The sequence below is a fragment of the Molothrus ater genome, chromosome 2 (genome assembly GCF_012460135.2).
Source record: "Molothrus ater isolate BHLD 08-10-18 breed brown headed cowbird chromosome 2, BPBGC_Mater_1.1, whole genome shotgun sequence".
Classification (NCBI taxonomy): Eukaryota; Metazoa; Chordata; class Aves; order Passeriformes; family Icteridae; genus Molothrus; species Molothrus ater.
The window spans coordinates 100703962-100828645 of record NC_050479.2 but is presented as its reverse complement, the minus strand read 5'-3'; the positions used below and the strand labels follow the sequence as shown (position 1 = coordinate 100828645).

The window sequence follows — 124684 nt, the reverse complement described above, 5'->3', positions numbered from 1 at the left end:
TTGGCAGCTCCCACCCACTCCTGGTGATCTACAGTGGCAGTCCAGCACAGACACCAACTCTGGCACTGGCAAGGCTCAGCAGTCACAGCAGAGGATTGTTGGACTGGGGTGCCACTGCTCTGTCCCCAAAAAGGCAGCTCACTGCCTGCCTTCCCCATGGCACCCATTCTCTGGCAACCACCCAGCAGGTGCATCCAGGACTGTCCCTCTGCACTTCCAGCTCTTAGTGTCCCCCCCCTGCCCTGTTTGGCTGGCAGAGACCTGAACACTCCCACTTCGTTTCTTAAGACCTTTAATATCATCAAGAGGTGGCAGTGGGACACAGGGGCTGCTCCTGCCACCTCCATCGTGATGGATGGAGGACAGAGACCAGGGGCATCCCCTTCCAAGTGCTGGGTGAATACTGAGGCTCTTGTCATCCTGCCCTACCCAGCACAGAGGGGACCCTTCCCCAGGAGCGATGGAGTAGGATGATGGCAACGCCTGGGGCCAGGCATGCATCCCATGAGAAAAGCTAGTGCAGCATCCCACAGGAAGGGCAGCTCCCACCTGCCTTATCACTTCAGAGGAGAAAGACTTAAAAACAGGGGATGGAAGAGGAAACGTAAATGCCCTCGACTGCAGCTCCCAGCCAGGCTCTGCTTCTCCTCCCGGAGCTGGGAAAAGAAGCGGTGGCCAAAGGCAGCTGGGGCACAGAGTCAGGGGCTGACATCCTGTGGGCTGTCTGGCAATGGCTCCCAAGCCCAGCTCTGCTGGGGTGGGGGTGGCCTTGCTGCCATCTGCCCTCCTGGCAGCCTGTGGTCCCCACAGTGGAAGGTGAGAAGGCCCAGTGGAGGCTCTGGAGGCAACAGGACCCTGGCAGGTGCCGGAGTACGGGGCTGGCACGAGACCCCGAGGGTGGCCCCACTTGGAGATGAACCTGTGGCACAAGTGGAGAGCAAAGTGTTAGCAAAGGGGACAGAGCAGGCACTTCCAACCCCTTTTCACCTTTGGGGACACATGCCATGTCCCCAAGCCAGGATGGCAATAGGACAGACAGAGCCATTGGCTCCCACTGTCATCAGATCAGGACAGGGCAGGCAGGCAGAGGGAAACTCACTGGCATGTCAGTTTTCCAGCTCAGACGTTCCGCAGAAGCTGGGGACAAAGGGCAGACAGATCACCTTTCATCCTCAGCCTCCTCCTCCTCCGTGTCTGCACATCACTGGCAGCATGGCACCCAGGGGACACAGGGAAAATGCCCAGCAAGAGAAACCATGGTCGCCCCACTGCAGTCCCAGAACCTCTTCCCATGCTGGCCTCGTGGCAGGGGACACTCACCCACTGTCCCCTGGGAACCCTGGTGTGCTGGTCCCCTGTACCAGACCACCCCACCACAAGCACACTGTGAAGCACAGCCCACAGCAAAGCCCCTGGAGCCTTCCCCACTGCCCTCTGTTATAAACCTGAGCCTGTGCAGGAGTTCCAGGGCAGCAAAGATGCTGCCCTCTGCCCTTGGGGCATCCCTGAGCACTCACTGGGTGATGCCCAACTGATGCTGGTGGGGGATTTCCCTGGCACAGCCCTGTCCCCTGGTTTATAACAGCAACGAGGGCCCAAGCCATCAGCTTGGAGGCAGTGGGATCATTTCTGTCCCACCACCAGCCTCGTGGCTGGGCAAGAGTCCAGCACCAGCACCCACATGGTTGAGGGACACTCGATGGGTGACAGCCCCCAGGCAGGACAGCTGTTGCAGACAGACAAGACAGCAGGATGGGGAGGTGATCTGTGACCAGGACAGAAAACCCAACCCTGTTAGAGGAAAAATCAGGAGCATGGCCACATCCTTTCTTTTTGCATCACATGGTTTGGGACCCCCTGGACTCCACCAGTCCCCAAAAGATCAGCTTGCCCCCCAGCTCCATCACTGGAGATGATGCAGTACATAAGGAATGGGAGCAGGAGTGGGAGCCAGGACATCCCCCACCCAGGTTTGGAGACCAGGACCCGCCCATCATGTGATGCAGGGTGGATGCAGCCCTGCACGGAGGAGCATCCAGTGCCCCCAGATCACTCACAGTTAGGGGGTCAGTAGCAAAAGCAGCCACACTGTTCCTCATCTCGCTCTCATTGCCCCGCAGCGGGATGAGGGAGATGTTACCCAACCTGGCATCCTGCTGCGGCCGCGCCACCCGCGCCCTGGGACGCTCCGAGGGCCACAGGGCACCCCCGTTCTGCAGGCAGAGGGGACAGTCAGCGACAACAGACACTCACCCACCCCAGGAGCTCTCTTCTGCCCTGGGGTGCTGGTGTTTAGGGATGCTTGGATACCCCAAAGGGTTTCTGCTGTCCCCCATGGGGTGCCCCGCTTTTACAGGGAGGGATCATCCAGCCCACTCCCTACCTGCACCTGAAGGAAGGTGGCAAACCACTCCCGCAGGTCAGCCTGGGTGTCACAGCACAGGTACCTGTGGAAACAGTGTCAGCAGCCAGAGGCAAGTAGGATGTCCCCTCTGCCCACGCCAGGGTCACCTGCCTGCTCCAGAGACCTCAGCTGCTGCTCTGCATGAGACCCCAGGGGATTGAAGGGGACAGCTGCAGGGGTTCCTCAGGGGGAACCTGTATGGGGCCAGGAGTGCTCAGCCAGGCTGTCTCCACACATCTAATGTCCCTGACAAGGTCAGGAGGGTGCCACTGCATGATCTTCAAGATCATTTCCCACCCAAATTGTTTCATGATTTCTGTGATTCCCCATCTCCCCCTGCCATGGCAAAGCCTCTAGAGAGCTGCCATGTGTCTGTCTGTCCCAGGGAGAACTTTAGTATCCCATGTCACCTTCCCTCACCATTGCTGCTTCTCGTGCTTCTCGTTTTCATAGAATACTGTAAAACCCCAGCTGCAAGAGAGGAGTGATAACATGAATCCCAACAGCCCACGCAGCTGTCCTCTGCTGGCCAAGTACCCCAGCAAACCCCTCTCATCCCTTCCATCCCCATCCCTGCAAACCCCCCACTGTCCCTGCAACTGCCCACTCCAGCCCCACAAACCCTCCCCCAGTTCTGCAAATCCCCTCAGCCGCACAAACACACCCCGGGACAGTGCCAGGAACAGGGCTCGGGAGAAAGACAGGGCAGGGACAGGGTTGGGGACAGTGCCGGGGACAGCACAGTCCCCGCTGGTTGGACCGGGCTGCAGAAGCGAGCTACAGGGCTGCTCTGACACCTGGTGGCAGGAGGCCTGGCCAGCAGGGGACGGGTCCAGCAGTCAAAACTGTCCCTGTCCTTTTCCCTGTCCCCATCTCCACTGCTATCCTCATCCTTCGGCACCACAGGCCAGCCCTTTGCTGCTCACCACGTTGGGGGTCGAAGCTTCTTTTTAACGCCCAGGTAGACCTTCAGGTTTCGGACAGGCCACTCCTTCTCTGGCTTGTGACTCTGGGGGAACAGGGCACCAGCACAGTGTTGGTGGCTGCCAGACCTATCCCCACCCACCACAGTCCCCACCGGTGCTGGGATGGGGTCCACCCCCAGCAGGGAGGAAAAGCTACAGTGATGCGGTGACAGGGAGGAGGTGAAGCCCAGCATGGAGCAGAGCATGTGTCTGCCACCCATGGCAAGGGCCACAGGTAGCAGGAAAGGGACACAGGTGGCCTGTCCCCTCCAGCCAGTGCCAGTTGCCTTCTGAGCTGGAACCAGCACTTGCATATTGTGACAGGGTGTCAATGAGAGTCTGGCAATAGACACTTCCCATGGGATCCCACCTCATACCCCTCCTCAGCATCATGGCCACAGCCATGGCAGTGGTGGATCTGGACCCACTCTGCCCAGAGCACATTCCTAAGTGTCCCACTGCCATCATGGCACAGCATGAAGACCCTTCCAGTGCTGGCTGTGCCTTGCCATGACCCAGAAGCAGGTACCACACTGGGGACCCTCCATCCATGTTCACATGCAAGCAGTGTTGACTTACAAGAGCCCGATCCAATGCCTGCGGGATGGGGAAGCAGCTCAGCCCATCCCTATCCTCTCTGGTCCCTTCCCCAGACCCAGCTCTGGCTGCCTGGAGTGAAGGACAGCGGGACCCACAAGCCAGAAGGGCTCAATGGGGAGAGCTGGTAGCACCAGGGACAGTTCCAGTGATTGGCACATGTGTGCTGCAGGATTGGATTTGGGACTGACCCTGGACTGGATCTGAGGTCAACCCTGGGCAGACTTGTAAGGGCAGAGGGCATGGGAGCCCCTGCACCCAGCTGAGCCCCCTGCTCCCCTCCCTACTCACGCTCTCCAAGGGGGGGCTCCGCTGCCTCAGGCTCTGTTCAACAGAGGAGAAGGGTTAACAGAGGTGGGGGACCTCTCCCTGCAGCCCCCCTGTGCCCACGGGAGGGCATAGGAATGAAGTGGTAATGGAGTGGTAATGGAGTGTCACATCAGGGCAACCAGGAACTGGGGGCACAGAGGGGCTGTCACTGCACAGCCAGTATGCCAGCATGTCCCCCCTCAGCCCTGGCACTGACCAGGAGCTCCAGGATCTGCTCCAGGTCTGGGTGACAGCACTTCAGGGGCCAGCTCTGGTACTGCCCACACTGCCCTTGGCTGCTTGAGCTGCCTGTGCCATGGCAACCCCATTGCAGCCTGCACTGCCTGAGCAATGTCAGCCCACATGAGTCCCCTGTCCTCAGGGAATCCCCACAAAGTCACAGTGCAGCAGGACAGGGCAGGGCAGGGTGGGGAAGGGCCAGGGAAGGGAAAGGCAAGGGAAGGAGAAGGGGAAAGAGAAGAGGAAGAAGGGGAAGGGGAAGGGGAAGGGGAAGGAGGAGGAGGAGGAGGAGGAGGAGGAGGAGGAGGAGGAGGAGGAGGCAGGGCTCACCCGCACTTCTTTGTAGAGGCGCAGCCAGGAGTGGTTGAGGATGAAGTAGCGATCATGGAAGCCAGTGCTCAGCCCAAGCCCCAGCAGGTTCCTCTCCTCCCGGAATTTCATCATGCCATGCTTGCAGTCACCCACTCTGCTGGCTGGAGGCACATGCCTGAGCGGCTCCAGTCTCCCAGGGGTGACAGGCCCCCCAAGGAGGGCACAGCCAGACCCTCGCCCCCTGTAACAGCAGCCCTCCAGCTGCTGTAGAGTCCTGGCATTGCCCCTCAACTCCTGGGCCAGGCAGGGGAGGCAGGACCAGCTTCCCTACTCCTCTGGGCACAGCATTTGGCCATGACACCATATCAGGGCACTCCAAGTCACATGCTAACTGAGCTGGTGCCTACTTGGATCTCATACCATCCTCTTCCCCATTCCCAACCCCTTCTCCATCCTCTCCCCTCCACTCTGCATCCCCATCAGTGTTCAATCCTCATCCCATCCCATCCCATCCCATCCATCCATCCGCTTCCTTCTCTCCCTGCCCAGACCATGGCTCCTCTCACCAAGGTAGATGAGCATGTTCTCCATGGACATCTGCTTCTTCACCACCAGGTAACTCTCTGTGCCCAGGCAGTGCAAGATGGGCAGGACTTTCTCCGAGTAATGCAAGGGCCGCTCTGTAAGTCAGGGGACAGTCAGGTCTCAGGAAGTGCACCCAGGGCCAGCTCCCATCCAGAGAGTGTCACACTTGTATCCTGAGGATCTGACATGGCCTTGCCACTAAACTATGTCCCCAAGTGCCACACTCACAGGTCTTGTCAATTTCTCCAAGGACATTCCACCACTGCCCTGGGCAGCCTGTGCCAGGGCTGGACAACTCTTTAGTTGAAGGAATTTTCTCAAATATCCAGCCTAAACTCCCCTGGCATAACTTGAGGCCATATCCTCTTGTCACTTGTTACCTAGAAAAGACTGACCCCCACCCACTGGCAGGAGGAGCTCAAGGCACCAGCAGACAGGACCAGGCTCTCATCCTGTTTCTGTTGATCTCTCCCTTGCTGCTGTCTATGGCCAGCATAAGGCTGCTCACTTTGGTGGCCAGAGAAGCTGGACACCTCCCCCCATCAAAGCTTCAAAGGCACTTGAACTCCTAAGGATCCTGACAGATACCCTGGCCTAAACTTCAGCCCATCTGCAGTTCTCAGCCATGTGCAAGCTGTATTAGGTAAGCAACTGTCCTCCCCTGAGCACCTGGAGCCCATCCCAGATTGTTCCATGGTGCAATCACAAGGGGAGATTTTTCATACCCATCCCTATATCCATTCCCATCTCCATCTGCATCTCTATCTCCATACCCATCCTTACTCCATCTGCACCACCATGTCCATCATCTTTTCCATCCTCATCCCCACTTGATCCCCATCTGCATCCCCATCTCCACCTCTGACATCATCCCCACCTCCATCTCCATCTCTCTACTCCTCATCACCATCCTCATGCCCCTGCACCAACCTGCCTCTTCCCTCTCATTCACTTCGAAGCAGCTCCAGTAGTCCTTCTCCTTCATGACAATTTTCCGCCGGTCCAGGATCTCAAAGGTGAGCTCCTCAGCCGTCATCGTGGCTGGGATCTGAGAGGGAGGGGGCAAGTCTCCATCAGTCAGTGCCCAGGGCCCTTCCATCCCCACACCACAGACATCCAGCTCAGTGTGAGTCCCCGTGCCACCACAGAGGCTTGGACATACAACAAGGGGACCCCTGTCCCCTCTTCACCCTCTGCACCCTCTGCCCCACCACTCACCTTGACATGCTGCTCTGTCTCTGTCTTCTTCTCCTCCAGGTAGACAGTACAGATGAAGTCCCCAGCTTGCTGGAGGACAACAGTAAAGAGTTTCAACCTGCAGCTTCCCATGTGTGAGTGAAATCCCCCCCACCAGTGTGGGCATCCGTTGCCCAGGGCATGTCCATGCTACAGTAGACACTGAGGGCCTCAGGAGAAGACGTCCCCATGTCCAGGACCCACCTGTGTTCCGCTGGATGATGCCTCCCGCATCTTCATGATGGCTGTGATTTCATCCTGCTGCTTCTTCATCTCTTGGTCATTGACCTGGCAGGGAAGAGAAGCCATCAGGGCTGACCAGACCATTCTGGCTCCAGGCTTCTGCTTTCCAAGGTTTGAAAAGACATGTTCCTCTCTCCCCTTGTCTCCAAAGCAAGATGTCTACAGACAGAGCAGACCTGACTTCCTTTTCCTTCCACCTCTCCATTCCCTGTGAATGCCCACACACTGGGACCCAGGGGTGAACCTACGTTAAAGATCTCCACGTAGTGACTGATGAGGTCCTCCACCACACGTCCTGCCTTGTAGTCCTTCCCATCCGTCTGGAAGAGTGTGGGCCCAAAGACAATGGCCAGGTTGTGTGTGTTCATCTGGTTCTCCCCAGAGAAGCACTGGACCCTGTGAGAAACTCTGTCAAGATTCCTGCCCCAGAGCCCTCCCCGGACCCCTCTCTTCAACACCCCTGCAGGACACGATGCTTGGCATCAGGCACAGCTTGGCCCCAAACTCCTCTCCTTTCCTTGCTGGGGACATGAGCGAAAGGACAAGGGCTCTCCCACACCCCAGAGCCACCAAGGACCCCACAGTGGAGAGGCTGATGCCCAGGGGGTCGATGCCATACCGGAAGAGGTGATTGATGAGCGCCTTCAGCGTGGCCCGGTTCACTGGAGGGAGGGCAGCCAAGAGCTGCCGGTACTCGCCAACCTTTGCCTCCTCATCCTCCAGCGCTGCCAGAGGGAGAGAATGAACATGGAGGAGCAAAAAGTGCAGATTAGGGCTCAGGGCCACACCATCCCCCCTCTACGCACTTCACTTCCCTTCTCCTGTCCCAACGTGGGGATGAAGCATCCCAAATCCATGAGGCCAGAGAACATCCCAGGTCTGCAGAGCCAGAGCATGCCAGAGCTGAAGCATCCCAGAATTATGGGACCAGAGTAACTCAGCATCATGGGGCTGGAGCACCCCAGCATCATGGAGCCACTGCACTCCAGTTCCATGTGGCCAGACTGTCCCAACTCCATGGGGCTGGAGCACCCTAGCTGAATGGGGAAGGAGCATCTCAGCTCCACGGGGCTGGAACCTGCCAGTTCCAAGGTGCCAGAGCATCTTAGGCCTGGAGAATCCCAGGTCCACGGGGTGATAGCACACCTGCTTTATGGGGCTGAATCGTCCCAGACCTGTGAGGCCAGGGCACCCCAGCTCCATGCGACTACAGCATCCCAGCTCTGCAGGGCTAGATGACCCCAGATTCAGGGGAACAGAGCATCCCAGCATAATGGGACTGGAGCATCCCAGCACCATGGGGCCAGAGCATCCCAGCTCCACAGAGCTGGAGCATCACAAGGCTGGAGCATCCCGGCTCTCTGAAGCCAGAGCATCCCAGCTCCATGGCACCACAGCTTGTGTCCGTTTTTCTGCTGGGTGCATCTATCCCAAGTGTCCAGTGAGCAGATCCAGAAGGGAAGAGGGATCTGGCTGTCTCCCCTGGCTCAGCCCTGCCTTTGCCAGAGCATGAGTCTGTACAGGGGCAACATGAACACACTCCACTCCCCACTCACCACTTGAGACCCCAGCACAGGTGAACACGTGGAGCCCAGACATGCTTCTCCAACCCATGAAGGGGACAAATTGGCTGCACAGAACTGGGTGGCCCACACCCCTCCTCTGCCACCCCCAAGCAGCCCCCAGGGCTCACCTGTTGCCCACAGCCAGTTTGGGGCCCACCGCCGAGTGAAGAGCCCATCCCCAAGGTCACGGAAGAAGCGTTTGAGGGTGTTGGCAACATCATCCACATGGTGCTCGCCCTCCTTCAGGCGGACACAGCGCGCATCCCGCTGCAGCACCTCTAGGAGGCTGGTGGTCTTGGAGTTCTGCCCGCTCTTGCGGTAGATTCCCTCAGATGTCAGCCCTGTGATGGAGCCAGTGGGAATGAGACCCCCTCTGCAGGAGACAGACCCCACTCCCGGCCCACCATCAAACACTGCCGGGTGCCACAGAGTATCCCATCCTGCAGGTGCTCCAGTGACTGGAGACAAAGCCCTGCTAGAGATGGAGCCCTCCCACAGAGCTGGATGTTCAGGGAGGGAGGGAATCATGCATCACAAGCATGTAGGGTTCTCAGCCTGCCACACCACACCAGTGGGGTGACCTGAATGCCATGCTCTGGTCCCTGCCCGCATGCCAGGCCTTGATCCATACCACACTGAGTGATGTAGTCGATGCAGCGGTCCACCAGCAGTGGGACATCCGACTCCGTCAGCTGCTGCTCCGACAAGGTGTCTCCCGAGCTGCTCGCAGCCTTCTGGATGGCATGGACCCAGCCCAGGAAATCTAGCTTCCGCTCCCCTTGGATGTACAGTGTCCTGCCAGCACGCCTAGGCTCAGCAGGGGGCTCCCCCCACACCCCACTGCACATCTGCAACCCCCAGGAAGGCTGGCCCTGGGGGCCTGCAGGTGAGCACAACTCAGTTTTGGGGGTCCATAGTCATGGCAGGAAGGGTAAAGACACTCCAGAACAAGGAGGGGTATTTGGCTGGGGGGAGGGGGGCTTTTCCCCCACCTTCTTACCTCCGCCTCTCCACCAGCACCAGAACCTCATGGTCCCCCTGGATGGCTGGAAAGGAAGGCAGGGAGCCCATCACCTACAGGAACATGGGGTGCCACAGCTCCCCTAGACCCACAGGTCGGCTCCAGTCCAAATGGGACAAGCAGAGATGGGGAAGAGGATGGAGAGGGGGGAGAGGACAGAGAGGAAAAAGAGCAGCTGCATTCCCTCTCTTTCAAGGGACTCTGAGCTCCACAGGAGCGATATCCACCAGCCTCCCACCAAAAGCTAGGAGTACCCTAGAGCAGGATTTGGGGGACATGCCCTGCCCCCAGCCAGGGGGGTCCTGCCAGCAGGGCTGGGGTACTCACAGAGCTCCTGCAGCTTGCGCAGCTGGAGAGGCTCCTGCCGACGGCCATCCTCAGAGCAGACGTGGAGAGTGGAGCCAACCAGGGCAAACCAGCCCTCCTGGGCACGCTCCAGGGTGAGACCCCCTTTGTAATGCAGACGGCCAAGCCGCTCAAAGTCTAGTGCCAGCAGCTCCTCGGCACAGGGGTGGACAAAGGACTGAGCCAGAGAGGAGAGGAATCCATCAGCACCACTGTGTCCAGTTGCCACCAGCACCCAGGGCCACCCCAGGCCCCTGCATCCCACCTTGGCAATAGACTTGAGCCATTCTCGAGCAGAGGCAGGGTTCTCCAGCCCAAAGAGGTAGAGTCGATCTGCCTCAGTGTACACCTCAAACGTGCTCTCGATCCTTCAGGAGAGAGGAAAAGCAGAGCCTGGGTACCCACAGGGGTGGGATAGAGCTGGGTGGGCGATAGGGGTGTTCCAGGGGTGCGAGCATCCTGCTGCATGGCTGCTGATGGCTCTGACAATGGCTGATCTAACGTGGGATCCCCCCACTATGGCCTGGGCAGTCCAGCATCCCTGTGCTGCCAGACACATTCCAACAGAAGACATAGGGACTGCACAGGGGCCACAAAATGGTTACAAAGGAGTTGGACTGAGGTTCCAAAGGGATTACAAAGCAGCTGCAAAAGGGTTACAAAAGTATTGGAAAGATGCTCCAAAGGGGCTGCAAACTATTTACACAGAATCCTTGCAAAGCCATCGGTTCAGGGGCCACTGGTGGGGTTGGGGACTGCAGCCCCCTGGTGACACCCCTCATGGGGGCCACTGCAGCTGTGCCAGGCCATGCAGGAACAGAGGGGCTGTTGGGGTGCTCCAGGGAGTGCAGCCTTACCCATGGGCATGGAGTGGGTTGTTCACCAGGCAGACAATTTCCTCCACCCTGATCTCGCCATTGGGCACAGTGTTACGGTCGTTCTCGTAGTAGCTGAGCACACCATCCTGCAGCGTGCACCACCGCCTGCTGAACTCTGCACAGCACAGGAGAGCCCTGAGCAGCCTCCCTGAGCTCTGGCCCACCCCATGGCACCCACCAAACCAGCCTGAGCACCGCTGGGGGCCCATCTGATGTGACCACCCATCAAACCAGGCTACCAAGTAGTGCTGCACCTCCCCACCACCTTTTCAATGCCTGAGAGAACAGGGGAGGGTACAACCTCCCGGCTCCCTTTTCCCTGCCTCACACATGTACCTTCTAGGCCTTTGCGCTCACTGATGGGCTTGACCATGGAGGGGGTCTTGTAGAGGAAGCCATTGTGGGTGATGGAGGGCAGGTGTACAGAGTAGGGCTTCTCCTCACTGCACACCATCTCCAGGCGTGGCGGCTCTGCAAGCAGCGAGATCAGTCTGTCATGGGGAGCTGCCCTCCTCCCCCAGCCCCACAAGACAGCCGGGTTTGCCCCATCTCAGCACAAGGAGCATCTCACAGGCTGCACCCCGAGCTCCCACCACAGCACAGCTGGGGTGCAAGGAACAGCGCTGGTATCCAAATCCAGGGCTGCCTGGAGTCATTCCACATCCTGAGTCCTCCCCAAAGCCGCTCCCTAAGCATTGAGCTGGGACTGGATGGGAACAATGTGAGCCCAAGCTCTGGATTTCTCTGGCTCTGGGGTGGCCTGGGAGGCCTCACAGCTCTCCCAGACACCTTTAGTGCTGACGCATCAGGAAGAGCTGGGCCAGCCCCAGACCTGGGCAAATTCCAACTTCCGCAGGAACGCAGGACAGACTTGGCTGCCGACGCGAGGAGGGAGGTGACAGCTCTGGCAGGTGCTGGTCAGCCCCCCACACCTCTGCTCCACCTACCCAAGTGTTCCTGCCCACTTGCCCAACAACTGTATTAGGGTGCAGATCCATGGGAGCTGTCAGCCCTCCTGGAGTCAAGTTCAGGGGCCGGGGTGCACAGCCAGCAGAATGGGACTGGTCATTAGGGGGTCAGCCCTCCTGCCCTAGGGACATGTTGGAGGGGGGGCTGCCCATCTGACAGAGGAATGCCCCTTGCCTGGAATGCCCACAGCATGCCAGGATGGTGTGGGAATACTCTCTCCTAGCCCTTCTGGTACCTGGAACGCCAGCCTGCCATCACCAGCTGGGCTCCAGACCCGTGTTCCCAGCTGGGATTGAGTCCCCAGGGGTGCAGGGGTTCCCCAAAGCCTCTCTTCCCTCTCACAGGGTACACAGACCCTCGACAGTGCCAGCAGATGGAGAGCCTCCCGCCAGGAAGCTGCTGGGCAGGACACAGAGCTGGGACCAGCTCAAAGCACAGCTGTGTCCCCAAGAACAGCCCAGCAGCAACTCCAGGAATGTTGTCAGTGGGTGTGAGCTCATGGTGGAGCTTCAAGGGGGTCAGCCCTTACCTGAGGTTTTGTTGTGCAGCAGGAACTCCATCTGCAGCCGCTGCCCACTCCGCTCAGCCAGGGCCAGGGGCGTTGGGCACTGGGGGTCCCCGGTGTCACAGGTCACCGATGCCCCACAGAAGAGCAGAGCCTGCGTCTCTGCCAGGTCACTGGTGGTGACGGCCGCACACAGAGCCTGCAGCAGAGCCAGGAGGCCCGTGGTGAAGCTGATGGCTCCCACCGAGGAGGAGGAGGAGGAGGAGGAGGAGGAGACCCCCGGCAAAAGGAGCCGGGAGAGTTCAGTGAGCTGCCGGACCCCCGGCCGCCTCCCGGCCGCCTCCCCGCCGCCTGGTCAGAACAAAGGAGGCTCAAACTGGGAGAAAAAGTTTGGAGCCGGCAGCGAATCCCTCCCTTAAGGAGCCGGGGTGAAGTCATACGGCAGCGGGGCGGGCCGGCCAAGGCAGAGTAGGAAAACAAACAAGCCCACATGCGAATTCCCTCCGCTGACTGGGCCCCCCATGTACCCCCACCGCTTGTAAAAACACTGCAGAAGCCACGGCAGGGGCAAAGCCATGGCAGAGCAGGAGGCGAAGGTCAGCAGCCAGAGTGCCAGGATGGCATTCCATGTGTCATATTCCTTCTGTGACCGCTGTAGTCTGGCACCCTGCCAACAGCCAGCACTGGGAATGAGTGCCGCGGGCGGTGATTAGGAGTGCTGGCCAGGTACTCCTGGGGAGGGATGTCAAGCTGCCTCAGCTGGGGTGTGCCCCCAGCACCAGCTCCCCTAAGCCCCAACCAGCCCAGAGCTTGAACCCAAAACAATACCCAAGCCAGGGAGAGGTAAACCTTGGGGCTGCCTGGCTGTGGTAGGGAGATCCCATCTCGGACAAGGCTCTCCAGCCTGGACATGAAGCTGGCTACACCCCACGGCAGAGATGTTACCCTGTCCCCACAGCTGGCTCATCCTTCCTGAGACTCCAGACTTTGGCTTGGCGTGCACAGTGAGGACAAAGGGTGTGCAATGGGGGCTGGGGGGATACAGGCAGGGAGGTGTGGTGGGCAGTCTGCTTGGACACCGACTTCACTCCCCAAAGAGCCTCAGGACCCCAGCTCAGGCAGAACCCCGACGTGGGTGCCCATCCCTGGGGGAACTGACCCTGTCAAGCTCCTCCTGGTTGCCGAAGAGTGGGTGGTAGTGACGGTACTTGCCCTCCCGGTATTTGGCGATGAGGAAGCGCTTCCTCTCCTGGCTGCCGCTGGTAGGGCTGATGGCCTCACTGGGAGGCACATTTGCAGCCCAAAACTGGTTGGCCATTATGTTGCCAAACCGCTGGAAGAGCTGTGGAAACAATGACAAGGAGACGCCAATGCGACCACACTGCTGGGGCATGTGGGGAGCTTTGCTGCGGGGCAGGGTGCTGCCCGGAGGAACAGTGGGGTGCAGGAAGAGCATGGGTGGTGTAGGGGAGTGGGCAGCGGGGGTGGGCAGGGTGCAGGTGCAGCCACCCACCCAACCCACCCACTGCAGGCACGCAGCATCCGACAGCCCCCACAGCCGCCAGCTCCCCTTCCTGCCCCGGAAAAGCACATCTGGAAAGCAGCGCCCAGCTGTGGGAGGTGGGGTGGTGCTCGGTACCCACGGGGGCAGATTCAAAGCGCTTTTGGTGGCCCCTTGCCATCCCGCTACCCGCAGCTGAGCAATGCCATTCGGAGAGTCATCAGGGAGATACACCTCTCCTCAACACCCACGGGCACCGCCAGCAGCTCTCAGGGCTGGAACGGGTGCATGCGAGAGCGGAGAAGGGGCGGTGCGAGCCAGAGCCCTGGGGATGCTGGGGTGGTTTCGGGCAGGCTTCCCAGAGAGGGGAGGGCAAAGGGAGCAGCCGCAGGAGCAGCTGGAAGCGTTTGGGAGCTCGGGGAGCAGGCAGTGCTGGAGGCGGGGGCTGCGCGGGTGGGACGCCGAGCAGGAATGCAGGATCTGAGCAGGATGGATGGGAAGAACGGAGCCAGGCAGGCTCTGCCGGCGGGAAATGGCTGCTGGGTTAGGTCTTGAAACGAATCCCAGCTGCGCCCGCCCACCCATTCCCGGCCCTGGCCGCGCCGGCACATTCCTCCGCGCCGGCGGCCATAGCGCTTCGGGGGAATGCTCTGCCCCTGGGCCTACTCCCGTCCCACAGCCACGGCCCCACGGACAAAGAGACACCGTCTGTCTGTCTGTCTGTCTGTGGCACACAAGTGCCGCTTGTCCCTACCGGCATGCTGAACTGGCTGCCAGGAGTCCACAGGGACAGAATGAAAGGCTGCTGGGGTTCCTCTCCCTAGCCAAGGCCACACCAAGGTGTCCCCTCAAGGGCCTGGAATCAGCCTGGAAGAACCCTGCCGTGCTCCAGCACCCCCCAGCCCACAGCGCCATAATGCAGAGGGATTGCCTCCCAAAAGGGCTTTTTGGGACTCGTCTGTGCCACTACCTCGATCAGCTCCTCAGTCCACACCTTCCTGTCCATCTTCAAGCTCCGGACTTTGGTGATGCCAGGGCCCAATCCCCGGTGTTCCCCTGCCAGTGAGATGAGCCATTAGGGACCCATTTTGGGGTGGGAAAGGTCTGGGGGTCCCCAGGGATCCCCATTTGTGCCCCTCTGGATATGGGTACCTGCACATCTCTTGCAGATGACGACACAGAGGTTGATGGAGGCCCAGTCGGGTTTGGGGGAGCCGCAGTCGGCACAGAAGCGGTTGGACTCCACTGCCCAGATCCTCTCAGCCACCTCCGAGTTGGAGAGTGCCTCAGTGATGGATTGCTGCATGGCCTCCACCCATTCCTCCTTCTCCTGCTCCGAGTCAGCAGAGAAGCTGCCAGGAGGGATGGGGGTGAGCTATACCATGACTCAGGGTGGGCAGCAGCCTCAGCACCCCCTCCCCACCCTGGGCTCACCTAAAGATCCTGTATGGTGTGGTGAGGTCAAAGCCCCGGCGATCCACCTCCTTGACGTTCCCCACATTCATCTCAATGTAGGTGATGCCAATCCCCAGCCGATAGTCCTGGTGGGGGAGCGTGGGCAAGGGATGAGGGGGGGATGGATGATGGGATCCAATGCCTGGGAGCTGGGATAACTCTGTCCCTTCACTGCCCCGCTCTCATCCTGGGTGTACCTAGGCCACCAGAGACTCTGGAAGCAGCTACAGTGGGTATCATGCTTCTGGGAGATCCCAAGTCTCAGAGCCAGCAGAGAGGGGGTCTCAGAGGGAAGCACCCTGTGGCTTCTGTGCTGTCCCTATTTGAGGGATGGTGGCAGGCCTGGGTGCCCTGGCTCACTGCTGCTCTGCTCAGGCTGGGGGTGCAAAGGGAAGGGGCGTCAGGGTTCACCATAGTGCCACAGTCCCCCCAGCAACCCACCTCCGCATTCTTGTAAAGGAACACTTTGTCCCCAGCCACCACCACAAAGAGCTTGTGCTTAAAGCCCCGCAGCTCCAGGAAGCCACTCTTATCAGCTAGCTCAGTGGCACTGTCAGTGGCTAAGGACATCGATGTCCTCACTGCAGCTTTGCCCTTCCGCTCCTCCGCAATCTGCTGCAGGGTCCGTATCCACTCATTGCGGTCTGCTGTGGGGCCAAAGGCGAGACGGGTCAGGATCAGCCTGAGCCCAGGAGCCATCCCTTGGGCTGGGAAGGGAGAGGAGCTGGGGAACAGGAACACCTGTCACTGTCACTGTCACTCACCATCATTCTCAGCCCGGAACACAAAGTTGCGGTTGTTGGTGACAACCTCAAATTTCTGGTCCCCAACACTGGAGACGCGGGAGATGGAGGAGACGGGGATGAGCCGCTTGGAGTAGGTATCCTGAGTCAGGGAGTGGGAGACACGCTGCTCATGTCTGTGTCAAACGGGGCTGTTAGTGCCCCAGGCTCCCAATGCTCCAGCTCCAGTGTCCAGGAGACTCTGAGCCTCATCCCCAGCACCCAGCCATGGCTGCTCCCTGGGATACTGACCCTTGGTACAGCCATGTCTCTGAGCTGGGATGGCCAGAGGGAGGTGGCCCTGCTGGGGCAGCTCCTCTGCCACCTTCTCATCCCAAACCCCCAGATCCATCTTCTTCACCCACCTTTTCACTGTCAAAATAGCGGAGGTAGTCAGTGTCAAGCTTCACCCAGCGCCTCTGGTAGATGTAGGACCTGGGAGGGGATGGGAGGGACCCATTGGAGGGGATGCCCTTGAACTCAGGATGATTCTGCTTGCGTGTTCACGCCCCAATTGCCAAAAGCCTGGGGCCACCTCAGCATTGATCCTGCCCTGTGTCCCCAGCCCTCGATGTCCCCAACCCCCCATCATATGCCATGTCCCCACCCCTCCATTCTGCCTTGTGTCCCCAACCATTGGTCTGATGCTATATCCCCAGTCCTCTATCCAGCACAGGGATAAGAGGCCTGTCTCAGCCAGCCCTTGAAGTCCCCAGCCCTTGATCCTGTGCCCTCTCCCTGTGCCCTCATGTTGCTGTTGGGGATAGCAATGGGGACTTTACGCTTTCCTCCAGGCACCAATTAAAACATGGAGCTGAGAACAAGGGCTGCCCCTAACAGCTTGGCAGGATTCAATCCAGGAGGGGTCAGTGGCACCAGAGCAGAGGGAGAAGCCATGCATCTCTGTCAGGATGAGGATACAGGTGACAGATGTCTGGAAGACAGCCCACCAGAGACCCCTTTGCCCTCCCCAGCTGAGAATGCACACCAACCACGCACCACAGGAAAAGGCAGAACACTCTTCAGCCCATAGCTTTAGGATTAGGGCTGCAGGAGGAGCCAAGCCCTTTCCAACACAGCTACAGCAAGCCCTGCCATGCAGCCCCCTACCAGCACTGAACATCCAGGTCCCCCCATGCTGGTGGGGCTGTGGCAGCAGGAACACGGTTGCTGAAGGGCTTGTTTACTCAGGAAAGGTTTGCTGGAGCAGGGGTTTCCCAGGGACCTTCCAGCTGCTCTCACTTCCCCAGCAGCAGGGCTACTCTATTGCAAACAGCTGAGCTTCCTCCTCCACGGTGGAACTGCTGCCTCGGGGCTTACTCGGAGCCCAGATTAAGAAGCTCCTGTCTCATCTCCTGCTTGATTGTTGCTTCCCAGCTAGTGCAGGGGCTCTTTGAGTGGGCTCCCTGTGCACACTGTGCTGGCTGTGCTCACTGGGTCCACTAGACTCCCTGGGGATCACTGGTTCCCCATGACTCCCTGGCTCGCTCACCCTGGAGCACACAGACACAAGCCCAGCACTTCCCCTGTTTTACTGTTGCACTGCTCTGACTATCCCCCATGAGCCCAGGATTTGGGGCTGCTACCCCATGGGATAGGGGCTATCACCACCTCCTCCTGCAGCAAACCCAGCAATCCCAAATGCACAGCTCAGTCCAGACACCCCACCTCATCCCTGACAGCTTCTCTTGTGGTCACTACTATTCCAGGGCTCCCCCAGAGGAAAAGCAGCTCTTTTCCTAGTGATGCAGGGTCTGAGAGGAAGGTCGAGCTGCAGCCTCCCCTTCTCAGCAAAGTCTGTACAACAACTGGTGAGAGAAGGCTCTCTCACAAAAAATGAGTGTTTCTAGCCTAAATCACAGGTTAGAAGGGAGTGGAAGGAACCCCTAGCAATGGATTTTCACCAAAGCAAAAGCACACCCCCATGAGCAGGAATGACAGGTGAGAAAAGGAGGGGACAATTACGCTTCCATGTCACACAGGGACCCCCAGTACATCACTCACCCCTGTGGCGGGTTCTTGTCCAGCCACCCTTCTCTGATGGTGGGTGACAGCAGGCTGGTGGCACTGGTGCCCTCCATGCTGTCACTGAGTGTGCCGGGGCTGCTGCTAGGGAAGGCGTTGGGGGCAGGCAGGTGCAGGCTGGGCTCCCTGTCACTCCAGCTGCTGCCACCACTGGGGATGAGGAGCCGAGGGAGGGGGTTAAGAGCTGGCAGGTCCCGGGAGGGGCTGAGGTTCCCCGGCATGCTTCAGCCTCCCTGTGACCTTCCCTGAGGCACAGGCAATGCAGGCCAGCTGTATGCAAGCGGGGACACTGGGGACAGTCCCCTCGGTGGAGTCCTGGTGTGCCCCCCAGTCCCAGGGACAGCCCAGGCCTGAGTCCCAGCTCTGGGAGGGGCGACAGGGGCACCCCCAAGACTGCAGCCCCAACCCAGTGATGTGCAGAGCTGCTCTCTGCTCACACACACCCACACGTACTCCCATTCACAGGTCCTGTGTGTGCCCCTCTGTGTGCACGCTGTGGAGCTGTGCATGCACAAGAAGCCCTGACCTGGCACACTCACCTGCCCTGCCATACACAGGAGCTCTCTGCCTGTGCTCACACCCCACACACACAAAAAAAAAAAAACAGCCCCTGGTACAGATATTTTTTGCCTATACACACACACAGCACGTCAGCAGCATCACACACATGTGCCCTGCACAGAACACGGCAGCCAAGCTCGTACCTGGCAGGGGATGCACTGGGCTGGTCCTCACCAAACTCATCTTCACTGAAGAGGCTGTTGAAACGCACAGAGCGTGGTCGCCCCATCCTAGGCTCAGCATCCTCCTGCAGAGACACACACAGGTGACACCTGGGTGTGGGGGTGTTCACAGGGGTCCCAGGATGAGGGAAGAGATGAGAATCTTGACTCCATGTTTCAGAAGGGTGATTTAGTATTTTATGATATATATTATATTAAAAGAAAATTATATATTAAAACTATACTAAAAGAATAGAAGAAAGGATTTCATCAGAAGGCTTGAAAGGAATAGAAAGGAATGAATGATAATAAAATCTTCTGACTGACCAGAGGGTCCAAGTCAGCTGGACTGTGATTGGCTATTAATTAAAAACAACCACATGAGACCAATCAAAGATGCACCTGTTGCATTCCACAGCAGCAGATAATTATTGTTTACATTTCATTTCTGAGGCCTCTCAGCTTCTCAGAAGAAAAAATCCTAGCAAAAGGATTTTTCATAAAATATGTCCATGACACCTGGGGTCTCCTTGGTGCCACTACCACACCGTGAAGGGTGCAGGCTGGATGGAAGGAGAGGGGACACGATGCCATGTCACCAGCCCATCCCCAGCTCAGTGGGTGCCCACAGTGCCAGGGTGCCCAGGAAGAGGCATGCTGAGGCTCACAGAGAGAGAAAAGTGTAGCCAAGGGAGGAGCTGAACACCAGGATGGTTCTTTATAGCAGCTTAACATGTTGGAGCTTCATGAGAAATCTGGCATTGCCTCCTTGGCCCTGGTGTTCCCAAGCCAAGGTAGATGGGGCTTCAGGTGTTCAGGGACCTCTCCAGCTTCTGGTACTCCTCAAATCCATCTGTTCCCACCCCAGAGAGCGAGGGAGGCAGGCAGAAATTCACAGTCCAGGGATTACATTCAAGATGCAGTGCTGGAGATGTCTACTAGCACACACTCTGGGCATGCCAGTGTGGTGTGCTGCACAGCTGGGGGTGCTCCCCAGAGACCCCAGAGGAACAGTGAGTGCTTCCTGGGGACACGTGGGTGAGACCTGGTGCGTGCTCCCCAGGGACCCTCGAGTCCCAGCACCACTGAAAGACCTGATAGATACTTCCCAAGGACATTGAAGAGCCGAGTTCCATCTCTGGGGTTCCATCCCCCATGGGAGACCCAGTGGATGCTCAGGGAGACAGAACCCCTCTCTAGCCACTGCCAACATGCTCCTCCAGCCCTTACCAGTATCTCTGGATCATCCCAAGGCTGGTACCTGTCCTTAGGGCCAGTCACCCTGCTAGCTCCTGCCCACCTCCAGCCCCACAGTGGGACCAACCTTGGCCATCTCCCCCGCCGGTCTGGCTAATTCCTCCTCCCACGCCGAGTCCTCGTAGTCTGAGTCATCTGACAAAGGAGAGGGAAGATACTGGGAATCAGCTGGGGTGGAGCAAGGGGTCCCAGTTCCCCCTGCTATCCTGGAGCCTGTGAAGAGGATGCAGGCATGGCTGGCTTCCCTTTGCTTTGCCCTTGGCAAATAACAACCCATTCTTGTGTCAACAAAGGTTTTATCAAGGAGTTTGGGGAAGAGCTGGGAAAGGGCAAAGTCCCACTAGTGGCACCTCCCAGCACTGTCCTGACACTCCTGGCCTCGCCAGAAGGGGACTTGGTGACACTAGCCCCAGCACCATGGCTCCATCCAGGCTCTCGTGTCTCTGCCCGGGAGCTCCTGCTGCTGGGGGTTCTCAGGGGATTTTTCCACAGCTGGTTTGCCAGGGTGAATTCCCCTTCCTCCTCTCCCATTCCTTATCAGCTCCCGAGCTTGTGCACCGTTGAAATGAGATCCCAGATGATGATGGGAGTGAGAGATGGTTCCTCCTCACCCAGCACGCACATCAGCAGGAATCCTGGTCAGGATTGTAACCCCACAGGGAACAAGTGGCCCCAGAGCACCTGGCCCTGGCAGACACCCACTCCCAAATCCCACTGAGAATCTGGATCAGATTCCTCCCAAAACCACAACCCAGATGATGGTGTTTGGGCCCTGGCAGCAGGCAAGGATGCTCTCAGGCTGCAGTGGGTTGAGGGGTGCAGGTAGGTGCTCACCTTGGCACCACAGAAACCCCCTGCAAACTCTGCATCCCAAGCTCATCAGGGTGGGAGCAGCTTTCCTCCATGCACCCCCAACAAACAGATAAGCTCTGTCCTGATAACCTGTCCACAGCTTCTCCCAGCTTCTGAAACACACCCCAGATCCCAGTTAAGCCAGTGCTGCTTCCTGCAGGGCTGCTGCCCTTGAGAGGCACCCAGCACCCCACACAACTCAGCCCTTCCTCTTCCTTCCAGCAGAGCTGTTCCAGCTGAAGTGCAGTCCAACCAGGGCTGCACCCTGAGGCCAAACCTTCACCTCTCCATGGGGTCCCCAGCTCAGCACTGCTCCCTGCAGTTGGCTGAGCCCCAGGGACACCCTGAGGATGGGGCTGGGGGATGCAAAGGCATCCTGGGATCCCAGAATCAGAGACATCTGCATTTCACCCCCCTAATAGGTTCACTTTTCCTCTGTGAGTGTGTGTGCTTCCAGCACCCACAGAAACCTTTGCTCTGCCATAGGAGAGGCTGCACCCAAACCCCCAGTCCACATCTTGCATCCCTTGAAACTACCAACCCAGGTCTTACACCCCTTCCCTGAAGTGCCCAGCTCAGACCTCACACACCCTAAATCCCCCAGCCCAGGCCTTGCACCCCTGACTCCCCCAGCCCAGAAGGCAAGAAAGGGGATAGAGAAGAAAAAGACCACAGCAAGGACAGAGGAACAAACTGCCAAGAAGGCAGGCACAGCACCCATGGGATGGATGCTGATGGATTGGCAGCCAAATATCCCAAGGCAAGATTTGTGACGGGGGAAGAGTGGAGAGGCTCCCCTAGTACTCACCAAACTCTGGCACGAAGGGAAGGCTGGCCTTGGAGGGCAGCGCAGGTGGCGTCGGTGCTGGCGCCTTGGAGCGGGGCGGGGGCAGCGGGGAGGACAGGGTGACACCAGCTGCTCTCTCAGTGATGGGCACCTCCTCCTTCACAGGGATGCTGTGGGGGAGAGGAGCAAGCACTGCCTTATGCCAGCCCCTCCTGCCTTGCTTCCCAACCCTGATACACCTGCAGGGGGGTCACAGAGAACCCCCAAAAGAGACCAAACCCCAGCAGACCCAGACCCACAAAGCAATTCCTAAGACCCCAAGGTAAAGCTGTGCTTGGGTTATATGACTACTTTCGTAGCCTGGAAACGTTTTCCTGGCATCCAGCCTCACTCCCCTGTGTGTGCTTCACGGCCCAGGATCCTTATCTGACTCTGGGACACCTAAAGCCGCCCACAGCCTTGAAGCCACATCCCAGAGCAGGTTGTTTTCTTTCCTCCAGTCTAAACAATGGCAGAGTTGCTTCCTTAGCTGGTTTGCAAGTGGCCACAAAGTTCCCTGAGCAGGATGGGGGTCCTAGGGATGCTCTGTGCCTGCCACAAGCTTCCTTATGGTGGAGTGGACACTGGAGATCCAGGGTGGCTGCTATGGCAGCAAGAAATCCTGGAAATGGAGCTTCTCCTGGCTCAGTGAGGAATGCCCCCAGCCCCAAAACCTTGACCAGTGGAGAGAGGAACCATTGGAACTGTCCTCCTCTCCACAGCAGCTGGGCTCAGCCACTCCTACCTCCTGTTCCTTGCTTCCTGCCTTCCTGAGACTGAAAGGTGACAGGCAATCAACAGAAACCTCTGGGGTAATGGTGTTTTCAAGGGCAGGAAATTAAGTTTCTCCAGGGTATAAAAATACAAGGTACCTTTGAAGCATCCCTGAATCCAGGAGAGGACAGAAGCAGTGGGCAGAATTTCCACCCCAAGCCCCAGGCAGGTGAGCCCCAGGGGAGCTGCATGCTGGCACCATCCCCATCCTTGCCCCAGCTACCTCCCACTGCACCACAAAAAGGAACAGCCGGTTAGACTGGATATTGGGAAGAAGTTCTCCCCTCTGAGGGTGGTGAGGCCCTCTAGGTACAGGTTGCCTAGAGATGCTGTGACTGCCCCATGCCTGCAAATGTTCAAGTCCAGGCTGGATGGGGCTTGGAGCAACCTGGTCTAGTGGGAGGTGTCCCTGCCCTTGGCAAGTGGGGTGGAACTAAAGGAGCTTTAAGGTCCCATCCAATCCAAACCACTCTGCGATCCCATGATTCCATGGCCAAGGATGCCATCATTATGCCATGGCTTCTGGGGATGTGCCTCCCAGCACCAAGAGCTTTCCCTTAGCTTGGGGTGAGCTGGAGAAGAAACTCCTCCCTGGCTGGAGCAGGAAGCAGGGGAGGACGGGAGTGCTGGCTCTCCCTGGGTCAGCCTGACCTCATTTCTCAGCAGCCATTTCCATGGGAACCAGCCACAACCATCCATACATTAGGGAATGCTGGCAGGGAAGGAGGGGAGCATGGGCAGTGGAGCAGCACTGCTCCCAACACCACCAGGCAGGAGCTGCCGGAGCACCCAGGTGTGCAGAGACCCAGAGACATAGAGGTGACAGTGCACAAGCCACAGAGCCTCCAGCAAGAGCCTGGCTGGGCTCTGCATCTGTGCAGCCACCCAGGATGGTGTTTGCCCCCATCAGGGGTGTGGCTGGGGGGCTGCAACACAAGCCCCATGGCCAGCAGTGAGATGACAAGCCTCAGGCCAGGACAACCCCCATCTCCTGGAAGGGGACTGCTCAGGAGGGTTTCTGGCTCAGCCCCACCCAGTCCTGTCCAGCCCCTAGCCCCACCATCTCAGGGACCAGCAGGATGGGCACCCACAGAGCTCAGGCACAAATAACACCCCAGTTTCCCAAAACACCCTCCCCACTGCTCTGCCTGCTCCACCTGTCACCATCTGCTGCTGTGGCATCCCTGGGTTTCATGTCTCCCCATGGCTCCCTGGGGTATATTGGGTGCCCTATCACCCCCTGCACTTCCTGGACCCCTCTGCAGCCATGCCCAAAGGATGCAAGTCCTGCTCCAGGCAGGGTCTGACTGGTGCCACCTCTGCCATTAGAGAAGTGGCAAACCAGTGCATTATGTGCTGTCCCTTATCTAAGCAGCACCTTGAATGCTACCCTTTATCTATTTACCCTTTATCTACCCTTTCATACCCTTTATCTAGGCCTCTCTTCTAAGGGGGGGCAGAGAGGGCGGCTCTCCCACAGCCACCACCCCAAAGCCAAACCTCTGCCCAGGCCACCACCTCTGCCCAGCTCACCCAGCCCTCCAAAAAGGAGTCTTCTGTCATCACTTCCTTGGACATCACTTTGTACAACACTCTCCCACCACCAGCTGCTCAGGGGGCTTCTCTAATCCCTAGACCATCTCCTGGGCATGGAGAGGGTGTGCCCCCCCTCACTGACAGCCTCATCCCACAATCAGGATGCAGACATGCTCATGGGATCCTCTGTGGGGTGTCTAGGTCTGAGCCACCAGTGGCCAAAACTGGGGGGCTCACAGCCCCGCTGCTGGCACTGGGAGGGTGGCATGAAGTGCAGAAGTGGTGAGAGAGAGCTCCCAGTGTTGGACACAGTTGCTGCCATCAACCCGTGGCAGGTGGTATCTCAGACATCTCACACCCAGCAGGGTTGGGATGATCCTGTCACCTCCTAGCACAGAAATGCTTGGGGTGGCCCAGGGTTTGGGGGGATGGTAAGAACTCAGAGTTGAGCATGGCCTGGAGGAAACCACAATATGGCTCTGCAAGCAGCTAGGAGGAAGCGCCAGGGACCACGGCAGCAAGCCGGAAGTGAGGGGAGATGGGTGGATGGTGTCACCCCAGAAATGCCCAGGTCACTTGCTCTGCTCCCAGGATGTTTGCATACACAGGGGTGATTCAGCTCTTCCTCAGCCCTCATTCTCAGAGATCCCTCCCCTGTGAGCACCTCCGCATCCACAAGGGGTTATGGTGGGGTCTCATTCCTGCCCAGAGACAGGGCCAGACCAATGCAGCTGCCTCACAGCTGCTGGCCAAGAGCCCCAGTCCCAGCCTGGATGCAGTGAGCATCACCCTGATGTGGGCAGGTACCATGCAAACCTGGGCAAGCATCACCCTGATGTGGGCAGGTACCATGCAGACCTGGGCAAGCATCACCCTGATGTGGGCAGGTATCATCCAGACCTGGGCAAGCATCACCCTGATGTAGGCATCAGCTCAGCATGGGCAAGGAACATCCAGACATGAGCAACCATCAGCCCCAACATGGGCAAGCATCCTCCACTGTGGTTGGTCCTTGGACAGCCCAGCAGTATCCCCCCAACCCCAGGCCTTTCATGTTCACTGGCTGCAGGCACCAAAGTCAGGTGCCCCCAGGGGGCAGGAGATGGGTTTGGGGCCAACAGCAGCACCCCAGGGCTGTGGAGCTCCCTCAGACCAAGCACTGTGACCAGTCACCCATCACTGCAGGGAGCCCCAGTGTGGATAGCTTCCCAAGCTCCCAGCAGATGCTGCCCCACACACAGAGCTGGGACCCAACACCCACCATAGGGTGACTCATACCTTCACCCTCCTGAATGCCCCCCCTTGTCCGTGCCAGCTGTCCTGCACCACAGCACCTCCTCCAGCCAGGGCATGGCCAGGCACCAGCACTGGCCAATGAGCCACAGAACTATGGAATGGTCTGGTTGGGAAAAGACTTTAAAGCTTATCTCATGCCATGGGCTGGGACACCTACAACCCCGAGTTACTCCAAGCCCCACCCAACCCAGCTTTGAACACTTCCAGGGATTGGGCAGCTCCAACTTCTCAGGCAGCCTGTGCCAGGGCCTCACCACCCTCAGAGAGAAGAATTTCTTAGGAAATGATAGCTCTTTATTTTTAAAATGTTCTCAAAACAAGAACCCACCTATAGCAAATATATTCCTGGTCATACAATTAAAGTGATTTTGGAAATCAGAGTTTTGGGGTTCAGCTGGTTAGTTTTGAACTCCCCAATATATCCACATAATACACATGTAACATACATATGGGTGCACAGATAGGCTCCTGGATATATTGACTACAGCATCAAGATCTATGTCAGAAATATATACATACACACAACTATACACACACACACCCCATATATATTTTCTTTTGTTGCTACCAAGCACCAACACATACCTCGAGGTGTAATCTATGTTCTGAGTGCATGACGGCACACCAGGTGCCAGGGCCCTGTGGCCACCCAGCTGTCCAACAGCGGCACAGCCGCCGGGGCTCTGCCACTGTGTTCCCAGAGTCCCCCGAGCCACGGGAGCACCCTTGTGTCCGGGGGTGCCGTTCAGCCACGGCCGCCTGGCCCATCCCGTCCTGAGTCTCACGGTCCTGATGCAGCTCCCAAGGGACCCTTATGCACCCCCAGATCCCGCGGGGCGGCCCCAGGGGGGAATCCCGGCCCCGGAGTGCGCAGCCTTGGGGGTGCCGTGCCAGGATGGGCAGCGTCTGTTCCGCAGCAGGACGCCCTGGAGTCCCGGGGCAGCAGGAACCAGCAGTGCCTGTGGCTCACAGGCCGGGGCAGGAAACAGCCGGCACGGCGAGAGGCGCACCCGGTAGCGCCGGCAGCGCTCGATCCTATCCCAAAAATCCCTCCGCCCCGGGCCGCGGCGGCCGCTCCTGCGCGGCACGCCCGGCACCGTGCCAGCCATGCCCCCCTACCTGGGCAGGTGACAGGAACCGCGGTGAGAGCGATCGGTAAGCGGGGAGGGCCGGGGGAGGCCGGCGGGGAGCGCAGCTTCTCACCCCGGCACTTCCTGCAGGCTAAAAACAGCAAAACTTCCTGAGCTGGCCGAGGCAGAGGCATGGCTAGCACCAAATCCTCAGAGTGGCCAGAAAGAACCCACGGCACAGCCAGCACCAGAATGCTGGCACGGCTGGCATCCAACACCCAGCACGGACAGCACTAAACCCACAGCATAGCTGGCACCAAACCAGCATGGCAAGTACCAGAACGCTGGCACAGCTGGCATCCAACACCCAGCATGGATGGCACTAAACCAATGGCACATCCAGCACCAAACCAGCATGCCAAGAACCAGAACACTGGCACAGCTGGCATCCAACACTCAGCATGGATGGCACTAAATAAACCCATGGCACAGCTGGCATCCAACACCCAGCATGGACAGCACTAAACCCATGGCACAGCTGGCACCAAACCAGCATGGATAGCACTAAACCCATGGCACATCCAGCACCAAACCAGCATGGCACAGCTGGCATCCAACACCCAGCACAGACTGCACTAAACCCACGGCACAGCTGGCACCCAACACCCCAGCTCCAGGAGCATATCCCTTAGAGTCTGTGGGTCCTGGGGAGGTTGCAGGAAAGGACTCCTGGGGCAGGGGGGCCACACAAGCTTGGTGACATTCCCCCACCTCACCCTGGGAGGGTGCTGGCACCCAGGAGCTTGTCTGCCCCCTCCAAACTGCACTCCCAGTCCTCACCCCCACATCTGCTTGTGCTCTGCAGGATTTGGGAGTGCACTGGGTGGTTGGGACATCAAAGGAGGGGCTGCAGGTGCTGCTGTCCCGAAATTCCAGCCTGCTCCCCTGTCACCTGGCCACAGGAGCTGGCAGCAGCTTTGCCCTGTGCTCCCTGTGCATGGTAGTTCACTGTCTTGCACCCACTGGTGTCAAGAGATCCTCAGGCTTCAGCACTGCCTACACTGCAGGTAGGGGGAGGGCAGGGCTCTACATTGCTGTGGGGATGGCACCCAGTCCATGCCAGGCTGGGATTACCTGGCTGACTACCATGAGCAGGGTGGATACATCCAGCTAGAGCCAAAATAAGTATTTCAGCACCCCTCGCCCCGGTGCTGGTAGCCCAGGGAAATGTGCTGTGGCCTGGGGCAGGGGTACCCCCAGGGGTTGTGCTGGGGTTGGGGGAAGGGTTAGTACCCCCATGGGACGGGCTGGGGCTGGGGGTACCCCCAGGAGATGTGCTAAGGTCTGAGGAGAGCACAGGTACTCCAGGGTAACCCATGAGGGTCCCACCCCCATCCCAGTAGCCCCTACCCAGCCGTCTTGGGGCGTCCCCAGGGCCATGCCCCTGCCACCCCCCCTTACCTCCTGTGGGACACAGCCCTGGGGGGCAGCACGGGGGGGCGGTCAGGCACTGGGGGGCCCTTCAGGCTCTGGCACTTGGTTTCCACCTGGTGTCGCTTGGCCGGCAGTGGTGGCAGCGGGAGTCTGGCCCTGCTGTCGGCGGAGGGCTTCTCCCCGAGGGCTGCTGGAGAGGGGTCCTCCAGGGCTGGGAGATGGCTGCAGGACACAGGGGGGGGCTCGGGGCTGTCCCCCGATAGCGATGGCGAGAATTTGAGGGGAGGGCGGCAGCCCACCCTCGGTGGGATGGGTGGGGGCAGCTGGGTGAAGCCTGCCCCCCTCTCTGGCTCCAGCGGGGGTGTCCCAGCGGGCACCGGCGGGCACCGGGGCTCCGGCTGCTCCGGCGCTGCTGCAGCGCTCGGACGGAAGATGTGGCGCTTCATGGGGACAGGTTTGCTGCCAGGGGGCTGCTGAGTCCCGGCGGGCGGCGGCGCCTCGGCAAAGGCTTTCTGCAAGCCCAGGAGGATGCGGCGGCGGTGGCCGGGCAGCAGCACCCCAAGGCGGGTGAGCCCCTCGTCCGTCAGAGCCCGGCAGTCCCACACCGACCACAGCCCGCTTTGCTGGAAGCTCTCCACATACTGGTCGAGGTGGACGGCAGACAGCCAGGCGGCCACCGGCAGAGATCCCTCCTCCTCCATGGCAGGGGCTGGCCACAGAAACCTGCACCACTCAGTGCATCTTCTGTTGCCAGCAAGGCTCAGGATGACATCAGGACCTGGGAATGGAGACAACAGCATCAGGATCGGTCTCAAAACACACACCAGGTGAAGTTGGAGTCCCAAAACCAATATTCCCAGCCTCCAACCATGCTGTGTCCCCAGGATCACCCAGTCCTGAACTGGGGGGATGCAGGGGTGTGGAAATGCTGGAGGGTCCCAGTTTAGGCATTGAAACATAGAGGCCATCCCTTTAGGGATGAAGGCACCATGGGACCCCAGCTTGGTCCCAGGGGGTGGCATTTGGGCTGTGGCACAGAGCAATAGGGGATTATCCACATTGTGAATAATCAGGGAATATACCTGAATATGCATGATTCAAGGGCAGGGGAGCTGTTGGCTGCACCTCAGGGCTGTCACCCTCCAGGATGCAGCTCCTGGTTTACAGCAGCAAGCCAGGATAGGGTGACATGGACAGGTGGATCCAGAAGGCTGTCCCCTCTCCCAGACTGTCCCTATCACAGCCAGTAGCAAGGTGCTGTCACTGGAGCCCCCGACCCAAACCACACCAAACCCCTCCTCACAGACCATATGCCCACTATGGCATTGCTCCCAGCTCCAGAGCCCTGTCTGTCCCTGGCACTGCTCTGGCATGGCACCACACCCTGGAGCACCTGTACAGCACCCTTGGTGCACACACCTAGCAGAGTGCCCTTGTGGCATCCAGAGCATGGGACATGGGGCTCATTGATGTCCCAGCTCCTGCAGCAGAACACCCGTCCCACACTGTAGCTGTTGGCAGGGCAAATCCCTGTTATCCCACAAGCAGCAGATGGGATGCCTGCCCTTCCCACCCACCAGCATCACAGCCTCGGCAGGAGGCAGATCCCGTCACGCCAGCACACACAGCATTGCTTGTGACCCCAGCACCATCTTATTTTGTGTTTGCTGGAGGTTTCTCTAGACCTGCTAAGAAGGAGCCAGAGGATTTCCTGGAGCTGTAAATAGGCCAGTCTGATCTGCTGTCAGAGTCACATTTTCTGTGACTCAGGCAGGCCCCTCAGCAGCACTTGCGGTTTCGGTGCAAAGTGCACAGCTGAGCAAAGCTCGCTCTCAACCCGGCACGAACTGGACACTGCCGAGCCTGAGGCACCATGGGGTCCCCACAGCCAGTGACTCCTACACCTGGAGACACCAGCATCTCAGTGGTGCTGCTGGGATGTGGCCACAGTGCCACTTCCCTGGCACTTCCTGGTACAGTTTGGCTTTGCTTCAGGCTCCCAGGATCAAGTGTCCAAGGAAGGAGCAACCAGGACACGGGGCTGGCTGACCCCTGTGGCTCCTTGCTGGCAGCACCAGAGAAATCAGCAGCACCCAGGACCTTTCCACTGGTCCCAGCACCACAAAAATCCCCGAATCAGAATAAAATTCTCTCTTCCACCTCCACACCTAGAAAGCCCTCATCTATTACTGAAAATGGATAAGTGATGGTGCTGGGTGACATGGCTGTCACCACATCCCAGTGACACCAGCACAGGCAGGCTCCACCCCAGCTGGGCACCGGCTGTGGAGGAGCAGAGGGAAACACAGTGACACCACGATGGGGCTCCCACAAATGTCCCCCATCCTGGCCAGAGCCAAGGAATTGCCACCAATGTCACCCACTGACACCAGTGCCAACATCCCCTGCTGTGCCAGGACATCGATGCAGTGGTCGGACAGACCTGGCAGGAAGGGACAGCTGCACCAGCACTCACCACTGGCGCTGTCCCAGCACTATCTGGGGTGGCTGAGGGCCCTCCTTGCTGCTCACCAGGGACAGGGATGGGGACACAACTCCAGCAAGGGAAGTCCCCGGTGTGCCAGGCTGACAGCTCCCATTGCTGTCGGGCCCTTTGCCCTCACCAAGTAAATAATTCATCAGGCCTTTGCTAGGTTCCCTCCTCCAATCATTAATCATTTAACCTCTGTGCTAAACAAGATGAGGATATTCCAGAAGCAAAACCAAGATAGGGAGATGCTGTAACCCAGCTGGCTGCTGGGGTTTGGGGGGTCACCCTGGCTGTGGCCCCTGCCAAGCACAAATCCTCCCAGTGCTGACCCACTGCATTCCTCTCTGGGATTAGGCAACACCACAGGGGCTGTTTTGTAAGAGACTTAAAGGCCGGACAAATGGTGTGAGGAGGGAATGGCAAAGACTGCCAGCACCCTGGCACTGTGGCTGGTGCTCTGGGGGGATAAGTCAGGATGCCAAAATACCCCTCAGCCCCATCCCAAACCCACAGAGCCCTCACTCTCCCAGTGCTGGGGATGAAGGATCTGGGGGTGCCTGGTGCTGGTTCCCTTTTTCTGGACCAAGGGGCTCAGCAAGCCCCTCTCTCCCCAAACTTGGGTGTTGGCTGCTTTTCTAGGGGCTTCTGCAGCTACCCCAGCCCACCAGATGCCCCCAACTCAAGAGAACATTTGGGATGCATCTCTTCCCCCAGCAGAGCTGAGCATCCTGACCCAGGGAGTAGCCCCCTGTGATGCAGGGGTGTGCCCACCCTTCTCCCACTGCACCCCACCACTCTCTCAGGGCCATGGGCTTCCCAACCCTCAGGTAGGGCACTAATGAGGGCTGGATCTAGGAACCCCCTGTGCAGGTGCAGCCTGTGGGCACCCCAAACACCAACCTGATGGCCCCAGCAGCGTGAAGGTGTCCCGTGGAACCAGCTTGCTATTATTGCAGGACAAAGCAACCACCATCCCAGTTCCAGCTGCACAATTGTTCAATTAAGGAGCTGTGCATGCCATGGAAGCTATGGGCTCTGACTGAAGTGACAGGCGAGCATGCTCCCTTCAGTGGCTCCAGCTTCCCCTGGGTAATCCCTGTTACCTCTAATGACGTGCCAGGAATTCACTAGTGTGACCAGGGCCATCAGGATGTCACTGACAGAGCTGCACTCAGCACCCAGGCACCAGGTAATAAAGTGGTGGCCACCCCACAGCTCTTCCCTGCCACAGAATAGTGGCCATGAGCCAGGAAAATCCAGCACAGGAGCCCTGCTGGGTGTCTGGTACCCGCTTGATTGATCTGCTTCCCACTGCAATTCCTCCTCCAATGTAGGCAAACCCTGCCTGCGCCCCATGTTCCCCTTGCCCAGCTCTGTGGGCTCATTAATCAAGGAAAGCTCGTTACCAGCACAGGTCCCTGGGCTCAGCAGCAGCAGGAGGTGGCCAGCCTGCCCGTGGTCCAGCTGGAGCAGTGGAGGTTTGCCAAGGGGTCTCTGCCCGCTCTGGTACTTCCTCAAACGCCACCTCAGCGATGGGAACTTTCCGGAAAGCCGAGCAGAGCTCTGAGCTAGGATGTGGTGCAAGAGCCCCAAGCAGAGCTGTGAGGCCTCAGTGTGGTGAGGCACTGACCACAGCTGCCATGAGAAGGCTGGATCTGAGGTGGTATGAGCCCTGGGTGACAGAAGGACGGGGCAGGGCTTTCAGCAGGAGAGGAAGGAAGAGCCAGGCAGGGTGATCTCTGGGAAGTGAGAGCTCAGCACTGCTGCAGCAGGAACCAGGTACCAAGGACAGGGAGTTGTGGGGCAGCAGGACAAGCCAAGCTCTGGCCACTGGGCAGAAAGGGACAAGCAGGCAGGTGGCTGCCATGTCCCAACACACCAGGACCCCTGTGGATTCCCAGAGAGGGCAGTAAGCTGTAACCCACCAGGGTAAAGCTGAGTGGCAGAAGGACCTGTGGGAACAGGGGGAAGGGGCTTCTTCAGCCACCAAGCTCCAGCAGCACTGGGCAACCAGACTCACACCACAGTAATTTTTACCCTTTCCTGCCTAAATTAAGGAGAGATCCTCAGACAAGGGGCCACGGCCAGCCAGAATGAGGCCAATGTCACCAGTGTCCCTGCTGGATCCAGGGGGTGAATGTGATGACCCCAACAGACCTCCCAGGGCCACTGCAGATTCCCCACCCAGCTGGGAATCAAAAGCACCACATCCTCACTCTGAAACTGCCCAAGCAGAATCCTCAGCAAGCAGTGATTACCCCAAACTCCACAGACCCCTTCCCACCCAAACCCTCCAAACTCCACCTCAGTGGGTGCCCACCTGCTCAGCAGCACCCAAGGTATTTCCTGGGAAGGTGAGGCTTTTTCATTTTCAAGATCTTCTCAGCCAAAGAAATTGCAAATGATATTCAAACCCCCCGGGCACTGTTCAGGGATCAAGTTCAGGCTTGTGGAATCACCATCCAGAGGTGGTAGAATTGCTTCTCTGGAGCCTCCTCCCTCTGTCATGAGTTGCCATTTCCAGGTGGTTCATGAGAAGAAGCCAGAGGGCTCACACACACACCAGGGTGTGCCCTGACAGGGGAGCTGCCACAAGGCAGCTCTGTGTGCAGGTGGAGGGTGTGCATAGAGGTGGGAGGTGGGCAGTGATGAGGTGGGTGAGAAGTTAGGAACAAGGAGGCAGGAAAACTGAGGGTTCCTCGTTTCCCCAAGGTCCCACCTACATTCCCCTTCCCCCATGGAAGCAAAACCTAGGAAGGTAAACATGTCCCAGGCTGTGGCACCAACAAACAGATGAGTTTGCATCAGCAAACAGCATTCCCTTCCAAGGTGTTGCTGCCTGCCTCACAAATCTAGCCAGAAAACAGGCAAATACAGCCAGAAATGAGCAAATCCAGTCAAAAAAGTGGTAAATCCAACCAGAAATGAGGAAATCCAGCCAGAAAAGGGGTAAATACATCTGGCAATGCTGTCGCTACCCACTGAGTTCCACTGGAATGCTCTCAGCTCCTGACACACTTTATGGAAGCCGCCAGCAAACTAGGTCAGGAAGCCAAACCCCACGTGCACAGCCACCCCAGAGGAGCCCCAGTGTCCCAGGGTCTGGTGATGCTGAGGGGGGGCTGTGCCAACAGCCTGGCTGCAGAGGATGGGTCCCTGTCCCTGATGGGTCCCCCTGGGAAGCAGGGCATCTCCTTCCTCCATGAGAAATCAGCCCCATTCCCAGCACTAAAACCATGCAGGTCCTGCTTTCACTTTCCCGTAAGTGGGAACTGAAAGTATCGTGGGACGGGGTGACCCCTCCAGCTGTGGATGGGGTGCACCCTTTTCCAGCCCTGATGCCCTCCAGCCTCCTCTTCATGCTCATTGGGGTGCACAGGCCCTGTCCCCCACAGCAGGGTCACACCATGCCAGAGCCATCCCCTGGATCCCCCTGGCCACTACAGCACTGCAGATAAGCCAAGCCAGGAGATGCTGCAGCAGAGACAGAAGCACAGGGATCACCAGCCCCATGCACCCACCCCCACTTTGTAAAGGACTTTCTACACAGCCAGGCTCTCCCTCACCTGTAGATTTGGGGGACCCATCTGCAGTGTCCCCAAGAATCAAACCCCCCACAGAGTCCTGCCACCGGAGCTGCATCACTCCCTGCCTCCCACAAGACACCCCCAAAATCTCAAGGCCCACCTTGTTCTGAAGCTAAGTTCTAGCAGCAAACACATCCTCAATATTGCTCTAAATATCCCTATCCCTGATGTCCTGGCTGTGGCCCATAAAAACACATCCCCAGTGGCTGCTGGAGCACCCCCAGAAAGCCACCATAAGCTCTTGGAGGAGCTTTCCTTGCTACCTTTCTCCCAGCACCCCAGAGTAGCACCCCCTAGCACTCAGCTCAGTGCCTCCAAAAATTGGCTTTTGAGGCTGAACCCACAAATTAAAATTGCAGTGGGGCAGGACCTAGGAACCGCCCGTGCAGGTGGATCTTGTGGGCACCATAAACACCAAGCTGATGGCCCCATCAGTGTGAAGGTGTCCTGTGGAACCAGCTTGCCATTTCTGCAGGACAAAGCAACCACCATCCCAGTTCCAGCTGCACAGCACTGCCAAAGCTCCAGGCTTCACCAGGCAGATTGGAAAGCAGTGAGGAAGAGGAGGAGGAAAGCAAGGGAAGCCCACTACCAGCAACCCTGGCACCTGGGTGCTGTTGGTGGTGTTAGTGTGGCACAGGCATTGCTGGCAGGGGGCCAGCAGCTGACGCTGGTTTTTGGCTATGAACAGGGACATGCCAGATCCCCAGCAGAAAACAAATCTGCCAGCTGGGCCCTCGGGGTCCCCTGTTCCCAGCTTCACCCCTGGCATGGGCAGCACAACCATCCAGTGTCCCCCAACATGTCACTCAGCCCAACCAGGCAATAGGACCCCTGCAGTGGCACAGGAATGGGGGCTATCAGCAATGCCAGGGTTCCCTGGAGACTGGGGCTGAGCTGGGGTCTGCTCAGGGGAGTTGGGATATGCTGGAAGTGAACTGGGAAGGCTGGGGTTGACCTGGGGTTAAGCTGAGATGTGCTGGTATTGAGCTGGGAAGTGTTGGGATGAATCGGAATATACTGAGGAGAAGCTGGGACGTGCTGGGGAATACTGGGATTAAACTGGGATGAACTGGCTTTGAGCTGGGATGTGCTGAGTTGAACTGGGGTGTACTGAGATTTAGTGGGGGTGCACTGGGAATGAGTTGGGGTCTGCTTGGGGCAGCTGAGGGGCACCTGGGGAGTAGCAGGGTTCAGCTGGAGCGTGCTGGGGTTGAGCTGGGATTGAGCTCGGGTGTGCTCAGGGTGAGCTGGGGTCTCCTGGGGGGCACCTGGAGCATACTGGAATTGAACCAGGGTTGAGCTGGGATGTGCTGGGATTGTGGTGGGGGTTCTGGGGGTGAACTGGAGCATATTGTGGCTGAGCTAAGGTGTGCTGAGAGTGAGCTGGGGCGTATTGGAATGTGGCTGGGGAGTATCGGGGCTGAGCTGGGGCAATCTGCGGCATGAGTACCCCAGTCGGGGGGGTTGGGGAGGGCACACCACTGCTGCACTGAGCCGGGGAACAATCCATACTCTCCCCACCGCCCCAGCAGCTCCCAGTATCCCCAGTGCCCCCCCGTGTGCCCACAGAAACACGTGGAAAGAAACACGACCTCCCCCAGGAGAAAAACCGCGCAGAAAAGGCACAGTGTCCCCCCTCCCCTGTCCCCACCCGAGCTGGGGGTGCCCCTGCAGCCCCCCGGAGCACCCGGTACCTCTGTCCGGTGGCAGCGGCGGCTCCCAGAGGATGCCGGGGCGCTTCCCGGGGCGGGGGCACTCCGGGCCCCCCTTGCCAGGCCCGGGCTTGTTCCCGCACGGAGCTTTGGCTGCCTCATGGAAACAGGATTCAAGGGGAAAGCTGCCAGGACTTTCCCCAAAAAAATAATGAACGGGTTGCGCGTGGGGTTCTTGCCTCCCCGAACAATTCCCAAGGTCTTAGTGGGGGGTAAGAAGGAGAGTGGGAGGGCTGGGGGACACCGAGGGGATGTGGGGTGTCCATGGCCAGCCTTCACGGCTGCCCAGCCTGGGACAATGGTCCTTTCATCCGGCGCTCAGGGACCGGGACACGCTGGCTGCCGGCTCCGGGGGTGGAAGCCCCCCCTGCTCGGCCCCTCGCCCACGCGAGGCCAGGGCAGGAGGGGCAGGCTCAGCCCCACAGCCCGGCCATGCTGCTGCTGCTCAGGGCAGGAGGGGCAGGCTCAGCCCCACAGCCCGGCCATGCTGCTGCTGCTGCTGCTGCTCAGGGGGGCTCGGCCAGGGGGCCAGCGTGAAATACCCCAAAAAGCTCCTTTACTGCCTGCATCCCCCCTACACCAGCCCACCACACCCCCCCCCCCCTCCCTGCCCCAGTCCCCGGAGCCATCACATCCCCCACGTTATCCCCTCCTGCTCCCCAGACCCAATCACATGTCCCTGCTCTCCTATCCCGGGCCTTTGGATCCATCTGGGGGGATACCCTCCCAGAGCCTTTGGCAGAGGATAAGGGTGCCATGGCCTTACCCAGTTTGGGGGGTGTCACACAACAAAGTCCTGTCTGAGACCCCAGGTGCCAGCGGCAATGCCTGATCCCTTGAGGGCTGAAACCTTGTACCCCTTCCCAGGAGCATTTCAGGGATGACCCATGTCAGCACCTGAGGATGTCCCCAGGACAGCCCTTAGATCACTGCCCCCCTCCACATATCCTACCTGTGCCCCAGCTCTTCTCAGCCCCCCTGGCACCAGACATGTTCCAGAGCATATTCCATTTCCCTTTGGAGCCATCTTCTCTCTGGTCCTGCAGCTCTGGGTCTCCAGCTGTACTTCCCAGAGCTGACAGAGCTAAACCCTCCCCACAAGGGGCTTTACCCCGTCACCTGCCCTGCTCAGTGTCCCCCTGGCTCCAGAGCTGCTGCAGCATGTCCTGTATCCAGTTCAGCTCCATTTCCAACCTGCCAGGCGGGTTGCTTTTTAATTGGGTTCTATTTTTAATTGGGAGCAGTGCAGGAGGGTGGGAGGGGGTGGAAATTAACAGGAGAAACGGGAAGCAAGTCCCTAGTGCCCACCCCAGCCCCACAGGTGACAGACACAGGCACAGAGGATGGCACATGCTGGACAATGCCACCCACCAAGACCACCCTGCTGGGGCACACAGAAGGGCTGGGGCCTGCTGAGGTGTTGGGGTGCCACAGCACTAGGAGGGCAGAAGTGGGGTGCACAAGCAGCTTTGCCCTTGGGTGCACCCCAGGAGGAGACAAGAGTCCCAGGGCTCCACAAAGGGCCCACAATCCAGGGAGTTCCAGCTCTGTTCCCCAGTATTCTCCTCCTGGAGAAGCCAGGGTGTATCCCCCCAGAGTGCCCCCAAAGTTCAGCCCCCCACGTCTCCTCTCCCAGAGGAGGTTTTGGGGGTAAATGTACTGGTGGTACTGGCTTGGCTGGGGCTGTGGGCAAACAAACTACAAGGGGTGTGTAGCCTCATGCCTAATCCGTGTCCAGTGCAAATTCATTTTAGGGGTTTCTCTGCCACCCTCTGGTGGCATCACCATCACCCAGAGCCCCCGTGGAGGTGAGGGTCCCCCCAGCAACCACCATGAGCAGGGACCCCCTGCCTGAGTACACTATGGGAACAGGGATGGCTACCAAAGGACCAAGGTGGGACAGAGGCCGAGTCCCTCCCATGCCAGATTCAATTATTTTATTCCTAAATAATCAACTCTGGTACAAGGTACAAAATCTCCCATGTCCCTGTGCACCCCCAGAAAAGGAGGGGGCAGGAGCATGGCCAAAGACCAGCTCCAAACCCCCAGTCAAGGCCTCAAATTCCAGTGGAGGAAGGGTCCAGGCACCCAGCTTGGAAAGGGTCCCCATCCTAGAAAGGCAGGGGACAGGACAGGAGCCTTCAGAGACTCACAGAACACCGGGAGGTGCCAGGAGTCCCACCAAGTCCTCTCAATGCGCCTGAAGATGCTGGGAGCCCCCAGAGACACTGGGCACACCTGGAGGTGTGAACTTACCCCAAAACTTCCCCCAAACAAACCTGAAGATGCTGAGACTCCATAAGAATACCCCCCAACATGAATGGAGATCCCAGGAGCCCCCAAAATGCCCACAACACATCTGGAGGTGCCATGAGCCCCTCAACTCCTCCTACATGCCTGAAGGTAAGACCCCAACATCCCCTCCAACATGCTGGAGGTGCCAGGAGCCTAGAAGCTTCCCCTCTACATGCTTGGAGATGCCAAAAAACCCCAAAGGCCCTCCTACCCAGCATGCCAGGAGGTGCCAGAAGCTCCCCAAACCCCTCTGCACACCCAGAGGTGCAGGCAGGTGCCCGAGCACCCCCTGGTGCTGGTCTGCTGGGGGTGGGGATCCCATGGGATGAAGGCAATTCTGTTGGACCATAACAGAGAGATGGGGAGCAGGAATGGGGGGCAGAGGGGGAGTGCAGTGTAAGGGTCTCCAAGACTGAGGAGCGGGCACAGGGCCCCCCCTTTTCCTCTGCCCCCCTCAAAAGCTGAAGGTCACTTTGGGTTTGCCACCTATAGGGACAACTCTAGTGTCCCACAAGGGCTCAGCAACCAGACAACCCCCAACTTCTCACCCTGGGGGACCCACTATGTCCCTGCTGTCCCCAGACAGGGGTACAACAATGAGGGGGGTCCCCCTGAAACCCAAAGTGGGGGTGCATGTGTACAGGTGTGTGAGATAGAGACACAAACCATGTTGGAAGTGGGGGGATAGGGAGAGGAGCCCCCGGGGCGGGGGGTTATGTCAGGCTGTCCTAGCCAGGGGAACGAGGAGAGGAGCTCCCAGGGGAATCAGGTCAGGCTGTCCTCGTCGCTGCCCTCGCCACGGTCCTCCTTGCTCTCGGCCAGGGAGCTCTCGTCAATGTTTTCCAGGGAATCCGCATGCTGGAGGGAGAGCTCGGAGAGGGCCAGGGCTGGGAGCCGGCTCTGCTCCGGGAACAGCCAGGGCTTGAAGTGAGGGTCATGCTTCTGCTTCCACTCAGGGTACTTGAGGCATGCCTTGTACATCTTCTTCATCGCCTGGGAGGAAGAGTGAGATGGGCACAGAGACCCCTCACCCCACACCAGCCCCACCCCTGTGCCACAGACTCACCTTGGGGGCCAGGAACTGGGAGGATTTGTTCACCACCCACTTCGGTAAGGAACCTGGAGAGAAGGGAGGGGCAGCTGGGAGTGGGACCCCCAGCATCCCCCAGGTGCCTAACAACCAGGACCCCCACACGTGTGACCCCCAGAGCACTCTCAGTGGGCACATGTGGCTAGAGAGAGGGAAGGAAAAGGGTTCAATCCACACTGCTCTTTGCTCTTGCAGAGGTCAAAAACAGTGATTTCAGCATTTTGGGTCCCTCTTCAACCCCCAAAAATGAAAGATTTCAAGAGAACAGGCCCAAGATGTTTTCTCCTGACATTGCTCCATGCTCCATCCCAAGATGCTCCTGCTGATGAGCCCTTCCAAGCCCACCTTGAGCATATCCACAGGTCCTCCTGAACCCACCCCGAGTCCCACTGAGCTCAACCCGAGACTTCCTGAAGCCCTACTGACCCTGCCCTGAAGTGCCAGAGCCCCAAAGGAATCCACACTGAGCTGCCCCCAGCCCAACCTGAGCTCCCACTGAGCCCCCATTAAGTCCAAGTGAGTGCCCATTCACCTTCCCCCAGCCCACCCTGAGCCCCCCAAGCTACTCTTGAGACCCCACTGAGCCCAAAGCCCCGATTAAGCCCCTGAACTCCCAATGAGCCCCCCACTAAGCCCCCCCTGAGTTCCACTAGGACCCCACTGCCCCCCCCCCCCCCCAAGCACACACTGACACGAGGGAGGACTTGAGGGTGCTGAGCCCCAGGGCACAGAGCTGGGGGTCCCTCTCTCACCTTTGGGGTCCACCTGTGCCAGGTAGGTGATGGTGCAGCTCTTGGCTCCCGTGCCCTCGATCAGGTAGCCTGTCTGAATGGAGACAGCCCGCACCATGTCCTTGCGGGGGGGATACTTCTGTGGGGGGCCAACAGGGAGGGAACACGAGTCACTGGCAGGGCAGGTGGGGTACAGCAGGCACCAGCCACAAGCAGGGTTGTCACGACCCCCTCAACTCTCCAACCTATCTCCCCAAGCTCTGAGTGAGCCCCAGCCCCAGCCCAGCACCACAGCAGCCCCAGTGCCCCACTAAACTCACAGGATGCTTGACAGAGTAGTTCATGATGATGTAGTCAGAGCCCATGGGCAGCCAGGAGCGGAGCGTGACCACGTCCCGGTTCTTCAGGGGCTTGGGACACCTCCCTAGGGACAGCACCGGGTGGATGTTCCAGAGTGAGACACCCACCTTCAAGAATGGGGTCCTCTTCTGCCCTCCAAATCCCCCCGCAACTGGTGTACAGGCTCCTCCCTTCAACGCCACACACCATGGATCCCCCAGATGCCAAGCCCAGGGTGGAGTGGTAGCAGCCCAGGGATTCAGCCCTCCCCCAGGAGCACCCAGATCCCCCAGGCCCCTCCTCACAGGCGTAGTATCCCACATCGGAGTTGGCCGTCAGCCTCCCGATGTCAAAGGTCTCGATGACGTTGGTGTCCCACTTCTTGCGGTACTCGATGTCATGGAGCACGTCGTAGAGCGTCTCCGCCGGCACGTCCCTGCACTCCATCCTGCACTGCAAGGCAGGGGGCATCAGACACCTACCAGGGGCCCCCAGGTGGGAAGGGGGCTGTGGGGACCCCCAGCAGGATGGCAGCGGGGACCTCGTGGTGGGAGGATGGCCACTGGGACCCCCAGGTGGGAAGGTGACTGTGGGGAACGTGTAAGAGGACAGCAGTGGGGAGGCAGTGGGGATCCCAAAGTGTGAGAGTGGCTGTGGGGACCCCTGGGAGAGAAGGAGGCCATGGGGACCCCCAAGTGGGAAGGCAGCTGTGGGAAGCCCTAGCAAGTGGCGGGGGGGGGAGGTGTCTCCTCTTATTTGTTTTTTAAAAAAAATCAATGCAACCTCCTCCAAGAAGACCTGGATCCCAACCTGGATCCCAGCCATCCCTGTAGCACAGGCACACAGGGCCTCAAGGCAGTGTGGAGCTGAATCCTGGGTGCTATGAGACCCTGCTTCCCACCTGCCACCCCATCAGTGTGGATGTGCTCCCCCCAAAGTGGCATCCCTGCACAGGGGAGCCAAGAGGAGCCTGTGCCTGATGCCTTGGGGCAGCATGGATCACAGAGAAGGGGTTGGGGGCTGCAGAGTGGGCAGCTGCTCCATAACTACGGCAGCCAGATCCAGGGAAGGCGAGGAGACAAGGACAACGGAGAAGGTGAAGGGAGGGGATGCCACCTGCTGAGGTCAAGGGTGCTGGAGCCAAGCGTGGGGCAGGGAGACCATCCTGTCCCTGGGAATGCCCTGATGGCTCCTGTTTATCCCCAGGGATGGCATCAGCTCCTCTGGCCCCCAGACCCTGTGCTTCAGGATTTAGGCCTGGCCCTGTCACCCCAGCACACGGTACTAGAGACCCCCCCAGCCCTGGGAAGGGGCACAGAAGCACCCACAATGGGGCACAGCCTCACATAGCCCCTTAGTGGGACACAGCCATGGGGCCCGTTCCCCCACAGCACCCATCCTCAATCCTATCCTTGTCCCATAGAGACCAGTCTCACCCCCACAGTGCTCATCCTCAACCCCACAGATCCATCCCTGCCTCATGGAGTCTGCCCTCAACCCCACCCTGCTCATCCTCAATCTCAGTGACCCATCCCTGTTCCACAGAGCACATCTCCAGCTCCTCCATTCACCCAAAAACTTGTCTGGGAACACCCACTGCTGCAGGGCAGGTTTGGGGAGAGCCTGCCTGGATAACTTCCTTGAAGAAGCCCCGCTCCCCGCTGCAGCCAGGCCAGCCCAGCACCATGCTCAGGTGCTCAGGTGCATTATTCCCAGAGCAGCAAGGCTAGTCAGGCCAGTAGTGCAGGACGTGCCCTGCAGGTGACTCACATCCTGGGGGGGTGCCAGGGGGGTCGCAGCAGGAGAGGGGATGGTGCCACCTGGGAAGTGCCTGGAAACACATGCCCCAACCCTGAGTCAATATTGACTAATTGGGTGAGGAGGAGGAGGAAGAGGAGGTGGAGGAGAAAGAGATGAAGTCCCCAGGGCTGGGGTTATGCTGTGCCTGAGGGAACATAGAATGGGTGCCAGACTGTGGGACAGGAGCAGATCCAAAGGGAAACCCACCACCCCTGCCTGCAGCCACCAAGGGAGTCCCCAAGCTCATCCTCACTGGCAGCTTTACCAACACCCCAGATCCCTCTGCTGCATCCTACAGGATGGCTCCTGGCCATCCTTTGGGAACAGCCCATTTAGAGGGAAACCCATCATCCCTGGGAGATCTCAGATGCCCAGGTACCAACTCACTGCCCCACCGGGTAGGATGGGGTGTCCTGGCTGGGTTCCCCCAACCCGTAGCCAGTCCCAAGGCCACCAAATGTCCCACTGAGAAATCAGCCATGGCACCAGCTTGTTCCCAGACTCCAGAAAACAGGTTAGACGGGAGCTGCATCCCTAATGGAGGGGGGCGGGGAGGAGGGGGCGGCAGCCTCAAAGCAGGGCGAGACCTTCAGGTTCCACTTAATTAGGAAAGGAATCCAGGAGGAATCCAGGATGAATTCAGGGGGAAAACAGCTCTTGGGAAGCTGCAGAGAATGCCCAGCACCCACACAGAGACCCCCAGCAGGAGGGCAAACCCCTGGGCTGCACCTTGCCGTGAATGCCACATGTGTCCCTCCCTTCAAAATCCAGCAGGAGCGTTTCATCCTGGATGGGATGGTGGGCCTGGGTGCTGCTGGGGGCCACGAGGTGGGGACAAGGACTGTTACCCCACAGGGTCTCCAATACCCAGTGGCACACGCATGGAATCAACACATGAACACCCAGCAGGACCTTTCCAAGCAGGATTTGTCGAGGAGGGTGTGGAAAGAGGCAGGACCTGGCTCAGGGACCCCCGCAGGCAAAAGACAGCTCCAGGTGCGGTGGCAGGAGCAGCTGTTCCAGGACATCCTGGAGTGGGCTGGGTCCCTGCCACGCCAACGTGGCACACTGGGATTGTGGGACAGGCAGGGGACGCACCCAGGCGCCACCTCAATCCAGGGCATGTTTTGGGATGCAGCCCCCCAAGAGCAAGCAGCAGGGCTGGGGGACACGAGGAGCTTGGGGGGACGGGGGGGGGGGAGGTCAGGATGCACTGTCACACAGAGCCATGCCCGTGCCATCATGCCTGGATGGCACAGTGATGGACACTCTGCATCCCACCCACCACGGGTCCCCACCTCTGTGGGGATGGGGCAGGGTGCAGGTGGCACCAGTTACCCCCTACACCCCAGAGGCCACCATCCCCCCTCCCAGGGTTCACTGGTGCCACCAGGGCACAACAGGGACCCGTTCCTGGGTCACAGCAGCCCAAACGCCTCCATGGGGAGTGCTACAGTGGAAGCAACCCAGTGGTTCCATGGCAGGAGCCGGGCACAGCCACTGCCAGTGGCCCAGGGACAGGTTTCCCCAGCAGGGCCAGTGCCAGCTGCTGCAGAGCAGTGTGAGCAGGCCGTGTCGTCACTGCTGCCACCGCCATCACCGCCACCACTCGGGCTCGACACCACGGCAAGGATGATGCCACCCACTATACCAGGACAGCTTAATGGAGGTGCCACCAGGGACAGGGACACCTGCCAGAGACTCCAGTGTAACCCCATCTGTACGCTGCTCCTGTCTCAAGTTGTCTCTTGATTCCCGGTGTCCCTACTTTGCCAGAGGGAAGGGCCAGGATAAAAGTGCACATGCCTGTGCCAGCACACTGGCACCAAGAGGGAAGGGACCCACGGGGAAATGCAGTGGGGACATAGGGAGCTCTGGCCGAGGGGGACAACCCCAGTGATAGCAGGCTGCAGGCTCCAAGGAGTCCCCAAGCCTAGTCCCGGTGTGCAGCAAGCATGGCAGGGACATTCCGAATGGGTGAAGTGGGGAGAAAGCAGCACCCAGGCCCCACGGCCCCACACACCCTGGGGATTCCCGTCTCTCCCTGGCTGAGCCCCCAGTGTCCCTGCACAGCCCTCACTGGTGCCTACTTGTCCCTGGCTCGGCCCTGCTGGAGTTGTGTTTGTCCTGGCGTCCCCAGACTGCCCGTTTGTCCTGCTGTGCCAGTTAACCCCACCTGTCCCGGCGTCCCTGCTGCCATTGGGGCCCAGCTCGGCCTAGTCCCCCCTCGCCCCAAGGCGCTGCATCACCTGAGGGACGCCACTATTCCCTGGGATTCCCCCTCACCCCTGCGTGGTGGTTAAACCCCCGAGTTCCTACTCAGTCCCCGTTCACTGTGGGGTGCCCATTCCCTCCCCCCAAGCCCAGGGTGCAGCATCGCCCCAGGGTCCCTCCTGCCCTCAGGTCCCCGCAGGGTCCCCGCGCCCGCCCCTCGCTGCTGGGTACCCCGGTCCCGGGGGGATGCCCGGCCGGTGGGGGGGTCTCACCGTGGATTGGGGGTGCCTAGGGTGGATGGGGATGTCTCACCGTGCACCAGGGTGTGCCGGGCGGGAGATCTCACCTTGATCTTGTGGAGGGCGCGCTCGGGCTCCAGCAGCTGCACCCAGACGCCCACCCCGCCCTTGCTGTAGGTGAGGTTCCAGCCGCGCTCCGACTCGCACTGCGCCCGGAACGCCCCGAAGTCCCGGTCGTCGGGGATCTGCACGCTGTCGCGACTCGACATGCCGCCGTCGTGACCCGACATGGCCCCGGAGCGCCGCAGCCCGCCGGTGCCGGTGCCGCCAGCCCCTAGGGCGGCATTGCGGGGCGCGGGGCGCGATGGGACCGGCAGGGGCGGGCCCGGGGCGGGGCCGGGCCGGGAAGCGCCGGGGGCGGGCGCGGGGGAGACCTGAGGGAAAACGGGGGGAACGGGAGTACCGGGAGGGATCTCGGTGTGGGGCGGGGTTACCGGGAGAAGCAGCGGGGAGGAGCTGGGGAAAAACGGGAAGGTCGGAGCTGAAACCGGGAAGAGCAGGCGGGAAGGGGAGCGCTGGGAGGAAGGGCAGGCTGTGGGAGAGGGGAGCAGCCCGGACTGGCGGGATACCGAGAGCTGCTGGAGGACACGCGTGCAGGGAGTTGTGGCACTTGCAGAGACACCTGCACTGTGTGCCAGGGAAGGTTTAGGTTGGATTTTGGGAAAATTCCTTCACTGATTGTCCAGCCCTGGCACTGGTGGAGTCCCCATCTCCGGAGGGGTTTAAAAAGACAGATGTGACACATGTGAGGACATACGTTAGTAGTGCCCTTGCCAGTACAGGGGGAGTGGTTGGACTCAATGGTCTCAGCCAGCTTTTCCAACCCAAACGATTCCATGATTGCAGTCGGGGTAGGAGGGGACACGAGTGCAGGACAGAGACCCAGAGCCTCTCTCCAGGCTGTGTGTCACCCTGATGTGACACTCAGCTGTGAGCCCGTGCCCTGTGCCCATGCATTATCCATCCTTTGTGCCAGTGCTGGGCCTTGCCGTGGCATCCCCACGGTGCCGTGGCCAGGAGCAGGTGGGCATGCTGCCATTGGCAGTGCTGACTGGGATGTGTTATTTTCGGAAAAGCTCAGGCTCTGGCTCCCATCCAGCTCTGAAAATGCTGCCGACTCAGGATTTCTTTCTTTCCACTTGGGAGCACCGAGGAACCCTCTTCCAGCTCCCGTGAATAACTGTGTACATGATGACAGAGCAGTGTGGCATGTACCTAGACTGGCAAAGCAAAGCCAGGAATGTGGGACCGAGTTCCTTATCCAGGATGAGGCCCTTCCCAGGGATGCCATAGCCGGAGGGATAGGAGAGCACAGGGATGGATGTCACCATGCTCAGCACCTGTGAGGAGACAGGTACCTGGCACCACAGGGCTCACCATGCCACACCACTGCTCCCAGTGCTCACCTGGGAAAAGGAGCCAAGGGAATCTCTGGCATCCTGTCCCACTGGAAGTGGACATCTGCAGTGGATGGCTGGGGACAGGGTGCTGTGGTTGGTGCAGGGGGACCCTCTCCCCTCATCCTTCTCTCCTTGCCCTTTCTGCCAGCTCTGCTGTGAAATCCTGGGTGTTCCCACCCTGTGTCCAGGGAAGCAGAAAGGTGAAAGCCATCACACTACAGCCCTTCCCAGCCCCCAGCAGTCCTGGCGCTGGAAGCAGGAGCACCCACATTCCCAGCAAGTCCAGCCATGTGGCACTGCATGCCATTCCTAATCTGGAACACAGATGGCATGGGAGTCGTGGCATAGGGAAGACAAGCTGGGGGAATGGGCTGTCTGGGCTGGAGGAGCCAGGGAGCTGGGTTGGGAGCAGGGGAAACTATGCTGGGGAACTGGGCTGTTGCAGCAGGGAGAAGTGGGGGAGCTGGGCTGGAGAAGCTGTTGAGCTGAGCTGGAGAGCATGGTGGGAGGAGCTGGGGAGCTGGAGAGACTGGGCTGGGTACCCAGGGGAACTGGGCTATCAGAGCTGGAAGAACTGGACTGAGCAACTGAGCAAGGGCAGCAAACACTCAGTCTGGGGAAACTGGGCTGCAGAACGGGGAGCAGTGGCTGATCTGGCTGGAAGAACTAGGCTGGGGAACTACAAGCACTGGGCTAAGGGAATGGGGAAACTGGGCTGGGAAACTGGGAGCCCTGAGCTGATGGAGCTGGGTGAGCTGGGCTGGGGAAGTGGGAGCCCTGAGCTGATGGAGCTAGGAGAAGTGGACTGGGGAACTGGGAGCACTGGGCTTTCTGTAACAACTCCCAGTCCTGCTGGCGCCAGTTTAGGTGCAGAAATGCACATTTCTGACACCTTCCTTTCCCACACTCCTGGTTCTTTCCCAGCTCCCTGGGTCCCAATCCTTATTCCTGCTCCACCATCCCACATCTAGAGAAGGGAAGAGCAGCACCCAGCTCTGGGAGATGGGATAAGTGATAGGCTGGGTTGGAAGGGACCTAAAAGCTTATCTCATTCCACCTCTCTACCATGAGAAGGAACTCTTCTATCGGACCACACTGCTCCCAGCCTTGTCCATGAACACTTCCAAGGGATAGGACAGCCACAGCTTCTCTGGGAAACCTGTGCCAGGGCCTCACCAAACCTCACAGGCAAGAATTTCTTCCCAATATTCCATCTAAGCCTGCCCTCAGGGTTAGAAGAAGCCATCAATGGGAAACCATTCCCCCTTATCCTGTCTCTCCAGACCCATGTCCAAAGTCTCTCCCTAGCTCTCTTGGAGCCCCTTTATGCACTAAAGTATTACAATTAACCCTTCTCTGAAGAGCTTCCCAAGTAACAGCCAGCAGTGTGCAGAGCAAAATGCAGGAATCAGTAATTCAGGCAATAAAACCAAGTCTCAAAAAAAAAAGAAAAATTAATCAAATCCCTGAAATGCATCTTCTTAGCAGCTCTGTTTAATCCAGGAGTTTGTCGGACCCTGTGAAAACACTGAAGTGATGGTGGGACAGCGAACTGCGCAAACAGCTGCTGAGATACTGGGAAATGGAGGGAATTGGGGTGAAACAGGAGGAAGTGGGTAGAATGGGAATTGATGCTGGGAAATCCTGGGCGGGAAGGCACTCACGCACACATGCATGCTCACGCATGTGCTCAAAGGCATGAACTCTGAGCCCAGCCTGCAGCAGATGCTCAGGATTCATAGCACCACATGAAGTCCTGCCTGGGTGCAAGCACTGCACACGTGTGTGCACAGCTGCACGGGGGATGCGTACACAGGAGAGCACGCGTGCCTGCAGGTGTGCACAGGTGTGGCACTGCACGCGTGAATGCAGAAACGCCCCTGTGCGTGTGCGCCAGTACACACGTGTTTGTGTGCGCCCCGTGTGTGAATAAACGCGTGTGCACGAGTGTCTATGTGTGCGCCCATATGTGTGTTTGGTGTCTGTCTGTCTGTCCGTGCGTGCCCGCCTGCGCGCGCGACCCCTCTGCGTCACACACGCGCGAGCCCTGGCGCTCTGCCCCTGCCCCCCGCCCGCGCTGCGCCCCCTGCCGGAGCCCGCCCGCCACTACGCCCCTGCGTGTCCCGCAGCCGGCGCCGGTTTCCCGGCATGCCGCGGGAACGCCGCGCCGCGGCGCCTCCTGGGGGTCGTAGTGCACCACGGCGAAGAAGCGCACAGCAGGGCGTGGTGGGGACTACATCTCCCGGCACGCCTTGCGCGCTCTCTTCATCAAGCTCCGCCGGCCGGCAAGCCGCCATCTTGTCCACCGGCCTCAGCGACGGGGGGGGGTAAGGTGCGAGCGGGGCAGCGGGAGGAGCGAAGGAGCTATGCTGGCGTCTCTGGCGTTCCGGCCGCTGCCGCAGGGGCTGGCGCGGCTCCTCCGAGCGCGGCCATGGTGGTCGCCGTCACGTGCGACCTACGGGACTGCGGCGGCGGCTGTGGCTGAGGGGGCCGGGGCCGCCCGGCTGCGGCTGCTCCCGGTATTGGCCGCCAGGGGGCGCCGTGGGCTCGCGCCGACGCCAGGTGCGAGGCTGTCATGGCGGACCGCTGCCTGCAGGGGGCGACAGGGGGGACCCCGGGGGCGAACCCCCGGTAGCGGGGCCGGTGCCCGGGGGCTCTCGCCCCGCTTTGCCAATGGGGCCGGTGCCCGGGGGCTCTCCACTGGCTGTCCCGCCAGGCCCCACTTTGCCAATGGGGCCGGTGCCCGGGGGCTCTCCGCTGGCTGCTCCGCCAGGCCCCACTTTGCCAATGGGGCCAGGCCCAGGGCGCTCTCCCTTGGGTAATGGGCCAGGCCTAAAGGGCACCACCGCAGCGGAGAGGCCAGGGCTGCCTGTTCCAGGCCTGGCCGCACTGCAGACACCCCGGCCACCTGCCACCGGCCCGGCCAGCAGTGGCTGTCTTGTGCCTGCAACATCGTCCAGCCGTATGGCATCCCTCAGAGAGCCGACGCCGTGGCCCTCGGGTGCAGAGCAGCGCTGCTGTCATGCGGGAGACCCCGGCGGGCATCAGAGTGGAGCTGGGAGCTGCTCCCCGGGAGCAGGGCTGCCTGCCCTCGTCGCTGCGCTGGCTTACTGCTACCTGCGGGACCGCCTGTCCAAGGGTGACTATCGCTGCTGGGGCCGGCCCCAGGGCGGGAGGCGTGGGATGCAGCACAGAGAATCCTGTGCCCTTTGGGAGGGGATGTGGGGTCCCTCCTTGGGGATGGAACCTTGCCTGCTGGCTGTAACCTGGGAAGGGTTATCCTTAACGCTTTAGTGCATAAAGGGGCTCCAAGAGAGCTAGAGAGAGACTTTGGACATGGATCTGGAGAGACAGGATAAGGAGGAATGGTTTCCCACTGACTGGCTTCTTCTAACCCTGAGGGCAGGCTTAGATGGAATATTGGGAAGAAATTCTTGCCTGTGAGGTTTGGTGAGGCCCTGGCACAGGTTTCCCAGAGAAGCTGTGGCTGTCCTATCCCTTGACAAGGCTGGGAGCAGTGTGGTCCGATAGAAAGAGTTCCTTCTCATGGTAGAGAGGTGGAATGAGATAAGCTTTTAGGTCCCTCCCAACCCAGCCTATCGCTTATCCCATCTCCCAGAGCTGGGTGCTGCTCTTCCCTTCTCTAGCCAGGGGGTGTCATTCTGACTCTGTGGTAGGAACACTTCTGTGGTGTCTGGAAGCCTCTAGCTGAGGCTGACACTGTGGGGTGACAGTGTCCACTGCCCTGGGATGCCTGCTGCTGTTCTCAGGGTGTGTGATGGGGGCTGGAGTCAGTCACCAAGACAGTGAGGAGTTTTTAGATAACCCGCTCACAGGAATGGGCTCTTGCTCACTGGGGTGGTCAGTGAGAGCTCTGAGCAGCAGCAGCCCCTGCACATTCCAGGTTAGGGTGTCCATGTGTGTTCTCCATGCTAACTCCCTCCTCCCTTCTTTCTGCATTTCAGAGGATGCTCTTCTGGAAGCTGCAAGGATTAACAACGTTTCAGAAGTCAAGAGGTGAGTGGGGTTCTGAGACATGAGAGCAGTGTCCCAAGGGCTGGGAAGGCAGGAAAACCCTGTCAGCACATGGGGAAGGAAGGGGCTGGCTGCTCCCAGCCCCCATGGGGTGCTCCCCTCACCCTCTCAGATCCAGAGTGGGTGGGGAGAGATGGGGAACACCCTTACTTGTTGGGTAGGAGGTGGATTGCAGATCCCTGTGCTGAGAGAGGACAGTGTGAGGCCGTACTGTGGAGATGTGGGCGTACACACTGCAGAAGCTCATCTCTTGGGGTCTGTCTCTGAACAAACAGCTCTTGTGGGTTCCTCATCCTGAGCCAGCAGTTCTCCAGGGCCCTTTTGTCCCACAAGGAGCAGAGGAGAGAGCTCCACCCAGCCACAGAAGTCAGGGAAGTGAGTGGTTGGGTGACCAAAGACATAGCTGTTAGGGAGTGGAGCATCTCCAGAGCTCCTGTCCCATGGCAGCAGGCTTTTTGTCCCAGTTGGGTGTGCCTGCCTCATTGGGGTGGTGCCATGGCACCTTTCAGGTGCATGTGGCAGCCTTACATTCCCTGAGATGGTAGCAAAGGGCCAGTTTGTCTCAGGCTCAGCATGTGACTAGTCCCCAGGAGGCATGTTCTTTCTGCAGCCAAACCTCCAGGGAGGGACTCAAAGGTTCTCAGGATGGTTTGTGAGCAGCAGTGCCATGTCACTGACATGCTCCAGTGACAGCTCCACCCAGTGCTGGGGACAAGCTCTGGGACTGTGGGAGGAAAGCAAGTCTCCCCTAAAGTGGGAAGAGAAGTGTGAGAACCTTGGAGCTGCTTCTTGAACAGATCCTGGTACTCCTACCTGGTCTGTCTCATAATGCCAGAGGTTTCTCAAGTGCTGCCCTCAGCCAGTATAGAATTCAGACTTTTTGGCAGCCTGGCAGCTTGTGTAGGATGGGAAGAGACATTGCTGCTCTCCTGTGTACCCCACACGTGTGTTCCTGTCTCTGGCTGAGATCTCCCACCCAACACAGGCACCTGGGGAGGTAGGAGCTGCCATCCCTGTGTAGAAGCAGAGGATGGGTGCAGAAGAGGACAGGGAGAGGAGAGCCCTCTTGGCCTGCATCCAGGGGATGTTCCATCCAGTTTCCAGGATCTTGGATGAAGCACCTGGCTCTGCTGCACCCCAGGGCTGAGATCTGGCCTAGATCAAGGGCCAAAGAGGATATTGGTGTGCAGCTAATTGGCACATGTGTTCTGCTGCTTGTAATTGCAGGAAGCTGCTGTTTAGGGATGTCTGGGTGATTTGTGAGCCTGGTCAGGCAGATCAGCAAGAGGGATGCTCTGTGCTCCAGCTGGTCAGGGCAGGGCTGGTGTCTGTACACCATCCTGCTGGGCTGCACGTCTACAGCTTCTCCCTTTGCTTCTGTGCTCTGTCACAGAATCACAGAATCATTTGGGTTGGAAAAGCCCTCTGAGATCATTGAGTCCAACCATTCCCCCAGCACTGCCAAGCTCACCACTCAACTGTGTCCCCAAGTGCCACATCCACATGTCTGTTAAATCCCTCCAGGGATGGGGACTCCACCACTGCCCTGAGCAGCCTGTGCCAGGGCTTGATGACCTTTTCCATGAAGAAATTTTCCCAAGCATACAACCTAAACCTCCCACAGCACAACTTGAGGCTGTTTCCTCTCATGCAGTCATTTGTTACCTGTGAGAATAGCCTGGCCCCACCTGGCTACACCCTCCTTCCAGAGAGCTGTACAGAGTGAGAAGGTCCCTCTGAGCCTCCTTTTCTCCAGGCTGTCCCCCCAACTCCCTCAGCCACTCCTCATCAGCCCCTTTGGTCCAGACCCTTGAGCAGCTTCACTGTCCTTCTCTGGACCCACTCCAGCACCTCAAAGTCTTTCTGGTCATGAGGAGCCTCACACTGCACACGGGATTTGAGGTACCTTGCCCAGTGCAAAGAACAAGGATCTGCCTTGGGCTTGCTGGCCACACTGTAGCTGATACCAGTTAGGGTACCATTTGCATTCTTGCCACATCTGGTTTATGTTCATCCACTGTCAACCAGCACCCCCAGGGCCTTTCCTGCTGTGCACTTTTCAGCCACTCTGCTCTCAGCTTGTATATCTGCACAGGGTTGTGGTGACCCAGGTGCAGGACCCAGCACTTGACCTTATTGAACCTCATACAGTGGCCTCAACCCATCGAGCCAGCCTGTCCAGATCCCTCTGCAAAGGCTCTCCAGGGCCTTCCTTCCCATCCTGTTCCCTGTGGGGCTGGCAGCCCTCCCACTGTTTGAAGCTGTGCCTAACTCTCCTTTTTGCTTGTGTGAGAAGCATGAATGGTGAAAACTACTGGCTTGCCCTGCTGCAGGCAGTTTCAGCCTCAAACATGATGAAGAGACTGGAGCATCCCTCTTACAAGGATAGGCTGAGGGAGATGGGACTGTTCAGCCTCAAGAAGACACAACTTGAGAGGGGAACTCATCTTTGTTTGTCAATGTCTACAGGGAGGTTGTTAGAGGATTGACCAGTTCTGCTCCATAGGGCCCAGCAATGGGACAAGAGGCATCAGGAGAAACTGGTGCACAGAAGTTCCATCTCAATATGAGAAAGAACTTTGTACTGTGAGTGTGAGAGAGCACTGGAACAGCCTGCCCAGAGAGCCTGTGGAATCTTTTTCCTCGGGGATATTCAAACCCCACTTGGACACAATCCTTTGCAGCCTGCTCTGGGTGAACCTGCTCAAGGAGAAGGTTGGACACAGTGATCTCCAGAAGTTGCTTCCCACCCCAACCACTGTCTGATTCCATAAATCTCTTTACAACAAGCTTCCACAGCCCAAGATTGCCAGACCTGCTGCAGAGCTGACAGAGGAGACACAAACAGTCTTGCCTTCAATGCTCTCTCCACCTGCAAGGGGTAAAGTCCAAACTGAGCTTTGACACGGTGGGAGTGTGACAATCCATCTGGGCAGCCATCCATGGAACATTACTTGTCCTCCTGCCACACTGCTGTCCCCTGCCTGCACTGTCCCCTGGAGTGGTGTTTCTTATCCAGCTTCAAGCTTGTTTGAAGTGGGATGCTGATCTTTTCCAAGTGCCTTCAGCTGACAGCTGTCATGGCCCTCTGCACATTAAAAACATCAGAATACAGTTACTAGGAAATACAGTCTTAGTCTAAAGTGTGGAAAATGGCTATGTGAGAGAGGTGGGAGGTACCAAGAAGATCATGAGATCCCACCTAAACTACTGATTCTAGCTCTGGGGCCCTCATCACGAAAAGGGTGTGGAGCTGCTGGAATGAGCCCAGAAGAGGCCATGGAGATGCTCCAAGGGTTGGAGCCCCTCTGTTCTGGAGACAGGCTGGGAGTGCTGGGGTGTTTAAGGCTCCTGAGAGAGCTGGAAGCCCCTGCCAGTGCCTAAAGGGGCTTCATGGCAGCTGAAGAGGGACTCCAAGGGCATGGAGTGACAGGGCAAGGGAGGATGGCTTCAAACTGATGGAGGGCAGAGTTAGATGAGATATAGGGAAGAAATTCTCCCCTGTGAGGGTTGTGAGTCCCTGGCACAGGCTGGCCAGAGAAACTGTGGCTGCCCCATCCCTGGAAGTGATCAAGGCCAGGTTGGATGGGTCTTGGAGCAACCAGGTCAAGTGGAAGGCATCCCTTCCCATGGCAGAGGGGGTTAGAACTAGCTGAATTTTAAGGTTTCTCCCAACCCAAACCATTCCATAATTCTGTGATTATTTCAAGCAGTGATTTTTAACTCTGAAAATGAACAGGCCTTTGAGGCATAACAGACAGACCTCACTGGAATACACGTTTGTATTGCTCCAGGAAGAATGCATATCCACAGGCTGAATCCAGCCCCTCTGCTGTAAGCTTGCCTCTTCCATCTCTGGCTCCTCTGAGCTTCCAGACAAGTTTTCTCATCTCTAACTACTTGTTGAATGCAGGGAACCAGGCTGAATTCTTCACTGAGCTGAGAGAACGTGCTAACTTCTGAGAGCATTCCCTTTGGAGCATGTGGCAAACCAGCTCTTCCCTCCAAGCCCTTCATGCTGTTAGCCAGCACAAAATATAATACCTAATTGATGTAGATAGTTTAATTTCCCTCAGCCTCGGTTGTTCTGTGCATTTGGAGGGAAAGCGAGAAGCAAAGGCATAAAAAATGCCCACCTCACTCCTACTTGTGTTGATATTCAGTATTAATATTGATTCTTTGTGTTCCAGCTTTGTTTCTTAGTAAGCCACCCCAAGAGCACAGGCTTTCAGCAGTTTTCTCACCAGATAAGCATGATGGAGCAGTGTTTTCCTCAGCCCTGTGCAGCTGTGAATCATGGAGACACAGAGCATGTGTCAGATGGCTGTTATCAGCCTCATTCCTAACAGCAGGCAGCCACTCAAATCTGTCTGGTAATGAGATCTGGAGCTGACCAGGTGCTCTCCTGATCTCACAGGGATCCAGACGGATGTGGCAGTGGGGCAGGAAGCTCCATGTCAGTTGCTTTAGCTGAGTCTGCTCTCTCCAAGCTGATTTTTTAGTTAGAGGAGATGCAGAAACAGCTAAGTCAGGCTTGATTGCCCCAAACAGTGATCTCTTAATTTTCAAGCAGTACCACTCATCTTGGCTCTGACTCATGGCAGTTCTGCCTCCTCCAGACTGTGTTTGTCTCTTCTCCCTTGTTTGTAAGCAGCACAGCTCATTGAGCAAAATTTCCCCCATCACTGTCCCTGGAAGTGTTCAAGGCCAGGGTGGACAGGGCAGTGGAAGGTGTTCCTGCCCATGGGAGGGAGTAGGAACAAGATGAGCTTTAAGGTCTCTCCCAGCTGTAATCCTTTCAGTTCTCTCCAGTTTGGGGGGTGGACTGGGGGTACAGTCCCCCAGTCTTTTGTTTGCTTCCTGGCTCAAGTGTTCGTTACAAGAATTCAGAGACTGGGTAAAAAATCCCTCTGCAGTGTGTCAGGCTTTGCTTCCCTGGGACATCAGATAATTGAAAGGCACTGTGTGGAGGAGGTGAGCCTTTATGGGAGCCATGTTGTACCTGTTGAAGCATCTTCTCTCACAGAGTAGTTGTGAGTGTCATGACTGAGGCTCGAGGGATGCCTGAATGCTTTGTAGGGTGAGCAGAAGAGTCATGTCATTGGCTCCTGGCCACTAGCCATCATGTACCTTATCTCAGTCCTGAACAGCTGTGACACCTCTTCAGCAGTGGTAGTGGGAGCAGGTTGGTGGCAGGATTGGGATATGATTTATAATTATATTTATTTCTGTTGCTCCATGCTTATATATGATGTTGAGCCTGCATATGTCTGTGTGTATCTGAGTTACAGACACCTAGGTTTTTTAGGATAAAAATATGTTTATCATGTAAATGTCCCCTTTAATCTTTTCTCCTAAATGACCACGTTTTCCAGGACTATGTTTCAGTGAAGTTTTATTACTGATTATTGAGTTTGAATTGGCCTGTGGCTGCAGGAATTCAGAGCACATACAATAGCCCAAATTTATTCATGTTGGTGATGAAGTATTGGGGGAGACAAATGTGTGCTGTGCTTTCCTGTTCTAGATAGCTGGAAAACTGCCCCTTTTGATCTGCTTCTTGGTGTATTTTGGCCTCCCAGGATTGTTTGAGTTTGTACACTGAGTCACAGAGCAGTGTCTCTGCAGTCGGTGCCAAACCACAGGAGATCTCATTCTTCTTTCCAAAACAGCTGCTTTCAAGCCCATAAATCCCAGATCCCTCTCTCTGGAAGCAGACACCAACACACCTGGAATACGCCTGGGAACCGTCACAGGGTTAATTCCAGTTAGTGGAGATGTTTATCAGCAGGGCTGAGTGCAGGAAAGCCTCCTGAGCAGCTCTGGGTTTGGAGGAGCAGCAGTCCACCAGCATGGATGTGGCCTGTACAACCAGGGGAGCAATTATTCCACTTTCCTCACAGCTCAGGAGTTAAGGGACACCTTGGAAGATGTGAGGTAGCAGGTTAAAAGCATGTTGTGTGCTTTCTTACACAGCACATAAATGTGAATGTTGGTGTGTGTGAGGGAGTCTGACACTTGAGTTCAGACCTGCACAGAGTAAGTCAAGCAGGTAACACATGCCACCTCAGTAGGAATGGATTGTCAGAAGTTAGTGTATTATGCTCAAATTCCTCTGCAAACAGTGATGGCTCATTTCCCACTCACACTGCTGCCTCTGCCAGAGCAGGCTGCAGGCTGGTAGGGTATTTTTCTGGCACACAGCTCTGTTGCATTGGAGTGACTGAGTTGGGGCTACTCCATTTAAGGTTTCACATTCTCTTCCAAATCTGGTGATGCCAACTGTCGAATCACAGGATTTGGGTTGGAGGGGACTTTGAAATTCGTCCAGTTCCAGCCCCCTGCCATGGACAGAGACATCTTCCACTAATCCAAGTTGCTCCAAGCCCTGTCCATCTGGTCTTGAACACTTAGAGGCACAGGGCAGCTCCAGCTACTCACATGTCTGTATTAACCTTTTCACGCTTGGGTTGTACCTCTTTGACTTTTCCCACTCCATGTACTTCACCCATGGTGGTTTTGCCCACCCTCTGTGCCTCCAGACCTGCTCTCCTCTTTGAGTTGGCTTCACCTCCTCAAACTTGGATTATAAGAGGTTCCCTTTGATTTTGAAAATTTCTTTCCAGGAGTTTTTCCTTGGCCACTGGCCTGTTTGTGCTGTCAGGGCTAGGCTTACCAGGATTCCTCCAGGATCCCCCGTGTCCTGGGAGCAGCTTTCCTGCCTTGAGAGCTGCAGGGAAATGCTGTTCCTCTCTCCCTTCCCCTTCCCCCTCCCTTCCCTTTCCCACAACGTGCTGCTCCATATGTTTTCACAGAGCACCATGGTGTGTTACTGGCCCTGCAAAGGTGGTGAGGGGTGAGAGACAGCAGTGAGCTCTCTCCAAGAATACAGCAGCCTCATCAAAGGGTTTCAAGCAGCTCTCTGTGTCCTCCTGTCCAAGCAGATCCTTTCCCTGGCAGGAAAATCTAGCAGGGGTTGTGCTTTCATGTTCCAAGATATTGTTCGGTTGGGATGTTTTTCTTCCCCCCTTCTTCTGCAAAGCAGAGAGCAGTTCCCAAGAGGGTGAGCACATCTGAGGGTGTCCCACACTCTGCAGTTAAACAGTGACATATTGGAACAGGGCTGGGGGAAATGTCTAAGAGGCTGACAGAAACAGAAGCTATTGTTGTTGCAAAAGTTCAAGTTTCCAGCTTCCTCTTCCTCCACCTGTCAGGATGGAGTGCTGGGCATGCTCCCAGCACTGAGCACAAACTCAAACATGCCCTCTGGGCTCAGCAGTGTCACCGAGTCAGTCACCCAGAACCCCAGTGACGGGTGAATAGAAGGCACATCTGTCCGGGGGCAGTGGGGGGAGAAGCTCATCGCTGCCCATGTGGGCTCTTTATCTCTTCTGCGGGGATCAAAGTGCTAAAGCTTTGGGAGCTGCTGGCTTGGGGTAAAATAGGGCATATGCACAAAGCAGTAGGTGCTGCTCTGCCCAGATTCCTTCAGCAAATTCCAGAGCAGACAGTGATGTTCATAGAATCACAGAGTGGTTTGGGTTGGAAACAACCTTAAAGCTCACCCAGTTCCAACCCTCTGCCATGGGCAGGGACACTTTCCACTAGACCAGGTTGCTTCAAGCCCCATCCAGCTTGTCCTTGAACACTTAAAGGGATGAGGCAGACATGGCTTCCCTGGGCAGCCTGTGCCAGGGCCTTACCACTCTCGTAGGGAAAAAATTCTCTCTAATATTCAATCTAACCCTGCCATCTGTCAGCTTTCTGCCCTAAAACCATTACCAAAAAAAGGAAAAAAAAAGTTTTATTGAAATCCCTTAAATATGAGTACTTCCCCAATCAGAAACAGCGCCAGCTCTGGTTCGGGGCTCTTCCCCTGACCGGGTCTTGAATTGCAGAATCTCAGAAGAGTTTATGTTGGAAGAGACATTTAAAGGTCATCCAGTCCAACTCCTGCCAGGGGAAGGGACATCTTGGTGGCACCACTGCAGTCAAAGAACAGTTTGTCATTTGAGAAACACTGGAAATGGCGCTAATAGAGCTGTATCCATGTGAGAAACTCCTTAGGAGGGGAGTGTCCTGGATCTTACTTGGTTAAAATGTGGATAAACATCCTAAACATTGATCAGAGGATTTTATTTAATTAAAATAAAATACTCCTGCTGGTAAATACATTTGGCTGTCTGGGATCTGAGCAGTGGTCTTGGCTTTATCGATTGTCATATCGTTAAATCAGGCGGAGAAAAAAATAAATGGTGGGCCTGAAGACCCTGAACATAAAGTTCAGTTGTCTGAAAATCTGTTAAGTTGCTGAGCATCTTGCAATGATTTAACCAAAAAAAAAAAAAAAAAAAAAAGCAATCCAGCTCCTAAATGAAATGTCAATGCATATTATGGTAGATGGTATGATACAAGTAATTCCCTCACTGGGCTCAGTGATGGGGCATTCCAGATGCTTGTGATGATCTAGATTCCTGAACAGAAAACTACTTGACTGATCCTCATACCTTTGCTCCAAGCCTGTAACCTAATCCCATAGGAGAGGGTCCAGCATCCTTCCTGTTGAATGCACGATGATTAAACAGGTTTGACTGCCAGACTAGGATCTTTTTCATTATTTTTTTTTTAAAGAGTGAAGATAATTCATTATTCAGTATGTCCTTCTGGTGTGTCTGTAGAGAAAAAAGCCTTTCAGTACTCACAGGTATTTTTCAGTGGCTCCAAATTGCCTTGAGAATTCTAAAATCACAGGATGATAGAATGGCTTTGGTTGGAAGGGACTTGAAGATGATCTAGTCCCAACCCCTTTGCCATGGACAAGGACACCTCCCACTAAACCAGGTTGCTCAAAGCCCTGTCCAACCTGGCCTTGGACACTTCCAGGGATGGGGCAGCCACAGCTTCCCTGGGCAACCTGTGCCAGACCCTCACCAATTTCACAGGGAAGAACTTCTTCCCAATATCTAATGTAAATCTCTCATCTTTTAGTTTAAAACATCATCTTTTTATTTTAAATAAGGGCTGATATCCTGTCCTTTGTCTCAAAGGGAGATACTGAAGAGTTACACTGCAGGTCCCATATATGAGAAAACAAATGTAACAGGAGAAGGGGGTTGACTTCACACTGACATAATGCAGGCTTAGATTGTATATTGGGAAGAAATATCCATTCACATGACTACCCCATCCCCGGAAATGCTCAAGGATAGATTGAATGGGGCTTGGAGCAAACTGGTCTAGGGGAAGGTGTCCCTGGCTGTGACAGTGGTATTGGAATTGGATGATCTTCAAGGTCATTTCCAGCCCAACCCTCCCATGAAATGTGAAAACTCATGACAGGCAAAATTAAGACTGACTCTTTGCAGCAGAGCAACCCAGTGGCTGGCAGAAGGTGACCAGGATGGTCTCTCTGCCCCTTTAATGTAAAATCATATAAACACCATGGTCAAGTGCAAATGGGCCTGATACTTTGCAAAATTACATCAATTAAACTCTACTGAGGATGTTAATCAGTGGTTGGTGTTGGGCTTTAAGGCTTTTATTGCCAGGCAAAAGTTCCCAGCCTGAAGGGGTTTGTGTGCCTCCATCCTGGCATAGCTGATGCCTTCTTACCTGCAGTTTGGTGTTGGGGTTACCATGCCCCTTCTGGGTTCTTTCTTCAGGCTCCCTCTCCCTTGTCATCAAGATGCCTTTATTTCCTGGATTTTCAGTGGCTATTAGGCTGTCACCGTGACACATTGTAGGAAGGGGGTGATGTGAATTTTACTGCTTTCAAATGATTTCCAAATGGACAAGTAAATACAATGAAATTCAGAAATAACTTAAACATGTTGGTCCATACCTCTCTGAGACAAGTGGAAGGGGATTGGGCATCACAATGTCTGGGAAAGGATTTCTGGAAGCAGTTAGGGTGAGTCAGGGGAGACAGTAAGATGTCTGCCATTGCAGCATCCTGAGCTCTGGTGCTGGTGGGAATGGCTCCTTGGGGCCTGGGGGAGCTGGGTGTGGAGTTTGTTCCTGCAGTGACAGCGAGCGAGCAGTTTTCCAGCTGAGGGAGCAGCTCCCTGTGCCTGCGCAGAGGACGCGGCACACATGGCGGCACAGATGGAGCTGTGGTGTGGATTTCTGCTGCAGGCACTGTCCTTCCAGCTGGAGCAGGTGATGGTGTGACCAGCAGTGGCCGTGGGTCTGAGTCAGGCTACTTTATCTCTGTTGTGAGTGCAAACACCTCTGTAAGCAGAGTTGCAAAGGGAGCTGATCTGTGCAGATAGCAATCTGCTATCCCCTGTGTGTCTGAGCACATCCTGCCTCACCAGGACGGAAAGCTTTGTGGCTGCACAGGGATATTTCTTCTCTCAGCATTCTGTTGTCTGAGAGTGCTCTTCAGGCAGCAGAACTGGCAGCACACTCTTGGCATTCACTTGCAGGGATGTGGTGCTGGCAGAAGGAGAAAGCATAAGGATATTTCACAAATTCTTCACAGGCTGCCTGGTGCAGTGGTGGAATCCCCATCCCTGGAGGGATGTAATAGATGTGTGGATGCAGCACTTGGGGACATAGGTTAGTGGTGAGTTTGGCCATGCTGGGAGAATGGTTGGATTCAATGGTCTCAGAGGGGCTTTTCCAATGCAGGTGATTCCATAATTCTATGCCATACCCTCTGGGGAGCCAAGGCTGCTCTTGTGCAACTCTCCAGATGAGTTTACTGGGTCCCTGGATAATGCTGGAGCTGCAGCTTGACCATTGTTAGCCATATGCAGGGCTCTGTAGATCCAAACCCCCATAAGGCTGTAGGTGAATCATCCCTGCCCTCCATCACGCTGCTGGGTGGTTCTTCAGGTATTAAACCACATAGGAAAAGGAAATAAAAATTTGATCTGGAGTGGATTCTGTGTGAAAACTTGTTCTTCAAGTATCAGACTTCTTTGGACCAAGGTCCTGTTGTTGACTGCCAGATAGTTCATTACTATTGAACTTTAAATTGTAACCCTGGTAAAGACAGCATAAAGCTTCTGTTGGTGCTATGATAATTTACACTGGTCACAGCCTCCTGAATCACAGTTGGGAGCTACAAATGGAGGCTGCCAATTATAATTCTAGTATTTCAGCTATTAGGTTTCTGTCCAAGTGTGAGATGAACAGTTCAGAGCATCCAGAACCACAGCACTAGCACTGGCTACTCCTTCTGTCAAAAAAAGGGTGGTCAAATTGTCCACCCAGACCCATTCCCTGTGTATCATACCACCACTCCAGTCAGAAGAGTTCACCAATGTGCTTCTGTGTAGGGCTTGGCTGAAGCCATCTGCCTGTTGGCTCTCAAGGCCCAGTCTCTGTCAAATAAGGCAAGTAGTTCAACTGGAGAGGAATACAGGCTTTTTATTCACATGATGTTTATCTGCCTGGTTTGTCCAGTCAGTGGGGTGAACTGTGTTCAGCTGTGTTCCAGATACCAGCCAAAGTTCAGGCATTGCTACTTGGAAATAACTGTAGGATTATCATACCATATATCATAGCACTGGAGGGTTTGACTGGGAGGGAGCTTCAAGACTATCTAGTTCCAACCCTTCTGCCATGGGCCTTCCACTAGGCCAGGGTGCCAGAAGCCCTGTCCAGCCTGGTATTGGACACTCCCAGGGATAAGACAGCTGCAACTTCTTTGGGGCAGCCTGTGCCAGGGTCTCACCACCGTCACATCCAAGAATTTTTTCCTGATATCCCATCTAACCCTGCCCTCTGTCAATGGGAAGCCACTCCCTCTTGATCTGTCACTCCAGGCCCTTGTCCAAAGTCCTCTCCAGGTCTTTTGGAGCCCCTTTAGGCACTGGCAGAGGCTCTAAGTTCTCCCTGGAGCCTTCTCTTATTCAGGTTAAACTCAGCAGGTGTCTCTGTATATGAATGTATTTGTTCCTTGGGATAAGTTTCTGGTGAAACTACTGTGGAGGTTTCCAGTGAGGTGGAGGAAGGTTGGCAAGACACCCTGGCTATATCTGTGAGTGTCCCCTGGATCAGCATTCCTGCCTTCCTTTTTTTTTTTCCAACTGCAGGAAGAGGAATATGGTTCATTTACCTCCTTTTCACTCATTCCATCCCAGCACTCTTAACCAGTGAGAGCACTGCCACGAGAGCAGCCCAAGGATGAGGAATTTGGAAAGGCTGTCTGAGTTCTGATGTGTACCTCTCTAGGTCCTTAAAGAGGTGATCTGACTTGTTCAGTGCATGCAGGCACTCACACCTGACCTTGACTTCCTTGCCTGGGATTCTGGGCAGAATTTTAAGACTTCAAGTGTGGTGCTTGCACAGGTGGAACATGGCTGCTGTGTTCACTTGTGTCTCTCCCAGCGGGGAGTTTAATGACAGCTCTTCCCTGTTATACCTGTGTGGAGGATGCACTCTGCAGGGACAGCCTCACCCAGAAACAAAGATGGAAAAGCCTTAATATGCGAAAAGTGAGAGGGATAAACCAAGGGGCAGAGAACTGCTGACTTTTGCATGGTCCACCCTGCTTTCTAAAGCCTGACCCATGACTTCCCTGTCTTGGTACTGGTTCTTTGCTCCTGCAAGGAAAATGGGTTTGTAATCATGGATTTGGTTGTGTAGAGGAACCTTTTACACAGGCAGAAAGTGGCAGGACAAGGGGAAATGGCTTCAAACTGACAGAGGGGAGATGTAGATTAGGAATGGCAAAGAAGTTCTTCCTTGAGAGGGTGGTGAGGCCCTGGCACAGATTGCCCAGAGGAGCTGCGGCTGCCCCATCCCTGGAAGTGTCCAAGGCCAGGCTGGACAGGTCTTTGAGCAACCTGGTCTAATGGAAGGTGTCCATGCCTACGGCAGAAGTGATGGAACAAGATGGCCTTCAAGGTGCCTTCTAGCACAAACCCTTCTGTAAATCATTCTATGATTCTATGACTTGAACATGCAAGGTTTAGAGTTTGTCTCATTTAACTTGAGCACTGTAAAATTTGTGTCTCAATTCTGAACTTCCTTTCTTCCTTGTGGTGTGCAGAGAGAACTGTCATTTCATACTGTCTGGGTTCAGCACGTGTTTTAGGTTGAGCTAAAGTACCTGCTGCAAAACCTGTCCCTTGCCATTATCTTGCAAAAGCTGAGAAAATTTTGGAGACATGAGGATAGTTTGGTTCCTAATATGTTTGGGGGTTGTCTTATTTGATCTTATGGTGTACAAGAAAACTGTGAAGTGTCTGCAGGTGGCATGGGCTTTAGAGTTCCACTGAGCTGCTTCTGAAGCCTAATGGGTGCTTTGCAGCCAAAGGATTCAAATGTCATTGGAATGTGGCTTTATCAGTTTTGCTACTGATTGGTTCTTCGGAAATTAGACTGAACAGAATAAATAAACAAATGTACAAACAATACAGAAAGCAAGATGTTGGCATTGCACTCTTTGAAAGGAGTGGGATTGCCATCACCTGAATGTTTGTTTAACTTGGGTCACCTTTGAGAACTGTATTGAATCAACTTCATGTTGGGTCTTCTGGGCTGTGCTGGAGCAGGTGCCTGCACAGTAAAACATTCTGCTTTCCCTCATTAGCTCCAGAATGCCTGAGGTGCTCTCTTCATATCTGTTTCCTGACCATATCTCTCCCGTTTCCAGGTTGTTGGAAGAAGGCACAGATGTGAATGCAAGGCACAAGCTTGGCTGGACGGCTCTCATGGTGGCAGCCATCAGCAGGCACTCCAGGTATGTGCATCTGACATCATGATTACTCACTTCAACCTTTTCCTAAACTCACACTGAGCTCTGTAGAGGGTCCTCATAAAGTTTGGGATGTGTTGTGAAGCTTAACCCAAGGGAGCTTGTCACTCTCTTTATGCCCAGTATGTGGTGTGACAGATCAGGGCAGGCTGCTCCCCCATCCCACAGATGTGACAGCTGAACTGATGGTGCCATTCCACACCAGCTCTCAGGTTTTGGCCATGGATGAGCCCATACCTGTGGGATGTTGTTGCAGTGAGTACCCACTCCACCAGCCAAAATCACTCCTGTCCCATATCTTCTCACTGGTGATGGTGTCACTGGGGCTGAATGCTGTGCCCTTGCTCCACAGTTCCCATGATGATCACTCTGGCTTCTTGTAACCTTTTAAAGACACTCCTAAATATATTCAGTCTACAACTAAATTCAATTAGGTTTTTTTATTTAAGGAAAAAAAGAGAAAAAGAAATCCAATTTTGGAAAATGTGGGACAGACGGGAGAATGAGCTTTGATGTTACAACCTCTCAGGGATGCTTTACTTAGTCACAAGTTCATAAGCAAAAAAGCTTAATTACTTGGGAAAACACAGGATTAAAGCAGTGCACAAAGGCTGAATATCCGCTCTCGGGTGACACTATCCCAATCCATGTGCTGAGTTCGTGTGTGGTGCAAACTTTGATGTGTGCTATGACAAGCTGAAAGTCGTGACCTCCTCAGGGAGCTCCTTAAAACAGGCCCAGAGGTGGGGGCTTGTGAATGTTTGTTTAACTTTGATGTCCGAGCAGCAACGGGCTCTGTTATTTGCCTGTCCATGAAGGGATGGGCTTGGGAGCCTCCCACCTTTCCCAGTGGACAATGGTCAGCAGCAGAGTGTGACGACTGTTGACCATTCCAAGTGACTGGTGAAGCAGAACAGGACTTCCCGAATTGCAAAGGCTAAGGGGAGACAGGGAGAAAGGCTGTTCATGGGACAATAATTACCTAAAATCAGGCCTAAAATCAAGTGGAAATGCTAATGAAAACATCTTGACAGTAAAAAATGTGTGGAGTCCAGGCTGGTCCCTTCTGAGAGGGCAGAGTCATCGCCACGTCTGTCTTTGTTGTGTACCTGGCCAAAAGAAAAAGGGTTTGGCTGTGTTGGGCAAATTCTGTTTATTTTTCCCACATTTTAGATGAATACTGACTTAAAGTGAAAATACCTGAAGCTCAGTATAACTTTTCTCCAGATAGCAGAAGAGTAATTAAATACTATTGGACTTGCTGATCTTAAAGGTCTTTTCCCACCTTTGTGATTCTGATTCTATCCTTTCTGGAGGCAAACATAAATGCAAGCTTATTCCATATGTAACAGCTCTGGCATTGTGCCAGACAAGGTTTTGGCCCTCAGTCCTGTTTCTAGACTTGTAATGTCCACAGTGCAGGGTGGGAAATGCATTGAGCTTGAGCATGACCCACAGAGAGTTTGAAATTCCTTACAAATGGTTTGCTAATGGACCTAGTCCACAGGTGAACTGTGTAACTGAAGCTGGATGTTGTGGCCAGGGTGTAATGGGGAAGGGAGGAGTCAGAGGCACAAGGATGCAGGATGGTTTTGTTTATAGAGTGTGGTCCCTCTTTAAAGGTTATGCTCTAAATCTGCTTTCTTCAGCCACAGCAACTGATCTCAGAATCAGAATCACGGGTTGGAAGGGACCTTGAAGATCATCCACCCTTCTCCTGTGAGCAGGAGCACCTTCCACTAGACCAGGTTGCTCCAAGCCCAGTCCAACCTGGTCTTGAATGCTTTCAGGGATGGGGCTGCCACAGCTTCTCTGGGCGACCTGTGCCTGAGTCTCACCACTCTCTCAAGGTAGAATTGCTTCCCTATATTCGATCTAGCCCTATCCTCTGGCAGTGTGAAGCCATCCTCCCATGTCCAATTGCCTGTGTAATCCACCTGATGTGATGGATTTGAAGTTTTTATGACTTTTGGTCCTTCACCCCTCGGGCCAGTGCCTCTGGAGAGGTGAGCTGGGCTGTCCCTGGCTCAGAGATGGCTGAGGTGCAGCTAGCTGAACAGGACCTACAGGTACTGCTTGTCTGCAAAAAGATAAAGGTCATTCCAATGTTTAACTTAGTGACTCTCTCACCACTTCCTATTTTATGGCTAATGATACCTCCACAGGTTCCTCAGCATAGTTTTGAAGGGCTGGGATGCTGGGGACTGAGATGAGTGTTTTCAGCTAATAAAAAGGAAGCCTTCATCCTCAACGCCTTTCTAAAGGTGTTTTTCAGAGAGGAACGATGTTTTCAGTCTCCACTGTGCGCTGGAGATTTCTGTGACCTGTCCTTTAGCTTTGTCATGTTTCCCAATTTCCACAGCCCTCACTCTTCCAATTAGACAGCCCCAGTCCATCTGTTTAATTTAATTCCAGAGGCACTGCTTTAATGATTTCTGTCAGTTGCCATCAGCTACAAGATGAAATCCAGCCTGCTGGAAGGCAAGTTTGGGGTCCATCTTTTCTTTTTACAGCAGAACAATGATCATCTTCTTCCTCTTGGAAATGTCTTGTGTCCAAAATGTGGGGAGGCATTAAGAAGCATTCTGCAATATTGCCATGGATAGGTCTCCAGGAGGAGACTGGTGTCTGCCTGGGAGCGGAGATATAGTAATGGATCTAGTGGAGACAGATTTTTAGGGTTTCTTTTTTACATGAGACAGAGTCAGTGTCCAAATTATTTGGCTCCATGATGATACATGTTGTAACTGGGTCGTGGGCTAAAGACACATCAGCTGTGATGTTTACAGCAGCAAAGGAAGGTTTTATGCTGTAATTCCCATTGCTGTGGGAATTGCCATAGCATTGTCATATTTTTAGTATTTAAGCTTTAATTAAATGCATACTCAGAGCTTTGTGGGGTTTGTGCATTTGTTAAAATAAGCAATAAAGCTATCATAAATGAAACCCCAAAGCAGGTAGGACTTTAGCTGTATGTCTGTAGAATAGTGACCTTTTCTATATCTTGTTATCAGCTACTCCTCCCGTTTTTATCATTTCCACAGAAATAAAGTGACAGTGAAATATCAAGTCATCTTCTCAGCTTCCTCTGCCTCCTCTGAGGCAGAGAACTACTTGTGTGGTAGGGGAGACTAGGGCACAGAGCAGCATGGAAAGTCTGAGTCCCAGTGGAATAAGTTTGAGTAGCTCTAAAAAACACTGGAACCTGCTTCTGCTCCCATTCAACCACATTGGCACAGCCCCTGGGCAGCAGTTCTGAAGGCTGGAGCATGAGCACAAGTCTGATGAGAAGTGGCTGAGGGAGCTGGGGGTCTCAGCCTGGAGAAAAGGAGGCTCAGGAGCGACCTTCTCACTCTGTAAAACTCCCTGAGAGGTGGGTGGAGCCAGGTGGGGGTCACTCTCTTCTTCCAGGTAACAAGGGACAGGGGAAAAAAGAAAACAGCCTCAAATTGTGTCATGGGAGCTTGAGGTTGGCTATTAAGGAAAATTCCAAGCCTGAAAATGTTGTCAAGCCCTGGAAGAGACTGCCCAGGGCAGTGGTGGGGTCACCATCCCTGGAGGAAATTAAAAATCCTATGGAAGTGGCACCTGGGGACAAAGTTTAGTGGTGGCCTTGGTAGTGCTGGAGGAACAGTTGCACTCAATAATCTCAAAGGGGTTTTCCAACCTAAATGATACTGTAATTCTATGATTTTAGGGCTTCCAAAGTTTTCTGCATGGCTTCCAAAGTTTTCTGGTGGTGGGGAGGAGCACCTGGGTGCACTCACAGGCATTCCTTTCTCAGAATGCAGTTCAAGTGCAGTTGAAGCTTGTGCAAGGCTCCATAAAGGCTTTTACAGTAGCAGCAGCAGCAATGCCCATGTTTTAATTGGACAGAAGTGCTCCAGCCCTCAGAACGTCATTTTGTTCCCCTCTAGACTCACTCCAGCAGCTTCACATCCTTCTGATTTTGGGTGGTCCAGAGATGGAGGCAGCACTGCATGTGGGGTCTCACCTGAGAGGAGCAGAGGGTCAGAATTACCCCCTCCTCTGCTGTCCATGCTGTGGGATCAGCCCAGGGCATGGGTTTCTGACAGTGCACTGTCAGGACATGCTGAGCTCTGCCTTCCTGTTTCACTGGGGGCTTTAGCCTCCAAATTCCCCTTGACTCTTTCCCACATCATCTACTCATCTTCTACTTTTTTTTTGCAGTTTTTACTTCCTGCACACCCTTTCTTCTTCTGCCTTCCTCTTCACGTCTGCATCTCTTTGCATTTCTTCACCTTTGCTTCTCAACATCTTTTTTCTGGGAATGACCAATGCCAAGTGACTCCTCCCTGAGTATTGGCTCTCCTTTTCCTTCTCTGCCTTTCTGTGAAGATCAAAGGAGATGTGGGTCAAAGGTTCTTCCATGGAACCAGAACCAGCAGGGCTTGGGCCAGCATGGCCTTGTCCCATCCCTCACCTTCCTCCAGCCCTCCTTAGGGAGAGGAGTCAGGAAGGAGTTTGTTCCTTGCCTCCATGTACATTGCTGGGAGCTGTGCCTCATCTACATGTGCATTGAAGATGCTGTGTGGCTGTTTTATATTGGTAATGACAATTCCTCATGCACTGTGATATTCTAGTGGGTTTGTTCTGAGATTGGTGAAGGGTGACTGATCTGGAGCTGTTCCCTGTCTACAGGCAGTGACATGATGAACTGGTGCAGTCTTGTTGTCTATATTAGGTACATACATCTGTTCCATGGGGGTTTCTTCACTCCTTTCACTTTAGGCAAGTCATTCAGAGCTGTCTGCAGTGGAGCTGGAGAAATATCTGAGTACCTTTGAAAGAAGATAGGGCCCAATGTGTCACCTGTCAGAGAGCTGAGGAGTTGGGTTTGGGTTTCAGCTGTGGTGACAGAACGTTTGGAGGGTCTGATCCTACAAACTGGGACATTGACTTTCAGCCACTGCCTTTCTGGGTGTTTTTGATGAACAGTGACCACTTGGCTGTTCCTGCAGCTGTTACTCACACCTCTGCCTTGGCAGTGCTCCCATCTCAGACCCCGGGGCATGAGCATCCCTGTTTTCAGGGATGAACACCCTGTGATGTCTTGCAACTCAGGCACAATGTGATACTGTCAGTTTAGCAGATTCCTGCACCTCTCCAAGCCACAGAAATGGCTTCTCTTCACATTTTCTTCCTGCTCCAGGCAGGGAGCAGGGCTGCTAACACTCCTCAACTCCCTTGTGTGCCTTCCCCATGCCTCTGAAACATGATTCACCCATGTCACACTCTTAAAGAAAACTGAAGAATATAACAATTAGCAACCTTCAAGATTTTTCCCCTTTTTTTGGATTCCATAGTCCCTTTTAATTCCTTTTTAAGGAGTCAATCATTTTCATCTGAGTTAATAATAACACATCACAGCACAAGGGGTTGCTGCGGCTGCCTGGCTTTCTGTGCCATGGGTAGATGTAAACATGCTCCTGGGAAGGCACACACCCACATTTAGCTTCATCTGAGAAACAGTTCCTCCCAGCCCTCCTGCTGTGCTGAGTTTTACACAGTTAAGATATAACCAGGCAAGGATCTTTGTGTCCAGGCAGGACATGTGGCTCCTGCCAGAGCTCAGGGCAGCCGCCTATCAAAACCCAGCCGGGCGTTTGCATTGTGCTGATAACACTCGGTCATGGGGATCACCAGGCTTCTTGGTTCACCAACCCCAGCTGCCGGCGGTGGTCCAGGCATAACATCTCTCTTGACACAGCCCCAGTCACCTCCCACCATCTCAGCATTGATTTCCCCACCCCCTGTATTGTATTTATGTATTTATTTATTGAACAATATGTTAGTCCAGCCATTACAAGCAGAAAGCACTTTCCCCAATCGATCGAACTGCCCAGCCAGCTCTAGCTCAGCATTGCCCTCTGAGTCATCACCAGGGTCAATTTAGATTTATATTCATGCTGATGAATAGGCTCTGCCTCTAATCCAATCAAAACTTGATCAGCAAATTAAAACTCAGCTTGTTGAGGCTGTTGAACCCAGGTGAGTTATGGAGGGAGCGGGAACAGCCCAGCTGGACAGTGTCGTCCCACTCCTTCTAGGATCTGGTGTAGGGTGTTGTTCTGCCCCAGTGCCTCACAGCAAGAGGCAAAACACAAGAAGTGTCTGGGCCAGAGAATCCCTCATTTGAAACTCACTCATCATGGGATGGTTTGGGTTTGGAAGGGCCTTAAAGCTCATCTCATTCCAATCCCACTGCCATGGGCAGGGACACCTTCCACTAGACCTGGTTGCTCCAAGATCCATCCAACCAGGCCTCAAACACTCCCAGGGATGGGGCAGTCACAGCCTCTGTAGGCAACCTGTGCCAGGGCCTTGCTACCCTCACAGGGAAGAATTTCTTCCTGATATCCCATCTAACCCTGTCCTATGTCACTTTGAAGTCATTCCCCCTTGTCCTGTCACTCCAGGCCCTTTCCAAAGTCTCTCTCCAGCTCCCTTGGAGCCTCTTTAATCACCTGATTTTGCAAGTCCCTTCCTTTTTTCCAGGAACATTCACATGCTTTGCATTGCTGAGTACAGTTCCTTTGCATTTTCATGGGGCTGTACCCTTTCCTACAGGGTAATTTGCTTGAATGTCCCATTAGCTGCAAATTGGATAGGTGCAATTAATAGCTGTGATTCCAGGAGTCTAGCTGATGGACAAGTGCTTGGAGGGGTCAGCACATCCCAAAAGCAGGAGATGCAATTGAAAGATGATTGGAAAGGAAGGCTGGATGTGTGATGTGTTGTTATTAGACTAGTGCCAGTATTTTGGCACAGAAGATTTTGCCAGGAAGTGATGATATCAGTGCTTATTATTAAACTTGAGCCTCCCAGCCACTGTAAGAGCTATGGAAATGTTTGTTACCACAGGGAATATGGTGCAGAGGGTAATTCACAGGGAGAGCAGAGCAGTTCTGCCACCATCACCTGCTACACCACTCTCAGACCACCTTGCATCTAGCAGTTGTCCTCTGTTCAACTTCTCACAGAAGGTCACTTCCCAGAGAAGAATGCTGAACATGTAGGCAGTGGATGAAAAGGACAGGGTTCCTGAGTATCTGAGAGCACATGGAGGTAGTATCTGATGGAGTGCCTGGGAAGAAGAACTCTCATTTCAGTGTAGTCACTGAGGGCACGAAAGGTAAATGGATGGAGTTATGAACAAAATGAAAAATCCTGTTTTACCATATGATTCATTCAGTACCTGTAGCTCATGGGCCACAATGTTGTGGATTAAAGTCCTACACTGGGACTTGGGATCATTTCCCTTAAAATGAGGCACATTCAGGGACCTGAAGGTGTATCACAGCCTGTGAGCTAAAATTGAAGTAGAAGGATCTCTTTGGTGGTAATAGCCATGAGAATGGGGTCCAAGAAGGGTGGTTTGGCCATATCAGAACCTGTGCTTCCAAAGACTTGAGTGATCCATGAGGCTTAGCTGCCTGGTGGGATGCTGGAAACCCTGATTGCAAGAATCACAGTAAGCCAGCTGCTAGGGCAAGATCATCAAAGGCTTCATTGAAGCATATAATTTCTTGCCTGAAGGAGTTGTCCAGTCCTGTTACTGCCAAGGCAGTGGTTGCCAAGGGCAGTGGTGAAGTCCCCATCCCTGGAGGGATTTAAAAGCCATGATTCCATGATTCTATGATGTTTTCTGTTCAGTAGGTAGATATCCATCTCTAGCAGCACGGAGGTTGTCAATAAAAGGTCCCATAAAACAGCAGGACATAACCTGCCCCACCATCTTCCATCCTGCACCTCCTGCTTTCATGGGGACCTCCTCTTCAAGGTCTTTGGTGCAGTTCTCTTGATGACAGGATTGACCACAGTAGCACCAAGTACTGGAGATGCAGGATGTTTTCAGAGGAATCCAGCGCTGGATCTTCCAGAAGAACTTTGCACAGATAGTGACCTGTGCTAGAGCTTTCCCAACAGAAGGACTGGATGTGGTGCATCTCCCTCTGTTCCACAGTCTTTGACAGATGGCACAGTGCCAGACAGATACTAAGGGTGGGTCTGTCCTACCTAATGACCAGAGGTGGGAGAGCCTGGGTGGGTGGCCTGTGGCCACATCTATTCTGGGTGTCCCAGGCCATGCACTTGGCCTCACGGGGCTTTTCTTGCAGCCAGACCATTTCCTTGCTTTGCATTTTGCTGCAGCCAGAGAGGGCAGTGGTAAAGGTCCAGGTTCTGAAGCAGAGGTGAGAGTGGAGCTAGGCATGCTGAGCAGCCCTTCCTAGAGCTGCTGAAGGAATTTCAAGATACATTTTGTGCCCTGTTCCTTATCAATGCTCCTAAGGTAGTCCAGAAAGATCTATAAGCTTGTTGCAGCACTTCTACATGGGATGTCCTCACTGATGGGGCCTTAAGGAGCAGTGTAGCAAGACAGTGTAGACATGTCTCTTCTGTACATGGAGCAGATATTTGGATCAGTGTCTTTTCCCTGGCATCACATTGTCTGTTCTCAGATCATAGTGTGGCCTGGGGGCAGGGCAGGGGGTGCACTACCATGGAGGCCTGAGGATGACACAGTGAGGTTGTCTCACTGGAACTGTACTGAAGATTGTGGGTTATCTTCCATGCTGACCCTTCAAACAAAAATCAAAACTACTTAGTGAACTTAGATAAAACTCAGGCTCATTGAAGATATTTGTGTGGTAGAGAGTGAGCACATCTGTGATGAAACGCTGCTCTGGGCTCTGTGGCTTCCACTGCTGATGTCTGAAAGTAGGTGAGGTGATCCACCATCAAGATGTCAACCTGTTGGAACAAGTACACAGGAGGCCATGGAGATGCTCCAGGGACTGGAGAGAGGCTGAGAGAGGTGGGGCTGTTCAGAAGAGAAGGCTCCAGGGAGACCTTAGAGCCCCTGCCAGTGTCTAAAGAGGCTCCAAGAGACCTGTAAAGGGACTTTGGACAAGGGCCTGGAGTGACAGGACAAGGGGGAGTGGCTTCCCATTGATAGAGGGCAGGGTTAGATGGGATATTGGGAAGAAATTAATCCTTGTGAGTATGCTAAGGCCCTGGCACAGGTTGCCCAGAGAAGCTGTGACTGCCCCATGCCTAGAAGTGTGGCTTAATTGGTCACAACCTGGTCTAGTGAAAGGTGTCCCTGCCCATGGCAGGGGGCTGAAATTAGATGAGCTTTAAGGTCCCTGTCTAACCCAAGGCATTCCAGGTTTTCATGATGCCCATCCTTAGTGCCTCTTCTAAGCCATCAGGTATGATCATGGCTGTACAACTCAATCCACTCAAGAACCTGTGCATTCAGCTTCTGATGGCTGAAAAGGGGAAGGGTCATAATTGGAAATTGCTGTTTGCAGAATGAGAACCAGAACCTCTCAACCTAAATATTATAGAACAAACTATATTATCTAAATATGGATATAAATGAAATCTGGATATTAATGGAGTGCAGATGTAAATGAGCTCTGTATGCTCACAAGGATTGCCTGAAAGGAGAGTGGAGCCAGGTGGGGGTCAGTCTCTTCTCCCAGGTAACAAGTGACAGGACAAGGGAAACAGCCTCAAGTTGCACCAAGGGAAGTTTAGGTTGGATATTGGGAAAATATCTTCCCCAAAAAGGTTGTCCAGCTCTGGTACAGTCTGCCCTGGGGAGTGGTGGAGTTCCCATTCTTGAAGGGTTTAAAAACATTTGGATGTTTGAGATAGGGATGTGGTATAGGGGGGAATGATGCCTAAGATTTTTAGCTTTTTATATATTTTATATATTTGTAGCTTTGTAGATTGCTAAAGCATAGCTATAGCTTCTAGTGTTTTTCCTATCTTTCCTCCATACATTTAGGAATGATAAGCTAACCTTATAAACACATTCCTAAGTACTGTTTAGTCCTATTCCAAGAAGAGAACCAGCTACAAGGACATTCTCTTTTCCAATCAGAATCTGGACCAGATATAACAGAAGTGGGGCAAAAGAACCCCCTGGACTGCTTCCAGTGGAGCAAGACCCCAGCAATTATTGCTTAACCAATTCATCTTTTAATTGGACAGTATATGATAAGCACACTAATCAACTAACTTTATAAAAATCGTAGAATTAATATACCACATGCAGTTTTCACCACATTGTGTACCTGAAAGCTTTCAAGTAAAGATTTGCTTTTATATTCACTTTAACATTGTTGGAAAGATCTATTACATTTTCCAGGTATCAGTGAGTGACAGTGCTGGGGGAACAGTTGGACTCAATGGTCTTAGAGGGCTTTTCCAACCTAAACAATTCCATGATTCTATCTCCTGCCCCCAGTCTTGGTGCTGTGCTCACTTGAGGTGATTTTATACATGGTGAGGAGCACACCACTGCTAGTAAAGAGCTGGCCTCTGCTATACCATGCTGAAATAATAAGATAACCACCCTTGATTCTGCTAATGCATTTATAGGGTAAATGGAAGAGGAGCTTAAGTTAAATTCCAGATGTGACTTGACAAGCCACAGCCTGCAGGTACATGTCAAGCTGTGGCACACATCGTTGTCAGCCTGTGAGCCATGTCACTGGTGATGAATGCTAACAAATCAGTTACTGTCTAGTTGTCATGGGAAGCTTGCATGCTGAAAAAGAAATTAAGAATTAACTGGCTTTAAGCTGCTTTCAGAAGGAGTGAGAAATTTAATTCTGACCTGATGATTGTTTGGATTCAGAAGCAGAGAGTGAGGACTTCCACACCAAAATGGCCTGGGCAGTGTGTCCCATGTCCCACTGCAGTATGTTCATAATGTGCAACATTTGCTGGCAGCTCAAAATCCAGCATGTCCTGGACTGATCCCCAGCTCTATGGGGCAGCAGGGCAAGGGAGAAGCTTCTGACCTTCTGCTCCACTCTGATGAGACCCCACCTGCAGAGCTGCATCTGGCTCTGGGGTCCAGCCTCAGAAGTATGGGAAGCTGCTGGAGTGACAAGGTGAAGTGAGTGAAGCTGCTTGGATATGCCAAGGAGGTGCTCCAAGCTCTGGACCACCTCTGCTCTGGAGACAGGCTGGGAGAGCTGGGGTTGTTCAACCTGGAGAAGGGAAGGTTTCAGGGACACCTTGGGGCCCCCTCCAGTGTCTAAAAGGGCTGTAACGTTCAAGTCATAGAATCACAGGATTGTTTGGGCTGAATGGGTCTTAAAGCCCATGTCATTCCACCCCCTGCCATGGGCAGGGACACCTGCCACTAGATCAGCTTGCTCCAAGCCTCAGTCTGGCCTGGAACACTCTCAGGGGTGGGACAGCCATGGCTTCTCTGGGCAACCTGTGCCAGAGCATCACCACCCTCACAGACAAGAATTTCTTCCTGCTATCCAGTCTATCCTCTGTCAGTGGGAAGCCATTCCCATTGTCCTGTCACTCCAAAGTCCAAAGTCACTCCCTTGTCCAAAGTCCCTTTCCAGGACTTTTGGAGCTGCTTTAGGCCCTAAGGGGCTCTAAGGTCTCCCTAGAACCTTCTCTTCTCCAGGCTGAACACCCCCAATTCTCTCAGCCTGTCTTCTAGAGCAGAGGTGCTCCAGCCCTCTGATTATTTTCAGAGCCTCCTCTGAACTGCTTGCTGTGGGAGTTGTTTGCACTTGCTGTGTCAGGATGGCACCTTTAGTATCAGAGGTGCAGTTGCTGTACAATTGCCTCCCAAAAGCAGTGTAGTTTTGCTTCCCTTAATCTGCAGAGTGTTACAGTAATCTTCCTTTTTGCAGGGACAGGGGTGGCCTTGGAGCCAAGGTCTGTGTCTAGGAATATGCCTTGTGCTAGAAGCAGGTTCTGCACATGTCACCTCAGAAGGATTGCATATCTCTAGAGTGTCACCCCTTCCTCCAGTCCCTCCCCCATATAATTCATTTTAACCTATGCTGGTGGAGCTCTGTTTGATGAAATGTTCAGTTATGGTTGTGGGTTAACTTCCCTGGAATGTTAACATTCCCAGGAATATTTGAAGAGGGCTTTCTGAGCACTTCTCAGTCTCTGAAGGGCTTCAATTCCTCATCTACTACTTCTACCTTACTTTCCTTCTGTTTTGTGACAGTGTGGTAAAGGCTCTGCTCACAGCTAATGCAGATCCAAACCTTGGGGATGATTTCAGCAATGTGTATGAGATTGCCAAAGAAAAAGGCCTCCATTCCTTGGAAGGTAAGATGGCTTGTGTGTAGCTACTGACATTTGCTTTTCAGGTCCCAAAATTTTGTTTCCTGATCTGACCTCATGGGGTTTTTTAGAGCTTGTTTCATCTTCTTCCTTTTTAAATGCAAAGTAATTGATGGTACTTGGGTGAATGTGTGTCTGAAGAGGAAAGAAACATTACATAGATATTATATAGGAGCAATCCTTCAATTTACCAGAGATAAACTGGTTTTATATAGCCAGAGCAAAATACAAAGTCATAGATAGGAATGTCATTCCATTGACTCACATGCAGCCACGTCTTGGGGAAGGGTTCAGGGCAGTGTATTCCACCAGCAGCCTTAATCCAGCCTTTTATCAGGAGCTGTGAAATGCAGACAGACTTGGCCAATTGAAATAAAGCTGAATGATGCAAGTGACTACTGTTGGGTTTGGGCAGGCATCAGTATCAGCTCTCAGCCCTAGATGACTTTCCATGAAAACAAGGTCATTTTCTGCAGAGTCATGTCATCTCATTATGGATATTCTTGGCAGATCTCAGTTTCCATGCTCATCCCTTCATTATCCTCATCACTAGTTGATGCAGACTCAGAATCATAGAATCATGGGATGGTTTGGGTGGGAAAGGACCTTTAAAGCCCATCCAGCCCTGCCATGGCATGGATACCTCCCACCAGGTTTCTCAGACACCTGCTTTGTTTATTCAGACCTATTTAAATTTCCCAGACGGTTTCCACTTTTCATGACAATAAAAAGTGGTAAAATTTTCTTGGTTTTATGATTATCAGGATATGCCTGGATTCTAGGTGCCCAGCTGTGCTTTGGAGCAGCCAGCTGCATGTTCAGAGATTCTGCTTTTCCTCATGCTGGCAGGAATGATATAGTAGAACTCAACCTCCCTAAAATGTCCCTGTCTTTCCTTCCCCATCCCAGAAGCCTTTTCTCTATCCAGGCACTGTGCTGGCCTGCCAACCTCACCTCTGAGCTGGCAGACCATGGGATGTTTCCCTTGCCCTGCCAGAGCCCAGCCAGCCACCGGCACTTGCATTCCCAGGTACCCCTGCATCCACAGTGGCTGCTTTTGTGTGCTCTGACTTGTTTGGAAGTTAAACCTTGTTCCAGCTGCTCTGGGTGGAAAATGGGAGGAAGTCACACAGTTTGTCCAGAGCCTCAGTCTGTACAGCATGGTTTGCAGAGACTGAGTCATAGAGTCATAGAATAGAATCATGGAATGATTTCGGTTGGAAAAGCCCTTCCAGACCATAGAGTCCAGCCATTCTCCCAGCACTGCTGAGGCCACCACTAAACCATGTCTGCAAGTGCCCCATCCACATGACTTTTAAAGCCCTCCATGGATGGGCAGACAGTGCCAGAGCTTAACAACTCTTTCCATGAAGAAATTTTTCCCAATTACCATCCTGAATCTCCCCTGGCATAGCTTGAGGACATTTCCTCTTGTCCTGTCCCTTGTTCCTTAGGAGCAGAGCCTGACCCCCACCTGGCTCAACTCTCCTGTCAGGGAGCTGTAGAGAGTGAGAAAGTCCCCCTGAGCTTCCTTTTCTCCAGGCTGATCCTCCTCAGCTCCCTCAGCCACTCCTCACCAGACTTGTGCTCCACACCATTCCACAGCTCTATTGCCCTTCTCTGGACATGCACCAGGTCCTTCTTGGAGTGAGGGGTCCAGAGCTGAGCCCAGGTGTGGCCTCAGAGCACCCAGCACACAGCACTTCCCTGGTCAGGCAGCCACACCATGGGTGCTGCTGAAGCTCAGGGACATTATCCACGGGCCTGTCTGTGCTTTTGGCTCGGTGCTAAGCTCTGTGAAAGCCTAATGAAGGTGTAATATTTGAGCCTTCATAAAGCACAGGTTGAGTTAAGAAGATGGAGCAGTGAGGCGACAGCTTTGACAGGGCATTATTCTGTATTTTTAAAAGCTCCGTGCTCTCATCCCTCACTGTGACCCACCCGTGCAGCAGACCTACTTCTTGATAGGAGAGAGAGTATACATAGATCATATCCCTATAGCAGGGAATGTAAAATGTATGAAACTGCATTAAAAAATGAGCAATAGAATGCCAATACATAATGCATGTACATAGACTTTATTTAAGATAAAGTGTATCAACCAAGAAAGTTAATTGTTTTTGTCTGCATTCATCCCTCTCTAATGTTATATATTTTGGGGTGAAGAAAAGATAAGGCCACTCCATGAGAAGTTGCATTAATTCTTTGGTTGACATGTTTTATTAAAAAGAATAAATTCAGTTGCGTTTTTAAAAAGAGAGAGAGAAACTGCCTTTGTTTTTTCTTTTTTTTTAGACATTTACATATTTCGTGTATAAATATTTTTTCATAAAAACATCCAAATCGAGAGGGTGTGCTCCACAACCACTGCACAAAATATATTACAGACATTTATATGGATGGCAGGAAGGGAGACAGAGGGCTGAAAATTTCCAGGCACCCAGTGATGGATGGTGGACGAGGCTTCCCCTGACGCTTTATTGAGTTTCCGATGATTATCTTTCTCAGAGACATTTTTTACAGATGACGGCCGAGCTGTCACAACGGACCATGGGGGAAAAAAACCAACAATAATAACACTTTAATCTCTTTACTGCGCTGCTCCCTAGTATCTCAGATTCATCTTCCCTGACGCACGCAGTTCATTATCCTGCTCCTCCCTGGGTAGGAAATGACGACAAATAAATATACATACTCACCCTGTGTGCTTGGAGAAAGGACCCAGGGAAGGAAAGGAGCCAGGGCATTAATTGATCTTCCTGGAGGGACTGTGGTTCATTAGTGGAGATGCTGGGCTCGGACAGCGTCAGGTATTCATCACAGTGTTTCTCTCTTCGGAACTTTTCGAATCTCCTAGAAATCTTTTGATGGCTCTTAGGAGGGACTATGAAGAAGTCCCTGCAGCCCATCCGTTTTCCAGCTCTGCTTGCTTTGCCATAGCACAGTATAAGGTGCTCAGAGCACTTGGGAGCTCTCCCTGCCCCTGGATCTGGGTCTAATGAGTTTTGGGTACAGACCCTTTCACCAAGGAGCTGGACACACCTCCAGGAGCAGAATTTGGCCCACCAGGTGGGTGGTGTTTATTTGAATGGAGACAGCATACACCAATTCCACCGTCACTCATGCTCCATGGTGGGACAGGTATTTAAGGGGCTTCCTCTGGACAATCTCTGTCATTGTCTCACCACTCTCACAGGGAAGAATTTCTTCCCAATATTCAATCTTACACTGCCCACTGTCAGTTTGAAGACATTCCTACTGGTCCTGTCACTATCTGCCCCTGTAAAAAGTCACTCTCTCTTATTTTTTTTGCTGATGACTAAAGCAAAGAGTTTAAAATCCAGGTTTTCTAAAGCCTGATCCTTAAACCAGCTACAGGAGAGCAGGGGTGCTGCAGACCCTTCCTTCAGAGCCATGCCCTGCTGAGACACATGGACTTATGTGCTGGAAACTCCCAAAATCAAGAATTTGCTTAAAGGTCAAGCCATAGTGTGGCAGCATTCATTCCTGTCACAGCTTCCCTTCTGTTTGCTAAAAACGTTATTTAGATTAGATATTGGTAAGAAATTCTGCCCTGTGAGGGTGGCAATGCCCTGGCACAGGTTGCCCAGAGAACCTGTGACTGCCCCATCCCTGCAAGTGTTCAAGACCAGGCTGGACAGAGCTTGGAGCAGCCTGGTCTTGTGGAAGGTTTCCCTGCCTATGGCAGGGGGGTAGAACCAGATGAGGTTTAAGGTTTATTCCAAGTCAAGCCATCCTGTTACCCTACAATAAATGGCTGGGAATGGGAAAATGCTGAGGTCTTCTCCACCGACCTCCTCCCCTGCCTGGGCACTGTGTAGGCAGTCACTGGGATACATGGAAACCATGTTGTCCTTATGTCTACTGCTGCTCAGTGGAGTGGGGGCAATGGCCACCAGAAATACCCACTGGGGTCCTGGTGGTCCCAGAAAAGGTCACAAAGCCCTTAAGAAGCTTCCTGCCTGGTGAAGGGTGGTGGGTCCATGCTGCTGCTGCACATCCAGATGAGCAGTTCTGCAGTTATCTCAGTGAGCTGAGCTTTCACTCTTTGTCCCCTGCAGTCCTTGTCACCCGGGAGGATGACTTCAACAACCGTCTCAACGTCCGAGCCAACTTCAAGGGCTGCACAGCTCTGCACTACGCAGTCCTGGCTGATGACTACCTGACAGTCAAACTGCTGCTGGATGCAGGTGAGTTCTGTACTTCCACCCAGCTCCTGGGCCAGGAGCACTTCTGAGTCAGCCCATCCTACAAAACTGTCAGGTTCAGACACAGGCCACACTCTGTCACTGTCACAGTTTGGTGTGATTTGCTGTTTGCTTTCATCTCTTTACTTTTTAGTTTCTGTGTTCCTGTTCATTTCCAGTGGTTTTTCTCCATGTGCTTTCGGTGGCTCTTCTCACCTTAGTCATTGAGTTTCCCCTTTCCTCCTGCAGTTAAACATCCAGGGAATCATAGAATCTTGGAATGGTTTGGGTTGGAAGGAACCTCAAAAATATCCAATTCTAACCCTCTGCCATGGGCAGAGACACCTTCCACTAGACCTGGTTGTGCCAAGCTGCATCCATCCTGGCCTGGGTCACTTCCAGGGATGGGCAGTCAAAACCTCTCTGGGCAACCTGTGCCAGGGCCTTGGCACCCTCACAGGGCAGAATTTCTTCCCAATATCCCATCTAACCCTGCCCTCTGTCAATGGGAAGCCACTCCCCCTTGTCTTGTCACTCCAGGCTCTTGGAGCACTCTCCAGCTCCTTTGGATCCTCTTTAGGCACTGGCAGGTGCTCTAAGGTCTCCCTGGAGCCTTCCCTTCTCCAGGCTAAACACCCCCCACTCTCTCAGCCTGTCTCCAGGGAGCCCTTGGAGATCTTCTGTGACCTCCTTTGTCCTCACTCCAGCAGCTCCACACCCTTCTAATCTTGGGAGCCCCAGAGCTGGACTGGGTGCCCCACATGCCCTCACTGGTCTCTGCTTAGTATTTTTTCATTTCCCACCTGCAGTACTTACTCAGGCCATCTGTCATATCCCTCATGTCCCTTTGTGGAATGGAAGGGTCCCTGCTATAGCAGGAATGGATCTGCTCTGTAGGCAGGGCACAGGATAGGTGCTGGTACCCAGATGAAATGGGGGACACTCAAGCACTGTTGGCACTGGGACTATGCAGCTCTTGTGAGAATTGGTCAGAATTAGCTTATGCAGTTACTGGCCCTCCTGGTTAAATCACAGGGCCCTTTTCCTCACAGTCTTCTTTTGTATACTCACCTGGGCAACCTGTTCAGTGTTTAGCTGTCTTCGTGGGGAAAAAGCTTATAAGCACTAGTGGAGTAGAATGAGAAGATGCATTTAGCAAACAGAACAGGAATGTGCTGTCCTGGCAATGGTTTTTATATGTACCCTCCTGCTGTTCCTTCTGGGATTATATTTGTGACTCTTGTGCTGTTCTCCAGAGCTGGCATCTGCTTAGTGTGTACCTGCACATGCACAGTGTGCCAGACCACCAAACTGGTCTATAATTCTGCTTTCCTCCAGATGTGATGTCCTTTGTCCCCAGCATTCCTTCTCCTCCAGCAATTTCAGCAGCTCTCCTCCTGCAATGTCCCCAAGGTCACCTGGAGATGAGCCAGCAATCCTGTCCCTGCCTCAGGTGTATGCTGTCAGCAGCCAGGTGGAACATAAAGTGGTCACAGCCTGGCCCTACCAGAGACAGGCTCACTAGGGTCTGGTTGACCAGATGCTGAATTTTGCAAAGATTTGAGGAATGTTGTAGTCTTTGTGGTGTGGGCATCTCAGAAGTTCATTCTAGGGAAGCACACAAGTATGTAATGGTATGATGTGGTCTCATAAGGCTCATTCTTTAAGAAAGCAGATAAAAAGAAAATAGAATGTAGCATCTGTGATGGCTAAATGTCCCCAGATGGGATGAGGAAAATTAATTGTGGCAACATTGAACCTTGATACTCATCTGTATTATGTGCTTATTATCTTTCACAAATAGAAATATAAGAGTGTAGGGGTGAGATTCTGTAGCACTGAACTCCAGGTCAGGGTTTCTCTGGGAGCCTTACAGATACCAGAGCCCCAGCTCCTGGCCATAAATTAACCCAAAACCAAAGGAACCAATGAAAGAAATTCTGTTGCAAAGGCAGGGCTCCTTGCAGGGAAGAGAGCTGAAAAAGCAGGCAGCTGCTCAGGAAGCCAAGGGACTGTGTGGACATTGTGACTGGGAAGTCTTCAGACAAAAATACTGCCCACCCCCAAGTGGGGTCCACTGCATTTTTCTGACATAGAAGCCCCCCTCCATGTTTGCAGCATGAATGGGCTTTGCAGGAACACAGAACCTGGCACAGTCCCAGAGCATATGACTTACTGCGTGGCTGTTGCATGGGCCAACAGCACCTGCTCAGCAGTCACTTGGCCATGGGCACTGACAGTCACAAGGTCTCCAACAAGACCTCTGGGATCCCACAGTCGTGGCAGGGATGCCCACAGGAGGAGTAGAGTGGAGCAGGCTTTACCTGCTTGAGCAACGGGTTGTGAATGCACAGACCTGGAAGGGCTTTGTGGGAGAGTGCAAGGGGCTCTGGAGTGTTACAGAGAGTGGCAGTGGGGTAGAAGGGCTGGAAAGGTCCTTGTCATAGCAGTATTGGGAACAGATCTGTGCAGGGAGTCTGTACTGGAGGCTGGAGAGTGTTTGACATATGTCATGGTGTGAATCATAGAATCACAGAATGGTTTGGACTGACCACTCCCAGCTCTCCCAGTCTGTCTCCAGAGCAGAGGGGCTCAGCCCTCAAAGCACCTCTCTGGCCTCCTCTGGACTCACTCCAGCATTTCTAGAACCTTCTGTTGTTGGACCCCAGAGCTGGAGGCAGCACTGCAGGTGGGGTCTCACTGGAGTGGGGCAGAATCACCTGGAATAGCATTTTCTACAAAGATACCTGCTTCTCATTTCTGCCTTGGAAGCCCTCCTTGCATGACACATATTATCAGTTGATTGAAAGTACCAGGGCAGCTCCTTGGTTACCCTAAGTACAGGTAAAAGATGGGTGCAAATAACTGAAGTTGGTACTAAAGAATTTTTCTGTCCTGAATAAATCATTGTAAGGAGTAAGTCCACCTTATTTCTCCAGTTGTGCCCTACTTAGCTCTCCAAGTACTCTTCCAATCTAGGCCTCACTTCACAGAGGCAACTGTTCTTTTTGTTCCAGAGATATTTCTGTGTCTGTCCTGGAGCCACTGCCATCCCTGTGAATGGCCCTTTCTCTGCCTGGTGCCCACAGAGAGTTCTTTGTTAGTAGCAAAGTGTCTCAGCTTGAAAGAACTCCCTTGGATCTCAGGAAAAAAAAGCATTTAACAATCTGTGGGACTGTGTTTGTTTGGGTACAAATGGAAGGATTGTGTGAAATCAAAGTAAAAATTCAGAAGTTAGCCAGAGGATGTGATGCTCACTCATCACTGTTCCATTCTTAGTCCAGCCCCACAGAAATCCTTCTGGATCCTGCTCAAGAGCCTCAGAGTTCATTTCCAAGCGGAAATCCTTGTCTTGTAGAGCATGTCCCAGTGCTCAGATCCTGGAGACAGCAACCCACTGGTGGGAATCTCCATTTGGCAATGGTGTGAAATTGCCATTGGAGCCCCTCCCACGGTTGAGTTCACAGTGTTCCTCAGATTAATCCCTGTTCACCGTCCACAGTACCCACTTACCTTTTGCAGTCATGGTTTAGGATGCAGATTTATGAGGATTATTTGCTAAATGTAATAAACTTCACCTTTCTGTCAGGTGGACTCTGAACTGTTGGGGTGACAGCAGACCCTCCCCTGACCTTTCAGCCAGTTTTGGGTGCTGGAATTGGATTTCCTGATGGGCACATGATAGGAGGATTTCAGGGCATTCACTGGAGGCGTTCCCCTCCTCCCAAAGCAGGGGATCCCTGCCTCCTGGTCAGTGTAATCTGGGATGAATACATGGCCAAGGGTCTTGGTGTGGAGATCGAACCCCGTTCAGCCCTTTGTGAGGGTAATGCCCCTGTGCTGCCATTGACATCGCACACAGGGTGGCTCCCGGTTGCTGACATGGAACAGGCTCCCCTTGATCTCTCCCTACACCTGCCTTTTACTAACTCTCCATTTACTCTCCCTCTAACTTCTCTGGCTGGTGCTCTGCCCTCGGGCCAAAGCCATTAACTGCCCAGCCCCTCTCTGCTCCAGCCACTTCCTGACCCCCCTGTTGTTTTTAAGGGAAGCTCCCTGCACTTGCCCCTCACCCCACATCCCTGGCCTTTTGTGGCCCATTCAGTGACTCGCTTGACCCCTCCAGGACCTTATAGCCCTTTGGTCAGCATGTGTGTGCCCAGCAGACCGCGAGATGAAGTGGCAGCTCTGTTGTCCTTTCGGGCAGTTGTTGGTGACATTTCACAGTCCCCTGACCTGAGGCAACACCATAAATGTCGGTGTTTGGGGAAGGGGTGGGTGAGCGCTCGCATCCGCACAGTGCACCAGTTGCTACTGCAGGCACAATTGATTCCAGGGACTTTGTGTTTGGCTCAGAGGAAGGCAGGCAGGGTCACCTGCTTGCTGGTAACAGAAATCCCCTTGTTTTAGAGGGAGCTTTTACTATTATGTCAGTATTTAAGTGAAATAGCCAGTATTAAAAGGTGCAGCTTTCTGGCAATGGTGTAACCCTGCCATGGAGCATAGCCAACATCAACCTCCCTTCCACAAACGGTTCTGCTCCAGAATCTGTTGCTGAAATGCAGGGAGGCACTGATTCATGTGTCCAGAGTCATGGAGTTTGTTCAAGGGCCGGAGCCCTTCTGCTCTGGAGACAGTCTGGGAGAGCTGGGGTTGTTCACCTTGGAGAACAGAAGGCTCCAGGGAGACATGAGAGCACCTGCCAGTGCCTAAAGAGGCTCCACGATAGCTGGAGAGGGACTCTGGATAAGTGCATGGAGTCACAGGACAAGTCAGGGCTCCCCACTGACAGAGGGCAGGATTAGACGGGAAATTGGGAAGAAGTTCTTCCCTGTGAGGGTGGTTAGGCCCTGGCACAGGTTGCCCAGAGCAGCTGTGGCTGCCCCATCCCTGGTAGTGTTCCAGGCCAGGTTGGATAGGTCCAGGAGCAACCAGGTCTTGTGGAACGGTGTCTCTGCCCATGGCAGGGGAGTGGGATGATGTGGGCTTTAAGGTCTGTTCAGCTCAAACAATCTTGGATTCTGTGATTCAGAGCTAGGGACAGCACTGCTGCTGCTCAGGGATTTGCCCTGCAGGTAAATGGCCCTTCTCCCAGCATGAGAAACTGTTCCCTTTTCACAGCCTTGTACTGGGAAGAGTTGTCATAGCTGTGGTAACCTTTCAGTAAATTAAAGTTACACTAGACAGAGCACAGAAGAAGATGCTGCAGGAGCTGTCTTTGGTTGGAGCTTAAAAAAAATGCAAAATGAGAATATCGTTAGCACTTGCTTATGTATACACCTGAGAAACTAGGCACAGGAAGAAGCATAGAAGCAAGGTTCCCCTGGTGTGTAGCAGCTCAGCTGCCATTTTTCTAGGATCTCAAAATTAATTTCCAAGAGCTTTTCCAAGTTGTGTTTGGTCTGTGTGTGTCTGTGTCTCCATGTAGCAAGGGGTTGTCTGAACTGTCATCTGCTGACATGTGGAAATGTTGTTTCTACACGGTTGTGTGGCAGTGCACCACTCTGCTGCTGCATGTATGTGGGTAGGGGCTTGTATTTCCTACCCTTGCCTAAAAACAGAGCAGTTCCTTCCTTCAGAGATTGACCCATGCCAGTTCCTGGGACTTCCCCTCTCTCTATCCCCACTGCAGAAACCAACACCTGCCCTCCTGTCAAACCTGAGCAGGCTCCATTTGTCCCCCATTCTCCCCAGTGCTCTCCTCAATCCTGACTGCCCTGCTTTCTATTTCCCATCTTCAGGAATCATCCCCTCTGCTCCCAGCTCCTCCTAGAGCCAGCACACAGGCTGACCAGGCTGTTACTGCATTGGAAATGCCTACTGCAATACATCTGCAGGGGGATCACATGAGCACAAAATGGTTTGGGTTGTAAGGGACCTTAAAGGTCTTTTCATTCCACCCCACTGCCATGGGCAGGGACACCTTCCATTAATTTAGATTGCTCCAACCCCATCCAACCTGGCCTTCAACATTTCCAGGGATGGGGCAGCCACAGCTTCCCTGGGCAACCTGTGCCAGGGCCTCACCACCCTCACATGGAAGAATTTCTTCCTAATACCCAATCTAACCCTGTCCTCTGTCACTGGGAAGCCATTCCCCCTTGTCCTGTCACTCCTTGCCCTTGTCCAAAAGTCCTCTTCAGCAATCTTGGAGTCTCTCATCTCTAATTAGATGTGAAAGAGAGAGGAAGAAATGAACACACATTTGTGAAAACATTTTAGCTGAAGCTACAATAACCTGGTCTGCTGAACTCGATTTGCTAGTAAATTTAGCCCAGTGCATTTGTCCATAATGTTGTGCACTCATCTCCTCAGTCCAATGTAATTGCAGATCTTGTGAGTAGGGTGAGTGATGGGTAAACAGATTATGGAGCCAGCATTGCAAGGGATGGGCTTTGGACATCAGAAAGCAAAAGTGCTTATGGTATTCTCTGGAAAAATCAGGTTCTAATTAATTGGGTTTTTCTAACCCAATTAATTTCTTATTAGCTACTACTTAATATATCTTGGAGTGTTTTCTGTTGCATCCCAGATTAAAAGGGTCCATTCTTCCAGAGGGAGAGTAAAGGATATCCCTAGAGAGTAGGCTCTCAGGTCCCCAGCAGCCACTTCCAGAGAGGAGAGAGCTTTGGTTTTAACGCATCCGGAGAAAGTAATATTGAGGTTTTGCTGCAGTCGGCAGTTACCACAATAAGAAAGAGCTCAGGGCAGAACTCCTCCCTCTCTACAACTCCCTGAAAGGAAGGTGGAGTCAGGTGGGGGTCAGGCTCTTCTCCCACGTAACAAGCAACAGGATTAGAGGAAACTGCCTTGAGGTGTGCCAGGGGAGGTTTAGTTTGGATATGGGGAAAATTTCTTCCCCAGACGGGTTGTTCAGGCTTGGCACAGGCTGCCCAGGGCAGTGGTGGAGTCCCCACTGGGGGATTTAAAAGCCTTGTGGGTGTGGCACTTGGGGACATGGGTTAGTGCTGAGGGAATAGTTGAACTTGATGGTCTGGCAAGGCTTTTCTAACCCAGAAAATTCCATGAAACTATTCTATGACTCTATAACAGACTCTGTAAACCACGCTGTGCAGGGTAAGGCTCTGCACAACCTGTGTGATTTCCTCCCATTTTTCCTTTAGAGTGGCTGGAACAAGGTTTAGCTTACAAGCAGGTCAGAGCATACAAATGCAGCCACTGTGGGTGCAGCTGTCCCCAGGAATGCAAGTCTCAGTGGCTGGCTGGGCCCTTTTTGGTGAGTCACAGGCATGGTAGCTGTCCTGGGTGGTCTGTTGTGGAGGTTTGCTGCCCTGACCAGCTGTCATGCCAGAGTGCCTGACATCCCTCTCCCTCTCCATGCTCATATTTACAAGGGAATCGGATAAATTCCGTATTGATTCCTTCTGTTGCACTGTAAATTTTGCAAAAGATGATTAAATAGTGCAATAGCATCTGCGAGTGCCGAGGCTCAATATGTTCTGGGCCGGCGTATCGATCCTTCGTCTGACCGCAGCCAGTTCCACTCCCTACCATGCCAGACCAGTAATTAAAATCCTATGAAACTGGGATTTAGAAACCAATCATATCCCAGCATCGAGGCATCCAGCATCCCACGGTGGTGAGAGCAATAAGAGTCCAAGTGCCAGCGCATTTCTGTCTGTGTTGAAGCACTTAGGAATAGTTTTCCCTTAGGACAGGGGAGTAAACAGATCCCTCTTGAAGTGTTTCTGGGACAAACTTGACAGTGACAACGTGTTTGGAATGATCTTAAGAGCTCTGCACACATGGGTATATGGAGAAAGGGTGATGGACATATAGGAAGAGTATGATTTGGTAGTTTCCTCTCTCTTACCTTACAAAACAAGCATCAGGAGTCAGGTGGATTGTTTTCACATGCAGTTGCAAGTAGGCATAGACCAAATTACACTCAGGCTCCAATAAAGCAAGAGTGAAAGGTGCATGCATTTGAGACATTTATTAATTCTTTTCCTATTTCTTTATTGGAACTTTCCCATTTGCCGGAGAATCAGAGAACAGTTTTGGATTGGAAGCGACCTTCAGGCTCATCTTGTTACAAACCCTCGCCATGGACGGGACCCCCCTCTATAGATCAGGTTGCTCCAAGTCCTTTCCAACCTGGCCTCGATCTTTATCACTTATGGAAACTCGCCGTCTCAGGCTGACTTCCAGCTTCTAATAAGGCTCCTAGCTTTCATTCCTAAACAAGTGGCTTCTTTTAAATCCTTTTTTACCTGTGGGTTTTTACATTTAATTTGCCAGAGCAAACACTTCATTGGATTTTCTTCGTCCACCCTGGGTTTGGAAGGATGATGGTGTGGTTTCTTCCTTTAGGAGGAGGTCCTAACTCTTCTTATGATAAGAACTTTAATAAATATCATGGGTATCTTCAGTCTTTATATTCACGTTTCTGACAGTTACCTGCTGGTGGGCTGCTGCCTTATTTCAAGCAGGATGCATGTTTTCCCCTTGTGATACAAAGCTCCTTGGCCATGGATTCTTTGCTGGATTTTCTGGTGAGGAAGTTTGGCATGAACATGTGTCCCATTGCAGTGTGGTACTTAGGAGCTGAGGTTTGGAGAAAGCCTTTTTCTTTGTCCAAGGCTGAATTAAGACTTGCACCTTGTCTTGGAAGCTTTCTGACTGCCAGAGCTCTTAGTCTCTGGTTTCCACCAGTTTAACAATTTATTGGTGTTATGCTCTTTATCCTCGCAGTCCCTGAGCTAGTTTTCTGTGTGTTGCAGTGCCCTTCAGTGTCTCAGAGGGGTGACCTTCATGCTGTATTTTCCCTGTTTGGTCAGGGCATTTCATTCTGTACTAATCCTGTGTCACTGGTTCATACAGTTGCCTTTCTTACCTTCATTTTGTTTCCAGTCTTTAACAGCTGACCTCACCACTCCACCAGTGGGGCTCAGTCCTTTCCTGCAGTCCAGTTTACATGCTGCTTCGACCAGTCTCCTCCTTTGCCTCTGTTCCAGCTTATGCATCCCAGTCCTGAGACTGTTGTGTCTGACCAAGTACATAAAGATTTGTGTTCAGTCTGGTTCACAAGGTTTGGGAGCACTGGTTAAGCTGCACCTCCAAGAGGACCTCTCCTTGCTGGTTGCTACCTGCCCTTGTCAGCATCTGACCTTCATCTCAGAGCTCTGGGTATCTGCTTTTCCATGTAAACTCTACCCCAGAAACATCTAATTCTTAAGTCTAAATCCTTCCTTCACAAAATCACATGATGATTTGAAAGGGATGTTAAGCTCATCCAGTTCCAACCCCCTGCCATGGGCAGGAACACCTTCCACTAGAACAGGTTGCTCTAAGACCCATCCAATCTGGCTGGACAAATTTAGGTTGGAAAGGCTTCTTGTGCTTTGAGAGTGAGGCCACTGGACCAAGGGAGCACAGATCTTGTTCCCTGGAGCTCTGTGAGGGCTGCTGCCAGCCCAGGGCTGTGCGTTAGGCAGCATTTGATGTGGTGGAACTGGAGCTGGTGCAGGTGCAATGTGTGTGCCCAGGTGGACAATAAGACCAAGGGGATCTTAGCTCGTGTCACCAATAGCATGGCCAGCAGGACAAGGACAGTGACTGATCCCTGTACCACTGGTGAGGTCACACCTCAGATCTTGGGGTCGGTTTTGTGCCCCTCATGGAGGTTCAGGTGGAACCTTCTCACTGTCTTCTACTACTCAAAAGGAAGTTGTAGCCAGATTCTCACAGGCAATAAGTGACAGGACAAGAAGAAATGGCCTCAAGTTGCACCAGGGGAAGTTTAGGTTAAGTATTAGAAGAAATTTCTTCCCTGAAAGTGTTGTCCAGCCCTGGCATAGGCTGCCCAGGGCAGTGGTGGAGTCCCCATCCCTAGAGGGACTTAACAGATGTGTAGATGTGGCACATGGGGACATCCTGGTCTAGGGTGATGGCCATTCAGTGTGTCCACTTCCAGCACCCTCAGCACCAACCACCATGGCTTTGGTACTTCCAGGCTCCAGGCTCCTCTTTCTGGGATTTAGTTCCCTTCAACAGAAAAAAAAGAGTTTATTTCCCACTCACTTCTGGGATATTTGATCCAGCAGAGTCTGCTGCAGGGAAAGGGATACTCCCCAAGTCCCCTCGGTGTGCTGGAGCACAGGATGGGTCCAAGGCAGTGACCTAGGCAGAATGGGTGCTCACAGGGCCTGGTAAAAGATCTTGAGGTACTCCTGGGTGCAGTGCCATGAGGAGCAGAGAGAAGTGCCCTCAAGGTTCATCCTTGCTGCCTCTACCCAGACCTTGCCTGTACCTATCCTGCCCAGGGGACAAGTGTGCTCAGACCCTCCACTCAGGACAAACTCGGTGCTGGGGTTCTATATTGGAGAGAGTACCTTTATACTGGAGAGAATGGCTTTGTACTGATTCAATGGCTTTATACTGGGGAGAATGGCATCCCTATTCATGGCAGGAGGATTGGAAATAAATGGTCTTTATGGTCCCTTTGGACTCAAACCAGTCAGCAATTCTGTGATTCTATGAATGGTTTTATAGTGGGGAAAAGTACTTCAAACTTCTCCCCAGTTTTATACTGGGGAGAGTGGCTTTATGCAGTGGCTCTATTATGTAGGTGGGGATTTGTATCTTCTCCGAGATAACGAGCGATAGATAAGACAAGAGGAAATGGCTTCAAGTTGTGCCAGGGGAGTTTTACGTTGGTTATGGGGAAAATTCCTTCCCTTGAAGGGTTGTCCAGCCCTGGCACAGGCTGCCCAAAGCTGTGGTGGAGTCTCCATCCCTGAAAGGGATGGCCATGTAGTTGTGGCACTTGGGGACGTGGGTTAGTGGTGGCCCTGGCTGTGCTGGGGGAATGGTTGGACCCAGTGGTTTCAGAAGGCTTTTCATACCTAAAATGTTCTGTGATTCTGTCCTTGTTGAATGGCTTTATAGTGGGAGAATGGCTTTCCCTGACTTTGGTGACTGAAGCTGTGCCAGACTTGTGCAAGCACTCAGTTTCCACCTCCACCATATTGTACCGTTCTGGACACCAGAGAAGGAAGATGGGAGACATTGAACATTTTGGCATCTTGTCTTTCCGTAACACAGGTCACCACGGGCCACTGCTGCTGCCCAGCTCATTTGCAGGCAGGACCTCTGGAGTGGCATCAGACAGGGGCTGTGTCATGCCAGTTCTCTGTCCCCACACCCACTGCTGGGAACAGCTCAGGACCCAAACACTCAGCCAGAGGCTGCCTGTGGGTATGCCCAGGAGCAGGAGGTTTCACACCATCTGGCTGGGCTGTGAAACAAGGTCCTCAAGAGTCCTTTCCTTGTCTCAGTACTCAGGGCTTTCTCAAGCTGTGATCTGTCCACTCTTCGGAGCAGTGTCATTCTCTGGTTGTCCATATGAGGTTCCAATGCCACTGTGTGCCCTGTCCTGTCTGTTAGAAGTGTGAACCTTGTTCTGGCTGCAGCAGGCTCAGACCTGCTAGTCTTCTGCTCTGACAGGATGGAGTGACAAGAGCAGGGTCTTGGGGCTGCCGAGGACACGGGGAGCATCACTGGGATGTTTCTCCAGGTTTTGTCTGTGCCCTTTGGCATTCTCCTTTTCCCCCTGCTATCTCTCCCTCCTCCTGCCATCCCCATCCCTATCCTGACAGCAGTGGGGGACCTAAGTACCAGTATCCACTGCGTCGCCAGCTCTATTGACAGTTATCCAGAATCTGAAGGAATTCAAGACAAATTGTTAAGAGGATGGAGTTAATAAAATTTGAAAAATTGAGGCCTGTCACTCCACTAAACTTTTTTCGATCCCACTGACAGAAACATATTTCCCCAATGAGTGACCTTCTGCAGCTGCTGCAGCGCCACAATGCGGGGCGGGTGCAGCGAGAGAACCCCCACGCTATTTATCAAATATTATCAGCCAGGGCCTTCTAATATGAGCATGGAGGGTGGGAGGAGGCCACGGGCTCATACAGCCTGAGGTGCTGCCCAGGTGTCCATCTCCAGCTACAGACAGCGAGTGGGAGGTGACAAATTGCCTTCTATTAAGTCGTGGAAGGTTGACGTCCCCTTGGATACTGCTGCAGCCTGTGGCACAGGGTGGGAGAGGGCAGGAGAGGAGGTGGGGATGTGGAGTGGGGTCAGCCAGGGCACCGACAGACCAGTGGCCACTTTTACCTTCTATTAGCAAGCCAAGTGATACTGTTATTTATGGCAGCATAATATTTTATTGCTGCCGGTACTCGAGGTTGGAATCGACCAGTTATAGGAGTCGGGTTCTATCAATTATTGCAGCAATTAGTCAAGTCGTCAAAGCCATTAACAGGGGGATTAGGCCAATATTGGAGAGCCATTATTGATAGATCCAGGGCAAAGCCAAACAAACCCTCCATCAGAAATGAAAGCATGCCTAGCCTCGAGTATGTCATCATTTGGAGAAGTCAGGAACATGCCCCACTGGTCACTGCACAGACCCAGGTGGGTTTTGGCAGGGGGGGTGGGATCATGGGAGCACTGTCTCTTTAATGGATATGGAGCAGCCAGCCCCAGCAGTGTGTAATCTCACCTGTCTTGTTCATGGTCTTTATTTGTGAAGACAAGGCTTGCCATAGAAATTAGTCCATGTCAAATGTTTATGGAGCACATTTTTCATTCTGTAAGCAAATATAGTTCCTTGATGCCAGTGCCTAGGAATGGCTAATCTCTGCGGCTCCGCTCCCACAGACTCCTCTTACTTCATTCATCTGTTCTGATTGCTGCTTGCCCTTACCGAGCACTCCTGGTGCTTTACGCTGTCTCATGGCACAGAAGCAGCTGGGTCTGCCTCTGACAAGGTACTTGTCTCACTCCCATGTTTTCAGCAGGGTCACAGAATGATTCAGGCTGGAAGGGACACCAGTGGAGTCACCTGGACCAACTCCCCTGCTCAGGCAGGAGCACATTGCACAGAATTGCAGTGGAAGGATTGGAATAGAAGACATCCCGGACATGCTGAGCACAGTTATGGGTGTCTTCCTCCACCAGATTGCTTTCCAAGGCTTGATAACTAGTGGGAGAGTCAGTTTCAGCACCAGTTTGGGGAGTTTGGGACCAATTTGAAGGTTCATTCTCATAAACTCTTGTAGTTAGGAGCTGCTGTGGGGTCATGGAGTGCACCAGTGTTAGTGACAAGTCTCTGCCTTAGAGACAGCTCCTGAGATACTGAGAGTCAGAGATGAATCCCAAGACCTTGTTTGCCCCTCTGGCTATTGCCATTACCCCTGTCTCCTGATATAACTGAGTTTCCCTCTGTATACTTCCCATCACTGCAACTGGACCAGTCTGACATGGAATTCTCTTCTGCAATCCAGTGTATCTAGGAGGGAGAGCTCTCTCCATGTGTGTGTGTTTCTGTGGGGTGCCCATCCAATTCAGTCTAGCTCAGTCTTTGGGGTTTGTTGGTTTTGGGTTTTTTTTTAATTATACTGCAAGGAAGGGTGGGATTTTCCCCCAGAAGTGCTCCAGGGGCTCAGTGGAGCAGCTGGTCCACAGGCAACAGCCAGCTCCAGCTTCAGTTCCAGCTTCAGCTCTAGCTGGCACAGGCAACGTATCCAATTGAAGCTGTAATGGTCCCATGTGGCACCCACAGGACTGAGAGTGGGTGCTTTTGTGAGACTTTATTTCCTTCTGGTGATCATGTGCTCTCATCCCTGCACAGCAGCTCTTCACTGACAAGCCAGCTGTTAGCAATGACAATCCCTTTTCTCCTCCCTGGAGATCCGTGCTTGTACATTCTCTCTTTCTGATCCAGACACCCTCCAGAGCAAAGGCTAGGAGGGGACACAGCAAGGATGTGCTTCCTGCTCCTTCTGCCCCAAGACTGAACTCTGAGCTCCTGATCTTACTTATTTCTTGTGCTGTCAGGTGCCAACCCCCTGCAGAAGAATGAAATGGGACACACACCCCTGGATTACGCCCGTGAAGGGGAGGTCATGAACCTTCTGAGAGCATCAGAGGCAAAGGTGAGCCTGAGATTCTGGCCAGTTTGGGTTTCCTCTCTCACTACAGGAGCAACTTTAAAGATGTCACATGGATGTGGCACGTGGGGACATGGGTTAGTAGTGGCCTTGGCAGTGCTGGGTGAGCAGCTGAAGTCGATGATCTGAAAGCTCTTTTCCAACCTAAATCATTCTATGATTTTAGGGTGCAAGCGATAGAAGGCCACCTTAGCACCCCTCCAGTTCCATCCTTTTCCAAAAGAAGTCTGTAAAAATTAAGAACACAATGCATAAGGAAAAACATCCACTTCTGTAGTATTTTAACTGTGGCTGTGCCTACCTCTTCCAAGTTACCATTTCTCACTCAGGAGTGACCTGCCCAGGACCGGTAATGCTGCTCTGTAACCCCTGGATGCAGTAAAATCCAGAGCCTGTTTTTACTGTATTTTCTGAAACTGTCAATCAAGCAGGGCTGAGAATCAGTCCAGCTATGGCCTGGGATCCAGGTGTTCATGTGCACCAACCTAAGGTAAAAGGCACCCATTTCCATGGTGGGATCTCATCCCTTCAGCCTCCATGTCCCATTTGCTTTAAAGAAGGAAAAGAAACACATTTGCCATCATGGTTCCAATAAAAATGCCAGGAATCAGTACATTTGTGGAACAGTGGGCTACTAGATAATGAGGGATCTGCAGTTAGATCTCAGGGATTTAAAATTCCTGGGCAGAGGCCTTGTTCAGTTAATTATCAATGGGTAGGAGAGGCCATCACAGCAGTGGCAAGTGATGCCTCATCCCTGGAAGTGTTCAAGGCCAGACTGGATGGGGTTTGGAGCAACCTGGTCTAGAGGAAGATGTCTCTGCCCATGGCAGGGGTTGAAACTGGGTGAGCTTTAAGATCACTTCCAACCCAAACCCTTCTGTGATGCCTTGTGAGCATCATCTCTCCAAGCAGCACAGATCACCTAGGGCAGGGCACTCCCAGAGAAGGGGCATTCCCTTGTCACCTGACCACACGAGCAGGAGCTGAGGCACAAGGGGACCAGGTTTGTTCCTGGCTGCAAAGTTCCTCTGACATTGTGTACCTCAGTGTTTGTTCTATGGGTTTGGAATTTAAACTTGCATGCTATAGACCTGAGGCTAACAACTTACCACAAGTCGAGGATAAAGGTAATTAAAACTGTGTCAATTACTGCACTGAGGAGGTATTACCATGAAATAAACCTGCCAGGTGTCAACTGCTGCACTGTCTGTGCTCTCCTCTTAAAAGTCAGCACTCAGGCAGGAGTTCAAAACCACATTCCCCAGTGCTAAATAAACCTCTGTCCTTAGTAGGGACAGAGGGTTCTTTCCTCTGGGGCTCTCCATACTCCTTCCTGGCAAAGGAAATGCTGCCATGGCTGTCCTCTGTTGTCCTGATGGCTGCTTTTGTAGCCAGTATGTGGTCACTATGGCAGCTCTGAGAGGTTTTCATAAAATCATGAAGGAAGAAACATTAAAGCTCATCTCATTCCAATCCACTGCCATGGGCACGGACACCTTCCACAAGACCTGGTTGCTCCAAGCCCCATCCAACCTGGCCTTGAACACTTCCAGGCATGGAACAGCCACAGCTTCCATAGGCAACCTGTGTCAGGGCCTCACCATCCTCACAGAGAAGAAGAATTTCTTCGCAATATCCCATCTAATCCTGCCCTCTGTCTTCCAGGGGGAAGCCATTCCACCTTGTCCTATCCCTCCACATGCTTATTCAGTCACTCTCCAACTCTCTTGGGGCCCTTTAGGCACTGGCAGGGGCTGTAAAGTCTCCCTGGAGCCTGCCCTTCTCTGGGTATACACCTCTAGCTCAGCCTGTCTCCAGAGCAGAGGCGATCCAGGCCTTGGAGTATCTCCATGTTCATCAGCTTCATTATCCATTATCTCTCCAGCATCCCTCCCAAGCATGGCTGCACTTATGAGAAAACACTCCAAGGGAAGAGGTCCATGAGCACAGCACCAGCAGAACCAAACCTTGTCATAAAACCTGCAAAGAGTGACAGTGTCTTTCACCTTACAGAAAAAAGAATTTGAAATACTAAAGGAAAACAGGATATAAACTGATCAGCCCGGACAATGTCAGTGACATGAGCTAAGCTGTGATAGCTTGTGGAGGTCTGGAGAGGGGTTCTTCCATAGGAAGGGCCAAACAAATCATGAGGTAATTCTTGTGGGTTTAAAGAAAGGTTAAAATGAGCTTTCACTCCTCCAAACTCCACATAAAAGGTTGTGACCAGATTAGCCAACAGCCAGCTTTCAAATAACCAAAAGAGACATTTTTCTCATGAAATGTGCTTAAACCAGCAACCTGAGGGTGTTCAGGATGGAAAAAGAAGCATGTGAGTCACAGCTGGAGGTTTGTTTTCTTGGAAAGGCCTATCAAAGGGGATGACTGGGATGAAGTGGACACCAGCTTCTGGTCAGGAGGTCTCACACTGCTACTTCCAGAAGGGCAAGGGCAACTGTATGCTCTTCCTAGCTGAAATATTCCTTAAAAATCCTTCATCAGACACTGATGAAGACAGGGAAGGTCACCAGATAGGTCTGTTAGGGTGCAAAGAGGAGCTGAATGGCAAAGACAGACTTGCAAGAGCCAAGCTCAGTCCAGACACACTATCCCTCCAGTGACAGAGGAAAGACAGCAGTTTCAAGTGCTTTCCCTCCCTTTTAGTCATAGATACAGAAGTGCTTATTTTAATTTCTTCAGACTGTTTAGCACTGGAAACCAACTCAAGAGTCCTCAACACCAGGCAAGTGTGGTCTAAGATCAGGAAAAGCACACACAGAGTTCTGGTTTGGTTTTTTTTTTAAGAATAAAGGAAATCAAAATAAATTAAAAATACATATGAAAACTCCTTGTTATTCTGTCACAAGGATATGTAAATAAAATCTATGGGATATGTCCATCCCGTAATAGTTCTGCCTATTCATTCTCTAGCAGTGATTAAAATGAGCAATAAATTCTCAAAGACTCTCAGTGGAATGTGGCTGCTGGGGAGGATGAAACCCCGGGAGCACCAGTTTCCCCCCAGCTGAATATTCATCACAGGCTGGCTTGGCAGTCTGCTGGTTTATATACAAGTACAATCATCTTCCTCAGGAACAGCTCCAGAGATATATTTCCTTTCTCTCCTCCAACTATTACTTAAGCATAAAAACCAAGGCAAGTTTCAAACTGTTCAGGGCAGGTTTCCTTATTGGTGCTGGGCTCAAGAGAGCATTTACCCCAGCAGATAATTCTACCCCTCCTGCTCTTAAAGAGTTCAGTTATTTTATTCTCCACTTTTCTTCTTAAAACAACATGTGCTGGCAGTCCAGAAGCCCCCTGTGTCCTGGGCTGATCCCACAGCATGGGCAGCAGGTGAGGTGGGGATTTTGCCCCTCTGCTCCACTCAGGTGAGACCCCACCTATAGAACTGCCTCCGACCCTGGGGCTCCCAACATCAGAAGGATGTGGAGCTGCTGGAGCAAATCCAAAGGAGGCCACTGAGATGCTCTGAGAGCTGGAGCCCCTCTGCTCTGGAGACATGTTGGGAGAACTGTGGGTGTCCACCCTGGAGAAGGGAAGGTTCCAGGGACAGCTTAGAGCCCCTGCCAGTGCCTAAAGAGGCTGCAAGAGAGCTGGAGAGGGACTCTGGACAGGAGCCTGGGGGAACAGGACAAGAGGGAATGGTTTCACACTGCCAGAGGGCAGGGTTAGATGGGATATTGGGAAGAAATTCTTCCCTGTGAGGGTGGTGAGGCTCTTGATACAGATTGTGTAGAGAAGCTGTGACTGTCCCATGCCTGGAAGTGTTCAAGGCCAGTTTGGATGGGGCTTGGAGCAACCAGATCTAGTGGAAGGTGTCCCTACCTGTGGCAAAGGGGTTGGAATGCGATGGTCTATAAGGTTTCTTAAGATCACCCTTCTGTGACTCCATGACTGCCATGCCTACCCCAGTGACAGGCAGACAGCTGTTACCACCTGCCAAAGCACACACTGAGTCCTTCTCTTTTTAAAAATTAATATTTCTGATGCTTTTGGCCTTGCATCAGGAGAACTTCTTAACCCAGTTGAGTGCAGAAGTCTGGTTGCCTCCAACATAAGAGCAGAGCAGTGCTCCCTGCATTGCTCTCCAAGCAGGTAGCACCATTGTGCTCCACTTAAGTGCTGCTCCTGAGCCAGGCAAGGATCATCAGGACAATGGAAGATCAGCTGCCAGAGGGTGGGGACACAATCCCCACCAACACCATTGCACACCACAAAGCGAGAAGGTGGGAACAGCTGGATGTGTATGGAGAGGGGAGCAGATGAGAGAGGAGTGGAAGTTTGTGTCTTATGTAAAATCCAGGATTTTTCTTGGAGGTTCTGTCACCAATGGATCTAAAATACGTTTTTCTTGGAGGTATTTCTTGTCCCAGTGTCCCCTGTACAGTGTAAGCTAAGGCAGGAGCTGTGTTAGCACTTCTGGCCCACTGAGTAGCTGGCCTGAGTGCAGGGCTCTCCAGAACAGATCCTGAGCAGAAAATGGTACTTGTGCACAGGACTTGTACTGTGTCAGTTTTCCAAGGAGGGAGGGAGAGGGCATTGCAAAGGATGGGTATCCCTTCCTTCTCTTCCTGCATATCTTACCCACTCTCCATAAACCCATGGGAATCATTGGGTGTCTTAACATCACTGATCACATTCCTGCATCTTCCAAAAGGCTAGAGAGGAGAGGGAGAGAAAAGATTTGTCAGGATCCTACAGACACAGACATATGGTGAGGTCGTACCCAGTGCCGGGGGGATCAGCACAGGCAGGATGTCTGTCCCTGAGCTGCTCCACTAGGATCTGCAGGGAAGTTATTGCTCTGTGTGAGGATCAGGGCTCATGGCATCTCTGTTACACGTGAGACTGATAGCACTGGCCAAAATTGGATTGTTCACTATTTATTATTTTTTAACTTCTGTCAGAATCACTGCTAGCCCAGGGGATGTCAGCAGCCTGGCTGGGGTTATCCACTCCAGCTCCAGCAGCTGGATCCTGCTGCAGCTTTGGCACCTGCCTTCTGGCTTTGCTGGAGGGTGTTTCCCCTTAGTGAGATGGATTCAATGACAGGGTGCAGTTCTGTGGGTGCAGTTACTCACTTGGCAAACCCCATGGGCTCTTTGTGTTCTGTCTTCAGTCTGGCTTTGGGGGATGAATCTTCCCAAGGCAATGATCTCAATCGGGAATGTCTGAGCTCAGCTTGTGGAAGGAAGAGTGCTCAGCAGCCTTTCTAAAGATCTTAGAATCACAGACTTTGGGTTGGAAGGGACTTTACAGCTCACCTAATTTCACCCCCCGTGCTGTGGGCAGGGACACCTTCCACTAGACCAAGTTGATCCAAGCCCCATCCAGCCTTGCCTTGGACACTGCCTGGGACGGGGCAGCCACAGCTGCTCTGGGCATCCTGTGCCAGGGCCTTACCACCCTCACAGGGAAGAATTTCTTCCCAATATCCCATCTAACCCTCAACAGGAAGCCATTCCCCCTTGTCCTGTCACTCCATGCCCTTGCCCAAAGTCCCTCTCCAGCTCTCTTAGATGTAAGGCACAGTGATCCTCTGCCATCCCTTCAGGATCTGGTTGGAGTCTTTGAACAGAAAATGGTTGGAGGGTAGGAAGACAAACTAGGTAGAACAGTCATGACTTTATTTCCCAAAATAAACAGCACCTAATGATTAAGAGCTGTTGAGTAGTGCCATTGTTCCCTCTGTCACCAGTACAGAGGTAGCACAGGGTCTGGTTTCCCATCAGCAGAGCAGGATCCCTATTCCCACTCACCCCAGCTGCCATCCATGACAGATTCAGAAATTACTTCTTTCTTGGGCTGGTGCATCCAGACCAAACTACATCTGCCCTGGGGGTGCTCTGGCTCCATGTCAGAGAGATCCCCATACAGGGCTCTGACATCTGTGTAGTGACCCACTGCTGTGTAAAGTCTCTGATCCCTATGTTTTCTTCCCTCCACAGTTCCAGGAGGAGCAGCGCAGGAGAGAGGTGGAGGAACGGCGGAGATTCCCACTGGAACAGCGGCTAAAGGAGCACATCATTGGTCAGGAGAATGCCATAGCCACAGTGGGGGCAGGTAGGACCCTTCAGATGCTGCCAACTTTGCCCTCCACACCTGCTCCACAGGGGAGACAAGCTGTTGCCTCAAGCCTTGATCTGAGGCTGCCTCCGGGCAGCCTTGCAAGGTTGCTGGGGAATTCACAGTGGATGCCCCATCCATGGAAGTGTTTAAAGCCAGGCTGGATGGGACTTCGAGCAATATGGAAGGTGTCCCTGCCCATGGCAGAGAGTTGGAACGAGATGAGCTACCTCCCAACACAAACCATTCTGCGCTTCTATGTAATCAAGGCTCTGGCAGTCTGGGCTGGGTTTGATTTGCCAGTCCAAAGCCTCTGGATCCTGTCAATAATTCCTGACCCATCCATGCATCCCAGTTAATGCCTGAAAATGGGATAGCAAAATAAGAGCTGTTGAGGCCAGGGCAGAATCACAAGGAACGTGCTGTCAGAAACACAAACCCTTTGCTTTTAGTTAACAAAGAGGAGCCCAGTGTGGGCTGGGAGCTGAGGAAGAACCGGGAAGGAGCTGGGAAGGAGTCTACGCTCCTGCAAAAACAACAGCCACCCTGTGTGTTCAGAGAACGGCTGTGCCTGGGGGCAGCAGCCCAGCTAATTGGGGAGCTGTGATTAATGGGCAGTGCCTGTTCCTGACACAGGTGGCGTTTCTGCGCATTAACGTCCTTGCCTTTATGGAGGTTTTTCTTATTGAATTATAGGGAATGTGCTTGATACCCCTACAGCCTCAGGATATTGGACCAAAAGGTAGTGGGAGACTCTCTGTCCCCTCCTCCCCCCCCCTTTCCCTTCTGTCCAGTTTTTCTTTTCATTTTCTTTTCTTTTTGTTTTCTGTCCAGAAGGATGAATTTTAAGACAGGACTTTCTCTCTCAAGCACTTCCTCTCTATCTTTGCTATTTATTTTGTGCCCAGCTGGTTTTCCTGCTGCTTTGTAGACCCTACATCCCTCCACTCTGCCCTCACCACTGCCATTTGCTGGTGAGCAGACCTGCCACACACCACATCTTCAGATCCACCAAGCCTGCCTGATATGTTTAATTTATAACTGGTGCCTTAATTGAATAATTGGATTTAATCTGTCACTCGGTGCATGATCCAAACAGTCTCCAGAGGGGCTTAGCCAGAATACAAAGGGAACGTGTGATCTGGGGTTACTAACACAAGGTCTGGAGCAATGGGGATAGAATGGAGTCACAGAATTATGGAATAATTTAGAAAAACCCTCTAAGATCACCAAGTCCAGCTGTTATCCCAGCAACCCCCTGCAAGGGGATGCACTGGGAACGCTGGTGGGGAGCTCACTGCAGCCACAGCCCCAACAGCATGACATCACTGCCAGAGGGAAAATCCTCCCCCAATGCCTCCATAGGATATACCCAAGCCCTGCAGCACTCTTTTCTGATATGTGGAGCAGGACAGGACTGGGAGAAGGTGGATGATGGTTAACTGATGGTGACTGGGCATCTCCCAGTGTAAAAGGTTTCTACCGGTGCCTGTCTGGTTGATAGTGGGAGGCAGCTTGGCCACCCCCTTCAATGGGTGTAGATGTTCAGTTCATCTTAACAAAATCCCCATTAAATATTCCATCTCCTGCCATCAGAAACAGGCAGGTCATTGCTGCCATCTCAGGAACTGCTGGGATTCTCTAACTGGTACATACAAATGAGCAGCTAAAAGGCTTAGGCTTGTGTTTCCAGCCACTTCCATAAATGGTTGAGCTCTGGATCTGATTAGGGCTGCTTTGCCTTTTCACTGGAATATGAGGAGGCAGAGGGGATCAGCAACATCTCTTCTCTGAAGTTATAAGCTAAAGGAGGCATTTTTCCCAAATATATATATATATATATATATGTGTAATTTTTTTTGGTCTAATATCCTAAATATTATGCCAAGTAAAGAATATATTTTTTATATGGATATACCATGTTTGCTGGTCAATACTCACTTAGAAGTAGCGTGGTTCAATCCTACCACTTCCCCTTTTCAGGGGGAATAAACCTTGAGGGTTGAAGCAATCTGTTCCAGCTCTTCCTGAAGTTGAATAAGGAGAGAGGAAGGAAAAGTGTTGTTTATTTTTCAGGTAATGCAGGTAATTTTCAGGATTTTGAAGAAAGGGTAGTGCAGAAAAATCTATGTTTTAATGATAATATTCCCAATTTTAGAAGCTATGATATTGAAAATCAGTCAGTGTTTCAAAAGTGTAGGGAAATGGATGAGGAGGACTATCATCCTGCTCTGGTCCAAAGGAAACTGGGGTTATTTTGGACAATATAGGGCTGTTTTTTGATGTGTGTTGCTGCCTGCAGATCAGGTGAAACTTTGCAAGGACACAGCTTTGATCTAATTTGGGGTTCCATAAGCCTGAGCCACTAGCAGCAAGGCTGGAAGAGAGCTTCTTTGGGAATGCTGCAGACCCTGGAGCATCACTGCAGTACCTGGATAGAAGCAGTGATCCCAGGATGGGCTTGGCCCCAGAGCCTTCGCCCTGCGGTACCCCAAACCCGGACAGGCCGAGGAGCCCTGCAGAATGAATTGATTTGATAAATGGACATTTATTACACTCACAAATTGGCTGAAACCAATTTCAGTCACATCAAGTGCTGATAACTGCTGGGGTATTGATTTGTGTAAAGTAATACAGTGAATTTATCAGTTCAATAGTGGGCTGAAGGGCCTCTTGGAGACGCAGGGCTGCAGTCACACTGTTACAGATGGACGAAATAAAGCGAGAGCACGGCAGCAATGCCAGGAACAGCTCTGCAGAAGAAGGCCCCAGCGTCATCATCATCAGGCTCTTGTTTTGGACATTGGGGCTGAATGTCATAATGAGATTTCAGCACAGCAGTGTGACCTCCCTCCTGGTATTTATTTATTTATTTATTTATGCCAGGAGGAAGGAAGGGGGCAGCTTTCCCAGAGGCAGAGCATAGATTTCATGCTTGGGTGACAATGAAGAGCGGTCAGCATGGCCAGCAGCTGCTTTGGCAGTGCAGACTCCAAGGAGAAGAGTGCTTCTGTGGCTTTCCTAGCTGGGATTTTTATCCTTGGAACTGGTACTGATGTTCTGCTTTGGTCCAGGATGGGGCTTCTGTTCCTACTGCTGAAGATGAACACTGCACTGGACAGCCTGAGAGAGCCTCCTCCAGCCCCAGTGGTAGAACCTAGGGAGTGGTGTCCCATCCCTAAGGATACCCAGATTTTTTACGTTTTTCCTAACTTCAAGAGTGCTGGAGGAGCTCATCATTTTCGGGCTGCTTGTAGAAAAGCATTTACACTCTGTTGATCTGATTATGCTGCTGACTAGTGACCATGGAACAGTTTGGCTTAGACAAGACCTTAAAGCCCATCTCATTCCAACCCCCTGACGTGGACAGGGACACCTTCCACTAAACCAGGTCGCTCTAAGCCTAGTACCAGCCTGGCCTTCCAGGCACAACTTCTCTTGGCAACCTGTGCCAGTGCCTCACTAGCCTCATAAGAAAGAATTTCTTCCTAAATATGATGCTCACATCTACTGACAGAGATCACATGCTGAATCTAAGCTCTGACTTTATGGTAGTTTTTTAAGGGATGCTTTATATCCCTGGAGTTGCTTTGAGTATTTATCCATAAACTCTGGCATCCTGCTGCAGAGGGGAGGGGAAGAAGGCAGCACTTAACCCCAATGTCTTTGGACCCTGAACGTGCTTGACCCTGTGAGTGGTCACTCCATGCCCCAAAGCAGAAGTTTATTACTTTTATTACCATTATTATCTTAGCTGAGATAGCTGCAGGAATTATTGGCGGTTGTGTTACTCCCCATCAGTTTTTATGAAATTTCCCACCCCAGGTGTTTGACCTCTCGTTCATTGCTGTAAAGGGTTGAGAAGGAACTTGTGCAGTGCTGGGAAGGGCACACAGAGGGATGCAGCACAGACCCTTCCCTGCACCACCCTGTCAGTGGCAGAGCATTTTCTCCTCCTCATCTCCTTTGATGGCTGTTTCCAGGGATGACATGGCAAGGGAGCAGCTGAAGGACAGGATGGGATTCCCACCAGTCTTTGCCCAGTATTTTGAACAGAACCAGATTGCTGGCTGCAGCCAAGCTGGTCTGTCGTGCTGATATGCCCAGGCAGGGTGAGATGGAGCCAGGCACCAGCCAGTGCTGCATCTGGCCTTGGCCCAAGCTAATGAAGCCTTGGCAGGAGTCAGGGATCATTAGCATGGCCAGGGGGACAGGTAATGCATCTGCCTGTGCCCAGGCATGGAATGGCAAGTCCTTGAAGCACTGGGGTTCTGCTCCCACTAAATGCACAATCCCAGTACTCAGTCCCATTTCTGAAGGGGTTGGAACTGTGGTCTTTAAGGTCCCTTCCAACCCACACCCTTCTACAGTTACATGATTCTACATGCCTTGGATTTAAAGTTAAATTGGGGATTTTTTTATGTTTGGACAGTGATGCAAACCTTCATCTTCATCCTGAGCTACCACTGCTTTTGGGAAGCCCTTCTGACTTTCCCTGCAGACTTTACAGGGATTAGGAATTCAGTCCCACTCTCCTCCTAAGTGGCTGCAGTGGTTAATCACCTTCGTTATTAAAACTGTTCTGCTTTATTTGTAGTTTGATCCTCTCGCTCCAGCCCCTGGAGCACCTTAATTTTCTCTGTAGCTGAGCAAGTTCAGTGCCTTCTTGGGGAGATACTTAATGACTGTGGTCAGGTCACTCCTCACACCCCTCATCATTAACCTCAGCTCATTGATTTGTTCTTGTAGTGAGGCTTTGCTCTTGTTTTCCTAATCCTCACTGGATCTGCTGGCTCCCCTGCTACCTGGGTCTCCTGGAATACAAGCATGGACTCTGAGGAGCTCGGTTTCATGCAGGTCTTGCAGCTCCAAATTCCCATGAGACCCTTCCATGCATCTATAAACTTCAGCTGCTGGAATATCTGACTTGAGCTGCTGCTGTTTAACATCTTCCCAGTGTGTCCCTGCTGGCACAGGCAGCATTTCCATGTCAGGCTGTAGGCTGTGACATTCCATTTCTTATTATTTGCAAAATGGAAATATTGTAAATATTTTTATATGCAAATATTTTTTGTGCAAAATGGCACTACCTATTTCCCATGTCAGTTTGTTCTCCTGCGCAGGAAGAACTAGTGGCATGCCATGCCTAGGATCCCTTTTTTTTAGGTGCCTTCTATTTACCACACCCCATCAAGAAAAGGGTTTTATGGACTGACTTTGAGATTGAATTTAAGAATTCTGCAGTTTTAAAAGCCACTCTTGTGCCCTTCTGCCAGCTCAGGGAAGAAAATAAACCCACAGCTCCCCACAGAGACAGCCAGTGCCTTATTCAAGGGAGACACAGGACTGAGGCACAAGGACAGAGGCTGAGACCCAGGGTAGTGGCCAGAAGATGAGGGAGCTGTGTTTTGAGGGTGACAGTCATAAGGAGAAGTGGGTTTATTCTTTCTTGGCTTTATTCCTGTTTTTGCTGTGGACACCACTGAAAGGCAGCAGAGGCCGAGCTTTGCCATGCCTGTGTGCAGCAGCATTCCAAGAGCTTTAAGGCACAGCTCTCCCAGTGTTTTCCTTCTGCTCATCCCACCTCCTCTGCTGCTGTTTTCCCCCACTACTTTCAAATTCCTTGTCAGTTACAATTTTTGGGCATCTTGCCATTTTCTTGCCCTGCTTCCTAATGTGCCACATTTTGGGTTCAGCTGGATCTGGGGGTGCCATGTGCCCATCATGAGACCTTGCTGGGTCTGAGGGGTCCTGAGACTGTACAGTGCATGTTCTCTTTTACAAAACACCTTACAAGATTTACAGGCTGGATTGAAATACTGCAGATAAAGCAGAAAGGCTGGGATGTCAGTTAATCTCTCACATTGAACTGGAAGCTGGTTTGATCCAGAGAAACCACTTCCGTGTTCCAGAGACCAGATCCAGCCAGCAGAGGATGAGATTTGATCTTTTGGCCTCAAAAGCACTTCCTCCTCCTTTAAATAAGCCCAGTGCAATGATGTTACTGGTTTGGTGAGCACGCTCACAGAGCCTGAGGCTGCTCTGGGGGGCTGAAGAGTACCTTGGGGAGCCATGGGCACCCGTGGGGATAGGAGCTACCACCCACTCTGCACAGCAGATCGTGTCTGTCCTGAGAAAGGGCTGTGCTGGTCAGACTGGGAAGGAATCAGGGCTCTTGCCTTTTGTAAAATTTTCCACTGGTATTACACCCAGGATGCACTTGGATGCCGCTATCCAGGGAAGCACTGAGATAATCACCACACTTTTCCCAATCTTTGCACCAATTCAGTGTTTGTGATCTTCAGCCACCTCTTTCTTCCCATTCCATGCCAGAAATAACCTATAAACCTCTTCAAATCTGATGGTTTTTCCTCACAGAAGGGTTGCACTTGGGAGCTGGCGAGGCAGAGTGCCTCTCCATCCCTCTGTCCATCCATCCATCCTTGTCCCCCCCTCCACCATCTCCCTGGCAACGCTGAGTGCACATCCTGGAAAACTTTATCCGAAATCTGCTCTGGGCAGCTTTCCAAATCCATGCTAACCTTATTAGGTGTCTCTGGGGCCTTGGCTAGCTAATCAAATTAGAGAGCGCTAATGGCAGGGAGGACTGGGAGTGGGTAGAGAGCAGTAAAACATAGTGTATACTTAGTGATAATTACACTTGCTTTGTGGCATTGATTTATATGCTTCCCCCCCCCCCTCTTTTTTTGTTTTCATTGTCTTCAAATGCAGCGATTCGGAGGAAGGAAAATGGCTGGTATGATGAGGAGCACCCGCTGGTGTTTCTTTTCTTGGGATCATCTGGAATAGGTAACATTTGGGTTGTGGGGAGGGGGATGGAGAGCCCTGAGGAGAGGGGGTGGAAGCTGTTGCAGGGCTGCAGGGTCTGAATGAAATACCAGTTAAACACACTGTCATCTTTCAGCGGGTCAGCCATCATCCAGCAGGGTGACCCCAGCTGGACACCAGCACACACAGTCACATCCAGCCTCATGCTGAGTTATCCCAGAGGACAGCCCCCCTCCAAGTCTCAAAAAGGGGCAGTTTTCAAAGTAAAAGTATTACTTTAACAACTTTCTGGTGAAAAACCCTTTATTCCAATGGGAATGGTGGGATAATAGTAGAAATTTGCTGCCTGCAAACTGAATCTCTGCTCATTTGCTCCTGTGAGTACAGATTGCTTTGGAATGACAGGGTTTTATTGACACCGATAAGATTTGTCCTCCAGCCCAATCAAATGCCACATGACAGCTGATCAGTTCATGAAATGGTCCAAATGACTTTTAGTTGTGGAAAAAACCCCAACAAAACAGCTTCAAAGTAACTGATCTGTGACATTTGGAACAACCTCAGGGCTTCTCCTGCCTCCACTGCCTCCCAAAGGGCTCCAGAAGGTGCTGATGCTCCACTGCTGGGGGGGTTAAAGGGGCACAGGTGAGATTTTGCTCCTGCTGCAGAACAGTACCAGGCCAAGCATTAACTCCAAATAAGTTGCTATAAAGCTGTATAAAATCAGGATAAAATACTTTTGATACTTCATTGTCCTGCTAGAGCATATCTAAAGACTCAGGGATGTAAATTGTTGGCTCTTCCACTTCCATGGACTTCCATGGGGGCTTTTCTTTTCTTTTCTTTTCTTTTCTTTTCTTTTCTTTTCTTTTCTTTTCTTTTCTTTTCTTTTCTTTTCTTTTCTTTTCTTTTCTTTTCTTTTCTTTTCTTTTCTTTTCTTTTCTTTTCTTTTCTTTTCTTTTCTTTTCTTTTCTTTTCTTTTCTTTCTTTTCTTTTCCTCTTCTCTGTTTTTTTTTTTTTATGGGAAGCATAGTTTCTTGCATCCTTACACATCAGGAGCTCTGATCCAGCATCATCCAAAGTCAGCAAAGCTCAAACTGAAATCAGATGTAAAATTTTGGCAGAGATTTATCAGGTGGAGCAGAGCACACCCCATGAATTCCTGTATTTGTAGCCCTTTTTTTGATGATTTACTGATCTGACCACCAGATCTATTGTCCCTGCAATGCAGCTGTGGTTAGATGTACAATACTCCAGTAAGAATGTACTTTTCCACCTAATTTCTTTTTAAAAACACGTGGGTTTTTTCTTCAGAGTAGTTATTTCTGTCCCTGCTCATTTATTTTTCAGTGTGCAAGTAAATCCTACAGGGATCCATGTGCAGTGCACTGCTGACAGGTGTGCAAGGGACCAGTGTGAACCCCCAGAGCATCCATCCTCCAGAGGGGGGACTGGCTTCACCTCAGCTTTGCTGGTCACCCCAGGAGCCAAAATTGGCCCAGTCCTTGCCCTGATCAACCTGACAAAGCCAGCAGTGTCATGATGGGGGCTAGCAACAGGGAAGAGAAGTTTTCTGGCATCCACACTTGAATAAAACTGCCTCTTCAATGAAGTTTTTCCCCAGATGGATGAGCTGGGAGAATAGGACATGGCCTGGAATGAGCTGGTACATGTGTTCACCCTCAATAAATGCCTCATGCCTCTATAAATGCCTTCCAAGGTGGATTTGCTCCATTACTGACTGTTCTTAATCTGAGATTTTTTTTTACTGTCATCTTATATAAAGCATAGAAAAAACACCCCATTTCCATGAAATTCTTTATTTGGAAATTACAAGACATTGCACAAGGAACTTGGAATATTGAGGGTAAATATAGCAAAAATCTGATCTGATCATCAACATCTTTTTGTGGAAAAAATTGAGAGCTTTGTTCCCATCATGTGAGAGTCAATTAAAGCTGAAGGAGCCAATGCAGAGATGTCACTATTCTAATGCATCTGTTCACCCTGCCCAGGCTGGGACACCACTGAATGTGATCCTGGAGATAAAACAGCAGTACCACTTCCCAAGGAAAAACCATGTATTGGTTGCAGGAAGTTCCAGCCCTGGTGTTAGCAGAGCTGATGAACAGACAGAAGATGGACAGAGCTGGTATAATGCAAGTTTATTTTTCTCTCTCCAAAACAGGTAAAACAGAGCTGGCCAAGCAAACAGCCAAGTACATCCATAAGGACATCAAAAAGGTAATGGCTCATCCCAGCTTTGTGCTGGCACTAAAAGGGATGCTGGGAGGGTCGTCAGGGGGTTCATTGTGTGGCTGTGCTGCCCTGAGAAAGGGCTTCTGCACTGAGAGGGACCTGTCAAGGTCATGGAGTCACAGGTCTGGACTGGAAGGGCGTTTTAAGCTCATCCAGTTCCACCCCTCCTGTCAAATGCAGGGACACCTTCCACTAGACCAGGTTGCTCCAAGCCACATCCAAATGGGCCTTGAACACTTCCAGGGATGGGGCAGCCACAGCTTCTCTGGGCAGCCTGTGCCAGGGCCTCACTGCCCTCACAAGGAAGAATTTCTTCAATCTTACCCTGCCCTCTGTCAGTAGCAAGCTGTTCCCCCTTGTCCTGTCATTCCATGCCCTTCTCTTGCAGCCCTTTTAGGCCCTGGAAGGATCTCTAAGGTCTTCTGGGAGCCAGCTCTTCTCCAGGCTGGACACCCCCAGCTCTCCCAGCCAGTCTCCAGAGCAGAGGGACTCCAGCCCTCAGAGCATCTCCGTGGCCTCCTCTGGACTGTCTCCAACAACTCCACATCCCTGTGATGTTGGACCCCAGAGCTGGAGCCAGCTCTGCAGGTGGGGTCTCACCTGAGCAGAGCAGAGGGGCAGAATCCCCACTTCACTCTGCTGCCCACACTGGGATCAGCCCAGAACACTGTCTATGCTCCTGTCTGTACCAGAATATTTGAATTGGAAAAATTTAAATTGATGTAACATTTGTGCTTCCTGTTGAATTTTGACATCCTGTGTTGTGAACATACTTTTTTGCCTCTGCTACTAATATCACTGTAAATTGTTCGGAGGATAAAATTCCAGAAATCTGTTTTCCATGTCCCCACCTCCACCATTTGTCATATCCTGCCAGTGTGGACTGTAGCGATGCAACATTGATTTCTTGCTCAAAATTTTAAGCGCTGAAGTGTTTGGTATCCAGAAGCAGTTTGAATTATTTAGTTTGTTACCCAGTGGTTAGATTTTAGAGAAGATGGGTTGGAATTATTTCATGGAGGTGGTGGCTTTGCAGGAGAACACTTCAGTGGTGTCTGGGGTTTCCATTCCATTCTGTTCTATTCTATTCTATTCTATTCTATTCTATTCTATTCTATTCTATTCTATTCTAATTATCTCTATTCTATTCTATTCTATCCTGTTCTGTTCCATCCTGTCCTGTTCTATTCCATTCCATTGATTTCTAACCTGTTCCGTTCTCTATTGTTTCGTTCCAATCTATTCCAATCTATTCTATTCCATTCTGTCAATTCTATTCCATTCCAGTTATTTCAATCCATTCAATTGCAATGTATTCTACTTCTGTTCTATTCTATTCTATTCTATTCTATTCTATTCTATTCTATTCTATTCTATTCTATTCCAGTCAAATCCATTCCATTCCATACTGTCTTCCATTCTAATCTATTCTGTTCCATTCTATACCATTCTATTCAATCCCAATCTTCCATTCCATTCTATTCCATTCCATTCCATTCCATTCCATTCCATTCCATTCCATTCCATTCCATTCCATTCCATTCCATTCCAATGGAATTTTCTTCCATTCCATTCTGTTATGTTACATTCTCTTCCATGTTTCACATTTAAGCCTCTGCCTACCTGTAAGAGGTACTTAGCTCTCTCCCACATGGAGCCAGGGAAAAGAAGGAAAGACAAGCAGAGCTGTGCATAGATGAATCCCTCTTCCCCACATCCTCCAGCAGTGAATGGACACACAATGCAGCAACACATGTAGAAAGACCAAGCTGGAACCAATGCTATAAAAACAGCTGTTCTGGTTCTTTTCCTCATGCTTCTATAAATGCCTTCCAGAAGCCATAAATCCTGGATCTAGAGCACCTTCATCCCTAATCCCACATGTGGAACTGCTCCATGGCCAGACACCCAATGGGGAAATCAGTTAAACCCTGAGTGTTAATTTGATAGCAGCAGGAATCTGGGATTTATTAGGAATGAACCAACTCAGCCATTGGTCCCCTAATGAGGGATGAGGCTCTGATGAGGGGCTGCAATTCACAGGAACTGATGGATTAAGAAAGGAAAACCTGAAACTGTCCCCCTTTCATTTGAAAGACAGAGTAATTTTTTTCCATCTTGCTCTGCCCTGGGCAGTTTGTAGATATTTTAATAATTTTCAGGGAAATTTTTGCATGGGAGTATTTTGCCCAGAGCACCTGTGGCTGTCCTATCCCCAAAAGTGTTCAAAACCAGGTTGAATGAGGCTTGGAGCCATTTGGTCTAGTGGAAGGTGTCCCAGCCCATGGCAGGGGGGTTGGAATGGGATTGTCCTAAAGATCCACTCCAACCCAAACCATTCTCTGATTCCATTATTTTCCCAGGTAACAAATGACAGGACTAGAGGAAACTGCCTCAAGTTGCAACAAGGGAGGTTTAGGTTAGATATTAAGGAATTTTTTTTCTGCTCAGCTCTGGAAAAGGCTGACCAGGGCAGTGGTGGAGTCCCCATTCCTGAAGAGATCCACATGTGGATGTGTGGATGTGGCACTTGGGGACATGGGTTGGTGCTGGGCTTGGCAGTGCTGAGGGAGCAGTTTGGCTCTGTTGTCTCAGAGGGCTTTTCCAACCCAAAGGGTTCAGTGATTCTGTTCTCTAATTCTGGAATCCCTGTGTGATGGTGTCTGTGAGTGTGCCATGTCCAGATGAGATGTGTTCCCAGACATGTCTCATGTCTCCTTCTCCCTCATGGACAGGGGTCATGGCTGGTTGACTATTCCAGGATGATGCTGGGAAGCTGAGGCTTGGCTTCTCCTTGGTCAGCTGGATGAGAGGTCCTTTTCAACTGAAATATTCCTATTTCCTCCCCTTCCCTCTCCCTCCCTTCTTTTCCTTTCCTATCTAGGATGTGGATTACAGCTCCATGATCACAACATTCGGTACCTGCAGTGAATCATCAGCTTTTCAGATGCAAAATGGATACTTGGGTGGATGCTATAAATTCTCTAACACTATTCTCTGTTTTAGGTGATCACCCACAAGCCCAGTTCACCTCAGCTTTATGATTTTTGCTGGATTTTTTGTGGAGGGGTGTTGCATTCTTCTTGTGATTGATTTCTAAAAAGCTGAACCACAAAAATATCTATTTTATTTGGAGAATTTCAGCCCTGTCAGTACTGCTCCAGCTCTGGCAGCGAGCAGATTGATCAAATCTCATCCTAAATTTCTTGCAGGGTTTCATCAGACTGGACATGTCGGAGTTCCAGGAGAGGCATGAGGTCAGTAAATGGGCTCTGAAGGGAGAAGCTTCAAACTTAATCCAGAAAAAATGGGCATTTTGGTATGTCAGGGTGGGAGCACAGCAGAACAACAGGAGCTGCTACAAGTTGTGCATTAAATTGCAAGTAAATTGCCAGAAAGCAACCTTAATTGAGTATTGTGATTTAGGCATGGTACTCCCCAATTCAGTGCTCCCACTGAGACACTCCAAACCAGGAGCCTCTCACTCACTCCCTGCCTCCCCTGTCCCTCCCCACAGCAGTGGACTGGAGAGGAGAACTGGAGGCTCAAAAGGTAAAGACCATGGGTTGAAATAACAACCATTTACTGGAAACAGAAATGACATAAGAAAACAAACAAGCAACAGTATTAAAAACAAAAGTATGTAAAAGAGAGAGGGAGAGAGATTCACATGCAAAATGCTCACTGATCCAACCCAGCCGCAGTCACGCCCTCCAGCTCAGAAACAGCTACTTCACATATTCCACATCCTTCTGCTGCTCTTCTTTGACCAGAAGGAACCCATTCTCCCCAGAAGACTCCTTTCCCTCTGCTCCATGACATGAGGTAAGATAGAATATCCTCCAGGTCCAAGACTTGCCCCTCCTGGTTACTGCAAAAATTAACCCTGTCCTGGCTGGAACAAAGACATTGAGGCAAATTAGGAGCAGAGACAAAGGAGCAAGGAAAATTTCATGTGTGTCCAGTGCTGTGAATTCCCTTGGGGTGGGGTCAGCCCTTGGGGAGAGAGCAGCTGAGAAGAGATGTTGGAATCCAGAGGATCATCTTGAAACCCTCAGCCACATGCTGTGCATCACCTAACATTGCCCAGGCAGGCACAGCTTACCCCAAACCCCTTATCCCCAAAACATGGCTAAGTCCAGAGTGGGATCTTTGCCTCAGCCTACCTTCCATGTAGAAAGGAGGAGAATCCAGCAGAATACAGGGCAATGGTGTCAAGTGCACCCCTCCCATCACAACTTCTGCCCAGTTCTGGTGCCACAGGAGGTCCAAGGTGCCAAGTTTTCTGTGATCCTTGCCAAGGTCACCCCTGGACCTGAGCCCTCCCTTTGGGGGGCTCTGTCTCCCCAAAAAGTAGCAAGGTCCTAGCAATGAGAGTGGTAAAACACTGGGACAGGTTACCTAGTGAAGCTTTGGCTGCCCCATCCTTGGAAGTGTTCAAGGTCAGATTGAATGGGGCTTGAAGCAACCTGGTGGAGTGGAATGTGTCCCTATGTATGGCAGCAGGGCTGGCACTACATGGTCCCTTCCAACCCAAACCATTCCATGGTTTGGCTGTGACTTTGGATGACACTCAGACCTGGGTAGATGTAAGGTGCACCAAGCTATGTGTCAAAAACTGTCATTTTGCCAAAACTTTCCTGTTGTCAGAAATACTATTCTATATAAACTTCTAAATTTCTAAATGTTTTTAAAAAACACCCTGTCAAGGAGTGATGACATAGGAGAAGTATTTTACTTGTGGTCTCTTCCCACAAAGCCTACTTGTGGCTTTGATTCTGCACCAGTACCACCTGCCACTTATAATCCTTTGAATTCTTGCTTTTAAAAGGCTAAAAGGGATGAAAATAGGTCTTGGACATCTCAGACAGGTTGCTCAGACCCTGCATAGCAAAGCAGGGCTGGTGCCTTCCCACCTGGCCATGCCTGCTCCTTGGATTCTGCTGGTTTGAGCTCTGGGCAGGGAACTGCTTAATCCTTATTTTGCTTAATTGTTGCTTATTGAGCTGCTTTTGGGATACCTGGGGTGTGATAGGTGTCACAAAGAACATAGAATTTGTTTTGTCAGCAGCAAAGAGTGGTGGCAACCTGATGAGCTACCAGAAGGGCTTCATTCCCACTGTCCATGGATCAGCCTTCACCTTTCCTGTTCCTTCCTCCCAGGTGGCGAAATTCATCGGCTCACCACCCGGCTACGTGGGCCATGAAGAGGGAGGACAGCTCACCAAAAAGCTGAGGCAGTGCCCAAATGCTGTGGTACTCTTTGATGAGGTGGACAAAGCCCACCCTGATGTGCTCACCATCATGCTGCAGCTGTTTGATGAGGTAAATCCACGTCAGAGGTTAGAGTCAACACAAGGGACATGCAGAAGGGGACAGTGAGGGGTGAGAGGGATGTCAGATGGAGGAGTTTGGGTTGGAAGGTACCTTAAAAGCACATCTAGTCCACCCCTCCTGCCATGGGCAGAGACACCTTCCACTAGACTAGGTTGTTCTAAGCCATGTCCAACTTGGTCTTGAACACCTCCAGGGATGGGGCAGTCACAGCTTCTCTGGACAACCTGTACCAGGGCCTTGCCACCCTCACAGGGAAGAATTTCTTTCCAGTATCCCACCTAACCCTGCCCTCTGGCAGTGTGAAGCCATTCCCCCTTGTTCTGTCACTCCAGGTCCTTGTCCAAAGTCACTCTCCAGCTCTCTGGTTGATTTTGAAGGTCCCAGTCTGTCCTCAGAGGCCACCAAACTCCAGAGCAACATGCTGGAAGATTTTGAAGGGTTTTTTTGTTTTTGTTTTAAGGATTAATAACACCATTTTTCTTGCATAGATCATCACAGTAGCAGTTCAATGTGAAATCAATTCCTGTACCAGGAACTTGACAGGGCAATAACCCAAATGTTAATCTCAAGCACCCAACAAGGATTTGTGTCATTGTGCTGGATCTCTGCTGTTGGAGATGGATTGAGGAAAGAAACAGCCTGGGGAGATGCTGCTTTTTTCCTTATTTCCCTATCTTTTTTATATTATTAATCAAGAGCACTGGTGTTTTGGAGGTTCCTGAATTTGTTTGGGGGGCTGAGGGTTGATGTCACTTGAGCAGTGTGGTGCTGGGCAGTCCCACAGGGATGAGGAGCTCTGCTACTCAGGTCACTATGTTACAGCCATAACATGGCTATTTGTGAGCTCTGCCCAGCCCAAACCACAGCCACAGGCAGTGTTAGGAATAGCATTAGCATTAGTGCTGAGCTGAGCCTGGGGCTTGTGTCAGACCTAAAACCATCACAGGGAGGTAGGCAGAGGGTCAGAGGCTGGGGAGCCACACAGTCATGGAATCATTGAGGGTGGAAAAGCCCTCTGAGACCATCAAGTCTAACCCTTCCCTCAGCACTGCCACATCCACACAGCTTTTACATCCCTCCAGGGATGGGGACTCCAACACTGCCCTGGGTAGTCTGTGTCAAGGCTGGACAACACTTTCAGGGAAGAAATATTTCCCGATACCCAACCTGTACCATCCCTGGTACAACTCGAGGCCCTTTGTTCTTGTCCTGTCCCTTGTTACCTGGAAGGAGACCAAGACCCCCATTGCAGATCCCTGTCAGGGAGCTGTAGAGAGCAGGAAGTGCCTCCTTCTCTCCAGGCTGAGCAAGGACATGGACTGCCCAATCCTCCTCCTGGCAAGGCATCTCCCAGCAATTCCATTCTGTCCTGGATGGGGCAGACTGGGACCATGTGCAGGAGAATTTCCTGCCATTCACGGAGAGACAAGGACTTCTCCAACCTCATCCTTGCTTCCTTCCACCTCAATCCTTGGGTATCCCTTCAAAATTAAATTCACTGTGGGGGAAAACGGGACCCACGTTGTTTTTCCTGGTGTTTTGGCTATGTCCTCCAGCACCTGCTGACACAGCTGGTGTCGACTTGCTGTTGTTGCAGGGCAGGCTGACAGATGGAAAGGGGAAGACCATTGACTGCAAGGATGCCATCTTCATCATGACCTCCAACGTGGCCAGCGAGGAGATTGCCCAGCACGCACTGCAGCTCCGGCAGGAGGCCATGGAGATGAGCAAGAAAAGGATTGCAGAGAACTTAGGTACTGGAGCTTCAATATTCAAAACCCTAATGAACCTCCCTGCTTCCTAATACAACTTTGGCACCAGCTCAGCCATCCCTTGGCAGGGGCACACCCAGACCCTTCAGTCCCCTCTCCACTGGTCCCAACTGGTCCACATGACTTGGGAATGCTCCTCTGCCAAAAAGTCAAGAAATCACAGAAGGGTTTGGGTTGGAGGGGACTTTAAAGACCATCCCATTCCAACTCCATGCCATTGGCAGGGACACCTTCCACTAGACCAGGTTGCTCCAAGCCCCATCCAGCCTGAAACACTTCCAGGGACGTGAGCACAGAATGAGAAAGGCTGAGAGGTTGGACAGAGCCTTAAAGATGCAGTCTTCCTCTGAAGATACAATGTCAAATAATGAGGATTTCAGAGCAGGTGGATTGAAACTGGATGGTTTTTAAGGTCCCTCTCAATCCAAACTCTTATGTGATTCCATGATTCTCTTTATCAACTCACCCTTCACTTTCTTTTGGGACCCTTCCAAATGCCTCCTGCAAAAGACTGTGGCTGGTCCAGGTGCTCATATGAAAGAGGAAAATTTTGTTTCTTCTCAGTCCTTCCCAAAAGAACTGAGCTTAGTGAATTTTACTTCCCTGTGGAATGGGAGCCCTCACCTCACATATCAGGCTCCTGGAGAAAAACTTCCCAAAATGTGAATTAGGTGATAAAAGGGGAATGAGGAGAGCAAGGGCAGCCTCTGAGATTGAAAATGAACAACTTGATGTGCAACATCCAGTGCCTTTGCTGGTAACTCTGGGGATATACAGATGAATGGTGATGCTAACACCAAGGACTGTCCCTTTTAGGCAGTGTTTGTCACATGGAGCAGAGGAAAAGCCTGTTTCCATCAGGTGCTGTTGTGCCTCTGGATAACCAGGAAACCAGGGACAGTGACTGTATCCCTTCTTTTCTCATCAGTTTTTAAAAAACTTACTTTGGGGTTTTTAAGATCCTTTTATGGTCTTAATTGTCTGGATGCCACATTTTTCTCAAGGTATCCAGCAGCCTGTACCATCTCAGATACACCACATTCCTGCATCAGCTCCACAGGAGCAGGAAAAGACATAGGATTTTGTCATCAAATCTATTTTCCAGCTTCTTTCTCCCAGTCTCTTCCTTTTACTTTGGAGAAGTGGCTGTTGACACTGGCTTAATTCAGAATCTTTAAACTTCAATCAGGCTAGGTAAAGGACAAAACACATCATCAACTGAACCTTCCAGAATAACATTTGAAAATGCCACAGCTTCCTTGCTCAATGAGGAGAGCATTGAATTTTAATTTCTGGGACAGTACAGCTGCAGCAGGAGAGGAGCTGGGGAGGGCATTTGAGCACAGCAGCTGCCCTCAATTGGGTTTCAAGGAGCTCCTGCCCATTTTCTGAGCTCTCAGTGTGGAGATGCCATGGCAGGAAGTCACTAAAGTGCCTGGCAGGGAGATAAATGGGAAGATAAAGGGAAGGAGCAGATTCCCCAGTGGGCTCTGCATCTACCAGTGGCAGGAGCAGATATTACATGTGGGAAGTGGAATGCTGGTAGCAGTGCTGGCTCCTCTGCCTTTCCAGCTCTCCTCTGCCAAAACACTGGGACTTATTGGCATCATTGCCCAAGAGACAGGGGTTGGAACTGGATCAGGTGATTCCAGAGCACCACTTTGGGCATTAGGGGGAACCTCCTCACTCCCTAGGGCTGCCTGAACAGAGGATGCAGCCACGGCATCAGTGTATCCTTCCAGGTAACAAGTGACAGGACAAGAGGAAACAGTCTCAATTTATGCCAGGAGAAGTTTAGGTTGGATATTGGGAAAATTTATTCCCCAGAAGTGTTGTCCAGCCATGGCACAGGCTGCCCTGAGCAGTGGTGGAGTTCATCCCTGGAGGGATTTAAAAGATGTGTGGATGTGGAACTTGGGAACACATTTAGTTGTGGGCTTGGCAGTGCTGCGGGAACGCTTGGATTTAATGGTCTCAGAGGGCTTTTCCAGCCTAAACTACCTCTTGAGTGGAGCCTGAGAACCCTTTCTGCCACTGCTGGTGAGGAGCAGCAATCTTCATCAAGGCTGCAAAGCTGAGACAGGGTCCCAGCACCCAGCATGGCCTGTGTCCCCTGCCCTGCCCTGCCCTGCCTGCCAGGATCCAATCCAGAGCACAGGAATCTCCTCCCTGTGAGCACCCTGGTGTCAAACAGCACGTGGAGGAAAATGGGGGTGGAATGGGGGAAGCTGTGGGAAGAACTGGGATGATGAAGACAAAGAGAAAGACAACACTGGGAGGAAGAAGGGTGACGCCGCAGCCAAGCATCCAGAGTGTCTAGGAGGCAGGATTTGAGAGCAGCCAGACCCTGGCTCCATCTGCAGTCAGCAGAGGGAAGTAGACTGCAGCCTGAGCAGTGCTGCAGGCACCCTGAGCAGGAGTTTGGTGCTTGCTGGAGAGACCACAGGCTCTTCCAGTTCTCACAGCCCCAGAGGGCCAGTCTGCTCTGTGTGTCAGGTCATTGGCTGCTCTGGAGCCCAACTGGACACTTCAGCTTCCCAAAACCCCTGGAAGCAACTCGTGTGGGTACAGAGCAGGGAGCAGAGGCAGAGCCAGGACTCTTTGGCCATTCAAGGGAGCCACATCAGCACAGGATGTTCCCCTGGAGCACCACAGCACCCAGAACTGCTGTCCAAGTGCAGGGACACCACAGTGCCAAAGCAAACTGCTGGCACATGTGGAGGTCCCGGGTCTGTCCTGCAGTACCCCCCAGACCCTTCCTTGCCCTCAGCTCCAGCTCACCCAGACAGAGATGAAGCCACTGTCCCACTGTCCCTACTGACACCCCCTCTCCACCTCTCTTGCAGAGGATGTCCAGATGACTGACAAGATCACCATTTCCAAGCAGTTCAAGGAAAAGGTTATTCGCCCCATCTTGAAGGTATGGACAGTGTGTTCATGGCTCAAGTTTCAGGTGTCCTGAGCTTTGGTCCCAGACTCCTTCCCTGTATTTCTCTACCAGCTTTGAGAGAAGGGATGTAACCCCACTAAAATGTTGGAGAGGTCAGAGCCCAGCAGAAATAAATCACAGCTTCTTTACTCTTGGAGTGGAGCCACGGTGCATGGTGCAAAGGGGACTCAGGACAGGAAGTGCTGCAGTGATTTGGGGGTTCTCTGTTCTCCCAAGGTCAGGGAAACCTGACTGCAGTGACATCCCCATGATTTCCAGTTTAAGATGTTTCTGATGCTGTCCAGCTCCATGGCGTGGGGGATGGATGGCTGTTGGGAGCTGTGGGAGGTGGGAGGATCCCTGGGGAGCTCCCTCTGCAATGCCACTCTCCCTGCTGTTCCCATCAGAGTCACCATCCCTCTCCCTGCTGACCTCCTCCCTTGTTCTTGCAGGCTCACTTCAGACGGGACGAGTTCTTGGGGAGGATCAATGAAATTGTCTATTTTCTTCCTTTTTGCCACTCAGAGCTCATCCAGCTGGTCAACAAGGAGCTCAATTTTTGGGCCAAAAAGGTATAAAAACATCAGTGGCTTTAGAGGAAACTTCTCAGAATAACTCAGAAGAAATCACTTCTGGAGCACCTGCCCTGGGGTCATCATACACGCTGTTGAACTTGGGGTGCTGGGGAGAGCTGGGACCTCTGGAAGCAGCAGAGATGGTTCCTCTTGGACCGCAGCAGGGATGAGCTCCAGGCTGCCTTCATAGATGTCATTTGTCTAATTGGTCTTTGCACATCTGAGCTCTCTGAGGGCTAAAAGGGATTTTGGGGTTCCTTTGTTGTGGAAGAACTGGCCTGGTGGAGCTCAGCCCCCCTGTGCAGCATCCTTGCTGCTCAAGGAGAAGGGTGCCAGGCTTGCTGAGAAACATCCATAATTCTTCTTCCTTTTCCTCCCTCCCCCCTGGCAGGCCAAGGCAAGGCACAACATCACCCTGCAGTGGGACAGGGAGGTCATGGACGTGCTGGCTGATGGCTACAACCTTCACTACGGTGCCCGCTCCATCAAACACGAGGTGAAGGCAAGACAGAGGTTGGGGTGAAGTTCATGAAGTCACCTCCAGCCCCACTGCCCAGGGAAAACCAGAATTGGAAAGGCATCAAAAGAGAGATGGAGTCATGGAGCAAATCCAGAGGATGTCATGGAGATGCTATGAGGGGTGGAGACCCTCTGCTCTGGAGACAGCCTGGGAGAGCTGGGGGTGTTCATACTGAACAAGAGAAGGCTCTGTGGAGACTTTAGAGACCCTGCCAGTGCCTAAAAGGGCTCCAAGACAGCTGGAGAGGGACTTTGGACAAGGGCCTGGAGTAATAAATTAAGGGAGAATGGCTTCGAATTGCAAGAGGGCAGGGTTAGATGGGATATTGGGAAGAAATTCTTCCCTGTGAGGATGGTGGGGCTCTGATACAAATTGCCCAGTGAAGTTGGGGGAGCCTTATCCCTGAAGTGTTCAAAGCCAGGTTGGACGTGGCTTGGAGCAACCTGGTCTAGTGGAAGGTGCTGCTGCCTATGGCAGGGGGGTATGAGATGTTAACAAACTTTAAAAAGGCCTTTTCAACCCAAACCTTCCGTGATTTCATGGCTGTGGGGGTCTGACTGTCCTCATCTCTGGGGAGAAGTCTGTGGTCTTGTGGAGAAAGTGGCACACCCACACTCCAGAGACGGGGAGTAAGTGGGATGAAGAAAAGGTTGCATGATTTTGCACTGCCCGAGTGTGGGGAGGAGCTGGCCATCTCCATGGGAGACTTTGCACAGGGATTCCCTGACAGAATCTGTCTGTCCCTCAGGTGGAGCGGCGCGTGGTGAACCAGCTGGCAGCTGCCTACGAGCAGGACCTGCTGCCACGGGGCTGCACCCTCAGGATCATCGTGGAGGACTCGGACAAGCAGCTGCTGAAAACCACAGAGGGATCTTCCCCCAGCACAGAGAAATCCAAGGTGCCGACCCTGCGGCTGGAGATTGTGGAGAAGGACCGCAAGGCCCGGAAACTGGAGATCCAGGCGCCGCTGAACCCCAAAAACATCACTTACTTCTTGTGAGTGCTGGGCACTCCCAGTGACAATAAAACACCCCAGGAGCTGGAGTGAGCGGTGTCAGAGAGGGCAGAGCCACAGCCCTGCCACTGCTGGGCATGGACACGGACATGGATAGGGGCAGGAGCTGCCCTGGGATGGGCACGAAGGGATCCAGGGGTGCAGCTGTGTGTGACAAGGGGCCCTGGTGCCATTCGGGGATGGGGCAGTGGATGGTCCTGGGGTTTCACAGGATGGTGGAGGTTTTTAAGGAAGGGGGAGGCAAACTGCGGACCATGTGGGAACTTGGCATTCCCGTGGGAGGGGGCTTGCTGGGTCAGCTGGGCTGGCAAGGTGAGGAATGGGAACTGAGTGAGGATGAAAGCCACCAGGCACTTGCTCTGTACTTCCGTTTCTTTATGGCAATAAACATGCTATGTGCATCCAACCCTTTGTGTCCCCAGAAGGAGCAGCTGTTGACATCACCACCCTCATCCCAGGGCACTCCTGGGTCTCCTGCTCATCACCAGGAGCCAGGAATGTCACCAAGAGTGGGGAATACCACTGGGAGCTGGGACCCACTGTCACATCCCCCCAGCCCAGCCAGGTGACATCCTGGTGCAAACCCCTGGCTGAATCTTTTTCTCATGACCTTCTTCCAGGAAATATTTATTATTTCAAGTGGAACTGAGCTGTCCAGGTTGTCCCCATGTCCCATGGGGGCTCCTTCAGGGAGCTGCTCATGGTGGAACAGGAGACATGGTCACTACTGGGGCCACCCCAGGGTTTTGAAGAGTAGAACATGAAATACATATGGAAATCGAACCCTCCCAGGATTAATGAGCCCCAAGCCACTGTCCTTGGGATGCAGATAGGATCCTCATCCCACTGTTACCCCCTACCCTGGTGTCCCCAGGAGGGTTTGGTTCTGGTGCTGGTTCCTGTCTTCCAGGGATAAAAGGAGGGTTGGTGGGGGATTCCTTGAACCCCCTTCCTATCCCAGTAGCTTTTTTCCTGGCTTAATGCCAGGGGCTGGAGCAGGATCCCATCCCTGGAGGGTTTGGGAGTGTCACCAGGCTCTGCTGGAGCCTCCTAAGGTCAGATTCAGTTCCAGAGGTGCACACAGGTGTGCAATGAGCTCTGCATGTGTGTGCATGGAAGCACAAAGGTGTAGCATGTACGTGTGCGTGGGTGTGCACCTCTGGGCACGGCTGTTCTCTGGCTGTGCCCCCAGGTGTGCCCTGCCCTGCTGTGCTGTGTCACATCCTGTCACACCGTGCTGTGCCATCACACTGTGCCATGCCACATTGTGCCATGTCATGCTGTGCCAGGTCACACTCTGTCATGCCAAGTCACATCACCCTATTCCATGCTGTCCCAGTACACACTGTGCCACCCTCCATCATGCCACATCCCACATGCCAAGCTGTGCCAGCCCCATGGATCGTAGCCCCACAGGCAGGAGCCACATGGGCCCTCCACAGCCCTTTGAGGTGGTTTTCTTGGTGCCAATAGAGTAAATGGGCTTCCACTGCCAGGAAGAGTGCCTGGGAACACGGGATCTGGAAGAAGAATCTTCTTTGGCAGTGCCAGACACATTCAGTTCCCTGCATCTGAACCTCATGCACCCAGTCCAGTCAGGGCACAGGGTGCCACTAGTGGAGGGGCTCAGGACACACTGGAGCACCCCAGCCTTGTCCCCAGGAACAGAGTGGCAGTGAACAGAGGCCTCCAGCACCGCTGGGAGCAGCTGTGGGGCTGGGGCACCCACCAGGACCTCCCGACACATCTGGGGGACTCCATGGGGCAATGAAGGCTGGAGAGTGTGGGTGGCAATGATGAGGTGGGTGCTAGAGCAACCGAGCTGGGGCTAGAGCTGGGGGAGTTTGGGGTGTGATCAGAGGGGATCTTGTAGAGGGGTCCCTTCAGAGAGGGTGCCATCGGCATGGGATCCATTGGAGGGGTTCTACCAGAGGGGGTCCACCCATCAGAGGGGTCCCATTCAAGGAGTCCCATTCAAGGAGTCCCCCACCAGACAGGGGCCCCATCAGGACAGTCCCTTTGGAGCTGTTCTATCATAAGGGATCCCATTGGAGAGGGTCTCATCAGCCCCCCCAACCAGCTCTGGAGGGACCCTGACCCACCCAGACACACGGACACATCTCCAGGCCCACAGGCAGCTCCCAGCACACAATGGGATGGAGGGATGGGGGTGCCTGTCCCCATCTCCACCACTGTGCTCGGCCCTCCCCGCTGCCAGTGCTGCCCCTTCCGGGAGCAGGGGGCGTCAGCCTTTACCCAGCCCCCATTGGGCAGCACCGGGGACAGCCGGGCCACTGCCAGCACCCATGTCCCTTCATCCCCCACAGTCCGCAGGGATCCCCCCCATCCCATGGGAGCCGCGGGCTCTACCCCCGGCTGCGCCCCATCCCACTCCCCTCCATGTTCCACTGCCTCTGCTCTCCCCCTACATCTCCCTCCTCCTCCTCCTCGCCCTCCCGGCTCTGCCCGTCTCTGGGTAGCACCAGCAGCTCCTTGCGTGGCAGATTGCTGCCTAATTAGTTTAGAGGGAAAACTTAATTGAATTAACTTTTCACAGCTCCAGCAGCCCGACAGTGGGGCCTCGCTCCGCGCCAGCCCCACGCCCTGATCGAATTAACTTGTTTAGCAACCTGCCCGCTCCGGCCGCGCAGCTGGGGAGGGCGCGGGGGGGCACCGCCGGCACCCACCGGGGCCGGGGGCTCGGCCGGGGGAGCGGAGACGGAGATGGACCGCGGGGGAAGTGGGGGCTGTTCCCAGGGAACGGAATCCAGGAGGGAGCGGGACCCTTTGTGGCCTGAGATGTGGGGCAGAACGCAGGACGGGCATGGGCCAGGACAGACGGCAGGGCACGGGCCAGGAGACAGGGCGGGAGATGGGGCAAAACGTGGGGCACGACACAAGATCGGATATGGGGCAAAACACAGGGCGAGAGACAGAGCAGGATGCACGGCAGGAAATGGGGAAGGACACGGGTTAGGACAGGAGATGGGACAAGAATATAGGGGAGAAGGTGGGACAGGATGCGGGGCTGGATACAGGGCAGGACAGATTCGAAGCGATCCCACAGGACCCGGCCAGAGTCCGTTCTTCCCCCACCCCCCCGCTCCCCTGGGGGACCCAAAGCCCTTCATTGGGCACAATTAGACTTTTAAATCCTCTTTAGTGAAAGTGTTTGTCTTGAAAATGTCCCAAATCCCGCCAAATCCTCCCGCATCCCCCCTCCCCACACGCCCCTCCGGTGCCACTGAAAGGGGCGAAAGCCTTTGCCTCGGTCCCGGCAGGGGGCTGGGGGGATGGGGTGCTTTGAAATTCATCCGGGCTGAAAACTGGGGAGGGGGATTGCAAAGGCCAGAGCCCCCCGAGGAGAGAGGGGTGGGACTGAGGACCCCTCCCGAGCCGCCTGCTCCCCCTGCACCCAGGGACGGCGGAGGGCACCCAGGGACAGGGCGTGGTGCTGTTGTTTGCCCTCCTGCCCCTGGGATGCTCAGCCCCAGAGGCATGGCATGGCATGGCATGGCATGGCATGGCATGGCATGGCATGGCATGGCATGGCATGGCATGGCATGGCATGGCATGGCATGGCATGGCATGGCATGGCATGGCGTGGCGACAAGGAGGGAGATGGGGATCAGGATGAAGACGCACACAGG

At 53.0% G+C, this 124684-nt stretch overlaps 3 protein-coding genes across 8 annotated transcripts; 1 reads left to right on the top strand and 2 right to left on the bottom strand.

The window, feature by feature from the left end:
* Positions 1-275: 275 nt before the first annotated feature.
* On the bottom strand, positions 276-28454 carry ARAP1 (ArfGAP with RhoGAP domain, ankyrin repeat and PH domain 1). Of its 5 annotated transcripts, none has more exons than XR_004980878.1 (34): positions 27732-28454; positions 21577-21725; positions 19984-20051; positions 18642-18745; positions 17917-18087; positions 16278-16347; positions 15895-16015; positions 15572-15777; positions 15110-15216; positions 14828-15027; positions 14646-14731; positions 13334-13516; positions 12199-12373; positions 11037-11171; positions 10680-10815; positions 10088-10190; positions 9805-10000; positions 9457-9502; positions 9088-9251; positions 8585-8797; positions 7511-7616; positions 7140-7287; positions 6853-6936; positions 6631-6699; positions 6343-6460; positions 5394-5507; positions 4846-4988; positions 4258-4290; positions 3331-3413; positions 2825-2875; positions 2384-2447; positions 2058-2213; positions 1100-1765; positions 276-919 (listed from the first exon to the last, which is right to left on the bottom strand). XR_004980878.1 is itself a non-coding variant. In XM_036389389.1 (34 exons), the coding sequence occupies exons 1-33, from the start codon at positions 28403-28405 to the stop codon at positions 1120-1122; spliced, it is 4494 nt and encodes a 1497-aa protein (XP_036245282.1). In that variant the 5' UTR covers positions 28406-28454; the 3' UTR covers positions 276-919; positions 1100-1119. The 5 variants fall into 5 exon arrangements, 3 of the variants coding, with proteins under 3 accessions (XP_036245282.1, XP_036245302.1, XP_036245291.1); XM_036389389.1 differs by having other exon boundaries at positions 1100-1137; XM_036389409.1 differs by having other exon boundaries at positions 1100-1137; positions 2146-2213.
* An 8949-nt stretch (positions 28455-37403) lies between these two features.
* On the bottom strand, positions 37404-44632 carry STARD10 (StAR related lipid transfer domain containing 10). Its single transcript, XM_036391523.2, has 6 exons — positions 44313-44632; positions 40258-40405; positions 39934-40037; positions 39635-39752; positions 38859-38911; positions 37404-38785 (listed from the first exon to the last, which is right to left on the bottom strand). The coding sequence occupies exons 1-6, from the start codon at positions 44493-44495 to the stop codon at positions 38558-38560; spliced, it is 834 nt and encodes a 277-aa protein (XP_036247416.1). The 5' UTR covers positions 44496-44632; the 3' UTR covers positions 37404-38557.
* Positions 44633-48258: 3626 nt separating this feature from the next.
* On the top strand, positions 48259-121440 carry CLPB (ClpB family mitochondrial disaggregase). 2 transcript variants are annotated; one of them, XM_036391739.2, is made up of 16 exons: positions 48261-48804; positions 49631-49682; positions 63310-63396; positions 75440-75543; positions 79641-79769; positions 93636-93733; positions 99721-99835; positions 106571-106648; positions 108816-108871; positions 112099-112143; positions 114050-114211; positions 115821-115977; positions 118842-118915; positions 119377-119496; positions 119891-119995; positions 120768-121440. In XM_036391739.2, the coding sequence occupies exons 1-16, from the start codon at positions 48339-48341 to the stop codon at positions 121017-121019; spliced, it is 2100 nt and encodes a 699-aa protein (XP_036247632.1). In that variant the 5' UTR covers positions 48261-48338; the 3' UTR covers positions 121020-121440. The 2 variants fall into 2 exon arrangements, with proteins under 2 accessions (XP_036247643.1, XP_036247632.1); XM_036391750.2 differs by lacking the exons at positions 112099-112143; positions 114050-114211 and having other exon boundaries at positions 48259-48804.
* Positions 121441-124684: the final 3244 nt, after the last annotated feature.

Bases quoted from the DNA above. Each gene is read 5' to 3' on its own strand.
- ARAP1 (XM_036389389.1), bottom strand. From the start codon at position 28,405: ATGGAGGAGGAGGGATCTCTGCCGGTGGCCGCCTGGCTGTCTGCCGTC. The intron at 15,217-15,571 runs GTGGGTTGCTGG...CTCCCCCACCAG, and splicing joins TCCTTTACAAGAATGCGGAG to GACTATCGGCTGGGGATTGG. The intron at 4,291-4,845 runs GTGAGCCCTGCC...TCTGTTGAACAG, and splicing joins GCCTCTACAAAGAAGTGCGG to AGCCTGAGGCAGCGGAGCCC.
- CLPB (XM_036391739.2), top strand. From the start codon at position 48,339: ATGGGGCCGGTGCCCGGGGGCTCTCCACTGGCTGTCCCGCCAGGCCCC. The intron at 63,397-75,439 runs GTATGTGCATCT...GTTTTGTGACAG, and splicing joins GCCATCAGCAGGCACTCCAG to TGTGGTAAAGGCTCTGCTCA. The intron at 106,649-108,815 runs GTAACATTTGGG...TCTCCAAAACAG, and splicing joins CTTGGGATCATCTGGAATAG to GTAAAACAGAGCTGGCCAAG.
- STARD10 (XM_036391523.2), bottom strand. From the start codon at position 44,495: ATGTCGGGTCACGACGGCGGCATGTCGAGTCGCGACAGCGTGCAGATC. The intron at 39,753-39,933 runs GTGAGTTTAGTG...GGCCCCCCACAG, and splicing joins ACTACTCTGTCAAGCATCCT to AAGTATCCCCCCCGCAAGGA. The intron at 38,786-38,858 runs GTGAGTCTGTGG...TCTTCCTCCCAG, and splicing joins CCCAGTTCCTGGCCCCCAAG to GCGATGAAGAAGATGTACAA.